The 133890-nt window shown below is 57.0% G+C and overlaps 2 protein-coding genes across 18 annotated transcripts; one reads left to right on the top strand and one right to left on the bottom strand.

Annotated features, from left to right (window-relative positions):
- Positions 1-13308: 13308 nt before the first annotated feature.
- Positions 13309-52361, top strand: PSD4 (pleckstrin and Sec7 domain containing 4). 6 transcript variants are annotated; one of them, XM_073325345.2, is made up of 16 exons: positions 13309-13866; positions 26468-27624; positions 32987-33065; positions 34471-34924; positions 41497-41676; positions 41949-42029; positions 42545-42657; positions 43411-43469; positions 45252-45341; positions 46502-46545; positions 46811-46977; positions 47520-47590; positions 48024-48169; positions 48813-48957; positions 49915-50058; positions 51662-52361. In XM_073325345.2, exons 2-16 carry the CDS (start codon positions 26626-26628, stop codon positions 51911-51913), a joined length of 3024 nt encoding a protein of 1007 aa, XP_073181446.2. In that variant the 5' UTR covers positions 13309-13866; positions 26468-26625; the 3' UTR covers positions 51914-52361. The 6 variants fall into 6 exon arrangements, with proteins under 6 accessions (XP_073181446.2, XP_073181443.2, XP_073181447.2 ...); XM_073325342.2 differs by lacking the exon at positions 13309-13866 and adding an exon at positions 17677-17952; XM_073325346.2 differs by lacking the exon at positions 13309-13866 and adding an exon at positions 18365-20809.
- Positions 52362-70469: 18108 nt separating this feature from the next.
- Positions 70470-112185, bottom strand: PAX8 (paired box 8). 12 transcript variants are annotated; one of them, XM_073324909.2, is made up of 12 exons: positions 112051-112185; positions 111558-111750; positions 86183-86390; positions 84739-84939; positions 82707-82795; positions 81830-81955; positions 80856-81031; positions 80020-80140; positions 77953-78129; positions 74487-74588; positions 71137-71226; positions 70470-70624 (listed from the first exon to the last, which is right to left on the bottom strand). In XM_073324909.2, the coding sequence occupies exons 2-12, from the start codon at positions 111580-111582 to the stop codon at positions 70554-70556; spliced, it is 1386 nt and encodes a 461-aa protein (XP_073181010.1). In that variant the 5' UTR covers positions 111583-111750; positions 112051-112185; the 3' UTR covers positions 70470-70553. The 12 variants fall into 12 exon arrangements, with proteins under 12 accessions (XP_073181010.1, XP_073181016.1, XP_073181014.1 ...); XM_073324915.2 differs by having other exon boundaries at positions 71173-71226; XM_073324913.2 differs by having other exon boundaries at positions 71137-71223.
- Between the last annotated feature and the right edge of the window lie 21705 nt (positions 112186-133890).

Below are 133890 nucleotides of genomic sequence, written 5' to 3'. Positions count from 1 at the left end.
CTGCTCTCTTACATACAGTGCAACTCCCCCACCTTTTCTGCCCTGCCTGTCCTTCCTGAACAGCTTATATCCATCCATGACAGTACTCCAGTCATGTGAGTCATCCCACCATGTCTCTGTTATTCCAATCACATCATAATTCCTTGACTTGACCTTGACCTTGACCATCACCATCATAATTCCTTGACCTTGGCTTGGCCCGTTGCTTTAATGGCCTACTGGGGTCAGCTTACCACTTCTTTGGGCCTCTGCATGGCATGGCCAGGAGACCTTCCCCACAGGCCCTGCCTGTGGCTCCAGACTTGGCATCCTTGGCACTCTGCAGAGAGCTGGGGGTCTCCAGGCAACCCTCACACCAATCTGTAGGGAGGGGATCCCTCAAGGGCAGCAAGCTCCTTCCATACCCTGGGTGCACAAGCCTGTGATAGCTGTGGGACACTCTGCTTCTGTGACCTTAGCAGCTCTGTGGGGCAGGACCAGCTCTCTCTTCTGCTTTGGACCGCACCTGGCACAACGCCTGGGCTATGGCTCGTGCTCTCATGTGCCGTGGTGACACAATGCTATATCACAGCTGTCGGGCAGGCTCCTCACCATCCCGCAAAGGGCCCCCTGGTCGCAGCCCAAGGTGGAGCTGCACAAGGCAGGCATGTGCCCAAGGTTGGAGATGCCCAGCCAGCAGGTCCCTGGAGCTGATGCTGTGTCATTTGCTCTGGTGCTCCGTGAGCGGCTTTGCTTCCCAAAGCCCAGGGCTCAGCTCTCCCTTGTGCTGCTGCTAGGCTGGGGGATCCATCTAGGCTGGATATTAGGAAACACTGTTTCACTAGGAGGGTGGTGAAGCACTGGAATGCGTTACCTAGGGAGGTGGTAGAATCTCCATCCTTAGAGGTTTTTAAGGCCTGGCTTGACAAAGCCCTGGCTGGGATGATTTAGTTGGCGTTGTGATGTTACACTCCAGGTTCTTTATGGCAATATGTTTATGAGATGGATATGACAGAACTGAGATGTACTTTATGCAAGATGGCTTCTGTGAGGTATCATTGGAAAGGTTCTGATTTATTGAATGTGATTATCCAATGTGTATGCATGTATCGTTTCTGTATCTGACCATGCCTCTGTATTTCAAATGTGCTACACTGGAAGAGGCCAAACAATGTTAATGGCTTACTGGGGAAATGCACACAAGCATAAGGATTACCTCAGGAACAGGAAACACTAGAAACCTCTCAGAGATAGCCCTGCACAATTGGAACTGTTTGACCCAGGTCAGAGCAAAAAAGCTTTCCAGCAAGTTGTGGGGAAGATATAAGAGAGGGACAATGACAACATGAGGTGGCCTCACTCTCCCTACAACAAAACACCGGAAAACACCTGAGAAACAAAGACTGAACTATGAGAAGTGCTGGTCCCAGATTAAGATCTTTAGCCTGTGTATGAAAACCTGGGAAAGCCAAGGCAGCTTGTGCCTTAAGACTCTGCCAGCCTGTTTATCACTCAGGGTGAGAATTTGCTAATTTGTATCCTGCCTATTGAGTGTGTCAGGCTCCGTTTGCATGTTTTGTTTCATTTTTTTAGTAATCTGCTTTGTTCTGTTTGCTCTCCCTTTAACCACTTAACATCTACCTTTTGCAGTTAATAAATGTATTTTGTTTATTATTAAACCCAGTTTATGTCATTTCTAACTGGGGAGGGCAAGAAGTCATGCACATCTCTCTTAGAATCATAGAATATCAGGGTTGGAAGGGACCTCAGGAGGTCACCTAGTCCAACCCCCTGCTCAAAGCAGGACCGATCCCCAATTAAATCATCCCAGCCAGGGCTTTGTCAAGCCTGACCTTAAAAACTTCTAGGGAAGGAGATTCCACCACCTCCCTAGGTAACGCATTCCAGTGTTTCACCACCCTCCTAGTGAAAAAGATTTTCCTAATATCCAACCTAAACCTCCCCCACTGCAACTTGAGACCATTACTCCTTGTTCTGTCATCTGCTACGACTGAGAACAGTCTAGAGCCATCCTCTTTGGAACCCCCTTTCAGGTAGTTGAAAGCAGCTATCAAATCCCCCCTCATTCTTCTCTTCTGAAGACTAAACATCCCCAGTTCCCCCAGCCTCTCCTCATAAGTCATGTGTTCTAGACCCCTAATCATTTTTGTTGCCCTCCGCTGGACTCTTTCCAATTTTTCCACATCCTTATTGTAGTGTGGGGCCCAAAATTGGACACAGTACTCCAGATGAGGCCTCACCAATGTCAAATAGAGGGGAATGATCACGTCCCTCGATCTGCTCGCTATGCCCCTACTTATACATCCCAAAATGCCATTGGCCTTCTTGGCAACAAGGGCACACTACTGACTCATATCCAACTTCTCGTCCACTGTAACCCCTAGGTCCTTTTCTGCAGAACTGCTGCCTAGCCATTCGGTCTCTAGTCTGTAGCGGTGCATTGGATTCTTCCGTCCTAAGTGCAGGACTCTGCACTTGTCCTTGTTGAACCTCATCAGATTTCTCTTGGCCCAGTCCTCCAGTTTGTCTAGGTCCCTCTGTAACCTGTCCCTATTGTCAAAGTTTGACTCAGATTCACAATTTATCAGACCTCTCTGTTTTATTAGCAAAGCTGCTCTGCTAATACATTTAGAAGTGAGCCCCCCGAGTGGGGCTTGTGTCTTTTAATTTGTACAGTTTTTTGGAGAACAAGTTACAGAGAAGTTACAGACAAAAGAAGAAAAAGATTTTAGTCACCACCCTTCGAGATCCCTGAGACCAGTCACGTATCTTCAATTACCTGCCACCCTTAACAATCTCCTTTAACAGCTTCCAGTTAACTTAACTAATTGCCCTTCACACCTTCCATTCTGATGCCTGCTTCTTAGACGTGCTGGCTCTATCTTAATTGCTTCTCCATTCATAAGCTAACTGTCCCTACGTGTGCTCCCTCAGATACTTTGTAACATGTTTTGGCATGCTCTCTCATATACAATGTATCCAGCATGTCCCCTTATACAATGTTATACAACTTCCACAATCCCCCCTTTTGGTCAAGGCTACGCCCATGACCAATGACTTACTGGATTCCATACATCAATCGTTCTTTTTCATTACTTTCACTGGTGACATTTAACAACACTAGATTAGCACTCTGGATTCCCCGACCCTCAGGACACAGGAGCTGAGGATTAAGCTTCTCAAAGGACACATGTTGGAAGCAGGACCCTTTCTGGTTCCGACAACCCCTTTCGAGGGAATCGCAGTCATGGTTTTACGTCCACCAGGCAGCAGACGCTAGGCTCACTACTGCTTCTTGTTTGTTGGGTCCTGCTGTCTGCTTACCCTCTGCTTCTGGCAACCCTTACGAGAGCGCAGATTGTAAGGTATTGCAGGCTGTTCCTCTTTGTCTTCTGGGGTTGAAGCTGGTTCTGCGTGGTCTTGCAGAGGTGCTGGGTCCCCTTGAGGTGGCGCTGGCTTACACTGTGGGGTGTGGATCCATGCAGCGATGCCGGATAATTTCACTGCTGTCTGGGTGGTGAGCAGTACCTGGTATGGACCCTCCCACCGGGGTTCCAAGGCGGGCTTCCGAAGGGGGTGCCGCAGGCAGACCCACTCACCAGGCTCAGGGGTGTGACAGGCAGCAGAGGTGGGTTCCCTCGGCCAAGCTGCTCCCACCTACGAATGGAAGGAGCTCACCGCTTGCATTAACCCTTTGCAGTACTGGAGGAGCGTGCTGTGAGTTAGGTTTAGGTCTGGGGCTGGGGTAATAGTAGCCATTGTTCGCATAGGGCGTCCCATGATGATTTCAAATGGACTCAATTTGTGTCTCTGGGATGGGGATGACCGAATTTCCATAAGGGCCAGTGGTAAAGCAGCTGGCCAGTTTAACCCTGTGGAACTACAGATTTTTGCCAGCTTATTTTTAAGCACACCATTTCACCTTTCCACTGCCCCTGCACTCTGTGGACGGTAAGGGCAGTGCAACAGGGGGGTGACATGTAATACCTGGTTTAGATGTTGAACAATTTTTCCAGTAAAGTGTGTTCCCCGGTCACTAGACAAAGTGGCAGGAATTCCCTTGGTAGGGATAATGTGGTTTAACCGACATTTTGCAACGGACAATAAATCAGCTTTGCGACAGGGAAAGGCTTCAATCCAACCCGAAAACAGACATATTATAACTAAAATGAATTCATATTTCTGACACTTTGGCATTTGTACAAAATCGAGTTGCCAGTGTAGGAAAGGTGCTTGAGGCAAACCCCGGAACCCTTGTGTTACTTGTACAGATTTGCCGACATTGTGGCTTTGACAAGTAACACAAGTGGCACAGTGGCGGGTTGCAAAGGGGCTGAAATGGGGAGCCCACCACCCCGCCTTACTCATAGCAGAGACCATCCCCTCCTTGCCGACATGCGAAACACCATGTAGCAGGGCGGCTAGAGATGGGTAGAGTGAGAGGGGGGCTACAAAGGTACCGGTGGGCGATCGCCAAAGGGAATCAGAATGCAAAGAGCAACCCAAAGCACTCCAGGAGTTTTCTCTGTTTCTGGGGCAGAATCCTGGAGCTGAGCGAGATGAGACAGGGATGGTGGCATTACAGAGACAGAGAGGGGACCAAGAAATGCTTCTGGTGAAGGTTTTATAGTGGCGGCATGTTTTGCATCAGCATCAGCAAGTGCATTACCTTTTGCCACCTCGGTGTCTGCCGCTGAGTGGCCAGTACACTTAACAATTGCCAAGGCAGACGGTAGTAAAACTGCATACAGGAGGGCGGCGATGTAGGGGCCATTCTTGATAGGGGTACCAGCAGAGGTAAGAAAACCTCGAGCCTGCCAGAGGGTGCCAAAGTCATGCACAACCCCAAAGGCATACCGAGAATCAGTAAAAATAGTGGCAGAGAGCCCCTCGGCTAGAAAGCAGGCACGGGTTAGAGCAATCAGTTCAGCCACCTGGGCAGAGGTCACAGAGGGTAAGGGCGCAGCTTCTATGGTCTCAGAGAGAGAGACCACAGCATACCCTGCAAGAAGGTGGCCTTGGTCATTTCTATAACAGGCCCCATCAGTGAATAATACCAGGTCAGAGTTAGGGAGAGCTACATCTGAAAGGTTGGGGCGCGGGACAGTGATAGCGGAGACAGTTGCAAGGCAGTCATGGGGTTCACCATCACTAGGTAAAGGAAGGAGGGTAGCAGGGTTTAACCGGGAGCAGCGCTTAATAGTGATATGTGAGGCTGAAAGCAGCAAAAGTTCATACCTAGTGAGGCGAGGAGAGGAGAGGTGAGCAGTAAATAGAACAGCCAAGTTTGCATAGCAAGTCCCGTTCCAGAAGGTTTGCGGGGTGGAATCAGAGAGGAGGAATGCATGCTCCTCAGAGAGGGGACCGACCTGAACAGACAAAGGTTTTGAGAGGGGAAAAGAGGTAGGGATCCCTGTAATGCCAACAGCAGACACAGATTTTCCAGATCGGGGAACCTCAGGCAAGTCAGGGGTGCGGATTGTAGAAAGAGAAGCTCCAGTATCAAGAAGGAAAGGGAGAGAGAGATCATTTACAGTCAGGACACATTCTCCAGTAGGGGACAGAGGTAATAAGGGAGCTAAAACTTTGTGAGGTTCCCCAGCATCCCGTCATTGTTGGGGTGAAAAATAGGGTTGGGGATCAGCTGGAGGAACCAGCGGGGGGTTCACTTGATTTCCCATACAATTATTAGGTCGTCTTGGACACTCTTTTTTCCAGTGTCCAGGCTGTTTACAGTAGTTACAAACCCCAGTTAATCCAGCCCCCTGCCCCCTTCCGCAACCCCGTCCCTGTCCCCGCTGTGGTCTGCTTAGTCCTGAATAATGCTGTATCTGCTGAGCCATTAACTTTTGGGAGGACTGTTCCTCCTTTCCTTTTAAAGTGCGGTGGCAATGCTCTGCTACTGCCAGCAATTTGTCCATGGTTTCAGTCTCCCATCCCACACTTATTCGTTTTAACATGCTGCCTGTGGCAGGGAGAAGACCATCAACAGATGCATGTGCCAAGGCCCACTGCCCATTTACATCGGGCTCTTGTATTCCTGAATGTTGTAGGAAAATATCAGTTAGCCGGGACCTATAGTCGCCTGGGCTTTCTCCTTGCCCTTGCTTGCAGCAACGTATTGCTGTCCAGTCTGTTTTAGGAGACCACACTTTGGGAATGGCTTGATGCAGGTGCTTCCAAAGAGCCATACTCCGGTCTCTGTATGCCGAATCTGGGCCAGTACTTTTTATGGTTGAGTGGCGTGCCTCAGCTGGCCAGTCTGCGGCAGCCAACCATTTTTCATAATAACTGGCAGGAGCTAACAATTTACACAGTTGGAGGAGATCTGTCTCAGAGGGTTCATAGGTTTCACAGATTAACAGAAACTCCTCAGCAAATTTGACAGAGTTTTCCTGTGGTTTGGGAAAACTTTTAACTATAAATAAAAGTTCCGTACAAGTCCAGGGCTTATAATCCCATATGGACTCACTTTCTCCCATCTTAAGGACTCGTAAGGGTGTCACACAACAGTTTGATCAGAGTCTCTCATTAACCTCCCATCAGGTTCTCTTTTCCAAGAAGAGATGTCAAGAGAATCTTTGCAGCCTGGTTTGGATTTCTTCTTCAAAATATTTTGCAGAGCTGAGAGGCCAATGAGGGTATCTTCTTCGCTTTCATTATCTGTAGTCACTGAAGATTTTTCCTTTTCTGATTTCTTATTTGCGCAGGAGTATGGTGGGGGTCGGGTTTGATCCGGATCATTGCACAGGACTGGGCAAAGGGGAGCGCTCGGACTAGGGGTGGGAGAGACTGCATCCAATTGAACTGTTAGTTTTTTGATAGAATTTTTAAGAGAGGTGAGTTTTGACTCAGTCCATCTACGATTTGCCTCTTCCCACCACTGCATGAAGCAGTCTACTTCTCCTCTCTCCAATTTGGTTTTTGGGAGGATGAGTTTGCTTTTTAAAGCATCCACTCGATCCTTGTCCCAAGAACCTAACAGTGGCCACTGTAATTTGGGGTTCTCTAGAGCTAATTTGGACCATTTTTCAAGAAATCTACAAGAGTCCGGACCCCTCCTAAAATACATAAAATAAGCTGGAGTTCCCTTAGGGAACTGTTCTTCCTTAGACTTCTGATTACCCATCCAGGAGGACTTCACCCAGCACTCACACAAGAAGGAAATTCAGGCTCAGCAGAGCGGTACCCGGTGTAACACACAGAAAGGAGCCCACAGGCTACGGCCTCAACTGCCCTTGCTTTCACACCAGGGATTATACCCAAGGCGTGGTGCGGCTGCAGCTGTGCAGATTCCACTTATTCAGACCGTGGGGACGGGGACGCCTTGGTCAGCCAGTCTCCGGACAGAGATGGCTCCCAGATTCACACACACACCACGGGGAAGACGGATAGACACAAAGACAAGACAGTCCTCAAACCGGTTAAAGCACAAAAATAATAATTACCTGAGACGTCTGATTCCAGAAGCTGGATCCAAAGACCCCTACCCGAACAGAGTGGGAACCAACAAGTTCAATGGCGTAGACTGCGCTGCTGCTGTGTACCTTTCTGTCTTGTGGAGGATCACTTGGACTAAGTGTCCAGGCACCGGCTGCCACGATCGTCCTGCAAGGCAGTCAGGGATCACACAGCCTCAGTGAAGCCACTTGCCATCTCGGTGGAACCTCCAAATTGTCAAAGTTTGACTCAGACTCACAATTTATCAGACCACTCTGTTTTATTAGCAAAGCTGCTCTGCTAATACATTTAGAAGTGAGCCCCCTGAGTGGGGCTTGTGTCTCTTAATTTATACAGTTTTTGGAGAACAAGTTACAGAGAAGTTACAGACAAAAGAAGAAAAAAGATTTTAGTCACCACCCTTCGAGATCCCTGAGACCAGTCACGTATCTTCAATTACCTGCCACCCTTAACAATCTCCTTAACAGCTTCCAGTTAACTTAACTAATTGCCCTTCACACCTTCCATTCTGATGCCTGCTTCTTAGAGGTGCTGGCTCTATCTTAATTGCTTCTCCATTCAAAAGCTAACTGTCCCTTCGTATGCTCCCTCAGATACTTTGTAACATGTTTTGGCATGCCCTCTCATATACAATGTATCCAGCATGTTGCCTTATACAACGTTATACTTATACAATGTTATACTTCCACACTACCCTCCAGCGTATCTACCTCTCCTCCCAGTTTAGTGTCATCTGCAAACTTTCTGAGAGTGCAATCCACACCATCCTCCAGATCATTTATGAAGATACTGAACAAAACCGGCCCCAGGACCGAACCCTGGGGCACTCCACTTGATACCGGCTGCCAACTAGACATGGAGCCATTGATCACTACCCGTTGAGCCCGACAATCTAGCCAGCTTTCTACCCACCTTATAGTGCATTCATCCAGCCCATACTTCTTTAACTTGCTGACAAGAATACTGTGGGAGACCGTGTCAAAAGCTTTGCTAAAGTCAAGAAACAATACATCCACTGCTTTCCCTTCATCCACAGAGCCAGTTATCTTGTCATAGAAGGCAATTAGATTAGTCAGGCATGACCTTCCCTTGGTGAATCCATGCTGGCTCTTCCTGATCACCTTCCTCTCATGCAAGTGCTTCAGGATTGATTCCTTGAGGACCTGCTCCATGATTTTTCCAGGGACTGAGGTGAGGCTGACTGGCCTGTAGTTCCCAGGATCCTCCTTCTTCCCTTTTTTAAAGATTGGCACTACATTAGCCTTTTTCCAGTCATCTGGGATTTCCCCGGTTCGCCACGAGTTTTCAAAGATAATGGCCAATGGCTCTGCAATCACAGCCGCCAATTCCTTCAGCACTCTTGGATGCAACTCGTCCGGCCCCATGGACTTGTGCACGTCCAGCTTTTCTAAATAGTCCTGAACCACTTCTTCCTTCACAGAGGGCTGGCCACCTCCTCCCCATGCTGTGCTGCCCAGCGCAGCAGTCTGGGAGCTGACCTTGTTTGTGAAGACAGAGGCAAAAAAAGCATTGAGTACATTAGCTTTTTCCACATCCTCTGTCACTAGGTTGCCTCCCTCATTCAGTAAGGGGTCCACACTTTCCTTGGCTTTCTTCTTGTTGCTAACATACCTGAAGAAACCCTTCTTATTACTCTTAACATCTCTTGCTAGCTGCAACTTCAGGTGTGATTTGGCCTTCCTGATTTCACTCCTGCATGCCCGAGCAATATTTTTATGCTCATCCCTGGTCATTTGTCCAATCTTCCACTTCTTGTAAGCTTCTTTTTTGTATTTAAGATCAGCAAGGATTTCACTGTTAAGCCAAGCTGGTCGCCTGCCATATTTACTATTCTTTCTACACATCGGGATGGTTTGTCCCTGTAACCTCAAAAAGGATTCTTTAAAATACAGCCAGTTCTCCTGGACTCCTTTCCCCCTCATGTTATTCTCCCATTCTTCACATTGAGGAAGAGGGTAGATTTTTATGAGCTTGCACTGTGCAGATTTTTCTACACAGTGCAAGACAGTATTATTTTGGGGTGTGCATGTGAGTGCTGGGGGAGTCCTCTCACACAGAGCTGACTTCAGTCTGTGCCTGCAGCGGGGTGTGGCCCACCTGTGTGTGTGCTGCAAGAGGCCGGAGAGCCTAATTCAGCAAAGCAGGGAGAGGGAACTGAGGCTGGTTGAGCAGGAGATGCTCAGTGAAATTCCAGTACATCAGGTGACATTCCGGATGGGGGCTCCAACCCATCACAGGGGTTGGCCCTGCTTTGAGCAGGGGGTCGGACTAGATGACCTCCTGAGGTCTCTTCAGACCCTGATATTCTATGATTCTATGATCCGTGCTGAGTTCTCTGGTCACCAACTGCCTCTCCAACACACAGCGTCAGCCTGGGGGGAGCTCTCCACTGCCTGGACCCCCACTCCCTGTTTCACCCCCAAACCCTGGCACTCCCCCAGCTCCCCACCCCCTTGCTGCACCATCCCCTGGGTTGCATGTACCTGAACACGAGCCTACTACCGACCCCCCAGCATCCTCTAACACCACCTCCCCTGCCCATGCTCTCCACTCTTAAGCGAGCGTCCGGAGTACCCAGGCATTGGGCAGGCCCTAGGGAGGGAATTTTATCCTGTAGCACTGAGGGGTGAGACACCTGGTCTTTCAGGGGTCCGGCTGGCTGGGGTGCCCAGCTGTGGGCATGGTGCAAGCCTGCAGGGACTCTAGGGTTCACACCCCCGGAGTGTTGGAATCCGGGCACTGGATGAAAATGAATCCACTAAGCAAACTGTGAGGCTCATGTGGGACCTAACTGTGAGCCTGCAATTGAGGGGGCTGGGGGCAGGGCTGGCTATTTAAACCCAAACCATAATTGGAGCCTAATTAGGCTCCCAGCCTAAGACAGCTTCCCTTATTATTAGCATCTCTCCTGTGGTGAATGATTCTGGGTCATTCCCAGCTCCTCAGCTGGGGTAACCGGGCCCAGAGCTGCAGGAGGCCCCCCAGCTGGAGGCCCAGCAACCGTCCCCACCACCCAGGTGTACAGGGGATGGAGCACCAGATCCAAGAGGTGTTTCGGTGCCTAAATCCCTTGGGGAGGATGCAGAGGGGTGACGGGCCAAATCCGTGTGAAGTGCAACCCCATGCACTGGGTCTGTCTCCAGCTGCAGAGGGCAGACAGGGCAAACCTGGGGGTGCTGAGATCTGCTTCAGGCACTGCAAAGGCTGGGAGGTATTTGCCTGACATCTCTGAGCTCACCGCCAGTCCAGCTGCCCCCTGCGCCCCCCCATCTGCTGCTGATCCGGCTGCCCCCCCCCACCTCCCCTGCCCATCCAGTTGCCCCCTGTGCTCCCCCCCCAGCTGCCCTACGGCTGATCTGGCTGCCTCCACCTCAACCTCTCCTGCCGGTCCAGCTTCCCCCTGCACCCCCAGCTGCCCCCTGTACCCCCAGATGACCCTGCGCTCCCCCTGGCTGATCCGGCTGCCCCCCTGCACCCTCCCAGACAGTCCACCTGCTCCCCATACCCACCTGGCCAGACCAGCTGCCCCCTGCACCCCCCCCAGCTGCCCCCTTGCTGATCCGGCTGCCCCCCCCCCGCACTGCCCCTGCCAGTCCAGCTGCCCCCCATACCCACCTGGCCAGACCATATGCCCCCTGCACTCCCTCTGGCTGATCCAGCTGCCCCCCCGACTCCCCACCCCAGTCAGCCCAGCTGCCTCCCTGTGCCCCCTGGCTGGACCAGCTGAAACCCCTGCGTGCCCCCACCATCCATCTGCCTCCCTCCCCCACCCCTCTCCATGGCTGGTCCAGCTGACATCCCTCTGTCCCGCTGCTCCCATGCCCCTGCCAGCATGCCATGTGCTTACTTGTGCTGCCATCTACAGGCCAGTGCCCAGCACTGCACCCTGCCACCCAGGCCCCAGGGCTGCAGCTGTCCTGACTCAGAGCTTGGGGGCAGAGCCTGGAGGGTTGCTCTTCGCTGGCCTGGGTACTGCAGCTCCTGGGGCTCAGCCCTGCCCAGGAGACGGGGCCCCACAGCCACAGGACGAACACAGACCTAGAGACCCCAGGTCACCGCAGGCAGCAGGGGCCAGAGCCAGGGGCCAGGCTGATGCAGCTGCTGTCTGCAATGGGGGCCGGGGCCAGTGGAGCACAGGGACCTGTCCCTGGCTGTGAATAAGGAGCAGAGGGCTCTGCACACACTAGCCATGAGAGCACGGCCTTGTTGGGGGGACACGCGATCCTGGGGTTAAGCAGGGGACAGCAAAGGGGACAGAGTCAGGGCGGCAGGGGCCCCTGTAGGGAGCTGCAGCTAGGAGAGAGGCTGAATGTGTGCGGCAGTGCAGGAGAATCGCCCAGCCTCAGGGCCATAGCTTCACTGACCAGAGAGGCAACAAGGGGATCGGCTAGAGCCAATCAGGGATGGGAAGAGGCAGGGGGATTGGGTAGAGCCTGTCGGGGATGGGAAGAGGCAGCAGGGATCAGGTAGAACCCATTGGGGATGGGACAAGGCAGGGGGATCAGGTAGAGCCCATCAGGGATGGGACGAAGCAGCAGGGATCGGGTGGAGCCCATGGGGGATGGGGCAGGGCAGGGGGATCGGGTGGAGCCCATGGGGGTGGGACGTGTCCTGGCTAGGGGCTCCCCTCACCGCTGCCCCCTGGCCACGGGGCCCCTGGAGCTGCCCCCGCCCCCGAGCCTTGGCCAGGGTTCCCGGCAGGACGGTACTGTCAGGTGCAGAGATGGGGCTGGCCCAGGTGTGGCTTTGCTGCCTTGGCCAGCCCAGGGAACGCCTGGCAGCTGTGGGCCCCACGGGCCCCAGGAACACGTAGTCACAGCAGGCTGAGCTGAAAGGTATTTGGGCACATGGAGGTTAAGGGGAGCTGGGTACCTAACTAGTTTTAAGGCTCTGGACCCAATGGCCTCCCACGCTTGTGCTCTGGCCTGGCTGAGCACAGGGGAAGGCAGCACCAGCTGGGGAGTCACCTATGTGCAGCCCAGCCCCGTCTGCTCTCCTGGGTCCGGCCTGGAGACCAGCCCTCCACCTGTCCCAACTGGCGAAAACAAGGCGCAGGCCCTGCTGAGCCAGGCCCAGGTGCCAGCGGAGCCTAGGGAGGGTAATGGCCTCACTCCTGATTTACACCAGTGTCACTGGCTGCAGGGTGGGGCAGGCCGCCTGCCCCTCACCCTGCACCTCGCTGCTGGTGCCTGCACCAGGGCAAAGTGGGTGCAGGGAGCTGCCCCTTCGAGGCTAACAGCTTGTAACCCTGGCAGGGCAGCTGTGTCAGCAACAACACCAGGTGCTGGGACCTGGGAGAATAGGGTCCTCAGTGGAGTGGCAGGGGAGGATCGGGCCCACAGAACCAGGGGAGGGGAGGATTGAGACCAGAAAGCCAGGGCCGAGGAGAATCGGGACCATGGAGGCAGGACAGGGGAGGATCAGGCCTGTGGGGCTGAGGCAGGGGAGGATCAGGCCCACAGTGCCAGGGTCATAGAATCATAGACTATCAGGGTTGGAAGGGACCTCAGGAGGTCATCTAGTCCAACCCCCTGCTCAAAGCAGGGCCAACCCCCAATTTTTGCCCCGGATCCCTAAATGGCCCCCTCAAGGATTGAACTCACAACCCTGGGTTTAGCAGGTCAATTCTCAAACCACTGAGCTATCCCCCCCCCCGGGAGGATCGGGCCCACCAAGCCAGGGCAGGGGAGGATCAGGCCCATGGTGCCGGGACAAGGGAGGATCGGGCCCACAGAGCCATGCAGAGGAGGATCGGGCCCACAGAGCCGGAGGGTCGGGCCCAGCGCATACCCAAGCCTAGACACGCCCATCCCCAGCCTGGCTCAGCTCCTGACAGCCGCTGGCTGAGCTGGGCCGCCAGCCCCGTTCATGGGGGTCAGCGAGAGCCAAGTTGGGGGCCCTCCGCAGCAGCTCCTTCCCCTGTGCTGTGGGGAGGGGCAGGGGTCTGGGGCTGGGACGCGGATCTCCCAGTCTCCAGCACCCCTCCTGCCCCTGCTCCTCCCCAGGCTGGAGCGCAGCTCTCCGGCCCCGGGGGCCAAAGGTCAGTCACTCTGCACACAGGGGCCGGGGCTCCAGAGTGGGCACCGAGCCGCAGCGGCCGTCTGGGCTTGCTGCTGTCAAACCTGTCCGGCAGCCCCGTGCTGGCTCCTCCTCGTCCCAGAGCCGGGCTCAGGCTCTTCCGCTCTGCCGGCCCACGTTTCTGGAGCCGGCGGCAGGTCCCGTCGCGCTCCCCACACACCTGCGCCCTGCACCCCTGGGCCTGGGGGAGAGCAGCCCTGAGGCCCCCTGCCCTTGGAGAAGGAGCCATGAGCCTGCTGGGCCAGGGGAGGCAGAACCAAGCAGCCCCGGGCCTGTGCACCTGCACCGAGCCCTGCCACGAGATGGGTAAGGAGAGAGCTGCTTTGCCCGCGGCACGGACGGGACGGGCTGGTTGGCAGGGGTGAAAGGGATTGTGGGACAACCTCCCAGCATTCGCTGAGGGCCCTGACTCCAGTCTAGCCCCCCCACCCCCCGCCAACACCTAGTTCCTTGGAGGAAGGGTTTAGGGGGCTTTCCACAGCACCAGGCCCTGCTAGCACTCATGCCCTGACATGGCAGGGGGGGTGGGGGGGGGGGGAATGCAGGTGGGCCCCCTGTGTGCTGGGAGGAGCTGTCCTGGGGGTGGTTGGGGGGTTGGAGAGGGAGGTCCTGGTTGGCCCCCCACTCTGCTCTGAGGCCCGGACCCCGGGGCTCAGAGCTGGGAAAGACCCACTTGGCGCATCCTCCCTTTGGAGCCCGGCCGGCACATGAGGCCCCCAGCCGGGGTCCCAGACAGGCTAGAGGGTGTGAGGGGCTCGCCCAGCGCCCCTCATCGGGGTATCTGGCAACCGCTGAGAATTTAAATCTAGATAGAGCATGAAATCTCTGCCCCCTCCCCACCTGCGTGAGGCTGTGTGCTGGGTGGGTGCAGAATGCGTCTGTGGGGGTGCATGTCAGTGTGACGGGGTCTCTAGGTGAGCGTGGTTGGGGCTGCCCAGGGTCTGTCATGCCCATGCCAGCCCCATGCCCATGGGGCAAGCCTGGCCCAGGCTGTGACAAGCCTGTTCCGACTGCAGCCCAGGCCCCTGGCATCCACGGGGCAAGAGCGTTAATAGTGTGATCAGAACAACAGGGTGACACCTCCGCCCCCTGGCCCCGGGGCTGAGACGCGCCGCCCACACCTGGAGGGGGGGTCCTGCAGCAAGCTGTGAGGAGCTGGCAGGGCCAGGAAGCACTTCCCCTTGAGTTTGGCCGCGCATGGACCACAGGGGCCCGGACGCTCACAGGTGCCATAGGGAAACTGCTCTCGGTGGTAGGCTTGGGGAAGCCCCGACCAAAGTCAAGCTTTGTCATGCCGGGCACTGCCCAGCCCCCGCCCGAGATCAGGGCCCTGTCGTGCCGGGCACTGTCCAGACTCTGCCCGAGTTCAGAGCCCTGACGTGCCGGGCACCGCCCAGACATACCATGTGCAGCTCCTGCCCAAGGATCTCCCAGTCTGTACAGACCAAGCATTGTTACAAACAGGCACAGAGAGGGGGCAGGACCGGCCTGTGCTCACATGGGGTCGGTAGCAGAGCCGGGAACCCTGATGTCCCAAGCACTAAGCTGGCGCCAGTCATTGGGCCATGCTCCCTTCCTGTGGCAGCGTGGGGCCCCGTGGGTCTGGTGTTGCAAGATCCCGCCCTGCCTCAGAGCAGGGAGTGAAAGTCTGGGCTGGAGACACACGGAGCCTGTCTCAGGAGAGGCTGGGGTGAGCTAGGGACAAGTGCCCGTGTTGAGTGCTGGCACCATGCCTGGCAGTAGACCGGCCGAAGCAGCCGCAGCCCCAGCTGGGGCGTTCACCATCCATGGGCCGGAGCCTGGACCAATGCAAAACTCCCACGGATGCCAGTTGGGGTCATGGCAGAGGAAGGGGTTGGGGGACCTGGCCTGGAGCCCTGGTCCCTGCCCACGGTGCTGGCATGGCAGGCCGGGCACGCAGCTGTCTTGTGGCACAGAGGGCTGGGCGAGGGTGGTTCTGTGGGTCTCTTTATTTGTGCTGGGACTTGCTAATGCCTGGTCTGTCTGGGTCTGCAGCCGCCGAGCCTGGCCACACAGCGTCCCTGGGTGTGTTACTGTTGGCATGGATCCTCGCTGCCACCCACACCAGCCTAGTAGCTGGCTGGGGAGGCAAAGGCCAGCTGGCTTCATCCAGCCAGGTGCCCCCTGGCCCTGCTCACAGTCAGGATCTAGGCACATGTGTGGGGGGGGCAGCTTAGGGGGTATCTCACCCCCTCTGGGGCACCAGCAGGACCATAGAATCATAGACTCTCAGGGTGGGAAGGGACCTCAGGAGGTCATCTAGTCCAACCCCCTGCGCAAAGCAGGGCCAATCCCCAATTTTTGCCCCAGATCCCTAAATGGCCCCCTCAGGGATTGAACTCACAACCCTGGGTTTAGCAGGCCAATGCTCAAACCACTGAGCGATCCCTCCCCCCCCCAAGTAGCCTCATGCCAGTGCAGGGCCAGAGTAGCCGGCAGAGTCTGTCTCTAGGAGTCGGTGATGCGGCATGTGGGGTTTCCTCGGTGGCAGCTGCACGGCAGGGGATCGGTCCCCAGGCCTCTCCCTGCACGCAGCCTTCGCGTGACTGGGGGTCTGTAGCTCCCTGGTGGCGTCTGCAGGGGGGTGCAGCCAGAGACGCCGAGGAACTAGGCATGCTGGGTGGCGGGAGGGGATCCAGGCAGGGAGAGATCCCCGAACCTGAACCCTTCAAACCCCAAATGGCACCAGAATAAACCAGTGCAGAGAGAGCATGTTAGCAGGTCCTGCAGCCCTTGGGCACAGGCCACCCCCAGGAGCCAGGCTGTGTGTCCCAGTGGTTAGCTGGGAGGCTGGTGGGGCAGGTGCTTGCCCTACCTGGAGTGGAGGGAAAGGGTTGGCTGGGCTCTGCCGTAGCTTCAGCTAGCGGGAACTCGGAAGCAGGGGCGGGGCTGGAGGGAAAATTGGGGTGGCTGTGACCAAGGGGCATCATCTGCGGGAGCGTGTTTCTGTGAGCTTCCCCTGCCTCCCCAGGATTACTCCTTCTCTCAGCCCCCCACCCCATGAAGACAACTCTCCTCCCCCCCCCCCAGCCCCATGGAGTAGCAACCAAGGGAGTTGTCCAAGGTCATGCAGAAGCTCAGTGGCAGACCCAGGGACTGAATGCCTAGTCCAGGACCAGCCTTCTGCCACAGGACAGCGAGCCGGCTTTCGCAGGGCGGAGAGGTGGGTGCGCGGCTGGTGGGGACCCAGGAGAGCTGCTCTGGGGCCAGAGAAGAGTCAGGGCGGTTCCCGTCTGTGTCAGGATGACGGCACAGATGTGTCGGAGCAGGGGAATAGCGCAGGTGGGTGGGATCCAGGCACAGCTCAGCGTGTGCGTGTCCGTGTCTGTGCGTGTGTGTCCATGTGTGCCCGGCTCAGCGTGTGTGTGTCCATGTCTGTGTGTGCCCGGCTCAGCGTGTGCGTGTCCATTTCTGTGTGTGTGTGTCCGTGTGTGCCCGGCTCAGCGTGTGCATGTCCATGTCTGTACGTGTGTGTCTGTGTGTGCCCGGCTCAGCGTGTGCGTGTCCATGTCTGTGCGTGTGACTGTGTGTGCCCGGCTCAGCGTGTGCGTGTCCATGTCTGTGTGTGTGTGTCTGTGTGTGCCCGGCTCAGCGTGTGCGTGTCCATGTCTGTGCGTGTGTGTCTGTGTGTGCCCGGCTCAGCGTGTGCGTGTCCATGTCTGTGCGTGTGTGTCCGTGTGTGCCCGGCTCAGCGTGTGCGTGTCCATGTCTGTGCGTGTGTGTCCGTGTGTGCCCGGCTCAGCGTGTGTGTGTCCATGTCTGTGTGTGCCCGGCTCAGCGTGTGCGTGTCCATTTCTGTGTGTGTGTGTCCGTGTGTGCCCGGCTCAGCGTGTGCGTGTCCATGTCTGTGTGTGCCCAGCTCAGCGTGTGCGTGTCCATGTCTGTACGTGTGTGCCTGTGTGTGCCCGGCTCGGCGTGTGCGTGTCCATGTCTGTACGTGTGTGTCCGTGTGTGCCCGGCTCAGCGTGTGCGTGTCCATGTCTGTGCGTGTGTCCGTGTGTGCCCGGCTCAGCGTGTGCGTGTCCATGTCTGAGCGTGTTCAGGGGGCAGCAAATCAGAGACCTGCCTCCTTAGGCAATTTCCCCTCTTCTCCACTCTGCGGCCGTCTACCAACAGCTCGGCCAGCCTCCTGTCCCTGCTGGCGCGTGGCGGTAGCCGTGGCATCGTGGCAGCGTTGGGAGCAGGGGAGCTGTTCCCCAGGGCCTTGTTGTGTGCCCAGAGATTGCAGCCCCTGGGGAACGCTGCACCTGCCTGCGCGTTTCCTGCCACTGCGGGAGGAGCCGGCTCGCGCTGTGCAGCAAACAGGAAGCCGCTGGCTGCCCCATGGCACCGGAAGCAGGTGAAGGCCGGGCGGCTGCAGGGCTGTGCTGGGTGAGTTGCTGTGACACTTCCCAAGCTCTTCTCTCGGGGGCCCGGGTGGGATTGAACCAGCACGTTCGCTTCCTCTCCCCCATGCCTGCCGCTGGCAGCGGGCTGGGGCTGGGGCTGGCGGGACCCATGGCCGAGCTCTGGCGCAGAGGCCCTGGCGGGGGTAGGCCCCGTCTGCACGCCCTGCGTGCTGTGGCCTTGGGAGGGCTAGTGCGAGCGGCCCAGCCAAGAGAATCTCTCCACCCCAGCCACGGGCCAGGGCTGGCTCAGCAGGGGTGAGCTAGCCACAGGCAGGGGAGCCCCTCTCTGTAGCGCTCTTGGGCTGAGGTTCTAGTCCCAGCCCCCTAAGGTGTGTGTGTTGTTCTGTGTCTTCTCCCCATTCAGCTCTTTGTACTGCTCCCATGCCCGGCGGCAGGGGCTCTTTGTCTCCTTCCAGTGGCTGGCGAAAGGATAAGGATCTACTGTAAGCGCTAGCTAGTGGAGCCAGTCCTTTGGCTCCAGTGGGAGAGACTCAGGCTTTTAGTGAAGGTGGTCCCAGGTTCGTTCCCCCGCTGCTGGCCCAGGTGGGGTTGGTCACGCAGCCTCCAGGGGCCCAGCACTGTGTGCTGTCAGTGGGCTGGTGGCCCAGGCTGGCTGGCCATGGAAGCGCAAGTGGGGCGGCCTGGCCTGCTCCATGGCAGGGAGAGGCGGTGACAGCCTGGTACCGACGGGGGGAAGCAAGCCGGGTGGGCTGAAAAAGCCCTGTGGGGGTGGGAATGGCGCTTGCTCTGTAAAGCATCCCAGGCGGGCTATGGCCTAGAATTTGGCCTCTCAGCCTTGGGCTGGTGACCCCAAGCGGGGTCATGGCCACAGGCCAGGGGATCACAGCCACCCCACTCCCCCGACATCACTGAACGGTGCCGGGGATGGGAGTGGACGCCCCGGGCAGGGCAGCCTGTCTGTTTTAGCACCGAGGGGAGGGAAGTTGTGGACACACTACCAAGCAGCTGGGCCTGGAGGGAAAATGTTGGGGGCTAGTGTGGGCCAGGCTGCCCCCGAGGCTTCCTCTGGCTTCCCTCTGAGTTTCTCTCCCTGGACCCAGCAGCGTCTCCATCACCATCCCTGGGGAGGCCTGGGAGCGGGAGCAGTTTGAGAGCTGCTTGTGGGCAGGGCAGGGCCCAGGAGCCCCAATGGGTGCAGGCCCGTACCCCAACGAGAGCGTGAGGGGGTGTCACAGCACGCTGGAGGGGGGCAAAGAAGCCAAGCAGGAGGGATGGGGGCAAAGCACAAGTGCTTGTGTGGTGAGACCCGGCTGCATCCCCAGGGCACAGCACAGCGGCAGGGAACTGTCATCAGTCCCTCTGTCGGGAGACACTGTGCCCTCACCCTTCCCGTGGGGGGCCTCTGCCCACAGGAGCTGTCAGCTCTGCCAGGGATCAGTCCCCCAGGAGATTTCAGCCTGGAAATCAGCACGTCCACAGTGGAGACCCTCACCCCCACACTCATCCCTCCGAAGCACTAGGGCTGGGGGAGCCCCTGGGTGCTCAGGAGGGTAGCACAGTGCCGCTGCTCCTCTCCTTCCTGTGGGGGCAGGTGGGGGATGCTCATGCTGCCCCCCCCATGGGAGGGTTTGGGGTTTGAGCCCAGGTGGCGGGTGGCTGGGCAACACCCTTGTGGATGGACACCGACAGACCCCGGGTTGGCATCGGTCACAAATGTGTCATGGGATCCCAGTGCGATGCTGTGGCCAAAGGGCTGATGCGGGGTATAAAGGGGCATCTCGAGTAGGAGCAGAGAGGTGATTTGCCCTCTGGATTTGGCACGGCTGCAGTCCTGGTGCCTGGGAGGGGTCAGAGAAGAGCCATGGGAAGGATTAAAAGGTTGGAAAATCTGCCTTGTAGTGATAGGCTCTGAGGGCCTGTCTGCACAGCAAAGGGAAACCAGCAGACTCGGGCTCATGGGGCTGTTTCATCGCTGTGTACACTTCGGGGTCGGGCTTGTGCCCAAGCTCTGGGAACCTCCCATCTTGCAGGTCCTAGAGCCTGGATGTCTACACAGACCTACAGCCCGAGCCCCATGAGCCTGAGCCGGCTGGTACAGGCCAGCCATGGGTGTCTAGGTGCTGTGTAGACAGACCCGAAGAGCTCAATCTCTTTAGCCTAGCACAGAGAGGGAGAAGCAGTGTCTACAGGTGGGGAACAGAAAGTAAGTTAAGAGGGAAGGTACTGTACATCTGGTGTCGGGCTTGGGTTACGGGGAATTGCAAACATCGGTTGCAAGGTTCACGAGGTACATACATATCACATAACCAGCACAGATCCAAATTGAGGTGTGGGAGTTTTTAAAGCGTCAGTGGATAGGTGGGCTCGGGTACGCCACCCATGGAATGTATTAAGAGTCCAAGTCAGTAGCGGTGTAGAGAATAAGTGCACGGGTGGGGTGCGTCCCTCCCTTCATCAGGGAAGGAAGTGGGTTATTTCCCTGGTCTGTGTTCTCGGTTACTCCACCGGGTACTGTCTAATAAAGGGCTGTTCAGTCTAGCAGGCCACCCTCCAAAGGCTGGAAGTCAAAGCTAGACAAATTCCGACTGGGAACGAGGCGTAAATGTTTAACAGGGAGGGGAATTACCATGGGAGCAATTTCCCAAGGGTCAGAGCGGAGTCTCCCTCACTGACCATTTCAAACCAGGCTGGGATGTTTTCTTGCGGATCTGCTGGAGTTCGAACAGGGATGAAGTCCAGGCCGTGGGAGGGGTGGTGTGAGGGGCTGATTCGGCCCTGAGAATTGATGCTGGCAGCTGGTACCGCTCTGGGCTTCACGCATCACCAGCACTGGAGGTTTGAGGCCTGGGGGCAGGGCTGGCAGCGGGCACCTTCCCCAGGTGAGCCAGGCACGGACAGGGAGCGGCACTGGTGCGAGAGCAGGGCCGAGCCCGGCAGGACACCCTGCCCTGCAGAAGGGAGGCATCGCACTCGGTGCTTGCCCAGCCCACAGTAACGCAGCCGCGGGCTGCTGCTCGGTGCCAGGGCAGCTCGTGAGCCAGCGGCTGAGTCCCGCGATCGGTCCCCGCCCGGGGTGGCACCACGGGCCACGCTTGGGGAGCCCAGCCGGGCGCACGTGCCCATCCCGTCCCGGGCGTGCAGGGGACCGGCCGGCTTCCCCCGCCTGGGAGCCGATCTCGCGGTAAAAATAGCGCCCTCGCAAGGCCCGGCGGCGGCCTGGGCGGACGTCGGGCCCGGCGCAGGGCGGGCTTTGCTGCTGCTCTTTCATTGCCGGGAGTTGTCCCCCTCCGAGCCAGGTGGGGCGCGGGATTGCAGGGCGAGCTGGGGCCGGAGCTGCGGGGAGACCCTGCCTGGGGGCGCCCGGAGAGAATGGAACCAGCTCGCCCCAGGCAGCCGCCGCGGTGCACTGGCGGTTCCGGGGGCTGGAGCCGTTTTCCCGCAGCTTCGCATGGCCAGTGGCCCCCCCCTCCCCGGGGCCCCTCTGTGAGCGGCCCAGGTGCCAAACGCCCCGCGCGTGGCGCTCAGCTGGGCAGGGACCCGCGCCCCGGGGTCTGTACAGCGCCTGACCGCGGCGGGGCCCCGGCCGCCCCGCCCCGCCCCGCCCCATTGTGCCGCGGCGGAGCCCGAAATCCCCTCGCGCGCCCGGTGCTTGGGAGAAGGGACACGCCGGCGCGCGGGGCATGAGCCCCGCCGCAAACCCTGCCTGGATTTCTTTTTCATGGTGCAATTTTTTGGAGGGGGGGGGGGGTCTGAGCCATGGGGCTTGGCCAAACAGCAGGCCCCGCTTCCACCCTGGGACACGCCCCTGGGGCGGGGGCCAGCGCCAGCCCTGGGAGAGGGACCCCCCCCCCGCCTCGGCGCCTCTCAGCGCCCCGCTGCTGCGGGGCTGCAACCAAACGCGCCGGAAACTGCCGAGAGGAGTGTGTCAGCGAGTGGGGGAGGGAAGTGAAGCAGAACTCCCCAGCCCCGTGCCCCCCCCCCGGCCCTGCCCCAGGGCTGCGGGCTTGGCTGTGGCAGAAGGGGGGGGTCATGCCCCCCCATCTGTGCAGCTGTTTGCATGCCCTTAGCTTAGCCAGCAGTGGGAGGCCAGGAGGGCCTGGGCCTGGCTGCGGGGGGGGGCACGTTTCTAAACCCTGTGGGCAGGAAGTGTGCAGGCAAGTGACAGCAGCAGAGCGAATGCGGGGGGGGCGGGAGGAGAGAGTCCCAGCCGTCCGGACCAGCAAGGATGGCCGGGTGTCCCCAGGCTCCCCCCCTCGGGCAGGGGCTGGCCCGCTCCCCCGGCGCAGAGAGGAGCCCCGGGTAGGTGCCTCTGGCGGGGGCTGCGGGGCCGGGAGCCAGTGGGAGTGGGCTGGGGAAGGCGCCGGGCCGCTTGGCTTGGAGGGGAAAGTCCTGGCAGGAGCGTGGGGGGAGCTTGGAGCGAGTTGTGGGGACCCCAGAAGGGGGTGGGATCCAGGGGGCGGCACACGCACCCCGGCGCTGCTTGCCCCCCCTCCCCGGAGCTTACGGCTGTGACACGACTCAGGAAGGACGGGAGGAGGCTGGGGGAGCCGTGTCCCTGTCTATGAATGGGGCGTCTGTTCCTCTGCTGGCCCTGCCCAGCCGGGCGTGGGGCCGGACAAGACTCACACGGGGCAAAGAGAGGGACAGACAGACAGACAGCCCGCCCCCCGACATACCCAGGCCCAGGGCTGGCTGGGGCTGTCACAGTCCGGCTGGCAGTGAGCTGCCCACCTGGGGAACCAGCCGCACACTAGCTCAGCTAACAAAGCGGGGGGTGGCTTGGGTTAGCCACTCAAGGTCCAGCCCGCCTGCCCCCCGGATCTGTGCTCGGGTGGCTAGCCCCTGCCATCACCCCTGCCGCAACGGCCATGCTGCCCAAGCCAGCGCCCCTGCAGACACACAGATCCAGCCATGCAAACCGAGATCCAGACACACAGACCCCTCTGCAGACAGACACGCAGACAGACACACACATGCCCCTTCCTCAGACAGACACACACACGCAGACAAACGCCCCCCTCTGCAGACAGACACACACACGCACAGACAGACGCCCCCCTCCGCAGACAGACACAAAGACACTTACACACATGCCCCTTCCTCAGACAGACACACACACGCAGACAGACGCCGCCCTCCGCAGACAGACAGACACACAGGCAGACAGACGCCCCCCTCTGCAGACAGACAGACACACGCGCAGACAGACGCCCCCCTCCGCAGACAGACAGACACATGCACAGACAGACGCCCCCCCGCAGACAGACAGACGCACACAGGCACCTCCACAGACAGACACACACACAGACACCCCCCTCTGCAGACAGACAGACGCACACAGGCACCTCCGCAGACAGACAGACAGACGCACACAGACACCCATGGGCACCTCCGCAGACAGACATGGACACACACAGCAAGGCTGGGCACTCATGACACCCATGGATATTAGCAAGAGCCAGCGCCCTGGAAATCGGGCTCAGGGGCACCTGGACGACAGTCCCCAGAAGCAGACAGACAGACAGATACAGAGAGGGGATGCCAGACATTTTTGGTCTGGCTGCTCAGGGGGGTTGGTTCGCTCCCACCAGTGACAGTGAACTCTTTCCACCCAGCCTCACCCCTTCACACTCAATGCGCGCATTGTGCTGGTGGGGAACCTGAGGCACAGAGAGTGACAAGGACTGCACTGAGGTGACAAAGGGAGTCAGTGATAGACCCAGGAAAGTAACCCAGGAATCCTGACTCCCCAATCAGTACTCTAGTTATTGGACCACGCTGCCTCTTATCAAACCATCGAGCCCATACTGACCACTTCTGGGAGATCGATTTACCTATCTATCTATTCATCCCCATCCACCCCCTCTAGCTATCCCCATATGCCCTCAGCCTTGCCGAATCCATGACGTTCCCCTTCCAGAGCCGGGGTGGGGGGCAGCAGCCCCAAGTGAGGTGCCAGCATCCAGAGGTGACTCTCTCCCTGTGCTGCTCTGTCTCATTAGCTGTGCAGCTAGGCCTGCCCAACCCGCGCTAGTTTCACAAACGCTGCTATTCTGATGTACTCCCGTGACTCCAGGAGCTGGGGCTTTATGGAGCAGTGAGCCTGCAGGAGAACGGGCTCTTTGCCAGCACCCAGCCTTTTCGCAGGAATGTAACGGGTTTGATTAAACTTTGGTCATGCCATTTCTCAGACCCAGGATGGAATTTCTGGTCAGGCCACAGCAGTGAGCGAGCCCCAGAAGAGCCAGCAGCCCAGTGCTCGTGGCACTCACCAGGCAGGTCAGAGACACGGGGTGGGTGCCTGAAGCCCGGGGCTGTAGAGTCTCTCTTTGGCCCAGTGAGTATTTGTTATGGAACTTCAGTGATGGACAGATTCTGGACCCTGGTGCTTAGGATGCTCAGGTGGGAGATGCGGGTTCAGCTGTCCGTTCCCCGTGAGCAGGGGTTTGAACCCAGCTTTCCCACCCCGCAGGGGAGGGCCCCCTAACCATGCTAGTTTTCTGGGAAAGGTCTCATGTTCATCCAGAATGGGAGAAATATATACAGTCTGGACATTTTTCATGGGACTGGAAAAACCATTCCCCCCGCCCCCCGGCTCTAGAGACACCCTGAAAATCACAAGCCTGGCTTGAGCAGCACTGCAACCTTGGCTAGGGGCTCCAAGCGCTCTCTCTTTGTACAGCACCCGGCACACCGGGGCCATGTGCCACGAGGGGGCTCTGGGTGCTACCCTAATACAGATGACGAGTACACAAGTGCTAATAACAGAATTTCTTCGGGGTAGTGATTTTTAATGAGCAACATATAGATTAGCAAGCCTGATCAGTCAGTTATGGGGATCTTTTCCATGTGACTGCGTCAGTCCTATATGTCTCTGGTCAGTTGCGTAAGCTGTGACTTCACATGCATCAAGCAGACACCGGAAATACTGTGGCTGAGTGTAACACTCTTCTGGCTCGGGCTTTGCAATTGTGGTCACTCTCCCAGCATCTGAGTGTGTGCGTGCGGGCCCCTCTGTGGTCTAGTCTCTAGCTAGCTCTCAGTGATACGGAGCGAGCAGAAATGGAGCCCCCGGATGCTAGGTCAGAGGCATCTGTGTGTCCGCAGGTTGTCGTGTATGGCCAGCTTCAGGGATGGGAGAACTCTGTGGACTTCAGGGACTCAGGCCTGCAGGTGCGATGCAGGGGCCAAAAGGGCAAATGTGATCCCGGGATGTGTAGAGGAATCTTAGGTAGGAGCAGAGCACTTATTTTCCTTCTGTATTTCACCCTCATGTGACTGCTGCTGGGATCCTGTGTCCAGTTCTGGTGTCCCCAATTCAGGAAGGATGTTGATAAATTGGAGAGGGGTCAGAGAAGAGCCATGAGAATGATTAAAGGATTAGAAAACCTGCCTGAGCGGGAGAGATCCAAGGAGCTCCATCCATTTAGCTTAACAAAGAAAGTTAAGGGGACTTGATCACTGTCTATCAGGAAACAAATATTTAATACTGGGCTCTTCAGTCTAGCAGAGGAAGATGTAACATGATGCAAGGGTTGGAAGTTGAAGCTAGACAAATACAGACTGGAAATAAGGTGTAAATTTTTAATGGTGAGAGTAATTAACCATGGGAACACTTTACCCAGGGTCATGGTGGATTCTCCATCACTGACAATTTTTAAATCAAGATTGGCGGGACTCAAGTCATGCTAAGTAGCATCTAGGCTTTGTGCAGTCCTGCACCAGGGTGATCTCCATCCTTGGCCCAGATGCCAGGCATTTCCCCTCCAAGTTACTGCACATTTGTATGTAGCTTCTACACTCTTAGGGGCGATCCTTTCTCCCTGTGTGGTACAGCACCAAGCACACTGTGCATGCCAGAAGCATGACAGATAACACTCCTCGTCTGAGCACTTCAATGCAGGCCGTTGTCATTATCCCCCTTTTACAGATGGGGAAACTGAGGCACAGAGCAGGGCCATGGTCACCCAGAGAGTCAGTTGCAGAGCTGGGATTAGAACTCAAGTCTTCCAAGTGTGTGCCCCACTCACTAGCCTACACTCTGAGTGCCGCCAATTCCTAGCTCTTTTCCTCATTGGATTCCAAAGAGCTCAGTATCAATGTCCAAATGGGGAAACTGAGGCGTGAGGTGGGGCTGTGACCTATCCAAGGTCACCCAGGCCAGTGGCTCAGCTAGGAATTGAACCGCTTCCTTTAAAAATGAATTTCCCACGCAGCCCTTGACATCAGCAGACACTGCTAACCAAACAGAAAAAACCCCTCTGTTCTGCCCCCGTTTGTCTGCTGTGCCCCCATGTGTCTGGGTGCCTGGTGTGATAAATAAATTGTCACCACCGTTTGTACTGTACAAACCCTGTGACCTCCAGATGGATTTCCCTACTTTCGGTATTGCTTGTAATTCCTGATCCAGGTTGCAGCGTCTCTCGCCCCCAGTGGCTTGCGTTGCCCTTTCCTGGGGTTGTCTAACGTGCCCATTTCCAGCCCATTTCGTTGAACGTTAACTTGTGGTTTTGTTTGCTTGCCCTCCTCTGCTCCAGGGTAGACCCGAGTGCCATGGGGAGCCTCTCTAGAGAGCCGGCTGCTCACTGCTTAGCAAACAAGATGGGAGAAGAGCCCACCTTGGCTTAACTGAACCTTTCAAAGCAAAGGCAGGCGTATCGGGAACCCCAGTGTGTGGTTCCTGGTGGATGGTGACATGGATGCGGCCGGCCCTTCCAGCCACACGGAGCCCGTGGACCTCCTGGCTCCTTATGCCGCAGAAGCTCCAGACTGTAGGCCTGGAGAAAGCCTCTTTAGGATTCAAGATGCAATTGTGTTCTCTGATAATTACACAGACCCGGGCAGTGCCTTATACGCCCAGTTCCCTGAGGGCCCGGAGGGCCACAGTGCTGGCAGCTCCTCCTTGGAAGTCGTTGCCGGGGCCTGCGAGACATCTCTGGAAGAATTTGCTGGCCTTGGAGGTGGAGGGACGCCGGGCGCCGTGGGGAATGCACTTGGTTCGGAGATGCCCGCTGTGGAATCTCCGCCCCCTCCAGCAGAGAACCTGAATGCCCAGGACGAGGAGAAGAATGACGCTGCCCAAGCACTGTTCTGGGCTGGGATCCTCCAAGCTCAGCTGTGTGTGCTGGACCTGCAAGGGGAGCTGGAGAAGCAAGAAGAGCCTGTCGCTGAGCTAAGCAGCTGGTCCCAGGGCCCCGAGAATGCACAGAGTTGCTCCCCAACTGCACAGGGCTTGCCCATCTCCTGGGAGCCGCTGGACGAAAGAGCCACCGCGGCCAGTGACAGCGATGATGGGCAAGAGGCTGGCCCGGGGAGGCAGGAGGAGGAGAGCTTGTCATCCGAGGAGGAGGAGGAGGAAGAACAGTGCCTCTTCTACAACAACCCACTCTTCCAGGAGAACCCGTGCCCCACAGGGCCCAGCCCCTCTGACGGCCCTGCCTTGTGGAGCACTGCCGAGGGGTATCACGCTGGTTCCAGCGATGAGACCCACAGGGCTCCGCAGGATGAGCCGGTGTCGGGCAGCCAGCGGGAGGAAGTGCTCTGGTGCCCATTGGCCGAGGCGGATGAACCAGGAGCTGAGGATGAGGTGCCGTGCGATGTCCCCGCCTACACGATACACTGCAGCACCTGGGCCCCCTTGGTGATCACGGAACGGGACATCGACGGGTCCTGCTCGATGGCCGAGGACCTGGAGGTAAGCAGCGAGCGGCCCATTCGCCTTTTGTCAACCTCCTTCTGGAGGCCAGCCTGGGGGGGACCGTCTCTGGTGGCCAGGCTGGAGGGAGCGGCTTAGCGGAAGGATGGCCCATGTCTCCCCCTTTACCCCGCCCGCTCAGGCCAAACTGAGTGATCGCAGTTTGGAGAAAGCCCCCTTGGCCTGCCCGGCCACTCCCGGCACTGCGGAGCTATGAGATGGGGGGCACGAAGGGGCACTGGCTGTGCCCGCCTGGGTCCGTACTGAGCTGCAGTATTGACCCCCACCAGCCCATCCCATCCGACCTGCTGCATAACCCTGGCCGGGGAACGTTGCCAGAGGGAATTATTCTTCCCTGCTCTGCATAAGCCTCGCAAACCAGGCTGCCGGGGTCTGGTGGGAGGTGAATTACCTCCAGCAGTGGGAAAAGCCCTCCCCTTGGCATAGGCAGCATGCTGCATCTTGGGTGTAGACAGCTTCAGTAATTTGGAGGCGTGGCCCGTGGGAACTACATGTCCCAACATGCAGTGCTCCAGGGCACCCTGGACAGGGGCCAGCGCAGTCAAAGCATGTTCTGGGGCCAGCTCCAGGGCCTGGCCCCTGGGATAGGAGCAGCCACTTTGCACATGGATTCGCTCGTGCATCTTCCACGATTGTGTTCACAGACCAGACCATGGCATTGCCCTCACACTCGTGCTCATGAGGGGTGTGAACGGCAGCATCCATGCAGACACTGCAGTGCTGCTGTGGGGTGTGGATGCCTTGGGGGTTGCATCCCCTCTCGCTTGCACTGGTGTCACTCCCTTGCTTTCTGTGGAGTGACTCCTGATTGACATTGGTGGAAGAGAGAGGACAGGCTCTGGGGAATGGGGATATACACTGGGTGTAAAACTACACTGTGGGTCCAAACTCCCTCGGGTGCACACAGGCTCACCAGCATGCAAGGGAGGCAGGCTGGAGTAATGTCCCTGCTGAGAAGGTGGAAAGTAGCGTGGCCTAGCGGACAAAGTACTACACTGGGACTTGGGAGCCCCAGCTCTGCTGCTGCATAACTTTTATGGCCCCTCGCTGTGCCTCAGTTCCCCACTTGTGAAGTGAAGCTGATGCCGCTGACCTCCTTGGAGATCAACTGCTGGGAGAAGCTAGATGAGAGCTCGGTATGAGTAACGTGGAGGGCAGACCACTTCAGCCCACACCCCCTTACCTCCCTTCCTGTCAGTGGCTTTCTTTGCCACATTACAGGGGCATTCTGGGGCCATGTACAGGTAAATGGTGAATAGAGAAGGTGCCAGCAGGGGGTGCTCTGGAGCAGGCACCTTCCTGCTGGGTTCTGCAGGACCAATCAAACGGGCTGCTGTGCTGCTGCCCCCCAGCTCCTGCCGGGGCCGGGGACCTGGGCTCTGCTCGGCCACATGCGGGGCGGGGGGTAGGGTGAAGGCTGCTGTCACCCCTCCCCACTTCTCTTCTGCAGACTAGACAAGCCCAGGTCCCTCCACCTCTCCTCGCCAGCCGTGTGCCCCAGCCCCTGATCATTTCCATTGCCCTCCGCTGGACTCTCTCCAATTTGTCCATGTCCCTTCTGTAGCAGGGGGCTCAAAGCTGGACGCCGCACTCCAGATGAGGCCTCGCCAGGGCCGAATAGAGGGGAACGATCCCGTCCCTCGATCTGCTGGCAATGCCCCCACGAATGCAGCCCAATGTGCTGGTGGCCTTCTCGGCAGCAAGGGCCCACTGCTGACTCATATCCAGCTTCTCGGTGACTGTAACCCCCAGGTTCTGGGGCCATGCAGGGACCTGCCCAGCCCCTGGGGTCGGTTAAAGAAACCTCCAGGCTGCTCCAACTCATGATCTGTTTTTCATAGCATCCAATGAGCCCTCGGGGTAGAGAACAGCCTCAGTGCAGTGTGCCCCCCTTCCCCCCCAATCTGCCCCCCTAGGGATCCTGGGGGCTCAAGAACAGATACAGTGCAGGTGCCTCGGCCATATCCCCAATCCACCCCCATGAGCCCTGGGGAGCAGAGAATAGCCACAGTGCAGGCCACACTGGCCATGCCCCCATCCACCCCCTATAGGCCCTAGGGGGCAGAGAACAGCCACAGTGCAGTGCCCCCCAGTCACACCCCTGATCCGCCCCTTATGGGCCCTGGGGGGCAGAGAACAGCTACAGCACAGGGTGCTCTGGCCATTCCCCCGACCCACCCCCTATGGGCCCTGGGGGGCAGGGAATAGCCACAGCGCAGGGTGCCCCAGCCATGACCCTGATCCACCCCCTATGGCCCTAGGCGCAGGGCTCCACACCAGCTGGGGAGGCCCCTACAGAGGTGGGAGTCTGAGGGGGCCATTTACACCCACCCTGAGGCCTGTTTAGTGTGTCAAACCAGTGCGAGGGGAAACCGGGCCAGGGAATGGGGTTTGGGCCAGCCCCTCAGCACCGGCACCGTGGGGCAGCCCCTGACGCGCGGCTTGCCTGGGCTGAATTCTGACCTCAGCTCCATGGAGGGCCCAGATCGCCGTGCCTGTCGGGCTGCGTGCTCGGCCCTCCCCAAGCCCTCTGGCCAGGCTCTAAGTTTAAAGGTGGCCGGCGTGGCTGGAGCCTGGCTCCAACAGGGCACTGCCCAGCATCCACCTTCCTGTGGATTGTTTGCAGCCGGTGGCTTGGCGTCTGGCCAGTCTCCGGGGTGGGGCTGGGGATGAGGCAGCCGGCCTCGTGCGTCAGGCTTTGCCGTGGGGGTGGAGTGTCAGCCATCCTGCCGGGTCAGGGGGGCGTCAGGGGCAGGGTGACACATTTCTGGACTATTTCCCGGGAGCAGCACCAGGAGGAGCTTGGGATAGCTCCAGTGTTGGCTTTCCTGCCATTGCAGTGACCGGGGGAGGGGGATGACCAGGTTGGGGTGCTGAGGCTGGAGTGATGGGTCGCTTGGTTCAGGGGCCTGGTTCTCAACCAAGAGGAGCAGCGGGCACTGAGCGCCTCTGGAGCTCAGGCCCCAGCATGAGGCTGAGATGATGCTGCCCAGCGTCTGTCAGTCTACAGGGATGCTGCTGGGTAAAACCCGAGGGTGTCGAAACCAGACATATCCCCCGAGCTGCTACTGACCCAGGATTGCTAGTGGGGGGAGGAGTTCCTCAGAGCTTGTTCTCACCACTCCCACCAGGACTGGTCATGTTTGTATTACCATTACCCTTCGGGGCCCCAGTCACAGACCAGCACTCCTCTGTGCTAGGCACTGTACTTTTCTATTGCTATTAGAGGTATTATGGTAGTGCTTAGGCGCCCCAGTCACAGACCAGGCCCCCGTTGTATGTTCCATTTTCCACATATGCCAGGCTCAATATCTTCATAAATGATCTGGAGGATGGTGTGGATTGCACTCTCAGCAAATTTGCGGATGATACTAAACTGGGAGGAGTGGTAGATACGCTGGAGGGCAGGGATAGGATACAGAGGGACCTAGACAAATTGGAGGATTGGGCCAAAAGAAATCTGATGAGGTTCAATAAGGATAAGTGCAGGGTCCTGCACTTAGGACGGAAGAACCCAATGCACAGCTACAGACTAGGGACCGAATGGCTCGGCAGCACTTCTGCGGAAAAGGACCTAGGGGTGACAGTGGACGAGAAGCTGGATATGAGTCAGCAGTGTGCCCTTGTTGCCAAGAAGGCCAATGGCATTTTGGGATGTATAAGTAGGGGCATAGCGAGCAGATCAAGGGATGTGATCGTCCCCCTCTATTCGAAATTGGTGAGGCCTCATCGGGAGTACTGTGTCCAGTTTTGGGCCCCACACTACAAGAAGGATGTGGATAAATTGGAAAGAGTCCAACGAAGGGCAACAAAAATGATTAGGGGTCTGGAGCACATGACTTATGAGGAGGGAACTGGGATTGTTTAGTCTGCGGAAGAGAAGAATGAGGGGGGATTTGATAGCTGCTTTCAACTACCTGAGAGGTGGTTCCAGAGAGGATGGTTCTAGACTATTCTCAGTGGTAGAAGAGGACAGGACAAGGAGTACTGGTCTCAAGTTGCAGTGGGGGAGGTTTAGGTTGGATATTAGGAAAAACTTTTTCAGTAGGACGGTGGTGAAACACTGGAATGCGTTGCCTAGGGAGGTGGTGGAATCTCCTTCCTTAGAAGTTTTGAAGGTCAGGCTTGACAAAGCCCTGGCTGGGATGATTTATTTGGGGATTGGTCCTGCTTTTGAGCAGGGGGTTGGACTAGATGACCTCCTGAGGTCCCTTCCAACCCTGATATTCTATGATTCTCCCTGGATGAACTACATCTCCCATGATTCATCATGGTTTCACCTCTGACTGAACCACATGCTGTCTCATGGGAATCATATGAGTGCAGGTGCATGCTGGGTGATGTAGTCCAGCCAGGGAGCCCCGCCCATCCAGCACAATTGAACAAGAGGTACCAGAACTATAACTCCCATGAGGCACCATGGCTCCATAGACAGATGTGGTTGAACGTTGAACCGACCCGAAATGTTTCAGCATTTCCAAATTGACATTTTTCTGACCTTTTCAGTCTGCAAAAAACGTCAGCATTTTCGCCTTCTATCCCAATTCAGGAGCAAAACCGATGTAGAAATACCAGGATACTGGGATTTCTGCTCAGCTCCCATCCAGCCTTGTGGGTCAGGTTAGCCTGTCGCCAAAGAGTACAGAGCAGAAACAGAGACAGGCAAGGGCTGGGCTGTTGCATTAGAGAGGAGAAGAAGGAGGGAGATGGCAGAGGGCTGTAAAACAGAGTGAGAGAGATGGGGAGAACAGCAGGACCTGCTGTTTTGCGTAATGCCCCTGCCAGGAGACAATCAATGAGTGTTAAAGGCAGCGAATGAAAAACACACACAGTGCCTAGTTAAGCTGTGGAATTCCCTGCCACAAGAGATCACAAACAAAAGAGGCTCAGCAGCAAATCAGGCTTGGTTACCTTCAGTCATGTTATAAACCCTCCTGCATCAGGGCCTGAGCCAGCCACTCATTAGCAGGGCCTGGCAGAAACTTCCCCTCCGGGTTGGTGATTTCAGAGTCGGTTATTGTGGAAGTTTCGCTGGTGCCAGCCATGGTCGGGGCCAGGAGCGTGGGCTGGGAGGCCCAGTGCACGTCGTTCCCGGGCAGGAGGGTTAAGCAGGCGTGGGGATGGGATGGATCCCCCCACAGTGTTTTCCAATGGAGCTTGGGCGTCTCTTTCTAAAATCTGGGTGCCCTGGGCTGGATTGTCCACCTGCGTTGTGCAGGAGGCCAGGCTGGATCAGAGAAGCCGCACCCGGCCTTACCAGCCAACTCCCTGGCCCCTGCTCTGTTCCCGGCAGTTCTTGGGCTCCTGCAGATCTTCTAATGTGTCTTTCCTTGTTCTCCAGGCCCCGCCCCGCCCCCCCGACCAGCTGGCAGATGGAGCCGTCTGCCGCCCCCCGGTTCTCCTGTGCAGTGTGGAGTCGGGTGAGTCCTGGGACCATTCGGGGACGAGCCGGCTGACTCACGGGTGAAACCCAGCTGTTCCGCGATTGCTCTTACCTGGCCTACAGGGGGTGGGGGGCTGGCTGTGAGACCGAATGTGGGGGGAGACTGTACCCCATCTGCTGCTGCTGGTTCCTGGCCTCTCTGCAGCAACTGGTGCAGCCCCTGTCCCAGACGACACTAGGCTGGGTGGGCCATGGGTCTGAGCCAGTTGGGCCAGGCCTGTATGCCGTGCTTAAAGTGGGGGGTCTGTCATATTCTACGGAAAAGAAAGGGACATCACATCTGCCTGCCTCCCTACTTCCCCTCTGTCCTGCCCCCACCTCATCTGTTCTGCCCCCCCCACTTTGGGGAAGGGTTGCAGGGCTCTTTAGCTGCCCCCTGCCCTTATATGAGAATGGTGTCAGCTCCTGGGGGGCGGGGGGGAAGAGCTTTGCCAGATTTCTATTGGCTGCTCTTGTGGAGGAGTCAGTACTGAGGGGAAAGCAGCCAATCCGAGTGTCCCCGGGCAGGGCTGGCATGGGCTCAGCTGGCTGGAGTTGCAGGGATGTAGCTGTGCGGTCTGTGGCTCCGTGAGCCCAGCCCCTGGCTGCTCCCTGCCCTGACAGCTCCATGGCTGGGGTGGGGCTAGCGGAGAGACGGGGGCTGGATCCCTGCAGCCTGATCTGACCCCTCTGGCCTAGCCACTGCTCTCCGGCTGGACCCATACCCTCCTGCATGGTGCCACACCCGCTAGGGATTTGGCCCTGTATCGCAGGCGGGAGGCTGGCTGGGGCCATGGCAGCTGGGGGTCTGGCCCCATATCTCAGGCGGGAGGATGGCTGGGGTCACGGCAGCTGGGGGTCTGGCCCCGTATTGCAGGCGAGAGGCTGGCTGGGGCCACACCCACTAGGGATCTGGCCCATATCGCAAGCAGGAAGCTGGCTGGGGCCACGCCAACTGGGGGTCTGGCTCATTTCGCAGGCGGGAGGCTGGCTGTGGCTACGCCAGTGAGGGGGGTCTGGCCCCGTATGGCGGGCGGGAGGCTGGCTGGGGCCACGGCAGGAGGGGTCTGGCCCCGTATGGCGGGCGGGAGGCTGGCTGGGGCCACGGCAGGAGGGGTCTGGCCCCATATGGTGGGCGGGAGGCTGGCTGGGGCCACGGCAGGAGGAGTCTGGCCCTGTATCACGGGTAGGAGGCTGGCTGGGGCCATGGCAGGAGGGGTCTGGCCCCGTATCGCGGGCGGGAGGCTGGCTGGGGCCATGGCAGGAGGTGTCTGGCCCCGTATCGCGGGCAGGAGGCTGGCTGGGGCCACGGCAGGAGGGGTCTGGCCCCGTATGGCGGGCGGGAGGCTGGCTGGGGTGCAGGGGCTGTGCTGGGACCATTGGTAAGTGGACTCTTCCCGCAGGTCTCAGTGGTGCTCTGGACCCACCTGAGGGCGGCTTGCTGTTTTCAGCTTCTGGCACCTCTGTGATATCGGCCCTGCTGCACGAGGAAGACTGGGACCACCCCAGCCCCTGCAAGCTCCGGCCCCCGAGTCCCCCTGCGGGCGGAGGCAGCCGGAGCCCCCAGGTCTCCCAGCAGCACACCTTGGAACCTGCTCAGTGCCAGGAGGTGGATTTGGGGCTGCCAGCCCCTGGCTGTGGCAGCCCGGCTCCCCCCTGCCTGGTGGCGAAGGCATCCCAGAGCACTTCCTGCCCGCGAGGGGAAGTCACCGAGGCTGAGTCCCCGGCTGAGACGCTTGACGCAGCGGAGGGGAAGCCGGGCGGCACGGCACAGGGGCAGGAGATGGAGGAACTATCCCCCGCGCTTGGAGATGAGCCTGTGCTGGAGGAGGAGGGCAGGCCGGAGCCCACCTTGGGGTAAGCCAGCTCGCGAGTCTGGCCACGGGGAACCAGGCGGGAGGTTGTGGGGCTCTGGCAGCCACGACATCCTCCGGCTGTGGTTAGGCACCGGGGCTGAGCTGAGCTTTGCACTGTGAAGGCTGAGATGAGAGCTGGCAGCCATTTGGCGAGCGCTCCAAGAGGGTAGAGATAGCTGAGAGCTAAAGGAACTTGCTACGCATCCGTCCATCCATCTGTCTATCCAGCCATCCCCAGACCCCGCGCCCCTCGATCTAGCTATCACATGGGGGAGGGATAGCTCAGTGGTTTGAGCATTGGCCTGCTAAACCCAGGGTTGTGAGTTCAATCCTTGAGAAGGCTATTTAGAGATCTGGGGCAAAAATTGGGGATTGGTCTTGCTTTGAGCAGGGGGTTGGACTAGATGACCTCCTGAGGTCCCTTCCAACCCTGATATTCTATGATTCTATGTTACTAGCTATCCAATGCATCTGTCTTTCTCTAATGAGGTGCCCATCCCCGGAGCCTCTGGGCTCCAGCCCTGCTGCCTCTCACTATGACCAGCTCTCTGCTTTCTCCCACCTTCTGCTGCCCTTTCTCTCTCCCTGGCTCTGTCTCACCCTCACATCTGACCAGCCTGATGCAACCTCCGAGCTGGCTGCTGGTCCCTGTTGGGCTGGGCTGTGGGCGGGTGCAGGCTGTCCTGGCCAAGCCCTTCCAGGGCAGTGAATCTGAGCTGTGGGCTCCCAGGAGACATTGACCCTGTGGGCTTTGCCAGACGATGCCTCACTGACTCCAGCCTCAAGCATTGACTTCGTAGGGTGCTGCAGGGCACCCAGCCAGCCCCCACACTCCCAGCCACAGCATCGCTGTCTGTAGTGCAAATCCCCTCAGCTGGGGGGCTGTCAGCCACCAGCCAGACTGGTACGGACAGGTCACTCACTGGGCTGGCATCATGCTCAGCACCTTGCCCCTGGCACCAGTGAGGTTATTGTTCTTATTTACTAAGTGTATTAGGGTAGCACCTAGGCACCTCAGTCAAGGGCCAGGCCCCCATAGATCAAGGACGGTATCTGATTTATTAGGTGTATGATGGTAGTGCCTAGCAGCCCCACACATGTGATTTATTAGGTGTATTACGGTAGTGCCAAGGTGTCTAAGCCCCAGGCCACGCCCCCATGGTGCTAAGCACTGTAGGTGATTTATTAGGTGTATTACGGCAGTGCCCAGGCCAGGTCCCCCGTGGCCCCTGGCACTGTACATTATTAGGTGTATTACGGCAGTGCCCAGGCCAGGTCCCCCGTGGCCCCTGGCACTGTACATTATTAGGTGTATTAGGTAGTGCCTAGCAGCCCTGGTCACAGGCCAGGCCCCCATGGCGCCGGGCGCTGAACAGACCCAGAGCAGAGACGGTCCCCGCCCTGAGAGCTGACAGGCCCTGCGCTATGGTGCACAGGACCCATCCAGAGTGCTGTGCAGAGTTCTGGGAATGCCAGGAGGGGAGCCGGTCCCATGAGCCCCCCCCGGGCTGGATGGTGTGTGGGGAGCCCGGCCCTCCAGGCCAGGCCGAGGGGCAACTAGAGTTGTGAAGCGGGGCAGCACCCAGCCCTTTCCCAGCAGTGCTGCTACCCCCTGCCTGTGGGGCCATGCTCCTCCCCAGAGCCCGGTGTATTGCCCAGTGCATTGCCCAGCCCTGCGGCCCTGGGCTGTTAACCCTTTGGAGCTGGTGCACCTTGGAAGTGGGGCATAGAGAGCATGGTGCGGAGGGTTGCCATGCTCCCACCCCAGAGCTGGGCTCCCTCTTCTCCCTCACCAGCCTGCCTCTGGCCATCACCCCACACGCAGCCCCCAGCCACGCTGCTGATCTAGCTGCTGACAAACCCGCACACTCAACCCCTCCCCTGCTCCCAGCCATTTGCCCGCCTCTTCACCCCCACGTTCCCTCAAGAGGGTCCAGCCTCCGCCCCACAGCTGGCCCCCATGCAGTGTCCTGGGGCCTTCCAGCCCAAGAACCCAGCTGCGGGCCATGTGGGTTTAGCCCAGGCTGTGGGGGATGCCCATGCATCCTGGCAAAGTGGGTAGCCCGCATCTCCTCCCTTCGATGCCAAGAGCTCCCACCGGGTCCAGCAGGGCACAGAGCGCCCCCAGCAGCCCTACGCATGCGCTGCAAGGGTTAACGTCCAAACCAGTCAGCCAGATACCTGAGTCAGTGCCGGTGACCCAAGCAGCTTTGCTTTCTCTTTCTCTCTGGGATATCCACCCCAGCCGGTGCCAGCCCTCTGTTGGCTGCTACTCTAATCCCTGGTTACGCCCCAGAGTGTAACCGCATGGTGCTGGTTCAGAAGGGCGCCGGGGGAAGGGGCTTTGCTGGAGTGTAACCGCATGGTGCTGGTTCAGAAGGGCGCCGGGGGAAGGGGCTTTGCTGCTGTTAGGATTATTCTCCCAGGCAGGACTTTGTCCCCTGCCCTCCCCAGTTTTACTTGGCTCACAAGCTGAGCTGGGTGGAGAGGGGAGATTAACACCAGGTGACATCGCTGTGAATTCCTTCTCAGGGCAGCTCAAGGCAGAACACCAGGGCTGAGCACAAAGCCAGGCTAGGGCCGTGAGGGTGGATGCAAGACAGCTCTCTCTGTTAGCCAAAGACTCAAAAAGTAAAAGCAGGTTTTTTTTAAAGTCCATCAGAAGCAGGAAGCTGCTTAACAACCAGTGGGGCCACTGGACGATCTTGATGCTAAAGGAGCACTCAAGGACGATAAGGCCATTGCAGAGAAACTAAATGAATTCTTTGCATCGGTCTTCACAGCTGAGGATGTGAGGGAGATTCCCAAACCTGAGCCATTCCTTTTAGGTGACAGATCCGAGGAACTGTCCCAGATGGAGGTATCATTAGAAGAGGTTTTGGAACAAGTTGATAAATTAAACATGAGTAAGTCACCAGGACCAGATGGTATCACCCAAGAGTTCGGAAGGAACTCAGATGTGAAATTGCAGAACTACTAACTGTGGTCTGTGACCTATCGGTTAAATCAGCTTCTGGACCAGATGCCTGGAGGCTAGCTAATGTGACGCCAAATTTTAAAAAGGGCTCTAGGGCTGCAGGGGCGGTGCCTGCAGGCACAAGGGCAGCAAGCGAAGCCTCCCTGCTGCCCATGCGCCTAGGGCTGCACTGCAGGGACCTGGCGGCCGCTTTCTGGGAGCCGCGGTAAGTGCTGCCAGGACCTGCACCCCGAACCCCCAGCCCAGCCCGGAGTCCCCTCCCACACCCAAACTGCCTCCGGAGTCCACACCCCCCAACACCCGAACCCCCAGCCCAGCCCGGAGTCCCCTCCCACACCCAAACTGCCTCCGGAGTCCACACCCCCCAACACCCGAACCCCCTGCCCAGCGGCTTATTAACGCCTAGGCTTGCAAATTTGCAGGGGCAGCAAATTTATAAGAGCAGCCAGAGGGTGCTTCCCCCGGCACCGGTTTGCGCCCCCGGCCCCACCCCAACTCCACCCCTTCCCCGCCCCCATTCCCCACCCCCTCCCTGCCCCTATTGGTCCCCTTCCCCAGATCCCGACCCCGGCCCCACCTTTGCTCCTGAGTGCGCTGCCTTCCCCCCCTTCGCAAACCTGTTTCCCGCATAAGCCCTGGCAGGGAGCGGGGAGAAGCAGGACCCGGTGGCGCGCTCAGGGGTGGAGGCGGAGCGGAGGTGAGCTGGGGTGGGGTGGGGCGGGGGGGCACCAATTATTTCAGGGTCTAGGGGCAGCAAAATCATTAATCCGCCACTGTCCCTGCCCCAGGCCTGAGTCCCCTCCTGCACCCCAAACCCCTCCTCCCAAGTCTCACCCAGAGCCCGCACCCCCAGCCAGAGCCATCACCTTTACCCTGAACCCCTCATTTCTGGCCCCACCCAAAGCCTGCACCCCCAGCCTAGAGCCCGCACCCCAACCCCCATGCCCCAGCCCGGTGAAAGTGAGTGAGGGTCAGGGAGAGCGACTGAAGGAGGGAGGAGGGATGGAGTGAGTGGGGGCAGGGCTTCGGGGCAGGGGTGTTTCACAGAATCATAGAATCACAGACCATCAGGGCTGGAAAGGACCTCAGGAGGTCATGTAGTCCAACTCCCTGCACAGAGCAGGACCAATCCCAACTAAATCATCCCAGCCAGGGCTTTCTCAAGCCTGACCTTAAAAACTTCTAAGGAGATTCCACCACCTCCCTAGGTAACGCATTCCAGTGTTTCACCACCCTCCTAGTGAAAAAGGTTTTCCTAATATCCAACCTAAATCTCCCCCACTGCAACTTGAGACCATTACTCCTTGTCCTGTCATCTGCTATCACTGGGAATAGTCTAGATCCATCCTCTTTGGATCCACCTTTCAGGTAGTTAAAAGCAGCTATCAAATCCCCCCTCATTCTTCTCTTCTGTAGACTGAACAATCCCAGTTCCCTCAGCCTCTCCTCATAAGTCATGTTTTCCAGACCCCTAATCATTTTTGTTGCCCTTCGCTGGACTCTCTCCAATTTATCCACATCCTTCTTGAAGTGTGGGGCCCAAAACTGGACACAGTACTCCAGATGAGGCCTCACCAATGTCGAATAGAGGGGAACGATCACATCCCTCGATCTGCTCGCTATGCCCCTTCTTATACATCCCAAAATGCCATTGGCCTTCTTGGCAACAAGGGCACACTGCTGACTCATATCCAGCTTCTCGTCCACTGTCACCCCTAGGTCCTTCTCTGCAGAGCTGCTGCCAAGCCATTCGGTCCCTAGTCTGTAGCGGTGCATGGGATTCTTCCGTCCTAAGTGCAGGACTCTGCACTTGTCCTTGTTGAACCTCATCAGATTTCTTTTGGCCCAATCCTCCAATTTGTCTAGGTCCCTCTGTATCCTATCCCTCCCCTCCAGCGTATCTACCACTCCTCCCAGTTTAGTGTCATCCGCAAACTTGCTGAGGGTGCAATCCACACCATCCTCCAGATCATTTATGAAGATATTGAACAAAACCGGCCCCAAGACCGACCCCTGGAGCACTCCACTTGACACCGGCTGCCAACTAGACATGGAGCCATTGATCACTACCTGTTCAGCCTGACAATCTAGCCAACTTTCTACCCACCTTGTAGTGCATTCATCCAGCCCATACTTCTTTAACTTGCTGGCAAGAATTCTGTGGGAGACCGTGTCAAAAGCTTTGCTAAAGTCAAGGAACAACACGTCCATCACTTTCCCTTCATCCACAGAGCCAGTTATCTCATCATAGAAGGCAATTAGGTTAGTCAGGCATGACTTGCCCTTGGTGAATCCATGCTGACTGTTCCTGATCACTTTCCTCTCCTCTAAGTGCTTCAGGATTGATTCCTTGAGGACCTGCTCCATGATTTTTCCACGGACGGAGATGAGGCTGACAGGCCTGTAGTTCCCAGGATCCTCCTTCTTCCCTTTTTTAAAGATGGGCACTACATTAGTCTTTTTCCAGTCTTCCGGGACTTCTCCGGATCGCCATGAGTTTTCAAAGATAATGGCCAATGGCTCTGCAATCACAGCCGCCAATTCCTTTAGCACTCTTGGATGCAACGCATCTGGCCCCATGGACTTGTGCACGTCCAGCTTTTCTAAATAGTCCCGAACCACTTCTTTCTCCACCGAGGGCTGGTCACCTCCTTCCCATGCTGTGCTGCCCAGTGCAGTAGTCTGGGAGCTGACCTTGTTCGTGAAGACAGAGGCAAAAAAAGCATTGAGTACATTAGCTTTTTCCACATCCTCTCTCACTAGGTTGCCTCCCTCATTTAGTAAGGGGCCCACACTTTCCTTGGCTTTCTTCTTATTGCTAACATACCTGAAGAAACCCTTCTTGTTACTCTTAACATCCCTCGCTAGCTGCAACTCCAGGTGTGATTTAGCCTTCCTGATTTCATTCCTACATGCCCGAGCAATATTTATATACTCATCCCTGGTCATTTGTCCAATCTTCCACTTCTTGTAAGCCTCTTTTTTGTGTTTTGTGTTTGATTTTGTGCAATTAGAAAGTTGGCAACCCTAGTGGGGCCTGAGGCCCAGATCCTCAGAGATATTTAGGCTCCTGATTGCCAAGGGGAATTAGGAGCCTAACATGGAGGATCTGGGTCTAAGTAAGGTCACATGGGGAATTGAACCCAGGTTTCAGGCTAACCACTTGACCAGCCTTCCTTTCACAGACTGCAGGTGTGCGCTCCTCCCAGCCCTACTCCCTGACGGCTCTTTGATGCACACATGAGCTGATATAGGATTTGCTCACCCCTAATGGGGAAGCAGGATGAGAACCCAGCTTCCAAACCGCGGCCTTGGCCCCATGAGCTAACAAAGAGAGCTCAGAGGCAGCAGCCGCCGTAGTAGGACTCTTAATCTCACTTATCCACAGACCCGTGTCTGAGCGCCGCGCACAGAGGGGCAGATCACAAGACCCCACGCGCCACTTACACTGCCCAGCGGGGGGGTAGAGCTGGGCCTCGCAGCCAGTGCCTCCCCTCCCAGCAGGCTGCTGCAGAAGAGGGCTGGACTCAGCCATGGGGAGGGCAGTGATGGGAGGGGCCTCCCCTTGCTGTTGACACCGCCATCCGCCCCCTCAGGTTTCCCAAGGAGGAGGACGCAGGGGAGAAGCCAGGAGACCTGGAAGTGTTGCAGCCCGACGGGGCCCTCCTTGCCAACGGGGCCTCTGGGGACCAGGGGGCAGCTCAGCGGCTGGCAGCAAGGCTTTACCACCTGGACGGCTTCAAGAGGTCGCAGGTGGCCTCCTACCTCAGGAAGAAGTAAGGACTTAAGTGACGTTTCGGGCAAGATGGATGGTGTTCTGGAGTGCCCCCTACTGGGAGGGCTGGAGTAGCCAGGAGCTCCCCCCACAGCCAGTGCCCTGCCCCACTCCCCACAGTGCCCAAGGCTGGGGCTGGAGTAGCTGGGAGCTTCCCCCACAGCCAGTGCCCTGCCCCGGCCCCCCACAGCGCCCCCTGCTGGGAGACGCTGGGGCTGGAGTAGCCCGGAGCTCAGCTCTGCACTGCTCTGATCTGCATGTGTTGGTTCCCAGCAACGAGTTCAGCCGGCAGGTGGCGAAGGAGTACCTCGCCTTCTTCCAGTTCAGCGGGCAGACTCTGGACCGGGCCCTCAGGTAAGGGCACCGCAGACCCGTTCAGAGCGTTTCCCAGGGGAGCAGCGTGGGACGAAAGCCTGCAGGGAGGGGGGCAGAGGGAGGGGACGCTCAGGGCAGCGCTATTAATTCCTCATCTCAGCATCGGACCATGCTGCTGATGACCGGACCTAAGGCCAGCCAGAGAGGGCCCCATGGTGCCAGGCCCTGGACACACAGCGTACTGGACAGTTCCCGCCCCAAAGAGCTGACAAGCTAAATAGGGCAGATGTGGGGAGGGGGGGCGGGGATTGGAGCAAACAGCTGATCAGCCCCAGGCAGAGAGAGCCCCCAGGCTACACATCTCTGGGTCCAGGGGAGGCAGAGTCCCTGTTGCACGGGCCTGGGGCCACAGGGGGCCAGGGGCTGTACAAACATACCTGGGGCTGCAGAGCAGCAGACGAGCGGCATGCGCAGGGTGGGGAGAGGAGAGGATCCAGCCAGTCTAGGTGCCAGCTGCAAGTCTCTCCGGGTGGTGTCTCCTGTGTGTTGGGCAGGTCCTTCCTCAAGGCCTTCGTGCTGACTGGGGAGACGCAGGAGCGGGAGCGGATCCTCAGACATTTCTCTAAGCGCTATCACCTCAGCAACCCCGACACCTTCCCCTCGGCAGGTGAGCTCCCCGGGCCCCCCACATCCCCGCCCCGGCTCACAGGCACCCTAGGGTCTGACGTATCCTGGACCTGACACTGTCACTCACTCCCCACGGGACCGGTGCTGCTCTGTGCCTCAGTTTCCCCACCCCACTAGGAGGCAGTGATTCCCATCCCTCCTCTACAGGGTGCTTGAGAGGCAGGACCACCATGCTTCTAAAGAGCGGCAATGCACCCGGGCCAGCGCCTGGCAGCCATGAACCCTCCCAGCTCCCAGGCCATTCAGAGTGCTCACAGCACCTGCCACCTCTGGGCTGGAACCAGGCAACTGTTTAACGGTACCACAAGGCTGCAGGCCAGTTTAAGACAGGAAGTGAAGAGTGCTGCCCACAGGAAGCTTGAGGGAGGGGTGAGGGTTAGGGTTAGGGATGGTGGGGATGAATGGAGCTGGAGTTTGGCTGGGATGCCCAGGTTTTCTTCGGAGCCCCAGGATGAAGGTGTTTTGGGATTCCCCACTGCCCCCACACAAATGCCCATGATTGCCCTGCCCTACCTCCACCCCAGCACTCAGTAGATGGCGGGGGAGGAGCTGTGCCACTGAGAGCTGGGATTGCTTGCCGGGAGGTTGCCACGGTGCCTGCCTGGGAGAGGTGCCGGGTGGGGCGATCTGTGCCCTGGAGGGGTGTGGGACCCCTGCTGTCCACACCCAGTGGGCTCTGCAGATGGACCCCCAGGCCGGCTCCATGCCAAACACGCTCCCTCTCTGCCCCTAGATGCTGTGCACACCTTGACCTGCGCCGTCATGCTGCTCAATACGGACCTGCATGGGCAGGTAAGCCCAGGGGCACGGAGGGGTGGCGGGGTTCAATGGGGATCTCACCAACCAAGCCCAGAGTGTGGCCCGACTGGCCATGCCAAGGCGGTGTCCAGAGCTGGGCTGTTTCGTGCAGTTGGGCACAGAAGGGGAATGGGGTTGGTAGCAGGACGTGCCCTCTCCCCGGTGGTTCCCATCGGTGAGTGCTTTGGTGCGAGTGTGCAATGAGATGGGGGGCTCAGCCCATCTCCAGCAGGGAGGGCTCACGAGGTCCTGGGCCATGGAGACAGAGCTCCGCCTCGAAGGGCGGGGTGAGGACTGGGGTCAGATGGCTGTGCATGTTCTGGGATTCAGCAGCGGGGGGAAGGGATGGTCCGTCCATCTGGCCCTTTTCGCCAGCGCCAGTCACTAAGGGAACCGATTGCATGAAAAAGCAAGGCTAAAAAGCTTGTTAGCAAATCGGCAGGCTCAGTCCAGGGCAGGACAGGCCTCCAGTTAGCGCGCACATGCGTGGACACAGGCTCCGTGATCTCACACATACTCGTGTGCCCAGCCGTCTGGATGCCTGCCCAGGCGTTGCTCATGGGTTTGTGCATGCTAGAGTATGCCCGTGTCACGCGGGAGGGAAATCCTTGGAGCTGGGGCTGCCCACTGGTTTTGGCTGGCATTTCACTTTACTGGGTGGGTCTCCTTGGCCCTCACCTAGCTGTCCCTGGTCACACTGTGGGTGCCCCAGGGACACCCACTCTAATCCCAGCACTGCTCAAGGGTCCCATTAGCCTTTGGCTGATCTGGGGAGTTGGGCAGTGCAGCGACTGGTCCTGCAAACTCGCCTTCTCCTGCTGCTCTGGGAGTCACCCCTGGTGCCTGACCGTGCCCAGCTGTGCCCCGGCAGCTGTTCTGTGTGGGACCCCAGGCCTCGTACCCAGGAGGAGCTGTGCCCGTGATTCACCCTGGGGCAGGGGAAGGTCACCCCTGAGAACAGCACCCCCCGCCCAGATGCATCATGGCTCCATGCTGCAGCTCCAGGGCAAAATGCTGTGTGAGTGTGGGCACAAGGTCCTGGGTATGCACGCATGTGAATCACACAGGTTGTTTGCCCAAGATCGAGCATGTGTGTGAACAGGGGAGTGCCTGTGTGCAGAAACACGGGCTTGGAGGGATGTGCCCAAGCAGGCTCCAGCACAGACCTGGCCCCCGGACTCCTGGGTTCTGCTCCTTCCTGCCACCCCCCCTCGCTTTGTATTCTTAGGGGCAAGGAGTGATTTAAGGGGAGGCTGCCCGTCACTGGGATAGCCATGTTGTCACTGGCAGGCTAGCAGTGAGAGGGGCGCAGGGCCCACCCCCCAGCTGAGTTGTCAGCCGGCAGGATGGAACCGTGGGCGCCTCCTCCGTCAGCCTGTGTTTGTGGCCCTGGCCAGCACTACAGGGGGCCAGACATGGCACAGCTGCCCTCTGCTGGCTGGATGTAGCACCATGTAACAGTGTGTCATAGCCCCGGCGCAGCTCCCCTCCAGGGCTTTGGGAGCAGCAGGCTCTGAGTGCTAGAAAGATCATTTGGCTCCATTATCCAGGCTGTGTGGGGTCAGTGCCCCTGGGCCTGGTGCTGGCCCTGGCCTGGGGTGGGGAGGACATGTGTGGGAGCCATGTGCGCTGGGCAGCACGAAGTGCCACACGGGCACAAACCCAGCCCTGTTCTCACTGTGATCCACGTTTCTCCCACCCCTGTGTGCGTCTCCCACCCCTGTGTGCGTCTCCCATCCCTGTGTGCGTCGCACCATCGCCCCCTTGTGGCTGCAGAACATCGGCCGCAGCATGACCTGCCACGAGTTTGTAACCAACCTTGATGGTATGAGGGACGGGCAGAACTTCCCCAAAGATCAGCTCAAGGTACTGAACCCCTCGGCCGGGCGAGCTGGTGCTGCTGGTGTCAAGAGCTTCTGGCCTGCATGCCAGCTGAGGGCCTGGCGGGCCCCAATACCTACCCGGCTGTGTGTCCACCCACTGCACCCTCCATCTGGTCACCTGTCTGTCTGTCCATCCTGCCACAAATATGTCCATCCACCCCCGTATCTATCTACCCTACACACTCTATCTATCTATCTATCTATCTATCTATCTATCTATCTATCTATCTATCTATCTATCTATCCCCATCGACCCCCTCTATCTAATCTATCTATCCCCATCGATCCCCTCTAGCTAGCTATGCAGCTATCTATCCTCATCGACCCCCTCTAGCTATCTATCCCCATCGACCCCCTCTATCTAATCTATCTAGCTATCCTCATCGACCCCCTCTAGCTATCTATCCCCATCGACCCCCTCTATCTAATCTATCTAGCTACCCCATCGACCCCCTCTAGCTATCTACCCTCATCGACCCCCTCTATCTAATCTATCTAGCTATCCCCATCGACCCCCTCTAGCTATCTATTCAGCTATCTATTCCCATCGACCCCCTCTATCTAATCTATCTAGCTACCCCATCGACCCCCTTTAGCTATCTACCCTCATCGACCCCCTCTATCTAATCTATCTAGCTATCCCCATCGACCCCCTCTAGCTATCTATTCAGCTATCTATTCCCATCGACCCCCTCTATCTAATCTATCTAGCTATCCCCATCGACCCCCTCTAGCTATCTCTACCTATCCCTGGCACCCTGCCCCCAGTGTCTGTGCTGCATGGGGTGGGGAGGGTGACAGGGCTCCGCGTGGCCCTGTGTGGGGGAGGAACCCGGCTAATCCCAGAGCCCAGGCCCATTCCTGCCATGCCCTTGGGGAGACAGCCCAGGGAACGGACGTGGGGTCGCGGTGATTGCAGCAAGGGTGACACCCCCTCCGATGGGGGTGCCCAGCAGTCCTGGCGAGGGCTGTCCCTGCAGAGCCTGGCTGCGGAAGGAAGAGCCCTGCCCAGGGTAGCGCCAGAGGGAGGCAGGGACCCCCGGCTCTGTGGCTGCTAGGGGGCAGCGTGCGGCCTGCCCCAGGCAGGGGGCGGGGCTCTCAGGGGGGCGTGGCCACTCTGACGCCCTGTTGCTCTCCTGGCAGGCCCTGTATTACTCCATCCGCAACGAGAAGCTGGAGTGGGCCATGTGAGTATCCGGGGCCCCGCCAGCCTCCCACTGCCCCCGCTGCCTGCAATGGTCCCTCCCGGGAGCCGTACAGCCTGGTCCAGCCCCCATTCCACCCGCTGGTCAATGGCATGGTCCATTCTGATGGGGGGAGCCACAACCTGTTCCATTCTGACCGTGGGGAGGCGAGGGGGGGGACACAAACCCCGGCCTGTTCCTTTCTGACCCCGGGGGGGCACCTTGCCAGCCCAGCCTGTAATGCCGGGCACTGTGGCTCCCCCTGCAGGGACGAGGAGGAGCTGGTCAGTGCCCTGACACCCCGGCCGCCCAGCACCCCGTCCAGCCGGAAGAAAAGTAACCCCTTCCTGACGCTGACCCAGGACGCCAAGGCCACCACGTACAAGGAGGGGCAGCTCGCCCGCAAGGTGCACGCTGAAGCCGATGGCAAGAAGAGTGAGTGTCATCCGTCTCCCCGGCAACCAGCAGGGGGCGGAGCAGTGACACCCATTGCCTGGCAACCAGGATGGGGGGGGAGTGACATCCGTTGCCTGGCAATCAGCATGGGGGCAGGAGTGACACCACCAGCGCAGTGGGGCGGGGTGATGCCTGTCGCCCCAGCAACCAGCGCGGGACAGTGACACCCATCACCTGGCAACCAGCGCAGGGGGGAGGGGTGATGCCTGTTGCCCCAGCAACCAGCGTGGGACAGTGACACCCATCACCTGGCAACCAGCGCAGGGGGGAGGGGTGATGCCTGTCGCCCCAGCAACCAGCGCGGGACAGTGACACCCATCACCTGGCAACCAGCGCAGGGGGGAGGGGTGATGCCTGTTGCCCCAGCAACCAGCATGTGCGCGTGTGTGTGTGACGCTTGTCACCCCGGGAAACCAGCATTGGAGGGTGACACCCATCACGGGCTGGGGCGGGTGGCGGTCTCACCCTCCCTGGGGCGGGAGGGGCTGGGGTCTCACCCTGCATGACCTTTGCCTTTCCAGCACCCTGGGGGAAGCGAGGCTGGAAAACCTTCTACACGGTGCTCAAGGGGATGGTGCTCTACTTCCTCAAGGTAATGCTGGGGTCCTGCTTTGGGGCTGGGGGTGTGGGGAGTGGTGGGCAGTGCCATGGGGTTGGGGGTGCAGGGAGGGGGGTGGGCAGCGCCATGGGGCTGGAGGCATGGGGAGAGCAGCCCTTAAGGGTCTAATCCCCAGCCCCATCCCGTGCCTGGGGGATACCATATCTAATGTGGCTTTGGGGGCTCTTTGTGGCTCAGATCTGTGTCTCCCTGATGGCCAGTGGGAGCCCCCGGCAGACACCAGCCAGGCCCAGCACCCCTGGCCCAACCCACGGAGCAGGAGCGCCCTGGGAGCAGGTCCCTGGCATGGGGGCACAAGGGGCAGGCAGTGGGGGCAGACGGGCTGTGCCAGCCGGGGGCTAGGGCTCTGGGCAGGGCTGTCTGCTCCCGCCTCTTGGCTCATGCTCCATGTGCCCCTTCCTCACAGGATGAGACCCGGGTTGACGTGCCAGGCATGGAGGAGCCGATCGGGGTGCACCATGCACTAGCCGAGAGAGCCTCCAAGTACAACAAGCGGCCACATGTCTTCCGCCTCCAGACGGCCGACTGGCGCATCTTCCTCTTCCAGGCGCTGTGAGTGCCCCCCAGGCATGGGACCTCCCGCCCTGGGTACACTGTCCCCATCCTGGGCTCATCCCCCCAACCAGGGGATGCTGCCCTCTTCCCTGCCTTGGGCACGATGCTCCCCGTCCTGCCCTTCTCCCCTGGGTCAGGGCACACTGCCCCCCCCACCTGGGCACGCTATCCTCCCCACCTGAGTACACTGCCCCATCTTGGGCATGCAGCCCCATCCCCCTGCCCCGTCCTGGGCACGATGCCCCCCCGCCCTGTCCTTCTTCCCTGGCCAGGGCACACTGCCCCCCACCCTGTCCTGGACATGCTGCCCCCGCTGCCCCACACCCTGAGGCACACTCTCCCTGCTCCTTTACCTCAGTCCCCCCTGTCCTGGGGCCTGCTGCCCATGCCACCCCGGGAGCACTACATGTTACATGGCTCTGCGTTCCTAGCAGGAGCTCTGCCCATGCCCCTCACTCCCGACCCACAGCCCCCACTGCATCTGCCCTGGGAGCTGACCACAGACTGGGACCCAGCCAGGGGCAGCCAGTTGGAGCCTTCACCCCTGAGAGTCTCTGCTCCCACTCAGGCCCCAGGGCGTGGCCTCCTCCCAGAACCCACACCCCAGTCTCTCCCTCTCTCCTCCCTCTCTCCTCCCCAGAAGCGCCGAGGAGATGAGCTCCTGGATCTCCCGCATCAACCTGGTGGCCGCCATGTTCTCATCTCCGCCCTTCCCGGCGGCTGTGGGCTCCCAGCGCAAGTTCATCCGGCCCATCCTGCCCACAGCACAGAGCCGCAGCTCCCTGGTGAGCTCCCCGGTGCTGACACCCGTGGTTATGGGGCAGGGCTGCCCGAGTGACTGCCAGTGACGGGACCCCCAGGGCTCCTCCGCGACTGCCAGCCACGGGACCCCCAGCCACTGCCAGCCATGGAACCCTCAGTGACGGGACCCCCAGGGCCCTCAGCGACTCCCTGCCACGGGACTCCCCAGACCCATCAGCGACTGACAGCCATGGGACCCCGAGGGCTGTCAGCGATTCCCCAGTGAAAGGACCCCCAGAGCCCTCAGCGACTGCCAGCCACGTGACCCGCCAGCCACGGGACCCCCAGGGCCCTCAGCGACTGCCAGCCATGGGACCCCCCAACCACGGGACCCCCAGGGCCCCTCTGCGACTCCCAGCCATGGGACCCCCCAGTGATGGGACCCCCAGACCCATCAGCGACTGCCAGCCATGGGACCCCCAGGGCCCTCAGCGATTCCCCAGTGAAAGGACCCCCAGAGCCCTCAGCGACTGCCAGCCACAGGATCCCCCAATGATGGGACCCCCAGGGTCCCTCACTGATTCCCCAGCACCGGGACCCCCAGGCCCCTCAACCACTCCCAGTGATGGGACCCCCAGGGCCCCCAGCAACGGGACCCCCAGGCACCTCAGCGACTCCCAGTCATGGGACCCCAGGCCCTCTGGTGGTTTTCTCCCCAGCCTGAGGGGCTCACTGACAGGGGCATCTTCCTTGGCTCAGTTTTGCCCCCTGGTGCCCCCCCCCAAGTACCCCCCATGGGCTCTGCCCCTTCGTGGATTTGTGGGCCCATCAGAGCACCATAGGTGGTGGCTTGATCAGCTTCCCGGCTCAGCCCATGGCGGCCCTGTGCCCCATCGATTGGCTGCTTGTCGTGGCATCCCCTCCACCTCAGTGGCTGTGGTTCCCATGGAGGGTTCCTGGCATGTGTGGGGGACCCCTTGACTGAGCCCGTGTCCCGGCAGGAGGAGCAGCACCAGGCCCACGAGGGGTGGATGGACAAGTTCTCTGACGAGCTGGGTGAGCACCAGCGGAACCTGCCCGACAAGCGGGGCCGGGGTCGCGACCTGGAGGAGTATCGGCTCAAGAAGGAGTATCTGCTCTATGAGGTGGGCACTGCCCTGGGGGCGGGCACGGAGGTCGCTGTGTCATAGAATCACAGAATATCAGGGTTGGAAGGGACCTCAGGAGGTCATCTAGTCCAACCCCTTGCTCAAAGCAGGATCAATCCCCAACTAAATCATCCCAGCCAGGGCTTTGTCAAGCCTGACCTTAAAAACCTCTAAGGAAGGAGATTCTACCACCTCCCTAGGGAACCCATTCCAGTGCTTCACCACCGTCCTAGTGAAAAAATTTTTCCTAATATCCAACCTAGACCTTCCCCACTGCAACTTGAGACCATTACTCCTTGTTCTGTCATCTGCTACCACTGAGAACAGTCTAGAGCCATCCTCTCTGGAACCACCTCTCAGGTAGTTGAAAGCAGCTTTCAAATCCCCCCTCACTCTTCTCTTCCGCAGACTAAACAATCCCAGTTCCCTCAGCCTCTCCTCATAAGTCATGTGCTCCAGTCCCCTAATCATTTTTGTTGCCCTCCGCTGGACTCTTTCCAATGTTTCCACATCCTTCTTGTAGTGTGGGGCCCAAAACTGGACACAGTACTCCAGATGAGGACTCACCAATGTCAAATAGAGGGGAACAATCACGTCCCTCGATCTGCTGGCAATGCCCCTACTTATACAGCCCAAAATGCCGTTAGCCTTCTTGGCAACAAGGGCCCACTGTTGACTCCTATCCAGCTTCTCCTCCCCTATAACCCCTAGGTCCTTTTCTGCAGAACTGCTGCCTAGCCATTCGGTCCCTAGGCTGTAGCGGTGCATGGGATTCTTCCGTCCTAAGCGCAGGCCTCTGCACTTGTCCTTGTTGAACCTCATCAGATTTCTTTTGGCTCAATCCTCCAATTTGTCTAGGGCCCTCTGTATCCTATCCCTACCCTCCAGCGTATCTACCACTCCTCCCAGTTTAGTGTCATCTGCAAACTTCCTGAGGGTGCAATCCACACCATCCTCCAGATCATTTATGAAGATATTGAACAAAACTGGCCCCAGGACCGACCCTTGGGGCACTTCGCCAGATACCGGCTGCCAACTAGACATGGAGCCATTGATCACTACCCGTTGAGCCCGACGATTTAGCCAGCTTTCTATCCACCTTATAGTGTCCTCAGTAGGGACAGCTCAGAGCCAGGGGGCTCGACCGGGCTGCTGTGCTGCGGGGAGCAGTGGGCGGGGGCTCAGCAGGGGAGTGCTGTGCTGCAGGGTGTGGAGTGGGGGCTCAGCAGGGGGCAGAGTGAGGGCTCAGCAGGGGGCACTGGGCTTCAGGGGGCAGAGTGGGGGCTCAGCAGGGGGCGCTATGCTGCTGGGGGAAGGGCAGGAGCTCAGCAGGGCGTGGGATGGGGCCTTAGCAGGGGGCACCGGGCTGCGGGGGGGCAGGCTCAGCAGGGGGTGCTGGGTGGAAGGGGGTGAGGTAGGGGCTCAGCAGGGGGCACTATGCTGCTGGGGAGGGGACTAGCACTAAAGGGAAGATCTCAGGGCACCCCAGGCTGGGGACCCGTGCCCCACCCCCGCCATGCTGTGTGGCTGTTCCCCTGCCTGGCGTGTTGCCCCCCAGAGCTGGCTGCAGCCAGGGCTCACGCTGCGCTCGCCCTTGCAGAAGCGCCGCTATGAGACCTACGTGAAGCTGCTGGAGGCGCGGCTGTGCGGGGGCTCCGAGGAGCTGGAGCAGTGGGAGGCACGGCTCGGGGGCTCCGACTCGGCTGACGAGGGGCTCGGCCTCATCAAGTCGCACTCCAGCCCCTCGCTCAACCTGGACCCGCCGCCTGCCGGCGTGAAGGTCAAACGCAACATCTCGGAGCGCAGGACGGTCCGGAAGATCATCCCCAAGCGCAACAAGCAGCTGCTGTGACCCCCGCCAGGGCGCCCAGGGACACCCCCCTGGCACTCGCCGCAGCACAAGGTACGAGCTGTCGCCCGGACTTGAACCCATGGCTCAAGGGACACGATGGCACCAATAGCACGGAGCCCCCAGGTGGCGCCAGCATCTCAACAATGGGGGGGTGATGAAGGCACCAAGGGTGGGTGCCCCCCCGGGGGTCCCAGCCCAGGACTCTGAGCCACCCTGCCCTTGGAAAGGGAAGGGCACCGGGCTCTGTCCATGTGTCCCCTCCAGGAGGCAGCGCTGCTCGATGGACCTGGACTGGACTGGGGGGTGCCTGGTGCAGGACGGTCCATTCCGCCGGCTGAGCTGGGCTCTGGGACCCCCCCCAGGGCACTGCACCCCCCACGCCGTCTCCTGATTCCTGTTCTCAGAGACTGGCAGCCGCCAGAGCAATAAACCAGAGCGAGCCATGGAACTGTGCCCAGGCTGCATGGGGAGGGGCGGGGACACGGGGCTGTTCCCTCCTTGGGCAGCATGCCCCACATAATGCAGGGCAGCGGGGCTGGGGAGGAGCGAGGGGACAGCCAGCGCTCTGGAGGAGCTTGGTCAGCCCATGGACCTGCCTTGGCAAACTCCCACGCTGCTCCATCGCCATGGACCCAGTCCTGCAGCGAGGGCTGGGCAGCACGTCACACTGATGGGCGATGGGCCTATGGGTGCTGCGATGCCCTGGTGATGTGTGCCGGATGGATATGGACTCCCCACCCTCGCCCCACTCTGCCCCCACTGGGCCAGAAGGCCCCTCCCCGGCTGGAGAGCCCTCCAGTGATCAGCAGGGCGGAGCCGAGCTGCCGGGGCAGGGGCAGTGTGAAGGGGGGTGGGGCCAGCTACTAATGGACTGAAGAGCCCAGCTGGGAATTCGGAGGTTCCTGGGCATCTGGGCTGAACCAGCTGCAGCCAGGAGGGGCTGGGAGCCAGGGGGAGAAGGCCCTGGCTACCCCACCATGAGCTGCCCCCCAGCTCTGCCGGTGCCCCTCACTCCTGACCCACAGGCTCTGCTACCCCAGCCCTGGGCTCCCCACCCCCCCGGCTCTGCCGGTGCTCCTCACTCTTGACCTACAGGCCCCTGCTGTCTCAGCCCTGGGCTCCCCGTCTCCCACCCCCATCCCCAGTGTGGCCTGTGCCCCTCAGTCCTGACCCGCAGCCCCTGATATCCCAGACCTGGGCTCCCCATCCCCAACCCTGGGCTCCCCCTCAGCTCTGCTGGTGCCCCTCACTCCTGACCCACAGCCCCCTGCTAGCCCAGCCCTGGGCTCCCCCATCCAGGGCAGATGTTGCTGTTTTCCTATCCAGCTACCTGCTCCCCTGGTTTTGTGGCCCTGCCGCAGGGCTGCTAATGGCCCATGACCCCTCCCCCAGCCCTGACTGCCCCCTGGGCTCTGGCAGTGCCTGGCCAGGGGTCTCAGGTTGATCCCTGGGGGCCTGGGCGCTTTGCCCATGTCAAGGAACTCTCTCGCCCACAAACAGGCACGCACTGCCCTGTCCAGAGTGAGGCGTTCTCTGGTTCCCCAGGCATTCAGGGGTGTGGGGCCAGGAGCCAGGACTCCTGGGTTCTCTCCCTGGCTCTGACATCCTGCAGCCAAGCTGTCCTAGAAGAAGGGTGGGGGCTGCTGGAACTCCTGGCCCAGGGCTGTCCTTATCCATACGCAAAGCACGCAGCTGCGTAGGGCACCAGGAAATTTGGGGCACCACATTGCCTGAAATTTCCTGGTGCCCAGCGCTGCTGCATGCTGCTCCGGCTCTTCCCCAGGCCCCCGCCCCTTCCCTACCCCAGCCCTGCCCCCACTCCCCTGAAGGCTGCAGCCAGGCCCAACCCTGCACTCACTGTGTGGGAAGTAGAGGGACCCCGCCGCAGGCTGCTCCGCACCCCTGGCTCCCAGCCGCGCTGCCGGCGAGCGCTGGGGGGCGGTTCCCCTCCCCCCAAGCCTGGGAGCCAGGGGAGCAGAGCAGCCTGGGGCCGGGTCCCTCCACTTCCCACAGGAAGTGGCCATCCCCCGTCCCCCACGCAGGCCTGGGGCCAGCCCCCTGCTCCCCTGTGGAGGCCTGGGGGGCTCCGTAGAGCACTGTCCCTGGGCACTACGGCCCCATCGCTCCTCCCGTCAAACACCACCCACCCAGCCTAATGGGTCACGCAATGGGAGTCTGCTGTGACGGTGTTCCATTGGCTGGGTGCACTGTCACTCGTTCAGCACCTGGCAGTGGGCGGAGTCTCTGCAAGAGGCCAGGGATACGTAGCTTGGTGAGGAAAAGCCACGTTTTCGGAGCCGTTCCCTAGGCTGAGGACCCCCGCTAACGAGGCCGGGGTCCGGGGAGATGGAGCTGCCGGTGTTTAACACAGCTGCTCCGGCCCAGAGAAGCGGCTGAGGGGCTGGAGAAGGCAGGCTTAAAGCCAGCTCAGGTGACAGCTCAGGAGCAGAGGCTGCAGCAGATCTGTGGTTCGGTTCCGACCTGGGACCATGGGGCGGGGCAGGTAGTGGCTTCCTGCAATAGCTCTGCGGGCACCGTCCTCCTCTTGCTGGGCCAGGGTAGATCAGGAGCTGGCGGGCGCAAGAGTGGGCCAGCCCTGGCCGCCCGGCACCGACCCAATTCCCGCAAGTCTGCCCCCCAGCCACTGTGCACATGGGTGGAGGGGGAGCAGGCCAGGGCATGGGGCTGTGAACCCAGGAGTACAGGCGTCACATCGGAGGGCCTGGGACAGGATGGCAGGAGTCCATGCAGTCCCCCAGGCTGGTTCTGGTCTCACGCGGGTGTTCCGGGCAAGTGAGAGCCTGGAACCTGGTGCAGGTCACTCAGTGGGAGTCAGGCAAATCAGGACGGGCAAGGGGGTGGAATGGGTTGAAACGCTGTGAGAGACGCTCTGCTATGGGACCACGTGCAAACCTGGGACTCAGGGCCCCGGCCAGGAGAGTTTCTGCTCCTTCAGGGTGAAATGGCTCCGGGAAGCGGAGAAGCGGCTGGCGCGGTGCAGCGAGTGCCAGTCCAGAGCCATGCCCAGCCAGCTGGCACCTTGTGCAGCAGGAACTGCGGGGATCAGCCCATCGGGCAGCACTGGGGGGGTTACATGGCAGCCTGGTGTGTGAATTTGGGGGGATCCCTGGATTCCCCACCCCAAAACCCTGTGGGCTCAAACCTACTGCCCGGGCTCCTGCTGAGCACCACGTGCCCCATGGAGCCAGGGGGGCACAGGCGGGCAGCACACTGAGGGAGCAGTGACAAAGGCTGGCCAGCGGGGAGCAGCAGTGTGCAGCTCTGATAACACAGTCTCTTGGCACGAGCTGCCCCTTGCCTTATGCTCCCTTGGGGCTGGGGCATCAGCGGATTTCCCGGGCGTGGTGGCCCAGATGGTGTCGTGGCCTGCATGCTGTGCCCAGCCCCGCCGTGCTGGGGGCTGTACAGGGATCTCCGCTCCGGCTCCCAGATTTAGGCACCAAAATAGGAACTAGGCTTCACTGCAAACTCGACCCAGGTGTGTCAGGTGGCCCCAGCCCAGAGCATGGCCCTGTGTGCATGGGGAAGCCGGTGCAGAGGGACCCATAGGGTGGGGTGAGACACACCCTAATCGGGGCAGGGAGGGCATCCAGGAAGCGCCACGCTCAGGGCCGTGCCCCCAGCTGGAGCAAAGCACCGCGGCCAATCCGTTCCACGCCTGCCCTGCGGGGAGCCGCCGCTGACGGGATTGTTGCAAGGAGCCGAGGAGTCAGGCTGGGGCTGGGATCCGGGCTGCAGCACCTCATCCTGGTGCATGGGGATGGAGCCGGGGGGCGGGAGGGCTTAGGGGGAGACCAGTGGGACCCTATTATGTCACAGTCTCACCTACTTCCCCCAATCCCCCACACCAGGCCCGGCAGAACCGAATAAACCAGGACAGCTCTATGGGCCTGCTCTGGGCCGCACCCCTTGTGCCCAGCGCCCCGTGGGGACAGGCGCTGAGCGCAGGCCCTGGCAGCCAGAGCCACCCAGCCAATATTCATGGGATTTGGTCTGTAGCCCCTCACTATGGCAGATCTGGGCTCCCTTCTGCCCCCCCCCACTCTGCTGGTGCCCCTCACTCCCGACCCGCAGCCCCTGCTATCCCAGCCCAACTCTGCCGTTACCCCTCACCCCTGACCCGCAGCCCCCTAGCTGGGCTTCCTCCCTCCTCTCCTGGAAGGGGTGAGCTGGGGTAAAACCCTCCTGGTAGCAGGTTCTATGACCTGCCCTGTCTGCAAACCAGCCCTTGAAGTTTCCGAAAGAGCCAGTCATCCCCTGCCCCTCCCCCGCCAGCCCCTCACTCCCCTCCCCCACAACGGTTTCAGCTCCACTCCTGAACCCTGCAGACCCAGGTTGCCCTGCCCCCCCCGATCTGCCAGCTGCAGCGTTGTCCCCCTGCCCAGCCCAGCACCCGCATCTCAGACGCCCCACAAATCATGAGATCTTTACAGCTCATTTGTAATGCGGGGGAGGGGTCAGGGGGTGGAACCCCCATTTCCGGGTGAGACCTGGACTCCGGCTATGGCAAGCTCCAGCCACAAACTGACTCGCTGGCCACTTAACACAGCCATCCAACCCCCCTGCCCCAAGCCCAGCGCAGGCCGTGCCCGGGATTGAGGGGGGCGGGGGGCAGGTCCAGTCTCCTGCAGGAGCAGCTCATTTTGCCGCTCAGGGCCCAGCAGCACTGGGGCTGGTGAGCAGGCGAGGTCACAGGGCTGAGTTGGGATCATTGGGGCAGCACCGAGTGGTCCTAACTGAGCTTAGGGCCCCGTCGAGCTGGGCACTGGGTGTGTGCTCACGCACAAATAGTTCCTGCCGCAAAGACTTGACAAGAGCTGGAGGGAAACTGAGGCCGAGGAGGGAAGTGATTGGCCTGTGTTCTCCTAGCAGGTCAGCGGCTGGGCCAGGAGTAGAACCCAGGTGTCTTGAGGCCCAGCCTTGTGCTCCATCCGCTAGGCTTCCCCACCTCCCAGCAAAGCCCCCTTCTGTCTGTGGCTGCCCAGCATGGTGTGGTCCTGCTGCACCAGAGGCGTCGTTGCCAGGTGGTTAGAAGGAGGAGGCCAGTCCTGCCCTGGTTTTAAAGCAGCAGGACCCATGATTGCCCTGCTGAATGGGGCTCCACCCCCACCCGGGGCGTTACTCATCCAATATCGCGCGGCACTAGGCTGTACACAGCTATAAATGTCCCAGCCACCAGAGGTCTCTGCGCCTCAATATCTGAACACGCCATTCCCAGATGTCGGTGGAGTGGGGGCTTCGTGTAAGCTCCAAAGAGCAGCCCCCTCACCCTCCGGGTCCTCCAGGCCTAGGGGAGATGGGGCCCATCTATGCGGAGCCCTTCGCGCGTGGGCAGGGGGCTGCATTCCCAGGGCCAGAGGCCACAGGTTCCAGCCTCATCTCCCCAGCCTGGCGGCCAGCCTGGTCTGAGAGAGCCCTGCCAAGCCCAGCCATGCCACCCCCACCCTGCTATGGCTGGTGGGCGCCTCCTGCTCCCCTAGCGCCACCGTTGTCTGTCCCCCGTGGCACCTCAGGCCACGTGGCCACCCTCCCCACCCCCAGCTGAACTGAAATGGGGGGGCATGATGTGCAGGGGCTGCAATGCTCCATGCAGCTGAGGCTGGGCTGGAGCAGTCTAAAGGGGGTTCTCTAGTGTGGCTGCTGGACTCCTGCAGACCTTGGGGCCCCTTGTCCCCCGTGTCACCACATGGGGCCCCTCTATCCCACCCTGGCTGAACCACAGCCAGCGCCTGGCTCGGAGGGGCACCAGCCTAGTGTCACCCGGCTGGTGCCCTGGAGCAGGGGAGGAGGCCGTGGAAAAGCCAGATGCAGCAGTTAAAAGGAGGACAGGCGCAATGATCCTGCAAATTGCCACATCTGTATAATCTGCCTTTTATTTTCTGCTTCATGAACTTTTATTTCCTATTATTTATTCACCTCCCCGCCCCCTTCGTCTCGTTAGGATTCACCATGCCACGCTCCGCAGCCCCCCCGCACCTGCAGCCGCCGATGGCTCAGGGCCCCCATGATAAACAGCCCTCTGTGGGGAGAGGGGAAAACAGAGCGTGAAAACAAACCACAAAAGGAGGGAGGTGCTGGGCCAGGGAGGGAGAGCTTGGGGCTGTTGTGGGGATGGAGTGGTTGGGGGGATTGGGAGGCACGGCGCCTTGTGGGAACATGGGGGATTGGAGGATGGAAAGATCCTGGGATCTCGGGGGATGGAGGGTTTGGAGGTGCAGGTGTTTGGGGGGATGGAGGGAATGGGAGAGTTGGGGATGGAGGTTTGGGGGAGTTGGGGGATGGAGGGTTTGGGGGTACAAGTGTTTGGGGGGATGGAGGGTTAGGGGGATGGAGGGTTTGGGGGTACAGATGTTTGGGGGTACAGAAGACTGGGGGGGCAGGAGAGTTGAAGAGGATGCGCCACTCCAGAGGGAAATGGATGCAGACAGACCCTGCTGTGGAGAGTCTCCGAGGTTCCCCACCCCCCACTCCAGCCCTGGGGACCCCTGGCAGGCAGGCAGCTGGCTGGTCCCCCTCCCCAGCCACCCATTGCGTGGAGTGTGAGAGTGATGGGGGGCGCTGTGTGTGTGTCCATGCCACCCTCTACCCTGGGGCTGGGCAGAGGCAGGGGTCAGGACCCACAGTACAGCCAATCTCTCTGCCCTTCTGGGACCCCAAACTCTGGGACCCCAGATAAAATAGGACCAGCTCTTGCCCCAGGAGGCCTCTGCCCCTGCCCCCCATCATGTCCCCCAGGCACCCCGCTCTCCAGCCCCTTGTACCACTCAGCTGCCCTGTTGTTCCCTGTTCAAGCTTCCCCCAGCCCAGGTGGGCTGTCCCCACCCCCGACCCACCGACGTGGCATCTGGGCTGCACCACTGACCCCATAAGCCTGAGCACGGGTGGGAGCCAACTGGGAACTGCCCCTGGGGGGCTTGCTGGGGTGGGACTGTCTCTGCCCCCGCCCCAGCAGAGCGGCTCCAGCTGGGGCCTGTGCTGAGCCATGTAACGGGTGGGGGACAGGGCAGGGGACAGAGCAAAGGGGCTAAGGCCCTCGGAGCTCACAGGCCCTGCCCCGGTTTGAGGCACCCGCTGGCAGAGGACAACACCCCTCTTCACTAAGACAGGGCATCCCCACCCTTGCTGTGCTACCCAGAGCCCCCTCAGGTGGCGGGACACGAGCTGACAGACACTGCCCCCCACCCCCCCAGCACAGGGACTCTGGTCTGGGCCAGCTGCGAGCGGGGAGTGATTCCCATAGGCCCCCAGGCAGGGGGCTGGTGCCCAGGTTGACTGATGAGGTGGCACCAGATGCCACAGACACAATCCCCCCCTTCCCCAGGTCACTGAAGCCTTTCACTTCCAGAGCCTGGTTCAAATCCAGTTGCAGGTTTGGGGCCGGGCTCTCCTGCCAAGCCCCCATGGCCAGGGCAGTTCAGGGGGTCCTAAAGAGGAGCACACCCTGGGTGCCTGGGAGAAGCTTAGGGGCTGCCAGCTCTTGCCATGTCATTGCAAGTCTGCCCACATGTGCTGCTTTAAATCCCCAGCTCCTGGAGTCATGTGAATATGGGAGAATCTCGCCTTCTGCTTAAAAAGAAGAGTGTCTGTCCCTCATGGTTGGGGAGAAAAGCAACTGCTGCACACTGGTTGGAAAAATGGGACCCCCAGAAAGCAAAGGCCAAAGGGACTCCCCAAATTATTATTTTGAACATCTCAGGATTTGGGGCGGGGGGTGACAGGACCAGCTGCTGAGCCTGGCTGGCCTGGGCCTGGCTAGTCTGGCTCCCCGCTGGATTGGTGCAAAGTGTGTTTCTAAACTTCGCTCCTATTGTACGCTCAGCTGACAGGCCAAAGCAGCTCTGCCTGAAGTGCAGCTCGTTCTGGGCTGGAATTTTGTTTTCAATTCAGGAAATACATTTTGAAACAAGTTATTTTCCTTAGGACTTGGAATTTGCCAGAAGTTTTCCAAGAATTTTATCTCTAGTGCAGCACAGCAAAGTCATTGCTTACGTAGCTGCATGTGTCACGGTGGTTATGGGGCAGGGGAAAGGAGCACAGATCCACGGAGAGGGGTATTTAGAATGAGTACAGATAAAAGCTCTTTCATGGCTGCAAAGGGAGTGAGCATGCGGCTGTCTCTGGGGTGAGACACAGACTGTTTATACAGGGATTCCTCGCCTGGCACTGAGATGCGACCCCCTCTGGGGTGAGACACAGACTGTTTATACAGCGATCCCTCACCTGGTGCTGAGATGCAGCTGCCTCTGGGGAGGAGCGTGTCAGCTGTTTATGTTTCTTATGGTTCAGGCTGCTGAAGATCTGGGTTTAATTCCTAGCTCTACCACCAACTCCCTGTGTGACTGCTTTAATTCAAGGCAGGCCCAGGCCTGGGTTAAATATGTCAGACTAGATGATTGTGGTGGGCCCTTCTGCCCTTAGAATCCATGACTCTTTGACTCTGGGCCAGTCACTGACCCACCCCGGACCTCAGTTTACCAAGATGTAAAATGGGGCTAATAACTTTTCCTTTCTTCTCCTGTCTGGTTAGCCTGTGCGCTCTTCATGGCAGGGTGTGTCTCTCACACTGGGTTTGTACAGCTCCCAGCACCAGCTCAGTTGGGGCCTGTAGGTCCTACCATAAATACAAGTGACAATAACATTCCTTCTTGCACACACACTGCGCCCTTTCCGTCCACTGATCTCAAAGCTCTTCACCAGGGAGGGCAGTGTCATGAATCCCACTCAACTGATGGGGAAACCGAGGCACAGGGAGGGGACGTGACTTGTCCGATGTCACCCAGCAGGCCAACAGGAGAGCTGGGACTAGAAGCCAGGTGTCCTGAGGCCCAGCTTAGCTTTTTCCCATTTTCTGGGAAAGCCTATTTCACCAATGGGTCATTCTCCTCACTCACTACAACCCACCCTCCTCCCCAAATCCTTTTCCATCATTCTCAGCAGCAGGATAAATCTCTCTCCTCTCCTGCTGCTGGGGCGCCGTCAGTTTTCACAGAGCGACAGCTAAATCTGCGCTAAAGGTAACAGGCTGGGAGAGAGAACTGTAATATTTTATAGCTGATGAGCATAAACCACTAACAGCCAGGAGGCATTCCCCCTGCCCAGCTGTTCTCAGCAGCTTAGCTCCCATCCGGCGTGCTCCAAACCCAGCGAGAGTCACAGCAAACTGCTTCCTTGGGCTGCAGCTGATAACGGGCCTTCTGCAGAGGAAGGCCAGGCTAGTGGTTAGAGATTCCAGGGCCGGAAAGGACCACTGTGGTCAGCTGAGTAGCACAGGCCAGGGACCTGCTGCACAATCATTCCTGGGAGCAAAACAGCCACGCTTGATTTAAAACTGGACAGTGACGGAGACCCACTGCTGCCCCGCGGTCAATTCCCCTCCCTGTTAAACATTTACATCTTAGGTCGCATTTCAACTCCCAGCTGTTGGAGTGTGGGACATGACTGAAGGGCCCCTTATGAAATCCCTGTGTAGGTGACAGACTAATCAAGTCCCCCCTTAACCTTCTCTTTGTTCGGCTGCCGGCTCTGCCATGGACACCCCGTGGGATCCTGGCCCAGCCAAACTTCCTCTGATTTCAATGGCTGTTAGGTGGCTAAATTCCTGAGAGGATCTGGACCTTGGTCTATCTGGGGCCTCAGTTTCCCATGTGTACAATGGGAATAATATTCTTGCCTTTGCCTTGCCTATTTCAGTCATCCGTGCTTGGAGGGAGGGGCTGTCTCTTGCCCTGTGGAGGCTCCTCAACTCTGGCAATTTTCTCCCTTGTCTCATGCCGCTTGGGATTTGCCTCAGATTCATGTGACTTCAAATCACGGCAGGATGCGGGTTTCTCACTCTGGTGGTCGCCCCAAAAAGGTGCCAGCCCCACATTTATTATGGTTTTAAAATCCTGTGAGTGTTTAAGCCAATCTCCTGGGTTGGTTTTGGGGGCGGGGGGGAGGGTTGAGTGTCTGACATGATTTTTGAATGCTGGTGTATGTTTATACCGCACCCGATGCCCCGGCACCCTGACCTCAGCCAGGGCGCACCCAGGGCAGCTGTAGCAATAAATTGACCTTTAAAGGGACAGCATCAACTTAAAAAAAAAATCACGCTCCTGGTGGCATATTTTTGGCCTCTTGTTAATAGGAACAGGGCCTGGGGGCTCTACATCAGAGAGCCTTGAAATTCGAGGGCAGCCTCCGGGTTTTACTTCGCCCTTAGCAGACCCAGTGCTTCATGGGCTGTCCCTGGGCGCATTGCCAGCATCAGCAGGCCCTGGAGCCTGGGCTGCCCGGATGGGTTCCCCGCTGCTCACGCCAGGCGGCTGCTCCTCGCCTTCCATTGTTGCATACATTTGGTGCTGGCCAGAGATGCAGCGTTGTTTGGTCCCTGGACACCGAAGCCTCTCTCTGCCAAAGAGGTGTGGGGTGAGCCCCTCCCCCCACCCACTGCCCCCAACCTTCACCCCCTGTGCCCCAGCTGTGTGCTCTTGGGATTCCTCCCGAACTGGGGATCTGCGTCCATCGTGGAGGGCTCCACCTGGGACCATGGCTTTGCCTTGTGGCCACAGGCTGTGACCTGTGGGCAGGGCCAGCATCTGCTCCATACTGCCCTGGGCTGGCCCAGACCCGGCGGACTGGAGCCCAAAGCCTGCGGGGTGGAGTTTGCGGGGGTGGGGGAGGGGTCCATTAAACCCTGGGTTTGGTCAAAGGCCAGAATCAAACCACTAACGAAATGTTACATTGGAGTCGAGCACTTGGGAAAACACTGCCCTGGCATCTCCCTGCTCCACCAACCTCCGCACAATGCGGCTGCCTCGCTCACTGCTGGGAGCTGCTGACCGTGGCCACCATGTCTCTCTCTGCCCGTGGGAGGTCAGGGGCTGGATGCAGCACGAGGTACATGGGATCTCAGTCCCAGCTCAGCAGGGGTGGCGGTTTCGGGGCTGGGCTCTGGTGAAGCAAAGGGGGGTGCAGGTGTCTCTGTCAAGGCTGCTGGGCTCAGCCAGACCCTGGAGTTCCTTTGGGCTCCCCAGGTCCCAGCTGGTGCTGCTCAGTGTCACCCTTCGGGAGCTCTCTCTGGCCTGGACCATGGGCGTCTGCAGCTGGCCATGGCAAACTTCCTGTGTTGTGGGCCCTCACCATGGTGCCCCTGGCAGCCTGCACTGTCCTCAGGCAATAAATGGTTAATATTGTCCTGCACTGGCTGTGCGTGAACACCACTGCCCTTTGCAGGATGGCCCCAGAACTTCACACCTCTGCGTCATTGGCCCTGTCCTGCTGACAGCGGAGGGGGATTCTCTGTTACCTCAGGGTCTCAATCCCTGGGTTTCTGAAGCAGGAGACAGATCTGGCTCTTTCCTGCTGCCGTCTCAGGGCACAGCATAGTGTCCCTAGGACAGCCGGGGTGACTGTGGATCCTTCTCCTGCACAGAGTACGCGCAACCATAGCTCAGTCGAAAGCCCTGGTTTCTGATCACTGGCTGGGGGTGGGGCTCCCAGCTACTCCAGTCCCAGCATCTCCCAGCAGGAGGTGCTGTGGAAAGCGGGGCAGGAGGGGCCAAGCAGGGGGAGGCAGGGCAGGACTGCCAGTTCCTTGGGGCTGGGATTTACGGCCCTGGGGTTGGTACAGCACCTGACACAATGGGGCCCAAAGCAGGTTGGCGGCTAAGTGCTGTCACACGCTGTACATAGCCAGTCATGCAGCTCTCGCTGCAGCCACAATGAGTCGGGGCTGCAGACGTGAGGGGGGGGGCACCCCCACTGCTGTAACACAGGAGCTGGAGCCCACAGTGCGAATTCGGCTGGAGCAGGGAGTTCCTCTGCTGAAGTTCAGCCAGGAGGCGTGTGAATCCCATCCTGTCCCTGCACCTGCCCTTCCTCTGGGGGCACCGTAGCATGCCTTGCCAAGTGCGCTGCCTCAGCCCCACGCCCTCCCCAGCCCCCTGCAGGGGCAGATCTCCCCCATCCCTGCAGGGGCTGGACAGGTAGGACACCACACACCATTGCCGGCTCACGCTGGCATGCCTGGCACGCCAGGACAACGGGTTTATTGAACCTTTAATAAAAAGCAGGAGCATCCAAAGGGGAGAGAGCGAAAGAGGAGAATTAGAGGGGGCTGCCCCGCGCCCCACCAGGGGAGGGGGCTGATGTACAGTCTATACACAAGCAAAGTGAGGCTGGGATGGAGACCTAGCAATGTGCGTGGTCCCTGGGGGGCTGGAATGCCCGTCTACAGCGCCATGGGGACAGCTGGCACTGCCCATGGAGCAGGGGCCAGGCTGGCAGGAGGGAGCTGGGCTTCCCCTGGGTGCATTGCCCCTCCCCAGCCGCTGGCAAACACCAGCCCAGCAGGGCAAGCCTCAACAAACAGTGTGTTCCAGGGCTTGGATACCAATGGGGCCCAGCTGGGCATCGAAGGTCCTGCCACCAGCCCAGCACGGCTGGACGGCCAGGAAGAGGGGAGCAGAAAATAAAGCCTGTGTTGGGAAAGGGGCTGGTGAGAAACACAGCAGAGCAGCTCAGCAGGGTCCCAGAGCCAGTCCTCAGGTCATGGGGCTGTGGGGGAGAGTGAGCTCCAGATAGAGACATAGCTAGATGGGGGGGTTGGAGATAGATAGATAGATAGATAGATAGATAGATAGATAGATAGATAGATAGATAGAGTGTGGGGATAGACAGACAAGGGGTGTGGACAGACAGACAGATAGAGGAGGAGTGTATGGGGACTGTGACGAAGTGGGACTGTTCATAATGTTTCCTCTGAATATTGTGGGGGTGCCTCAGTTTCCCCTAGGCAGTTCTTAAGTATCTAGGGGGTGGGATAAGGGTGTATGATCGTTGCAGAGCCCTAGAGGGCAGGTGTGTGCAGGGGTCTGGACACAGAGAATGGCCGACACCCTGTTTCCTGGCCACTGATGGCCTGGCCCTTCCCCCCTGCAAAGTGAGAGCTAAAGGGTTGGAAAACAAAGGAATCAGGTGCCCTCCTGGCCTGGGAAAGGGACAAAACCCAGAGGAGGAGGGGCTGGAGGGAGTTTCAGTTTGGGGCTGGCTGGGGACGAGGAGTGAAGTGCAGACGGGGTTGTCTGGCTCACTACCCCCCAAAATGGACCTGGTGGAGGGGTCCGGTTCTCTGCACCTACAAGCTCTGTGTTAGACCATGTTCCTGTCGTCTAATAAACCTTCTGTGTTACTGGCTGGCTGAGAGTCCCGTCTGACGGCGGAGTTGGGGGGCAGGACCCTCTGGCTTCCCCAGGACCCCGCCTGGGTGGACTCGCTATGGGAAGCACACGGAAGGGCAGAGGATGCTGAATGCTCCGAGGTCAGACCCAGGAAGGTGGAAGCTGTGTGAGCTGTGTGTCCTGAAGACAGTCTGCTCACAGAGAGGCGACTTCCCCAGAGTCCTGACTGGCTTCATGGGGAGCAGTTCCAGAGCCTCGCCCAGGGACTCCGTGATAACTGGTGGCAGCGGTGGGATGTACTGCACCCTGTGGATGGCACTTCCTGCAGTAACTGACTGGGGAGCAGTAAAACAAAGTGGGATTGACAAGGACCAGGCATGCTGAAGGCTCGGAGAGGAGCGGTTTCGGAGGGCGGTTAACCCTTGGAGTGTGTGACCAGCGAGAAGGACTGTGCAGTAATGGGGTCCCCCTGGGGACTGCGGTGAGCAGCCTCAGGGGCGGAGGAGTCTGCAGCTCGACCCTGGCAAAGAGGAGGTGACCTCGAGAAGGGCTGGCACACTAGGGGTTCTCCCTGGAAACCGTGGGGAGCTGAGAGCACACAGGCCTGTGAGTCCACAACAACTTGGGAGGAGCGGCGTGATGGCCTGTCACCGTCTCCTTAAGCAGGACATTGTAACCCTGTGCAGAAAGAGAGGGTTGAGCGTTGGAAAGTTCACCAAAGCAGAGTTAATCGTGCAGCTGGAGGAGGATGACCACTCTAAGGAGCAGATTCCTGACCCAGATGGGGCTATAGCAGGATCTGGGAGCAGCTGGAGTGGGAGCCAGGCATCCCCAAGATTCCTGTCCCCGACCAGACGGGGGTCTTCACGATCGGGTTCCCCATCGGGGGATTGGAGACGGACGGGATTGGAGCTGAGTCCGAGAGAGCAAGAGGACTGTGAGAGACAGCGAGAGCCCGAGAAAGAGCTGCAGAAGCAGCAGCAGGATGAACTGGCGGTGGGGAGCTGAGAGGCCTAGGGGACCTCCCCGGGGTGAGTGGGGATAGATCCCGGGGGGCCAGTTCCGCAGGGAACCTCGAGACTAAATTGCTGCCCCTGGTTAAGGCGGGGGGGGTGTGTGGATGCCCACCTCACTGCCTTTGAGCAGGCTGGCGATTTGAACCAGGGGGACCCTGTGGAAAAGCCCCGGTGTCTAGCTCCCTTGCTGGGTCCCAAGGCCATAGACGCCGTCAGCCAGATGGGTGGGGAGGTAGACGGGCTCCCACTCCTGACCCCAACCTATATGTCTGTGTGGAGTTTCCTGGGGCCAGGCCCCTCGGACACCCAGTGGGAGCGGAAGGGGATGGTCAATGGGGAGACATTCCCGGGGTGGTGAGATCCTGGGACAGAGAGAACTGTTGTCAGGCCCCTGGTGGTGCAGCCTCACCAGACGCTGGGGGGCTGTGTGAGCTGGGTGAGGGTCCCAGGGACGAAGCCCCTCGCCCTGCCTATGGCCCAGATCCCTGTGCAGACCCAGGAGGGGTGGGGCTGGCTGGCCGTTGGGGTGCTCCAGGACACCAGCTGCAAGACCCTGTTGTGGGGTGACTGGGTCTCTTTGGGACAGGATCCAGGCCCTGCTCCTGTAACTGCCAAGGGTTTGAATTTGACTCCAGGGAACCAATCGGCAGAGAGGGAAATGGTCAGTGAAAATGCAGATGACCTGGCTGGCAGGGGGGAGGAGCTGCTAGGCTCAGGCTACCTGCCTGCCTGTAACCAGACCCCTGGGGCTGGGTGGGAGAGAGAGATGCTCCCTGCCCCCTTGCACACCGGAGCAGGGGGGCTCAGGGGGCTCAGGCTGGCTCTGATGCAGTGAAGAAAGCAGGGAGCTCGCTGCCTGCCCCCACTGGGACAGCAAGGGCAGCGCTGAGCAAGGGGGGAGCTGAGACCCCAGCTGTGCGGGGGGAGACACAGGCAGGGCAGGGGATCTGTTGGGAGTGGCAAGGTGCTGGGTAAGGAAAGTCTGGATGAGCCTAGGCAGCCTTGTGAGCTGATGGCTGTGTCTAGTCAGCAGGGTGGGAAGGCGAGGAGAGTGGAAGATGAGTGTCCCTCGACCTTACCTGTTAGCTGGGTGGAGAAGTGTGACAGGGAAGGAAATAGAAAAGGAGTACTTGTGCCACAAGTCCTCCTTTTCTTTTTGCGAATACAGACTAACACGGCTGTTACTCTGAAACCAGTGAAGGAAATGTGTCTGTGTCTTTCAGGGGTATTGACTTGCCTATGGAGGGAGCCACCCCAGTCTCCAAGCAGTTGTCTGTGACCAGCCCTGTGTGCTGGGACAAGGGAAATGAGATCCCAAGCTGGGTGTCTGGGAAAGGAGAAAGTGTGTCCGGCTTTTCTTTGTCTGTGGAGCAGACAGAAGGGGCCTTTCAGCCTGTGATGGCTGAGGGTCGTGCAGTTGTCTCAGAGTTGGCTCTGGATTCAGCTAAAGTCCAGGAAGGGAAGGGTCCTAAGTTTGTGTCTGCTCGGGAGAATGGCCCTGTAACTAGGTTGCATCCAGTTAGTGTCTATGCAAAATCCCAGAGACCAGACAATTCTGGTGCTTGTATTTTGCCTGTTGCTAGTGTGTTGTTGGAAAGGGTGTAGCAACTCTGTCTAATCAGGGTGAGATCCTAACCAGGGCACAAGGAGAGCATGAAGGTGATGTGATTGTGTTACCTACTGAGGGTGTGGAAACCGGTAGCAAGAAGGAAAAGATTCCTGAACTTGTGTGTGGCAAAGGGAAGGAGAATGCTTCTAACCTTTTATCTAGGAAGTCTGTAAATTTGCCTGAAAGGGGATTGTGTAGGAATCCGCCTGATGGGCCAGAGGTAATTCTGGATGTAAGGGAGACCCAGAAAGAGTCTGTTGTTGCTCAGGAAAGTGTTCCTCTAGAGCAAGCCCTAGGTGAAGAGGGTAAGGGCAGAATTTCTGTGAGGGGTGAATTGTTGCATAGAAAAGCGCTCGGGAAAGGAATCCTCATGGAGTTTACTGCAACTGAAGGGGGGGTGTGAAAGTGATTTAATCAAGGGTGTGAAAGTGATTTAATCAAGAAAAAAGAAAAGGAGTACTTGTGGCACCTTAGAGACTAACCAATTTATTTGAGCATGAGCTTTCGTGAGCTACAGCTCACTTCATCAGATGTTTACCGTGGAAACTGCAGCAGACTTTATATACACACAGAAATCATGAAACAATACCTCCTCCCACCCCACTGTCCTGCTGGTAATAGCTTATCTAAAGTGATCAACAGGTGGGGCATTTCCAGCACAAATCCAGGTTTTCTCACCCTCCACCCCCCCACACAAATTCACTCTCCTGCGCGCAGGAGAGTGAATTTGTGTGGGGGGGTGGAGGGTGAGAAAACCTGGATTTGTGCTGGAAATGCCCCACCTGTTGATCACTTTAGATAAGCTATTACCAGCAGGACAGTGGGGTGGGAGGAGGTATTGTTTCATGATTTCTGTGTGTATATAAAGTCTGCTGCAGTTTCCACGGTAAACATCTGATGAAGTGAGCTGTAGCTCACGAAAGCTCATGCTCAAATAAATTGGTTAGTCTCTAAGGTGCCACAAGTACTCCTTTTCTTTTTGCGAATACAGACTAACACGGCTGTTCCTCTGAAACTTAATCAAGAAAGTTTCAGTTCCTAAAAGCCAGAAATTTTCTGTTGTGAATGGATCCACTGACTGTCCTGTTGAAAGACCCAGTGTGGATAGTTTTGAGAAGGTCTCAGATGGAGTGAAAGCTGTTAAGAAAGTTAAATAGTCCTATAACCAAGTGGCTGTGTTTGGCCAGCTTGTTGGGGAGACAAGGTTGTTGAGAAAGGGATGTCTCCATGCTGATTCTGTAAGTGAACAGTATGTGGCCCAGGTAAAGATGGGGGCTCTTAACCAAGAGAGCCCGAATTGCAGGCCTCCAGAGTGGAGCACTGGGAGAAGACCCGATCCCAGTTTGACCCCCAGGGGTTTTGGGGTGGCCAAAGGGCATGGGCCGCATAAACCTTCCCACATGCGGCCTGCGAGTGCTATCACCCAACCCCGACCTAAAGGGAGGGCATGAAACTGGAAGGGACTGGTGTAACTCCCACCAAGGAATGGGAGAGATGCTGGGGCATCCATGGGAACATTGATGGCTTCGAACTTCCCCAGGTCACCGGCTAAAGTGACCCCGCTCAGTTCGGTCTCGAAGGGGGGAGAGATGTGATGAAGCGGGACTGTTCTTAATGTTTCCTCTGAATAGTGTGGGGGTGCCTCAGTTTCCCCTATGCAGTTCTTAAGTATCTAGGTGGGGGGATAAGGGTGTATGATCTTTGCAGAGCCCTAGAAGGCAGGTGTGTGCAGGGGTCTCGACACAGAGAACAGCCAACACCCTGTTTCCTGGCAACTGATGACCTGGCCCTTCCCCCCTGCAAGGTGAGAGCTGAAGGGTTGGAGAACAAAGGAATCAGGTGCCCTCCTGGCCTGGGAAAGGGACAAAGCCCAGAGGAGGAGGGGCTGGAGGGAGTTTCAGTTTGGGGCTGGCTGGACATGGAATGAAGGGCAGACGGGATTGTCTGGCTCACTGCCCCCCAAAATGGACCCGGCTAAGGAGTCCTGTTCTCTGCACCTACAAGCTCTGTGTTAGACCATGTTCCTGTCATCTAATAAACCTTCTGTTTTACTGGCTGGCTGAGAGTCACGTCTGACTGCGGAGTTCGGGGGCAGGACGCTCTGGCTTCCCCAGGACCCCACCTGGGCGGACTCGCTGTGGGAAGCACACGGAGGGGCAGAGGAGGCTGAATGCTCCGAGGTCAGACCCAGGAAGGTGGAAGCTGTGTGAGCTGTGTGTCCTGAAGACAGGCTGCTCCCAGGGAGGAGACTTCCCCAGAGTCCTGCCTGGCTTCGTAGGGAGCAGTCCCAGAGCATGGCCCAGGGACTCCGTGACAGGGACAGACATATATGGGGACAGACAGACAGACAGGGGGTGTATGGGGATGGATAGATCCGTAGAGGGGGGGGACAGACAGACGGGGGGGAGTACGCGGGGATGGATGGACAGATGGGGTGTGTGGGGACAGACAGTTCAATCCGATCTGGGTCTCTAGAGGCCATGTGATGATCAAAAGTCTTTGTCCAGCCCCCTTTGTCTGGGAGGGGCTCTGGCCAATGCTGCCCATTGTTGGGTATCCTGGGCACCCCATTGTTCTTCCCCAAATCACTGGTGCTAAGGGGGCATCTTCATGGCGAGTGCCCCCTGCCCATCCCCCCCGGGGGAGCCACGTCACCCAGATGCCTCCACCCCACGTTCCCACAAGGCTGTTTTATGGGTGCCAAGGGCAGCTGTGTCTCCTGGTCCCTGTGGGGGTTGGGGCTGGCTCCGCTCTCTCGCCAGGTAATAATACAATGCCTTTGGCTGGCTGCACCGGGCCCGTCCCGGGGTCCTGTGCCGTGGCTCCCACGGCAGCTACAGGTGGTCGTAGGCAGCGGTGGGGGGTGCAGGGGCCCTCGAGGCAGAGCTGTAATAATACGGGGAACCTGGGCAGGACCAATAGTGCTTGTTAGAGGGGAGCGTCAGCCTGCCCCCCTGCCCCCCCGCCCCCCGCCCCACCAGAATTAACCATTCACACTGAGCATCACAGGTTAACCCACACCGGGAGCTCTGCCCCCCGCTCGGTTCCACTGCCCGAGCCCATCTCCCACCCCCTCCCAGCTCCCAGGCCTCCTGGCTACAACGAGCAGGAAGCAGCCAGTGGCCGGTGTCCCCGCAGCAAAGCCGTGCGGCCCAATGGGTGGGGCATTGGGAGAGGATCCTGAGGACCTGGGTTCTAGTCCTGCCTCTACCACTGTGGGACCTTAGGAGCTCTGGAGCAGGAGCCATCCGTTGTGTGTGTGTGGCACCTGGCATGATGGGGCTCTGATCTTGGGCAGAGTCTGGGCAGCGCCCGGCTTGACGGAACCCTCATCTCAGTCGCGAGCTGGGCAGACCCCTTCCCTCCACCCCCCATGCAGTGGAGCCCCCTCATCCCCATCCCGTGCCAGGCACTCACTCAGCAGGCTGGAATTGGGGAAGCGCCAGGCCTCACCGTAGGTGGAGTAGGGGGAATGGCTGTAGGCGTTCGCAGAGTAATCACTGCCTGCTGGGGACAGAAAGGGGAGTTAGTGCCACGTCCCCAGGGGGGCCAGCCAGAGAGCGGGCAGCGCCCACGTCCCCAGGGGGGCCAGCCAGAGAGTGGGCAGCGCCCACGTCCCCAGGGGGGCCAGCCAGAGAGCGGGCAGCGCCCACGTCCCCAGGGGGGCCAGCCAGAGAGCGGGCAGCGCCCACGTCCCCAGGGGGGCCAGCCAGAGAGCGGGCAGCGCCCACGTCCCCAGGGGGGCCAGCCAGAGAGCGGGCTGGGGGCGTGGTGTACCGAGGGCTGGTACCATGACTCAGCACAGCCCTGGGCAGCTGCTCCTGGTGTTGGGCAGCCTGCATGGCCAAGGGTTCAGGAGGACAAGAAAGTCCCTTCATAGGCCATTCCAGGGCACACCCCCCAGGACAGAGGGTGGGCATGAGCGCCGGGGCACAGGGCACGACGTTCAGGGCACCCTGGGAGACTGGGGAGGATGCAGCTAAGCCAGGAGTGCTGCTGATAGAGCAGTTACCATGGTGAGGAGCCAATGATAGAGAGATAGAGAGACGGGGGGATGGGGACGGATAGAGAGACGGGGTGGATGAGGACAGATAGATAGACGGGGTGGATAAGGACAGATAGATAGATAGATGGGGGGATGGGGATGGATAGACGGGGTGGATGAGGACAGATAGATAGACGGAGGGATGGGGATAGATAGATAGATAGATAGATAGACAGGGGGATGGGGATGGATAGATAGATAGATGGGGGGATGGGAATAGATAGATAGACGGGGTGGATGAGGACAGATAGATAGACGGGGTGGATGGGGATGGATAGATAGATAGACGGTGGGATGGGGATGGATAGACGGGGTGGATGAGGACAGATAGATAGACGGAGGGATGGGGATAGATAGATAGACGGGGTGGATAGGGATGGATAGATAGGTTGACGGGGGGATGGGGATGGATATATAGACGGGGTGGATGAGGACAGATAGATAGACAGGGTAGATGGGGATGGATAGATAGGTAGACGGGGGGATGGGGATGGATAGATAGACGGGGTGGATGAGGACAGATAGATAGATGGGGTGGATGGGGATGGATAGATAGATAGATAGACAGGGGGATGGGAATGGATAGACGGGGTGGATGAGGACAGATAGATAGACGGGGGGATGGGGATAGATAGATCGGTAGATGGGGGGATGGGGATGGATAGATAGACGGGGTGGATGAGGACAGATAGATAGACGGGGTGGATGGGGATGGATAGATAGATAGACAGGGGGATGGGAACGGATAGACGGGGTGGATGAGGACGGATAGATAGACGGAGGGATGGGGATAGATAGATAGACGGGGTGGATAGGGATGGATAGATAGGTAGACGGGGGAATGGGGGTGGATAGATAGACGGGGTGGATGAGGACAGATAGATAGATGGGGTGGATGGGGATGGATAGATAGATAGACAGGGGGATGGGAATGGATAGACGGGGTGGATGAGGACGGATAGATAGACGGGGTGGATGAGGACAGATAGATAGACGGAGGGATGGGGGTGAATAGATAGAGAGACGGGGGATGGGGTGGATAGATAGAGAGACGGGGGATGGGGTGGATAGATAGAGAGACGGGGGGATGGGGGTGGATAGATAGGTAGACGGGGGGATGGGGATGGATAGATAGACGGGGTGGATGAGGACAGATAGATAGACGGGGTGGATGGGGATGGATAGATAGATAGATAGACGGTGGGATGGGGATGGATAGACGGGGTGGATGAGGACAGATAGATAGACGGAGGGATGGGGATAGATAGATAGACGGGGTGGATAGGGATGGATAGATAGGTTGACGGGGGGATGGGGATGGATAGATAGACGGGGTGGATGAGGACAGATAGATAGACGGGGTAGATGGGGATGGATAGATAGATAGATAGACGGTGGGATGGGGATGGATAGACGGGGTGGATGAGGACAGATAGATAGACGGAGGGATGGGGATAGATAGATAGACGGGGTGGATAGGGATGGATAGATAGGTTGACGGGGGGATGGGGATGGATAGATAGACGGGGTGGATGAGGACAGATAGATAGACGGGGTAGATGGGGATGGATAGATAGGTAGACGGGGGGATGGGGATGGATAGATAGATGGGGTGGATGAGGACAGATAGATAGACGGAGGGATGGGGATAGATAGATAGATGCAGATGGACATACTGACTGGCCCTGCCAAACGCTGTGGCCAGTCGGTCTATGTGCAGTGTTTCGCTGGCCTGCAGGCCCAGTTGGCACCAGCTGGGGACGGAGGTAGCCGCGAGCGAGCGAGCGAGCGAGAAGGTCGAGTTTCTTGCCTTGTTCAGCAGGCCGGGGGCCAGGCGGGCTGCGGGTGGTTGGCGGAGCCCCCAGCACACACTGTCTAACCCAGTCCCGAGTCCCCCCGCCCTGTGCTCTCCAATCTCATTTCACGCTCGAGGAGAGGGGCCGTGGAGGCCCGGGTGCAGCGCTGGATTCTCAACGCTGCATTAAGCACATCTCCAGGGTAACGGGCAACAAGCCAGTTCAGCATGTTCCCGGCCCAGGGGAGCCGTGCAGCTACCTGGGCCATGGCCTACAGAGATTAACCCTTCGCAGGGAACAGCCGGCTGCAGCACCGGGGAGTGGGTGTGGGGTGTGGCAGGGGGATTACGGTCTGGCTGGTTCCCAGAGCCTGTCCCCCTCACCGCATTTCTTAGCATCAGGGTGGTACGGGCGGGGGGAGTCCACCTGCTCTGCTCACACAGACAGCCCCCCCAACCCCGCCACAACTCTTCCCAGGTCCCCAGAGCCAAAACTCACAGCTAGATCTGATGCAGGGGTGGATCCTGAGTTTTGGTTCAGCCGATTACAGACAAGGTCAGCTGCAAAACTGATCTGGCAAAAGAACCCAGGAGTCCAGGCTCCCAGCTCCCCTGCTCTAATCACTAGACCCCACTCCCCTCCCAGAGCTAGGGACAGAAGCCAGGAGTCCTGCCTTCTAATCACCCCACCTGTTCTAATAACCCCATACACTGTGTCCCTGAGCCCAGGCTCTCCCACCCCCAGCTCTGCTCCTCAATCCCGACCCGCAGGCCTGCCCTTCCGTTGGGAGCTGAATGGCACCTGAGGGGCTGCCTGCTAACTACCCCGGAGCTTCCCCAGTGCAGCTGCCCTGTGGCACAGCGCTTGCTGCCCCCTCCTCCTGCCCCCCAGGTCCTGCAGCACCCCCGAGCTCCTCATGGCCCTACCTGCCACCATGCCGGCAACGGCGGAGGAGGCATAGCTGCCCTGCCCACCGGTGGGGATGTGCGGGGGGTAGCCAGGCAGGGTGGAACCAACCATCTCGCGCCCTGCAAGGGAGAAGGGATAGCAGGTGTAAGGTGGGACATGGAGGTAGGAGGCAGCCCCGAAAGCAGCCCCCAGCCCAGCTGGATCCTGGCCTGGGGGCCTGATCCTGGGATTAGCCTGCCAGGGAGCCAGGCAGAATGCAGCTACCTAGCTGGAGATCTGCCTAGGGATCTGCAGGTGTGATCCTTCTACCTACTGGAGGGATCTCCCTGGGGATCTCCCTACCTATCTGGGGGGTTGCTATATCTGGGGCTCTACCCACCTACAGGATCTCCCTGAGGGATCTGCCTGGGGATCTAGCACCTTACTGACCTGGGAGATCTGCCTGAAGATCTAATACCTTTGTGATCTGGGGATTTCCCAGGTATTGGGGATCTAGTACCTTAGTGACCTGTGGGATCTGTCTGAAGATCTAGTACCGTACTGGCCTGGGGATCTCCCTGGGGGATCTAGTACCTTACTGACCTGGGGATCTCCCTGGGGAGCTCTTCCTCTCTGTCTCCTCTCCATTTCCTGCAGCCCCAGATCCCTGTTGGTGACTGTGGGCCACCGCACTCCCATCCCTCAGGGGTCTCTAGGGTCCAGGGTGTTGACGCTGTTCTCCAGCCCCAGGAGCTGCTGGTCTGATCTCCGGGCAGACCCCCCGGCCCGGCTCCCCACTCCTCTTGCCCCTCTCTTACGGATCCAGGCAGCTCTGGCTGGAGCTCATCGAGCAGGTGGAAGCCCCGCTGAACCTACCATGTTCCCCAGGCCAGACGGGTGCTAAGGGTTTAACTGGACAGTGCTACACCCCCGCCTCCCATACTGGGCAACCGTCCCTTGTCTTTCTAACCCTCTTCTACTTTGGCACTGGCAGGAGCCTAAATCCCTGTCTGAGCTTCCTGCACCCCCTGTCCCAGCCCTGCGCTCTGGCGATGACCCCACCAGCCTGAGCGTCGGTGAAGAATGCATGGGAAACATGGAGTGCACGGTGACCCGCAGCAGCAGTGAAAGGTGGCTGGGATGGGCATGGACACAAGGGGCTAATGAGCACGGCCAAAATGCTCCAGGCCGGGAGCTCGAAGGCCACATTTTTACATCATGATTTCTATTATGGTAGCACCTGGAAGCCTCAACCAAGATCAGGCCCTGTTGTGGCCAGGTGTTGCCTAGACCCCGACCAAGATCAGGGCCCCATTGCCACACTGACCTGGTGCTAGAGCCAACAGTCTAAACAAACTTCAGAGGATGATTATCCCGTTTCTACAGCTGGGGAAACTGAGGCAGGGATTTACCCAAGGTCCCCCAGGGAGTCGGTGGCAGAGCCAGGCCTTGAACCCCGGTGTCCTGTGGCCAAGCTCTGTGCCCTAAGCACCAGGCTGAGGCGAGTGCCTGGAGGGCTCTGGGCAGCCCTGCCCAGCTGTGTTGCTCAAGAGCTCTCTGCGTCTGTGCCTGCCCCACCAGCCGCCCGACCTGCCAGTGCAGGTGGCCTAAGGGTTTGGGTGCCCAACCTGCCCTGGCCTCCACCAGTTAGGGTTGCTACCCTCTGGGGGGGGGTCAGGGCAGGTGGGCGCAAGGAGGGGGCCGGCTCTGAGATGGCGACGTAGCTGCCATGGGAGGGCCAGGGGATCCAGTCCTCAGTCTGTAGCTCTGTCGCTAGCTAAGGCCTGTAACCCTCCGCCCGCCCCAATTCCTGGATCCCTGGGGTGCTCCCCTGTCCGTAGTGCCCCTCCCTCTGGTATCGGCACAGCTGGCAGGCGGCCTGCAGCCTGAGCTCCTTCCCACCACCCTCCCGAGCTGAGACCCAGCAATTTCCTCTCCTGTGGCCGAGGGGGAGGCCTCCTGGGCTGGAGTCAGCTCTGCAGGTCCCCCTGCTCTCTAGTGGCCTTCTCTGACCCTGCCCTCCACCCCGTGGACTGGATCAGAACCCCAGAACCAAGCCCCCATGGTGGGGGGAGGAGAAGGGGAGTATCACAATCCCAGTCCATAGCCTGAAAGTGCATGTGGCAAATGCAGTTAGCCTGTGGAACTCCTTGCCACTGGGGAGCACTGGGGCCAGGAGGGTTCCAAAGCAGAGGAGACACTGATGGATAAATGGGCACAGGCCCACCTCCATTAGCTGGGATCTAACCCCTTCTGCCCCAGGGCGCGAGCCAGCCATGGCCTGATGGTGTCAGGGAGAAACATCCCCTGGGAGCAGGTGATTCCTGAACTACCCACTGCCCACTTGGCGTGCAGGGGAGGGCCCTGGAACCTTCCTCTGGAGCAGCTGGGACTGGCCCCAGGCAAGACAAAACCGCCGGAGGGTGGGTCCAGTGCTGCCGCCCCTGCTCCCAGCTAATGGCCCAAACTGCCCCAAATCTTGGGAGGCCTCAGAGCCTGGTCTTCTAATCCCAGGAGGGGGCCTAACCCTGGGGCCAGGCAGCTGCCCTTCTGCTGGGCCACTCAAATCCCTGTCTCTGGAGAATCCTGATTCTCCAAGAGCAGTTCGGGGCGGGGGACACACAGCAGAGTGGCGAGCCCTGTTAGCCGGCCAGGGGCTGAGGAGGCAAGCTGTGGGAGGGCAGATGGAGCGGGGAGGCATCTGAGAGCCCGGGCAGGGCTCCCCCCGGGTCTGGCTGGGGAGGGCACGGCAGCAGTGTTTGAACTCCAGCCCATCTGGCCCCCAGCCAGAGCCCTCAGCCCAACAAAAGGACAATTGAGGAGGGCGGGGACGGGAAATGCACCTTTGGTCTCAAGCCAAGGTGGAGGGGGGAAGGACCCGCCCATGTGCAGATCCTGCGGCTAAGGGGTTCCTGGACTATGAACAGGACACCAGTGGGCTGGGCTAAAGTAGAAGCTCAATGGTTCTGTGCGGGGCACGGTCCAGAACTGCTGCCCAGCTCCAGCAGGGAGCCCAGATCCCAGTTGTCCCTGGGTCCAGACCCCAGCGCGAGCCAGACTCCAGAACCTGCCCCTGCCTGGGCTCTCGAGGGAACCCAGAACACACTGGCCTGCTGGGTTCTGGAGGGAGGCTAGAACCTGGCTTCGCATAAATTCTGCCCAGGTCTAAAACACTCCAGAACCCACACTTGAGCTGCCTTCTCCGAGGGGAGTCCACAGACCCAAACTCCCACTTGACCCACAAGTGAGTCTAGAACCCATGCCCACAGACAGCTGCCAGGAGGAGCCTGGAACCCAAATCTCTAACCAGCTGCTGGAAGGAAATGTCCTCCTATAAACTGGGGTCTGGAGAGGGGGTCCAGAACCTGATTTGCCAGCTGGGCTCTCGAGTGAGTCTTGCAGCTCAGGTCAGAGGAAGGGCTGTCAGCCTAGAACCCCAGGGATTGCCCCTGCATTGCTAGATGCCAGCCGCTGCCAACAGCCCCTGCTGCACCACAGCCATACCTGGGACGAGGCCCTGGCCAGGAAAGTGGCCGTAGATGGCGGAGCAGTGGGGGAAGGCGCTGAAGGGTGGCCCGGGCTGCAGGTCCGAAAAGGCGGTGCTAGATAAAGAGGAAGGGGTGGCGCTCGGGCTGGAGGCCCCGGGGGTTTCCTGCTTTACAAGGAAAGGGGAGTGAGGGTCTGGGGGGAGGGGGATGGTGAAAAAAAAAAGAGACAGGAGATGAAATGAAAATGGGCTGAAATGATCACAGGGCCGGTGCCGGGGATCTGGAGCCAGGGTGTGGGATCACAAAGGGGGCACTGGATCCCCTGCCCTTCCCCACACTCCCCACCCCACCCCGGCCCACTGGCGGAGCAGAGGAGGAGGGGCTGGGCAGCAGAAGGCTGGCTAAAGGGAGGGGAGGCGAAGGGGAAGTTGGGATGGCAGTGCTGTGCAGTGGGAGGGGCAGGGCCATGTACTGGCGCTGGTGAGGCTGTACCAGGGTGGGGCAGGAGGGGGCGTCAGTGCAATGTCGTGGCGGGCGGGTGCATAGTGCCATGCAGTGGGGGGCAGGGCTGTGCAGTGGGGGTCACTGTGTGTGTGCGGTGGGGCAGGGCTGTGCAGTGGGGCAGAGCTGTGGATTGGGGGGTCAGTGTGTGTGTGCGGTGCAGGCAGGACTGTGCAATGGGAGTCACTGTGTGTGTGCAGTGGGGCAGGGCTGTGCAGTGGGGGTCACTGTGTGTTTGCAGTGGGGGCAGGGCTGTGCAGTGGGGCAGGGCTGTGGATTGGGGGTCACTGTGTGTGTGTGGTGCGGGCAGGGCTGTGCAGTGGGTCACTGTGTGTTTGCGGTGGGGGCAGGGCTGTGCAGTGGGTCACTGTGTATGTGCAGTGGGGCAGGGCTGTGGATTGGGGGTCACTGTGTGTTTGCGGTGGGGGCAGGGCTGTGCAGTGGGGCAGGGCTGTGGATTGGGGGTCACTGTGTGTGTGCAGTGGGGCAGGGCTGTGCAGTGGGGGTCACTGTGTATGTGCAGTGGGGGCAGGGCTGTGCAGTGGGTCACTGTGTGTGTGCAGTGGGGCAGGGCTGTGCAGTGGGGGTCACTGTGTATGTGCAGTGGGGGCAGAGCTGTGCAGTGGGGCAGGGCTGTGGATTGGGGGTCACTGTGTGTGTGCGGTGCGGGCAGGGCTGTGCAGTGGGGGTCACTGTGTATGTGCAGTGGGGGCAGGGCTGTGCAGTGGGGCAGGGCTGTGGATTGGGGGTCACTGTGTGTGTGCAATGGGGCAGGGCTGTGCAGTGGGGGTCACTGTGTATGTGCAGTGGGGGCAGGGCTGTGCAGTGGGGCAGGGCTGTGCAGTGGGGGTCACTGTGTGTGTGCAGTGGGGGTCACTGTGTGTGTGCAGTGGGGCAGGGCTGTGCAGTGGGGCAGGGCTGTGGATTGGGGGTCACTGTGTGTGTGCAGTGGGGCAGGGCTGTGCAGTGGGGCAGGGCTGTGCAGTGGGGGTCACTGTGTGTGTGCAGTGGGGGTCACTGTGTGTGCGTGGTGGGGGCAGGGCTGTGCAGTGGGGCAGGGCTGTGCAGTGGGGGTCACTGTGTGTGTGCAGTGGGGCAGGGCTGTGCAGTGGGGGTCACTGTGTATGTGCAGTGGGGGCAGGGCTGTGCAGTGGGGCAGGGCTGTGCAGTGGGGGTCACTGTGTATGTGCAGTGGGGGCAGGGCTGTGCAGTGGGGCAGGGCTGTGCAGTGGGGGTCACTGTGTGTGTGCAGTGGGGGCAGAGCTGTGCAGTGGGGGCAGGGCTGTGCAGTGGGGGTCACTGTGTGTGCGCGGTGGGGGCAGGGCTGTGCTGTCCGGGGTAGGAGTAAGGTCCCAACAGAAATTCCATCTCCCTATTTGCCTTCCCCAGAGGTTCATTTCCCTGGGGGATGCAGGGCGGGGGCAGTTGCGAGCACCTCCCGCAGGGTCCCCCAGGCAGCAGGGTCCCGGTGGGTGCTGGTCCTGTAGCCCCTGGCCCTGACATCTCTTCACACCCACGCCAGCCCCAGCCTGCCCTTGACTCCCCCGGCTGTGGGGGGCAAGCCTCGAGGGGCAGCCCTTACCTGTCACGGTCGCGTATGGCTGGGGGGCGGCCAGGCCGCGGCCGAGTGGCGTGTTGGAGGGGGTCAGTGCGGCTTTGCCGTCATCCAGTGCACTGCTCAGCAGGGGCAGTGGGTAGAGACCCTGGGCGAGGGGGCAACAGAAAGGTCAGTGACCCCTAGTAAGTTTCAGCCCCCCGAGTCCTCCTAAGACCCTCATACTGCTCACCCCCCAGGGGAGCCCCCAGTACTGGTCATCCCCCCCCAGCTGGGACCTCCAGTACTGCTCAGCCCCCCTGAGAACCTCCAATACTTCTCACCCCCCCAGCTGGGACCCCCAGTACTGTTCAGCCCCCCCACTGGGAACCCCCCCAATGCTGCTCACCCACCACTGGGACCTCCCAGTACTACTCACCTCCTGCGAGGACCCTCCCCAATACCACTCACCCACCCTGGGGCCCCCAGTACCGCTCACCCCAGAGGGCCCCCCATACTGATCACACACCCCCGCTGGAACCCTCCAGTACTGCTCCCCCCCACTAGAACCCCCAGTACAAACCCCGTAATACTGCTCAACACCCCCTCCCCGCTGGGACCCTCCCAATACTGCTCCCCCCCCACTGGGACCCCCAATACTGCTCCCCCCCCCCGCTGGGACCCCCAATACTGCTCATCCCCCCACTGGGAAAGCCCCCAATACTGCTCCCCCCCCGCTGGGACCTCCCAATACTGCTCATCCCCCCACTGGGAAAGCCCCCAATACTGCTCCCCCCCCCGCTGGGACTCCCAATACTGCTCCCCCCCCCCGCTGGGACCTCCCAATACTGCTCATCCCCCAGAGCGATGGGCATGACCCGGACCTGCTCGCCCTTGGCATGGCTGGGGGAGGCGTAGGCCTCGGGGAAGTGCTGCCGCTCGAAGGGGCACTCCAGTGGCTCCAGGGGGGGCTGGCCGAAGGCCTCGGAGCGCAGCTGCTTGCGGGCAGCACGGGGGCCGCTCTGGGTGTCCATCCTGAGCCGGCAGCTTTCCGGGTCGCCTGCCGGGCAGAGCAGCCATGAGACCCCGCTCCAAGGGGCGGGCATGACCTGATCCCACAAGCAGCCACGGGCATGGCCTGATCCCCGACCGGCCCCCCACAACCAGCCACGGGCCCGGCCCGATCCCCGACTGGCCCCCCAGCCATGCATGGCCTGATCCCCGACCGGCCCCCCCACAACCAGCCACGGGCCCGGCCCGATCCCCGACTGGCCCCCCAGCCACGGGCACGGCCCAATCCCTGACTGGCCCCCCAGCCATGGGCATGGCCTGATCCCCGACTGCCCCCCCCCAACCAGCCATGGGCACGTCCGATCCCCGATTGGACCCCCCACAACCAGCCATGGGCACGTCCGATCCCTGACCACGCCCCCCCCCAACCAGCCACAGGCACGGCCCAATCCCCGACTGGCCCCCCAGCCACAGGCACGGCCCGATCCCCGACTGGCCCCCTGCCCCCCAGCCAGCCCATAGCTCCTCCAGGCCTGGCCCAGCTGCCCCAGGGATGCCCGGGCACCACCCAGCAGCGTGATGACACCACAGAGGGCATCGCTGCCTGCTGGGCCCTGGGCTGGGCATGGCAGACTGAGACCCGCCGCGTGGGAGCTGCCCTGGGCCCCGCCAGTCTCAGCGCCGCCTCCCCCGGGGGGGCTGGTAGGAGCAGCCCTGGCCCGGTCTCTGTCGCCCTCACGGGGTGTTCGCACCCACCCCGGGGCTAAGACGCCGGACTCCTCTGTCCCCATCTGCTGCCAGCCCAGCCCCAGAGAAGCCCCCCCAGCACCGTCCCACCCCCACTCACTGTCGTCCAGCTTCCTCTTGTTGTCGCTGCTGGCCTGGGCGATGCCCAGGAGCCCACTGATGGAGTAGGTGGAGCCCAGCGAGTCCGACTGGGGTGACTCCGGGGGGGTCACAGCCGAGCTGGGGACTGAAAACAACCCCCGCCGGGTCAGTAAGTCCTGGAGCAAGCGCCAGGAGAGGGGGTGGGCACGACGCCAGGACACCTCGCCCCATGGCGCTGGGTCGTGCCACCCGCCCCGAGGACAGGGGCAAGGCTGGGTATCCCAGGCCACCCAGGGGAATCATCCCTTGCAGATGTGCCTGGTGCACCGGGGACTCTGGGTGCTCCAAGCCTGACGCCAGCTGGCTCTGTGAGCCGTCCCTTCTCTGTGCCCATTTCCCTGTCTGGGGCAATGGCACAGGGTGGTCAAAAATGGAGGGCATTTTCCACAGAAAATTTCCATTTTTTGGTGGAAATTCAAATACTAAAAAATTTCAGGAAAAAACAGAAAATGTTTTATTTGGCAATGCTGCTGCAGTGCCTTCTGGGAATTATAGTTTGGGTGCCTTGAGTCCCTGTTCTCCTCTATAAGCCAGGATCCGGGGTGAGACTACATCTCCCATGGTGCACCACAGATGCATGGCAGCTGGGAGTCCCTGGCTATGGTGCATCATGGGAGATGCCCCCAGCCAAGAAGCCCAGCCCATAAAGGAAAACAGTGATATGGGGCAATGAACTACAACTCCCATGAGGCACCAGGGCACATTTCTGAATTGAAACATTTCAGTTTGGGAGCATTTGGGTTTTTTTATTTAAAAAAATCTAGATTTTTCTGCAGGAAACTGACGCTTTTCATGAAAAATTCCATTTTGTTGAAAACTCAAGTTTTGAGACTCACTCAGGCTGTGCCCGGGGCTCAGGGCTTTGGAGGCCACACAGTTGTCCATCGGGAGGTTGAATGGCTGCTGGACTTTGGTCCGGATGATTCTGATGGGGAAAAAGGGTATCAGAAAAATTAAATGGCAGGCCCTGGGCGTGGGCATGCCCAGTGTGAGAGCCGGGGCTGCTCCAGCACAGACTGGCTGGACCGACTCCTGTCCAGAAGGAAGCTGGAGGCAGGTCCCCTGGACTTCGGGGAGTGGTTCCTAGCACAGATTGGGGAGAGATTCATCCCTGGGCAAAGTCCTAGGTACCACTTCAGTCCCACTTTGCCTGTGGGGCATCGCAAAGTATTTTAGCCCCACGTTCCAGATGGGAAAACCGAGGCACAGAGAGGGGAAAGGGAGCAGGACTGAAATGGTGTCCAGGCTTTGTGGGATTTAAGTGGTACCAAGGCCTAATAACTCCACCGGACCCATGTTGGGCACCTCCTTGCCTTTCCGAGGGGATGGAGGTCATAAGAACATAAGAATATAAGAATGGCCAGACTGGGTCAGACCAAAGGTCCATCCAGCCCAGTATCCTGTCTACCGACAGTGGCCAATACCAGGTGCCCCAGAGGGAGTGAACCTACCAGGTAATGATGAAGTGATCTCTCTCCTGCCATCCATCTCCACCCTCTGACAAACAGAGGCTAGGGACACCATTCCTTACTCATCCTGGCTAATAGCCATTAATGGACTTAACCTCCATGAATTTATCCAGTTCTCTTTTAAACCCTGTTATAGTCCTAACCTTCACAACCTCCTCAGGCAAGGAGTTCCACAGGTTGACTGTGCGCTGAGTGAAGAAGAACTTCCTTTTATTTGTTTTAAACCTGCTGCCCATTCATTTCATTTGGTGGCCCCTAGTTCTTATATTATTGGAACAAGTAAATAACTTTTCCTTATTCACTTTCTCCACACCACTCATGATTTTATAGACCTCTATCACATCCCCCCTTAGTCTCCTCTTTTCCAAGCTGAAAAGTTCTAGCCTCTTTAATCTCTCCTCATATGGGACCCGTTCCAAACCCCTAATCATTTTAGTTGCCCTTCTTTGAATGGTTTCAGAGTAGCAGCCGTGTTAGTCTGTATTCGCAAAAAGAAAAGGAGGACTTGTGGCACCTTAGAGACTAACCAATTTATCTGAGCATAAGCTTTCATGAGCTGAACCTTTTCTAATGCCAGTATATCTGTTTTGAGATGAGGGGACCACATCTGTCGGCAGTATTCAAGATGTGGGCGTTCCATGGATTTATATAAGGGCAATAAGATATTCTCCGTCTTATTCTCTATCCCTTTTTTAACGATTCCTAACATCCCGTTTGCTTTTTTGACGGCTGCTGCACACTGCGTGGACTCTTCAGAGAACTATCCATGATGACTCCAAGATCTTTCTCCTGATTACTTGTAGCTACATTAGCCCCCATCGTATTGTATGTATGGTTGGGGTTATTTTTTCCAATGTGCATTACTTTACATTTATCCACATTAAATTGCATTTGCCATTTTGTTACCCAGTCACTTAGTTTGTGAGATCTTTTTGAAGTTCTTCACAGTCTGCTTTGGTCTTAACTATCTTGACCAGTTTAGTATCATCTGCAAACTTTGCCACCTCACTGTTTACCCCTTTCTCCAGATCATTTATAAAGAAGTTGAATAGGATTGGTCCTAGGACTGACCCTTGGGGAACACCCCTCTCCATTCTGAAAATTTACCATTTATTCCTACCCTTTGTTCCCTGTCTTTTAACCAGTTCTCAATACATGAAAGGATCTTCCCTCTTATCCCATGACAACTTAATTTACATAAGAGCCTTTGGTGAGGGACCTTGTCAAAGGCTTTCTGGAAATCTAAGTACACTATGTCCACTGGGGTCCCAACTAAATGAGAGTGGGGGGATCCCCGACGGATAGGAGGGGTTCCTGGGAGATGGAAGGGGACAGGACTGGCTACATCTAGGGGAGATGGGTGGGGATCCCCCAGGGCCGGACCCTTGCCACCTCCAACCTGTTAATGGAGCTGACACTGGGCACGGTGTCGTTGTCACAGACGCCCTCGGCCAACAGGCGGTCGCGGATCTCCCAGGCAAACATGGTGGGGTTCTGCCGCTTATAATCCCCAATCTTCTCCACCACCTTGGGGGTGGCCACCTTGGGCTTGGAGCCGCCGATCACGCCGGGCCGGATGCTGCCAGTTTCGTAGTACCTACTCCAATAGAGAAAGCAAGAGGGTTACCGGGTAAAGCGAGGGAAGTGGAGGGCGGGCGCTGCTGGAGTATGAGCGCTTGCGGGGTCTATGCTGCGATACCTCCCTCCCTATGGACTGAGCCCGGGGCTCGTCTTTCAGCACAGTACTGCAATCGCTCAGCGTGAAATGAACAGCTGGTTCCTCCCGGCTCACTGAGTGCCTTTAGCCCCAGATGGGGAAACTGAGGCACGGAGAGGTAACAGGGCATCACCCCAGTCTCCGATGGGGTCTTTGTAAATAGTCAGAGGGTATCCAGCCTCGGGGAACTATATCAAGCTGATATATGCTGATATAAGCTGATATATGCTGATCAGGCATGTCCCACTTCCTCCAGCCATCCGTTCCTACTGTGCCCACCACAGTGGTGTCTGGTGGCACTCTGGGACCCTGGGCTGGGGCTGGTTGAATTACTTATTGCAAACAAATGACCCTCCCCATACAGTCCCTCCCAAGCCACCCCCAGCTCGGCAGGACTGTCCCCAGCCTAGGGCACGCTGCATGGTAACTCACAAGCACTTCGGAGACTAACCGGTGGCAGGGGATGTACTGAATATTGGGGTGAAGAACCCATTCATGCTACTCTACCAAACTCCTGGCACCATCCACCCTGAGCCCACCACCCGTGGCAGCAACCGCTGGCTCCTGTGTGGAGGTGGGGGTTTCCCAGCCACTCTGCGCCAGCCAACTAGCCTTGCTGGGAGCCAGGTGCAGGGATGGCCAGAGACCGTAGTTTCTGGAGCTGTTTGAGCAGAGAGTCCTGTCCCTCCATGCCGAGAGCTGCCTGCCCAAGAGGACCCCAGCCAAGTGTAGGCCCCGAGATCATTATCTTCATTGACAGACGGGAAACTGAGGCATGCAGAACTACAGGGACAGGCCCAAGGTCACATGGGATCGGGGCAAAGCCAGGAATTGAACCCTGGGCTCTTGAGCACCAGACAGTGCCCTAGCCACTAGACCAACCTTTGTGTCCACTTAGCTCTGCCCAGACAGATTCTAGTTACCCTGGCTGGGCTCTTTGCAGCAGGACTGTTCCCAGACTGGATGGCGAGCTGTGCCGCCTGTAACAGCCCCTGGCCCGGCTCCTCCCATGGAGGGCAAACTGGGGGGACTCTGCTGGGAAGCCGGGTGTGACTGGCCAGGAGACTGTGAGGCCACGTCCCAGCTCCACTGCCAGCCAGCAAACATCTCCCGCTTCTGCGCTTACCTGCCCAGGATTTTGCTGACGCAGCCATGGCTGACCCGCAGCTGGCGGGAGATGTCGCAGGGCCGCACGCCCTGGTGAGCCAGGTCCACGATGCGCTGCCTGACCACTTCTGGCAGGGGGCGGCCATTCACAAAGGCCCCGCCCAGCTGGTTCAACCCGCCGTGCCCTGCCAAGAGACAAAGCCAGCCCCAGGCAGGCCAGGGGAGGCCTGGTATTACTTAGGGGCCATGTACCGCAGCCGGTTACGCGCACTGGCTCAGCCCCGAGAGATCAGGCTGAGTGCAGAACCCCCAGGGATGTTCTCTGGCCGGGGTCCTGCAGGCACCAGACGCATCGCACTGTCTCCCAGCCTTAGACTCCATGGATCAATGAGATTTTTAGCAAACTTTGGGCTGCTAACAAGTGAGATTCCTGGAGCCCAACGAGGGTCACCAACACCTGTGATTCCATCACGGGGCTCGCGATATTGGCTGTTTTCCTTCAAGCCACAGCTCCTAGAGTCACAGGATGACAAGAGAATCTCCACTGGCATTTTATTAAAAAGTAAGTAAGTTTCTGTCTCTCGTGGCTGGGGAGAAAATGTGACCCCCAACATGAGCCCAATGGTTCGAACCCCGGAAAGCAAAATCTCCTGATTTGTTTAGCCTGGCTTGGGATCTGTGCTCCCTGGGTACTGGTGGCACTGCTAACAGCCTCTGTTTGTCCCCAGGGATGGCACAGGCCCTGGCTTTCCTGGCACCAGCCTCACCCAAAGATATATTCTGGTAGCACCTCGGAGCCCTGCTCCGAGATTAGGTGCTGCACAGGCAAACCAAACAAACATAGATTAGATCTGAGATTGTTGGACAGAGCAGATCCAAGGGATAAGGGTGTGTGTTAAATGGGTGATGTGTAGGAATTCTCACTGGAGCTGTTTTAGGTTGAACAAGCAGCGACACCTATCATTAAGGTGGTCTGATACTTCCCATTACGAACCCCTGTTTTCAGTTGTGTATAACTTTGCAAACTTAAACTTTCAGGGTTGAAATTTTCCAGGCCAGGGTCTGCCACAGGCTGAACTGATTTGGAAAGTTTCAGCTAAAATGGTTCTGCTGTTTCCAAGACCGAGACTGGCAGGGAAATACATGGCTTTGCACATGTCAAAAATGTCGAGAAGCTCTAACACCTCCATGCTTTGGAGGAAGAACTTGAAATTTGGCAGGGGGAGGTTGCCCTTGGATCAGTGAGGTGCCTTTTGCCATCCCCATGCAAATTCACTTAAAGTTGGCCATTTGATGAGCCCCTAAAATCTCAGTTCACACATGCTCAGTGGAGACTTGTTAGAGTTTGGCAGCTAAATTCTCCAAAGATTCCATCTGCCCTGAGTGCGCTCTATCCCCTCACATGTGACTGGATGTTGCATGCTCCAGCCCCACAGTGCGAATGAGCATGCTCCATCCCAGGGCTGCAGGAGCGGAGCAGGACTTTCCCTGCAACTAGGGTGACCAGATGTCCTGATTTTATAGGGACAGTCCCGATTTTTGGGTCTTTTTCTTATATAGGCTCCTATTAACCCCCCCCCGCCCTTGTCCCAATTATTCACATTTGCTGTCTGGTCACCCTACCTGCAACTGATCCTCCTAGAGGCTGGGGCTGCTGTGGTGCTGGGATCAGGGAGACTGTCTGTCCCGTGCATTCAGCAATTCCCCCTCCAGGCCTCCAGGCTAATGCCAAGGGGGAGGAATGGGGGAGGGTGAACAGGAGATGTAGTGTGGTGGGGGACAGCAGCAGAAGAGGACAGGGAGAGGTTAGAACTGGATGGGGGCAGAAGAGTCCATCCCCACTAGACACACTCCCCATCAGAGCCCAGAATGGAACCCAGGAGTCCTGAGTCTCCCTGTTCCTCTGCTGTCTAGGAAATAGCCGTGAAGCCCCCTGGAAAAAAAATGATGATTGGGGTGGGGGCAGAAATCGGATTTTTTTTATTTAAATACATTTTTGGATTTTATTGAAATGACAGTAAGTTTTTCTTTTTAAAAATACACCTGTTTCAAAGGCAATCTGAATGTCATATGAAATATGTTCAGGGCTAACGCTTGTTATAATTTCTTCAAACATTTCAATACAAATAAATTGGCTGAATCCATGATCCTCCAGCAAAACCTTTGCACCAACAGCTGCTTGTCTCTAGAAAGAAAGAATCAGGAGCAAGACATCTAAGTTTGGAAGCCGAGTTTTGTAAATGTGGCACACTAGGTCCTGTGCTGTATTAAGGTGACCTGGGACTGTGCTAGGGGGTGCAAGAGCCTGGCAAAGTCATCCCAGGCGTTGAGACCTGGCCTCTGATGCCAGCAGACGCCATCAGGTATCTCACTGGGATCATCCTCTGAGCCCACCTGGGCCATCTCATACTGCTGGTTTATAGCTTCTGGTCAGACTAGCTCCGTTCTCACATTATGACAACCATGGAAACGCACTCTCCAGCTCATGGAAAAACACGGAATGCCGGTAACGGCCAGCCCTTGCTTCTGGTTGGATCTGGGCCCTTCACGTAAAGAGCCTCGCTCTGTCGCCTTGTGAGCATACACGGGCAGAGACGCAAACACACCGAAATCCATTCATTTCCGCGCCAGCCTCCCTCTCTGACTCCAGAAACTGCAGCACGACTGGCATGTGGGTCACACCAGCAGAAGTCGTGGAGTGATGTGCGTTTCTGGGGGCGGGGGTGGGAGGGGTTAGGTAGCAAGGGAGAGGGAGCAGAATGTGCAATGCTGCTGTCAAGGCAGGGTCAGTTTCAACACCTGGGAGCTGAAGGAAAAAACCTGTAAGGGCTGCAGGTTGTCAAAGAGACCCTGTTTGGGAATATTGTCAAGAAATCCCTGTAAAAAGGGAACATGCGCCAAACGTGAACTGTGCCACAAAGAGATGCGAGGCCTGCGTGTCACAATGAACCACCATGAAAAATGCTCCTCAGAAGGGAACAACTTTGTGAACATGTCTGGTCTGGATCTGATCTGGATCAGTTGGTTAGTAAACTTATTTTTGCATCATTCTCAAATACTAGTTACCATGCCTTACCGCGCTAGCAAGTGACACCGTAGATTATGGTCATTCGGTTGTGTTTTGAGGGCATTGCTTACATAGGGATTTCAAAATGTTGGTGTTCCAAATAGAACTGTCACGTTACTTTGTTGTGGGAGGATTTATTGACTACTGCTGGACTTCGGAGGGTCATTTTTTTTATTGCTTAATCTAATCAAACACCCTGGGTGACGATTTCCCGTTTAAAAGTAAAGGGTTATTTGGCATCTAGGAACGGTAGCAATTTTTTCCAAGCTGTTTGGTGTGTTGCTAGAGATAAGGGTTTAAACAGATTGAGATATTCCCTATGATTTGTTATTTTCCCTATAACACTGGATTTAGAGTAAATATCTTTTAAACAGTGGTGCAAACAGCTGCAGGAGGAGGAATCTATCATACAATCTCATTTTTTACAAAGCAGTGCAAGGCACAATACTCCGTGAGCGAGAGTGACTTTTTTACCGCTTTGTTTCAGGGTCCAGCCTAGACATAAATGGTCCATCATCTGCACTGTCTGCAACTTCAGAGTCATCTGCCGGTGCCGCCAGCAGTGCTGCAAGTAAACAGGTTTCAGAGGAGCAGCCGTGTTAGTCTGTATTCGCAAATAGAAAAGGAGGACTCGTGACACCTTAGAGACTAACCAATTTATTGGAGCATGAGCTTTCGTGAGCTACAGCCCACTTGATTGGATGCAGCTACATCCGATGAAGTGAGCTGTGGCTCACAAAAGCTTATGCTCAAATAAATTGGGTAGTCTCTAAGGTGCCATAAGTCCTCCTGTTCTTTTTAAGTAAACAAGTGTCAGGCAGTAAATTACTTGGATTAAAAAAAACAACAAACCAAACTTGCCTTCATTGTCCAGTAAAACTATGGATGAGTTTGTAACCAGGAGCAGCAAATTCCACAAAGACTCCACAGATGCAAAGATTGCTCAATTCATTTGGGCAACAAATTCTCCCTTTCGTCTTGTTCAGGAAAAACATTTGATTGCCATGGTTCAATCTCTGAGCAGGCTGCCTCCGCCCGGCAGAGCAGCCACTGCTGAACAGATGCTGGATACAGCGCATGAGAAGGGCATTGAACAGTTTGCAAAAAACATTGATGGGAAATTTGTTAATCTGAGTCTTGATGGGCGAAGCAATGTACACAATCATCTAGTAATAGGTGCTTGCGCGACAACAGAAGATGCGGTTGGCTGTCTTATAGAAACAACTGATACATCATGAAATGCCCGTTCAGCAAAGTACTTAAAAGAAGTAGCAGGAAGAGTGATAACAAACCATGAACAAAAAACCAAGTGTCAGGTGTGTAGCTTTGTCCCAGACAATGCTGCCAATGTAGCAAAGATGAGAAGAAATCTAGAAGCAAGATAATGAAGGGAACCCCGACACTTATAACCTGTGGGTGCAGGGCTCATGTGATGCATCTTTTAGCCAAAGACTTAAGTACAACTCCAGGAATCAAGGAAAATGTTGTTGAAATTGCAAAATATTTCCAGAACAACCACGCTGCTTCAGCGTCACTGAAGAGAGCAGGAGGATTCAAACCAAGTCCCCTCCTAGGTGTACAATGGGCTTTCAATGGCAGTTTGAAGCTGTTTATTAAGAACTGGCCTGTTCTGACGGCAATTTATGAGGAAAATCGTGACAAAGTAGATGGAAATCTCCCAGCCAAAGTAGCCAACCAACAACAAGAGAAGTGGAGAAAGACATTGGCTATCCCGAATCCTGCCTTGGACAAACGGCAGCAGGGTGCTGCTGAATTGCTGCTGGTGTGGAAATGTGGAAAGAACTTCAAGAGACGCTGAAGAAAGAAATAGCCCCCAACAGAGGTAAATTGCAGGCAGGAGAGAAATGGCGGGATCCAGCACTTCCTCCAAGTCATGTTCTTGTCGATATTCTCAACCCAGCAGACCCAGGGAGATGTGTAACTGCAGAAGATGCTGCTCTGATGTGGCACCTAAGAATCACACATCAATCATCCCAACCATCATAAATTCCAGGCTGAAGGTGAACCCTGCAAGCAGCACGTGTTGGCTGCTCATGTTTTAAAGGAAAGTCCCACCACTGAACGGGTGAAAGTCACTGGCGAAGCACCTGGAACCAGTTTGGTGAAGTGTTAGCCCAGTTTTTGCAGCAGTAACCTCTTCTGAAGGTGCAGAGAGAACATGTTCTTCATTTGATGGGGGAGGGATAGCTCAGTGGTTTGAGCATTGGCCTGCTAAACCCAGGGTTGTGAGTTCAATCCTTGAGGGGGCCATTTAGGGATCTGGGGCAACTATGGGAGATTGGTCCTGCTTTGAGCAGGGGGGTTGGACTAGATGACCTCCTGAGGTCCCTTCCAACCCTGATATTCTATGATTCACAGATGAGAAGTCGACTGCGAGTTGAAAAAGTCAGTGAGATCTACTAGTTTGAAGGACAGCCTAAGTCACTTAGGAGGCTGTTGTCTCATTTCAAGAGACAAGCGTCACTGAGTCCTAGGGTCTAGTCTCTGCCCAGCCTGTCCCCAGTCTTCTGGGAATGACCCCTTCACTGAACCGGGCCCCAAGGACCCGCACAGTTCCACCAGGGCAGGCCCGTGGCCTCCACAGCTCCCACACTCCCTGCAGTGAATCCAGCCAAGCTGACCGGGCCCCTCAGAGCACAATGCTCTCAGGGAATATTCCCACAGGCAGCCTTTCCCAAACAAGGTCACCATTAATTAGTCACCTGGCTACAGAATCTGGACATCCTTCGGTCAGCACAGAGGGGCAGGGGTTACGCCATAGTCCACCCTGGTCCAACCAGTGCCGTGATGAGCCAGCCAAGTAGTGAGGGACTCCACCTCTGGCTCCCTCTCTTGGATCCCCCGGTCCAGGCTCCTGCGCCCCTCCAAAAGGCCCCCTTCTTCCAGCCACCTGACCCCTTGCTCTCCAGCTCCCTTCCACTTCTGGAGTTGTTCTGTCCTTGGGGCAACTCTTTGTCTTGCTGGACCCTCTGTTGATTTGAGTGGGATTGAGCCAGTTCTTTAATGGCTTTATCCATTGCCCCAGACAGCAAAGTGACTCCCCCCACCCCCAACTCCTACACTGCTCCAGTGTTAACCCTTGTCTACCCGCTGGGTAGAAATGCAACATACAAAGGGAAACTGAGGCACGCCAAGGCTGCATAAAAATATTATCGAAAATTCCCACTTCGTCACCTTAGGCAAGTAAGAACTTATGCTCCAGTCACTTTCATTTATGTCGACTTGAAATTTTTCCCAGGCTGACCTGAAATAATCAGATTAATTCACTAACTACAGTTAATCCCTCTGTTCCTTTAACAAATCATTTAGCTGGAATGTGAAATATGGTTTGATAAGCGAAGCTGATGTATCCAAAACATCCAAGGTTGTTTTCTTTAATAAAAATAAATTGTAGATGCTGTTTTGGGTGTTTAATTAAATTCCCAGTTAGCATCCAAATGCTGCTTGACACAAACCATGAACAAAAAGTTAATTATCTAGGAAATAAGAAACAGATCAGTCACCATTTTTGAACAGACTAAAAATGTACAGTTGATAAGAATCTGAACATATTACACTATATAATTGTGTAAATAAATGTATGTAGTAAGCGGGGACCCTGCCAGGTCCCAAATCTAGTGTAAAGGCTCCATGTGACTATAAAATGTGCATGTTTTAATGGTTATAGTGCCAATGAGAACAAGCAGAAAAGTGGATTAAAATCGATGGTTTGCGGATCCCCGCTCTCCGCCCGGTGGTTTGAATCACTGCAGCCCAGACTGGCCTGGAGCGCCAGAGCTGGGAGATGTCAGGAGCTAAGCAGCAAAGACACCCCAACATTGGAGCCCCTCATGGGGAGCACAAGCAGAGGGGAAGCAGGGATGGGACAGGCTCTGTGGGGAATCACCCCTGCTCCCCTCCTCCTCTAGCTTCCACACTGCCCTATTTTCCTCCCATTCCCCACACACACACCCCGACTTTCCCTTCCCCATGCTGTTCCCTCCTGGCTGCCCACTGCCCTGCATTCCAGCACTTCCTTTTTCAGAACTCCCGCGCGGATTTGTAGTCCATAGAACTCTGCATATGCTTGATAGACACATCCAGTCTCTCTTTGAACCTTGCTAAGTTCATGGCCAGTAGCAGTCAGTTCCACTGGCTAATTCCACCAGGAGCAACGGTGGGCGTGGCCCTTCTGTGGCGACTCCAGGGCAGTCTGTAGGGTTACCCCACGTGACCAAGTGGAGGTGGGAGGACTATCAGCACCGCTAACAGTCACTAACATTTGATCCTGTCCACGTGATGGGCCAGCTGTGCTGCTGGGGTTGACAGGGAAAGTTCCAGCAACTACAGTGAAGCTGCGGCCCGGCACACCGGCTGGGGATCTGGTCAGCACCGTCTTGCCAAGTCTCTTGGTCTGCAAACTCCAGGCCAGGCTCTTCCAATCCCACAGGGGTGCCATTCCCCTGCCCTCTTATTTCCACAGGCCTTGGCCAGGAGACACTTATGCTCTCCTGGCTCTGGTGATGCTGCGTGTGGGTCAGCTAGCCCGGGTTAACACAGCCATGGAGACACAGCAACCTGCCTCGCCACTTGAGTCAGGGTTCGTCTACGCAGCAAAAGCCCCGTGGCTGCAAGTCCAGGGCCTGGACAACTGACTCAGGATGACGGGGATCGTGCTAGGCATGGGCCATGGGTATAATAGGCCAGGGGAGGCTAAGCCCCGCTGCCCGACACCTGGGCCGTGGTGGTCCTGCCTCTTCCCCTCCCTGCTCTGTCCCTTCCCCGAGGTCCCCATTGCCTGCCACTGCTCGGTGAGCCAGTCCCTCCCCTCCTCCACCCCGTCCCCTGCGAGACCCCCTCACGGAGGGGAGGGAGGGATGGAGGGACGTGGCAAGTGGCGGCAGGGGGGCAGAGTGGGCAGGGGGCAGTGCAGGGGAGGGGGCGGGGTGGAGTGTGGGTGTGGCCACGGATGGAGGAGGCAGGACAGGGAGCTTCGTCTGCCTCCCATGGCGCTAGGGGCTAAAAATAGCTGTGTAGATGCGTCCACTCGGGCTGGCACCTGGAGCCTGAGGCCTCCTGCCTCTCTGGGTCTCAGAGCCAGGCACCAGCCTGAGCCCAGATGTCTCCACTGCAGTTTTTAGCTGCATTGGGCAAGGCCCATGAGCCCAGTCAGGTGACCGGGGCTCAGTGACTCGCTGCCGGGGGGCTGGTTTTGCTGGGTAGACGTACCCTTAAAACCACCAGGGAGCCTCTTCCCACCTGTCCTGTCTCCTTCTGCAGCCAGCTTCCCACTTGGCACTGGGCAGGGGGAACCAGTTGGAAGCTGTTGATCTGAACCCCCCAGCTTGCAGAGTGGCGGCCGAAGGGGGCAACGCTGCAGGTCCAGAAGCACACGGTTGCCCAGGCTCGCTGCCAGACCTGAGCACTGTCTGCGTTTTCCTCACGTTCTCTGTACTCAGCAGTGCCCCTTCCGTTGCCTACTGACTCAGCGCTGCCTGGCAGCTTGGGCTCGCCGCAGGATGAACTGAGCTGCAGCTGGGGCTTCGGCCCAGCCTGTCCACACACAGAACCCTGTCCCTGGAGCCTGGTGGTGCTTTTAACTGCCCATCCCCGCTGCCAACACAGCCTGCTCGGTTGCCGTCACCTGAGCTAGGCTAGCTCCAGAGGAGCTGGCTCTGCCATGAGGACATAACGTCTGCGGGTCTTTGGGCCTCTCTTTGCTCCTGCCATCTGGTGCCAGCGATCGGCCAGCTGCTTGGAGCGGGAGGGAGGCGTGATGCCCTGCGCGATAGGGAAGCCATCACAGCTTGGACCAGGCCGCCCCCAGACTGGGCTGTAGCCAACCTAACATGCAGTTAAAGTGACATGGGAGAAGCATCAGTCGCTCATTTCCATGCCAAATATGTTATACGCCTGTATGGAGCTGAGCAGAACAATTCTGCAGCCCGTGCTCCTTCAGCAGCATGTGTCTGGGCAGATTCGGATCTTCTCTACGCCAGCTCACACCAGTGAAGTCACTGGGGCTACCCTGGGTTCACAGGAACATGAGATAAATCAGAATCAAGCTGTTCATTTGGAAAGAACTTTATGCTCTAATGTATTTGCCCCATGCACTAGGCGAAGGGTGTGGCTGTGGTTAATGCACGGGACTAACAGCCAGGAGCCCTGGGTATAAATCCTAGCTCTGCCGCTGACTCACTGGGCGACCTGGGGCAAGTCCCTTCCTATCTGGGACCTCAGTTTCCCCATCTGAAACCAGCAGGGTTGTTGGGGGTAAATTCCTTAAGAGCTTTTGCCCAGATACTGCTCTTGTTTGGAGAGGGGAATGTGAGTACGTAGCTAGGATGATAAGTCTGCTGACTGCCATTTTGCAAATGGGGAAACTGAGACACAGAGAGGGGACGGGACTTATGTAACTTCATGAAGCGAATCAGGGGAAGAGCTGGGAGGAGCTCAGCAGTTCCTGGTTCCCAGCTCCGTGCTCTGCCCCGGGCTGTGATTGTTTGTGTCCAGTGTGGCAGTATTCTCCCTGAGTGACCCCCAGACCGACATGCACACGCAAGGATCTACACACATGCACATGGATCTGCACACAGAGTTACACGCATGCACTGACCAACACACATCCACACAGCTCTACACGCATGCACAGATCTACATGCACCCAGATTTACATGCCCATGTGTGCCCACCCCTACATGCCAGCAGGGAGCTACACACAGGCTTAGACACACTCGTATCTCTGCACACCCCAACACAGACACCCAGCCCTACACGCTACCTGGACCCCCCCAGCCATTGCCCCTCACAGCCCCATACACTCCACTAGTTGCCAGCAGCACTCCCTGCCTGCTCCACCATGTGCCCGCTTCCTTCTCTCCAGGATTGTCAGGCTTGCCCTTGGCCAGATGAACACGTTCCCACCCACTGCTCTAAAGGCAATGGGTGGGAAGGCCCTCATTTGGCTTGGCGTCGTTACAGGCCAATGCACGGGCAGATATTGGTGCAGTGCAGGGTTGCATGGGTAGGAAAAGAAGTGCAGTAACCCTGGCCCTGGCACCAGCTGCAGTTTCAACCAAGAGGGTAAGGCTCGGTTGGGCCGGAGAGGAAGCTGCCCGCAAGGTGGCGAGGGGTACGGAGTGTACAACCCAGGTTGACCATTGGGACCCTGGCAGAGGGGTACAGTTCGGGCGCCTGGGGACGAGGCATGGCCATCTGGGGGGGAGCTGTTGGAAAGGGGTGTGGAAGCAAAGGAGACACGCACGCCAGAGAGAGGTGAGGCGAAGCCGAACTTCACAGCCAGGGAGAGGGGTGGATTCCCTCTTGGGCGATGGGTTGTGGTGCTGACAAACATTTTGTACTGCAATGAGACAAGGTGGGTGGAGAAAGAGCTTTTATTGGCCCAACTCCTGGCAGGGAGAGAGCCCAGCTTTCGAGCTACGCAGAGTAATTTACAGTTTAGTTTCCTAACCGAGCATTTGATGACACTAGATGTTATTTATTTTCTGTTCTTGTTCTGCCAGATTTCTGGGTTTTTCCTTTATACAGTTTAAAACTGGAAGATCTCTCCATCGTCCTGATTTGCCAGAAGCTGGCAATGGGTGACAGGGGACGGATCACTTGGTGATTCCCTGTTCTGGTCATTCCCTCTGGGGCACCTGGCAGTGGCCACTGTCGGCAGACAGGACACTGGGCTAGATGGACCTTTGGTCTGACCCAGTCTGGCCGCTCTTATGTTCTTATGTTCCTCTCCTCACGGTAGGCATTGCCGGACCAAGGCCTGGGTCGCTGCATAAGCACCACTGTAAGGTTTGAAGCTCATCGCAAGGAGAATCTGCTGAACATGAGCTCCCCGTGCGATGCTGGGGCCAAAAGGACTAATGTGACCCTGGGATGGGTAAACAAGGGAATCTCAAGTAGGAGCAGAGAGGTGATTTCACCTCTGTGTTTGACACTGGTGCGACCGCTGATGGGATCCCGTGCCTAGTTCTGGTGCCCACAATTTAAGCAGGTTGTTGATAATGGGGGAGGGTTTGCAGCAGAGCCAGAAGAATGGTTAAAGGCTTGGACAACCTGCCATCGACCCCAGGAGCTCCATCAAAGAGACTGTCAAGGGGGACCTGGATCCCAGTCTGTCCCTGGATCCCTGTCCCTGGATCCCAGAACCTACAGAAATTGGTACCAGAGGGGTCTTCAGTCTAAGGCCTGACACGATCCGCTGGCTGCAGGTCCAAGCCAGGGTCACTAACCATTGGAACGACCTCCCAAGGGCCTGGTGTGTTCTCCAGCACAGCCCATTGCTAAAGCGAGCGGGCTGCTTTGCTAACAGTCTGCTCCAGTTCAAAGAGGGATTAAGTTGGGGATTGGGTGGTTGGACTGGATGATTGCCTTAGCCCTGTCTGGCCTAATAATCTCTGACTCGATATACCACTCCCAGCCCCACTCCCAGGAACGTAAGGTCAGCCAGGTGGGAGCAGGGAGCTTGAGGCACCAGTAACGCTTAGAGGGGCTCAGTGTGGGACGTGAAAGGGGGTGACATACAGGAGCTGGCTGAGATGGTTACAGGGGCTGGGGAGGTCAGGGTACAGCGCTTGGGAACAGAGGCGGGGTAAGGGTGTTGGGGAGGGGCAGTGGAATTGGGAGACAGAGCCTGGCGGGTTCTGGGAGGGTGTCCAGGAATGTGGAGCAGAGGACAGGATACAGGGAATGGGGGCAGAGGGGTGGGGAAGGGGAGCTGGAGTACCAGCGACCAAGGGGGTGGGAGAGAAGAGTTGGGTTACAGAGAAGTGCCATTAACTCTCCAGAGCAGAGTTTTTTCCATCTGGCCAGCCCCTAGTGGTCAAAACCAATGAACCAGGCCCCCCAAAATGATGAGGTGGCCTTAGAAACCACAAGGGATTTTTGCAATGCCAAAGGTGGGGTCCTTTTGTCTTTGCTTTTTTGCGAGGGGGCCTGGGGCCACATGACCAGCTGCCCTCTGCAAACAGGCAGTCTGGAGCAGAAACTCCCCTGGCTCCAGGAGCTGGGGCTTTACAAAACACCACAAAGAGAGTGGGGATCAAACCCCCAGAGGCTGCTGGGCTTGTGCAGGGTGAGCCTGGCTGGGTCAGGGAGTGCTCCCCATGGTGTTAGGGGGTTCAGGCTGTAGGGCAGGCCCCTGGTGGGTGCTGGAGGATGTGGCCTGTTTCTGGGGTCTCAGTGTGGTGCGAGAGCCAACACATGGGGGGCTCTGAGTAGGGGCCTGTTCCTCTGCGAAGCCTGGCTGCTTTCCTGCTCCACCAGCCCCTGGGCAGTAAGGAGTTAATTTAAAGGGGACTCAGTTTGGGGTGGGTGGTAAGGGGGGGGGGCGCATGGCGAGAGGAAACCAGATTAATAGAGAAATGGGGGGGCCATTAGAGAGACAAAGAGGAAATCAGGCCGGAGCAATAGAGAAGCAAAATCTAATATCAACGAGGGAGAAATAAATGGAGATTAGGGCGAGCAAATTAGCTGTAATGGGCTCGGCGCTAATACAAAAATAACAGGCGAGGGGAGAATGCCTCCGAGGGGCGCCGGGCTGCGGAGCCGGAGCGCTCATGCAGGCAAGAACGATTATGCAGGGGAGGCGAGATGGAGAGCGGTGGGGGGGAAAGGGGGGCAGCTGGCTGCCAGGCAGTGGGTGTGCATGGAGGGGAGGGCACCACACATTGGCGCAGGGCTGGGACGCGCTGCCCGGCTGGCCACCTCACTGCACCATCTTTTAAACAAGCCCCCACCTTCCAATGATTCCCCACCCCACTCCTGGGCCGGCCCAGAGACCCCCAGTCCCGCTGCAGGCCATGTGGGACAGCCCCAGAGAGGGGGAACTCCACAGCACTATGGGCATAAGGCTAAAAGGCCTGTCAGAATCTGTCCCTGAAGGGGGCTCTGTTAGGGCCTGATCCTGTGAGGTGCCAGATCCCCTCACTCACTGGAAGGGGGTGCTGCATCCCACAGGGCCAGGACCAGCAACAGGGATGCTCACACTTGCTGAAATAATGGACAAGTGATCACACCAACAGGGCTATTTACACATCTGTCCAGCCATCATAATAATTGAATCATAGAAGATTAGGGTTGGAAGGGACCTCTGGAGGTCATCTAGTCCAACCCCCTGCTCAATGCAGGACCAACACCAACTAAATCATCCCAGCCAGGGCTTTGTCAAGCTGAGCCTTAAAAACTACAAAGGAAGGAGATTCCACCACCTCCTCAGGTAACCCATTCCAGTGCTTCACCACCCTCCTGGTGAAATAGTTTTTCCTAATATACAACCTAGACCTCCCCCACTGCAACTTGAGACCATTGCTCCTCATTCTGTCATCTGCTACCACTGAGAACATCCAAGCTCCATCCTCTTTGGAACCTCCCTTCAGGTAGTTGAAGGCAGCTATCAAATCCCCCCTCACTCTTCTCTTCTGGAGATTAAACAATCCCAGCTCCCTCAGCCTCTCCTCATAAGTCATGTGCTCCAGCCCCCTAATCATTTTTGTTGCCCTCCGCTGGACTCTCTCCAATTTGTCCACATAATTCCTGTAGTGTGGGGCCCAAAACTGGACACAGTACTCCAGAGGAGGCCTCACCAGTATCGAATAGAGGGGAATAATCACTTCCCTCGATCTGCTGGCAATGCTCCTACTAATGCAGCCCAATGTGCCATTAGCCTTCTTGGCAACAAGGGCACACTGCTGACTACTATCCAGCTTCGCATCCACTGTAATCCCCAGGTCCTTTTCTGCAGAACTGCTGCTTAGCCGGTCGGTCTCCAGCCTGTAGCGGTGCATGGGATTCTTCCTTCCTAAGTGCAGGACTCTGCACTTGTCCTTGTTGAACCTCATCAGATTTCTTTTGGCCCAATCCTCCAATTTGGCTAAGTCATTCTGGACCCTATCGCTACCCTCCAGCTTATCTACCTCTTCCCCCAGCTTAGTGTCATCTGTGAATTTGCTGAGGGTGCAACTAATCCCATCATCCAGATCATTAATGAAGATGTGGAACAAAACCAGCACCAGGACCGATCCCTGGGGCACTCCACTTGATATTGGCTGCCAACTAGACATCGAACCGTTGATCACTAACCGTTGAGCCCGACAATCTAGCCAGTTTTCTATCCACCTTATGGTCCATTCATCCAGCCCATACTTTAACTTGCTGGCGAGAATACTGTGGGAGACCGGATCGAAAGCTTTGCTAAAGTCAAGATATATCATGTCCACCGCTTTCCCCATATCCACTGAGCCAGTTATCTCATCATAGAAGGCAATCAGGTTGGTCAGGCATGATTTGCCCTTGGTGAATCCATGTTGACTGTTCCTGATCACCTTCCTCTCCTCCAAGTGCTTCAAAAGGGTTTCCTTGAGGACCTGCTCCATGATTTTTTCCAGGAGCTGAGGTGAGGCTGAGCAATCTGTAGTTCCCCAGATTCTCCTTCTTCCCTTTTACAGTTTGGTCTGAACATGTATCAGTCAGCCACTTATCAAGCCATTTAATCTGAGCCCCCTTGATTTTATATTGTTCTAGATTCTTAATCAAAATGTCAGCACAAGGTCACATGCCTTAGAGGAGTCTAAGCATAGAATATCAGGGTTAGAAGGAACCTCAGGAGGTCATGTAGTCCAACATCCTGCTCAAAGCAGGACCAATCCCTAATTTTTCCCCAGATCCTTAAATGGTCTCCTCAAGGATTGAACTCACAACTCTGGGCTTAGCAGGCTAATGCTCTAAACCACTGAGCTATCCCTCCTCCCAACACTGTTAATTACAACTCTACTAATAACTTTACCAATCAACCTTGTATTCTCATTTTTAAAATATACAGCGTGAATTTGCCAGGATCTGTTTTCCATAAACCCACATTGATTGGCGTTAATTACATTGCTTTCCTTTAATCTTTATTAAAGGAGTATCAGATTGGCTACCACACTATTTTGCTGATGTCAGGCTGACAGGCCTGTAACTCCCTAGGTCGTCCCCTTTTTAAATATTGGCACAACATTAGCTTTCTTCCGGCCTTCTGGAACTTCCCCAGTGCTCCATGACTTAGCAACAACAATCAGCACTAATTGGACAGGAGACACCTTTGCCAGCTCTTTTGAAACTCTTGGGTGCAAGGCCTCTGCTCCTGCTGATTTAAAGAGGTCTGACTTTAGTCGTTGCTGTTTGACATCCTCCTGAGCTGCTGTTGGAGAGGAAAGTATTTCGTCATCTTATGATACGAATACTTCATCCAGCTCTTTTCCAAATACGGAGCAGAAATATTTATGGAACAGTCTGCTGCACAGACACACAGTAAGAGAACACCCCTCCCCCTCAGCCCTCCGTCTCAGGTGCGAGACGTGACAAAAGGCTGATTTTCAGAGGACAGGGCTCGGGGATTCCCGGACATCCTTCCAGGCTGTGGGCCATCTTGGTTGTAGAGCACAGTCTGTCGGACGGGTCCAGCTATCTTGCCACATCGGCCTCTGAGCCACCAAGATCTTTGTCCCAGTTTTGCTCAACCAAATGCTCCACGGCACTTTGCTTCCATGACACTCAGTGACCCTGGTGTTCAAACGGGGAGTGAAGGTTGCTGGCGGGTGGGTTCATTCGCAGTCTATGTTGGGGGCCAGTCGGGGCCAGGGTTAGCCCTGGGGGAGGGAGGGGCAGAGGTCAAGTTCCGGGGGACAATTCAGGGGTCTTGCTCTCTGCCCTGCAGGACCTGATCCAAGCCCAGGGACTGCAAGTCCCTCCCCTGAGCGCGGGGGGCTTTGGATCAGGCACATGCTTCCACTGGTGCCTCAGCCAGCGCAGTTGTGGCTGCAAGCAGCAGCACCGCACCCAGGCCCGGAGCAGGGCAGGGTCAGAGCCAGGCAGCTGCCAGAGGGAAGGACGTGCTGCTAGCCAGGACCTCGGCATGGTGGAGTTAGGGGCAGGCCACACTCAGCAGGCTGGCATGGCCAGGGGGACGTGGCCTTAGCAGGGGGCACGCATGGACCTCCACTGAGATCAGGGTTCCCACTGTGCAGACACACAGTGAGAGGCTGCTCCAAAGAGCTGGGAGGGGAAACCGAGGCATGGGAGAGGGAATGGGGCCCAAGGTCCCCCGGCAGGGCCTATCCCTGCTAGAGAGGCCTCCATCCTACAGGGAGCAGTGGGATGCAGGGGGTCCGCTCTGGGGCAGATGGAGAGAGGCATTTGGCCCCCTCCCCGGGGGGAGGCAAGATGTCATGCGCCATTAAAATGCCTTTAACGGGAAAATCTGAACCCTTCCTCCAGCCCCATTAACTGCTTCTAGACCCCGCTGCGACACTTGGCTCCCCCGTCCGCAGCCAGCGGCCACCCCAACCCCACACTCAGCACCAGGCCCCAAATACTGACCCCAGCCCCGAGTGTCCTCTTTAACAGCATCCCCCAACCCCAGGCCAGCCCCCACCATTCCCAGCAACAACCTCCAGCCAAGCTGACCCAGCTCCAGTGCCTGACAGGGAGCTCCTTGGCTTTCCCCCAGCCATATGCCTGGACCTCAGAGTGGGGCTTCCCGGGAGGGGAGCAGAGGCCTGGGGATGCAGCCCCAGCTGAGGGAGCAGGGAGCTTTCCCCTAAGAATCTGATCTGGAAACTCCAGCTGGACTTAGCTGAATAAGGGGAGCAGGAGCAAGGCCAAAACTTGTGTCCAACTTGTGTCAGAGACCAGCTGGGTCAGGCCCTGCCCTGTGCCTCAGTTCCCCCCCGCCCCGTACAATGGAGGATGGGCAGGAGGGGGGAGTTTCCACTGGGTCCCAGCAGAGCTCTGGGCTGTTTTGAACCCTGTCGCCCCCACCCGACACGGCAGTTGCCTCACGGATACAGGCAAAGCCCTGGCAATGCCCTGGTGTAAATCAGGCGAAGCCCCATAGAAATCAGAGCTGTTACATGGCAGTCCCTAGAGGCAGAATCTGGCCTATGACCCCACAGCCCCGGAGCGACGAGCGTTGCTCTGCACAGCCCCATGCGACGCTCGGCTGGCGCGCATCGGCCCCCGCGGGCCTCTGGGGGCCATTAATGCTGATGAGCTCAGCTCTCGGGCCCAGCAGCCATGAAGGAGCCTGGCTTTTCCCTTCCCAGAGAACGTTTAACACCACCCAAAGGGACTCAGGAACAACCCCTGAGAGCCCTGTGGTACAAAGCCCAACACCCCCAGCCGCAGGCTCCCCAGGCCACCCCTAGAGCAGTGGTTTGCAACCTTTTTTCATTTGCGGCCCGCTAACAAATTCCGAAGGGAGGCGCAGACCCCTTTGGAAATCTCTTCTCTGCGGCTGTCATTAGATTCTGTTCAGTGAGTTTTCAGTCTAAGCCCCCAGGGGTCTGCGGAGCCCAGACTGAGGACCCCCGCCCTAGGCATCGACCCAGCTCACGACCCAGCCACGTGAACACGGGGCCGCTTGGCTCCGTTTCCCTGCATGGATCCGGAGTGCACCAAGGGCCACCCCGTGCCGTCCGCTAGCCTCGCCATGCAGCTATGTGAGGAGTGGAGGCTGGTCCCTGGTCAGTAGCTCTTGGTCCCGGGAGTTTTCGTGCCACGCTATTACGGCCCCGTGGTGCAGCATGACCCCGCCCCAGGACAGCATGCGCATTGCCACGCATCACACACGCTGCATGGCCACGTTTCAGCCCAGCATCACCTAGCCCCGCCCGAGTCTGAAGCCTAAAGATTATTGTATGCCTGTGCCAGACCTGCGCACACATGGTCCCCACCTTCTGACATTTGTGCATGGGAGGGACTCTGCTCCAGCCCCTGACGCCAGTAGGATCACCCCCAGCAGGATCTGGCCCTCGCTGCAATGAGTCTTGCTGATTTACACCAAAGCCTCATCTCCTTGCCCAGTCCTTACTCGAGGGAGTAAGGGCTGCAGGGTTCACTCCTCGCCTCTGCTTTTGGTTGGAGATCACCTCACAGCATCCCAGGGCCACCCCCTTCTGGCAGAGGGCCGCCCCGCCCCAGCCCAGCCGCTCCCCACCAGGCGCTGGCTCTGGAGGCTGCAGATCACCCAGGGATGGGTGTTCCGGGGTGGCCCAGGTGTCTCCATTCCCCTCTTTTCCCTTTAAAGGTGGGAGGGGTGGATTTGTGTGGCATTGTGATTAAAGGGCCAGATCTTTACTTGGGGTAAATCAGCCTCTCTCCCTGGCTCCACCCCTGATTTCAAAGAAATAGGGGGGTGATTTTCAAAAGGCACAAGGGTGCAGTGAGATGCATAGAGCCCTTTGGCTTCCCACAGGCCTGCGCTCCGCTCTGAAAATCTGCCCCATATTCAGCGCTATTGCGACAGCCGGATAGTAAGTGACAATTCGTTACGACCACCCGATTACTCCATCACTGCGTGGTGAGGTGCTGCACTGGTGACGAAAAGCCCCGTCTGTCTGGTGTGTATGATACCGGCTGCACCACAAGATGATTTACGCAGTTGTATTTCTCCCTCGATTCGTTCCGATTCCTGCCTTGGCTCAGGGAAAACATGCCACCGTGACGTTCCAGAGACCAGGGCCAGATCCTCAGCTGGTATCAGTCACTGGGCATCTGCTGGATCCCGCGTGCGCAAGTTTGCACCCGCTGGGCATCTCGCCCCCTCACATTGCTCCAGCTGGCAAAAATACACGCAGCATTTTTCAAATATATTTTCGGATCTGAAACATGTTGCTTACTCTTCTCTCTCTGCAGGGCTCTGTGGCCAGAGGGGGGATATGGACACCTATACATATGGGTGTGTTCACGTATGTTGGCTGTGTTTGTGTATGTTAGACTGTGTGTATGTTGGGCGTCGGTGCGTGTCTGTGTATTTGACTGGGCGTGTTTGTATAGACACCCTGGGGGCGGGAAGGTGTTCGTACAGAATCGTGGGGGTCTGTGGATGCTGCGGCTGTCTGTAGGTTGGCTGTGCATATAGTGGGTTGTGGATGCTGTGTCGGTTTGTCCACGTCTGTCTGGATGGTGGGCGTAGGTTGGCTGTGTGTGTCTGTTCCAGTCTTTGGCGTGGGGATCTGTGACCGTTGGTGTGTTGACAAGTGTACCCTCTATGCTGGTGCGATGATGCAGGTTCGTATCCTGCATGAGTGCATGCGTGCGTGTGGATGCACTGGCGTGTTGATGCAGTGGTGCATGCACGGTGCATGGGGTGAGCAGCTGTGCAGTGGGGAAGTGGGGGGTGCAGTGGGGGGTGAGTGGTGCATGGGGGTGGCTGGGGGGCACAGTGGTGGGGTAGGGTCACAGTGGTGCATGGGGCTGGCTGGGTGGGGGGTGCAGTGGTGGGGGTTGGGGTCACAGTCATGCATGCGGGTAGCTGGGGGGTCACAGTGGTGGGGGTAGGGGTCACAGTGGTGCATGGGGCTGGCTGGGTCGGGGGTGCAGTGGTGAGGGTGGGGACACAGTGGGGAGTGGGGGGTTCAGTGGGGGGCTGGGGGTCACAGTGGTGCATGGGGGTGACTGGGTGGGGGGTCACAGTGGTGCATGGGGCTGGCTGGGTCCGGGGTGCAGTGGGGAGGGTGGGGACACAGTGGGGAGTGGGGGGTTCAGTGGGGGGTTGGTCACAGTGGTGCATGGGGATGGCTGGGTGGGGGGTCACAGTGGTGGGGGTTGGGGTCACAGTGGTGCATGGGGATGGCTGGGTGGGGGGTCACAGTGGTGGGGGTTGGGGTCACAGTCATGCATGTGGGTAGCTGGGGGGTCACAGTGCTGGGGGGTTGGGGTCACAGTGGTGCATGGGGCTGGCTGGGTGGGGGGTGCAGTGGTGAGGGTGGGGACACAGTGGGGAGTGGGGGGTTCAGTGGGGGGGTGGGGGTCACAGTGGTGCATGGGGGTGACTGGGTGGGGGGATGCAGTGGGAAGTGGGGGGTGCAGTGGTTTATGCGTGACACATGGGTGGGGGGAACATAGTGGGGGGTGCTCTGTTGTAAAGCTTTTACCTTGCCCGGTCAGGCCTCATGGCTCCCCACTCCCCTGGGCTCAGACTGGGTTTTTAAAGCATTTTATGCCTTTTAAAAAACAACTCTCATTTCTCCCCTCCCAACCCCCTGCTCTGGGCCGTGAGTGATTAGACCCTGGGCCTGGGCTTACACTCCCTCTGCCCCTGCATCCCAGCGCCCATTAATAATTACAGCAAGGCGGGGGCGGGCTGCCGAGTCCTGCTCCCATCGCTCCAGAACCAAACCTGCACTCACCGCAGCCACCACAGGATCGGGCCCACGGATAAGGGGCCTGGTTCTTGTCCCTGCTCCTCCCTAGCTCCCTCCAACGCAGTGGAGCTCCTGGGGCTGATGTAAATTACAAGGGAGAGAAGGATCCAGCCCTGGGCATGCACTCGGGTGAACAGAGAGCAAGTGTGAGAAATCAGGACACTTTTTTGAGGTGGGGGGTCGGGTAGAGTTGTGTGTATAAGACAAAGCCCCTAATACGGGGACATCTGCTATCCTGCCCCTCCCCCCCGGAGCTGAGCAGGGCCGGGTGACTGGGGATCTCTCTGAGTACAGGCGAGTGCTACAATCCCCCCACCCCCGCCAGCCCATCAGCTCCTGGGCTGAACTGCTCCTGCTTTGGGACAGAGTAAAACGTTCTATAGAGCCTCCAACATGAAACCCACTTGGACTCCGGCCCTGAGGTCACTGGCCAGGTGCCCCCGCCTCGCGGATCCAGGCTCCTGGGGCCCGAGTCACTGCAGAAACAGCCTCTACAGGCCGAGCGACACGACCAAGTTTTGCCGGCCTGGCTCTGGGGAGGGGGGCCGGGTGCCCCCAGGGCACTGGAGCAATTTGTACGGTGGGGGCTGAGAGCCACTGAACCAAAGTAAACCCTGTGTATGATGGAAACCACTTCCAGCCAGGCTGTGCGGCAGCCCCCCTCCCCCCCGCACCCCTAGTTCCAGCACCCCTGCCTCAGAGCCCTGCCAGCAGCAGCCTCAGCTGGTTGTCCTGGTTGCGCTTGTTTGCCTTGGGGATCCCAGCCCCGGGGGGGGATTTGCTGCTATGGCCAGGCTGGTGCAGCTCTGCTGGCTAGGCTGGTCCAGCAGACAAGGCCTCTCTTGTCTTTTAACGGAGTCGCTTGGGACGGATCCCCACGACAGTCGTGCGGCGCTGTACGTGTGTGTGAGACTGATGCCGGGGATGGGGCCGGCTGGGCGGATTTATAGAGCGGGGGGCGTTCTGCAAGCTACGGTTTCTGGCTACATGATCTATCTGCAAAAAGAAAAGGAGGACTTGTGGCAACTTAGAGACTAACCAATTTATCTGAGCATGAGCTTTCGTGAGCTACAGCTCACTTCATCGGATGCATACCGTGGAAACTGCAGCAGACTTTATATACACACAGAGATCATGAAACAATACCTCCTCCCACCCCACTCTCCTGCTGGCAATAGCTTATCTAAAGTGATCACTCTATCTGGGTGTCCTTCCTTATTCCTGCTCAGATGTAGGCCTTTGTGGTAGTGTGCGGTACACACCCACTGCTAGGCCGCAGCTTGCCACACACCGGGTGACCAGACAGCAAGTGTGAAAAATCGGGATGGGGGAAATAGGCACCTCTATAAGACAACGCCCCAGATATTGGGACAATCAGGACATCCGGTCACCCTAGCTTCACAGCTCGATCGAAAGTGAACACAGACACAAACACAGGAGTACTGCGGCTGGCAATTCCCAGACACCCCACAGACACACAAGAGACTCCCAACACACTTACACCTGTCTGTATAGCACCTGTCAGCACCTGGTCTCCTCTAGACATAAAGCTACACAGCAGAGCCCTGACTAACCCCCTATCCCGGCAGGGGCTATGGCTAGATCCAGACACACGCAGGGGTAAGAAATCACAGCCCTGCGCACCCAGGCCATTCCCTGCCTGCCGCTGTCCCTGGGCCCAGACATGAAGGACCCACCCGTGTTTACCCGCTTCCCAGCAGCCACCCAAATCCCTCTGCGCTCACTGCCAGCCTCTTTGCCCCATTGTCCCGGGCCACCGTTTAAAAAATGAAGTCCGAAGGACGTGTGGCAGGGTGACCCTTTAACATGAATTAACCGCCCCCCTCCCCGCCCCCAGGAATGTAGCCGTAGATTTATGACAAGATAATAAACCCCGCGTAACCCGAGAACCCAGGATAAAGTCCCCCATGTGACTTCCGAAAAAGTGTCCAAACCCCCCCGGTCACAATTCAAGTGACGAAGCCTGAAAAGACTCTTATCTGGAAACTCATCCGGGAGGTGGCTACATTATCTCCTAATTAACTTTCCTTGAGGACTTTCTCTTGCGGGGCTGGGGTGGGGGGAGAGGACGCGAACCGTCCACAAAGGCAAAGCCCGAGCTGGGTGTCAGAACCCGCCTCGGTCTCTGGACAGCCGGGCCGGGGGGACACTGCTGCCCGCCCCAGCGCCCCCCCGCGAAATGACCTGGGTCCAGCGGCAGCGCCCTGTGGTTGATTTGAGATTTCTTTTATTTTCCCTTTTTTAACCATATTCTCGCGCCCTGGTTTTGGCAGGGCTGGGGAATGGCCCTTCCTGCCTCGCAGATGTCTTTTGGCGACCATGGCCATTCTTTAGTTGGGACTTTCACCCCCCTGTCGGTGGAGCCGGCCGGCTCGGGGAGTCGCAGGCCCCGAGCAGGTCCCATTTCCCCGGCACGGGGAGCTGAAGGGGGCAGGATCAAACCTTAACAACCAAACCAAAAATCCCGCTAGCCAGGGAGCGAAGGAGCCAGCGAGAGAGAAAACACAGCGGCCAAACCCCCGAACCAAAGACAACGGCACGTCTGTGTTTGTGCTGGACACGCCGGGAGCAGAATCGCCGGGAATCAATTTTTCTTTAAAAACGGGACCCACAAATCAGGCCGCGCCTTGTAAAATCCCGATGCTTGCGGTCGCTCCCTTCGGGACAATGCTGGGGTGAGAACGGACCCGGGGACAGCAAACACAAGGGCTGGGTCTGGAGCTGGCCGAGGCCAGCGCGGCGGTCACTGGGGGCTCACGCCTTTATTTTAAAACGTGTCTGGCTGGAGAGAGGCCAGCGGACGCTGCATTTCGCCCACCGGCTGAGAGATTGGTTTCTCCCTTCAGAAGGAAGCTCTGGAAGCAGCAAGGAAAGGAGTGTAGCAATGGAAACAGAGCCCGTCGCTGCCCGCTTTGCGTTGACCGACCGATTTCGCATCGATTGGGAGAAATAGATTTCCTCTCGGGTTTTCTTTGTTACGTGGCAAAGTCCCTGGATCGCTCGGATTTGTTTAAACCCAATTCGGCCTCGTGAGTCCGAATTCAGGCTACACACTGCAGCCCCCGGGCCTGTGTCGGTTTACACAGGGCCGGCGGGAGGCAGGAGAAGGAAAGGGGAAGCGAAGAGAAATGTTGGATTTAATGTGAAGGGGGAAGAAACACGTTCGGTGCATTTATTTTTAACGAACAGAAAATCCCCCCAGCCAGGGGCTGCCGGCCGAAAAAGCGGGACGCGAGCCGAGACCTGGGATCAGCACACAAAGCCGGGCTCGGGTCTGATGTGCCATGGGGCAGAGCGGACCCGAGCCCGTTCGCTGCGGAAACCACACAACCAAAATATGCCCCGATCCGGATCAAAGAGCCCCCGCTCCATAGAAACACAGTGCTCGGGGCAGGCAGCTCGGACACTAGTTCCCTGGAACCGCTGGGTTTACACAAGAACCGGAATGACGCTCTAAAACACTGGGGTGTGTTACACAGCAGGCTTAACAGAGAGATAAATAGATACCTCCGTACCCCGCTCCGAGCCTGTGTTATTATAAGTCAAGCTTCCTTTACGAAGCTGGACTTCCTAGTCGGCCGGAATTAATCGGAACTATCGATTGTGTCCCCCCGGGATCAATCCAAGCGAAGCGCTCTCTATAAATCCCCGTTTCCCTCCCTCCCAGCCCCGCACGCCGCCCCAGGCTGGTAGCTTCGGACAAACACAGGATCTTGTGGGGCAAATAACCACGTGGATCTTCTTGGAATCGCCCCACGCCCCCGGAAAAGGTGTCCAGCCGAACCCCCTGCCCCCGCCACCTGTCCGTCCCAGCCTGAGCCAGGCCACCGCAATACGAATGCGCAGTCGGCTGCCATCCCGTTCCCACCGCGACCTCCGTGGGCCAGCAGGACCCGAAGCGGAGCCGGCCGAAGCAAAGGGAAAAGTTCTACAAACTCGCCCCTTCCACAGCTCAGGTCCCCCTGTCCGCCCACCTGCCTTGTCCCGCGCCCGGCCACCCGAGCCCGGCGTGGCTTTTAGCAGCCCACGCGGGGGTTGCTTTTGTTTGCCAAGGGCTTTTCTCCATCCCTGCCACCCCCCGCCCAGAGCCCCCCGCTTCCCGCGAGTGGTTCGTGTTTATTCCCACACCTAGCGAGGGAGTGGTTATTTCCCGGCACACTCAGATCCCCGCTGCCCCAAGCCCCATGTATTCGCCCGCATCTGGGGTATTAAAACAAGCCCAGCGAACTGTCCAGTCAATATTCACCCCGGGCCGCCGCCTGCAGCTCTGCACAAATCAAGGGAAACTTACACATCTCAGGATGTATTCCCTGCTTTAGGGGCGACCGGCGGGGTTGATTTCCAGATTTTCGTGGGGAGATTTTAATCACATAATTACCCCGGGATTAACTGCGGGATATTTAGATCTGGGAGAGTTTTTTCTCCTTCTTTAAGACCAAAAAACAACCCCCAATTATCTCCCTTTTAAAAAGAATTAAACATGAATAAACTGTACTAGGCCCCGCCAAAGAAGCCCTCCCTTCTGCTAACGGGGTTCGCTTGGAAATGGGCGCTGGGTTTAATCCAGACCCACGTGAAGTGAATGGAAACTCAGCAGTCAGCAGGGAGCAGAGGACGGGCAAATTTGACTTTAAACTTTATTCCAATTTGACTTTAAACTTAAAATGTCCCTGTTTCAATCTGGCCGCCCGAAGGGGAGATTTTTTTCTTCTCCGGGGTCTCTCTCCCTTTTGCCGGATTTCCCAGTGCGAGGGGCACGCGATCAATCAGCAAGACAAGGGACCAAAGTAGTGTCCCCGCAAAGCAAACGTGGGGAGAAACCCCTGCGCCGCGAGCCCGCAGACACCCAGTCTCCGGCTGGCCCGGGGCTAGGAAAGCGGAAGAAATGGCCCGTCAGCAGGAGACGGGAGGGGACCCGGTGCAGGGGCTCATGTCGGGCGGGATTCCTCTCTTCTCCCCCCGCTGCCCAGTGGAGCCCGCATTTCACACCCCGCAGCCCCCGGTCTTTCCGTCGCCAAGAAGTGGGTTAGCGGCGCAGGCTCCGATCCAGCCCAGCGCGGGGAACGGCTGGAGGACGGAGGAGGCCCAGGCTGGGCAGATCTTACCTGATCGGATGGTGTTATGGGGCATGGCCGGTTAGGGGGCGGGGGAGATCGCCCCTCCAAAGGAAGGCGGGCAGGTGCTCCTGGCGGTAGATCTCTTCTTCCCAAGCAGGAGCTGGGCGCTGCAGAGGAGCAGGGGTGGGGGGTCACCTTTGGATCTCAAGCCCCCCCCCCCGCCAAGAAAAGTCTTGCAGGCCTGGAAGGGGGAGAAGGGAAAATGAGCTGCTGGAAAGGGCCAGGAACCCAGGCAGCCCCCTTCTGCAGCCAGGAGGGACCCAGGTGTCCGAGGCAGCTTCAGCTGTGGGATGCTTAGGGGTGAAAATACACCCAGTTCTGAGAGATGGGGGGGTCACACCCCAACCCCCCTCCGCTAAGGGTCGCCCCCTTCACTTGGAAGAGAGATTTTACACACACACACCCCGAAATCTGGACCCCCCCGCACCTGGGGAGCAGAGATCCAAGCACTCATCGATGTGGGGGGGGGCACTGCTGTTACCTGGTCGGCTGCAGCACCCGCCTCGAGCTGCCTGTCTCCGAGTCGGCGGGGGGAGGGGCGGGGGACGCACCACCAGAAATCTCCGTTTGACTTTTGATTGCTTGGGAAGTTTTTTCCAATCAGAGTCATTTCCAGCCGGTTTTATCCCACGGGGTCCCCCCGAGAGCGGCCCGGCAGAGCGGAGAGGCGCGGGATTGGCTGGCTGGGGTTTTGGAGGGGGAGGGGGGTCATGGCTGAGTGGCTTGAAGAGTTAAAAAGAAAGACACAGGAGCCGGGGTTTGTAGACTAGGGAGGAGAGTGGGGAGCCCCCCACACTGCCCCCCCTCGCCCGGGCCAGGGCTCCCCCTCACTGAGCCGGGCTTAGGGGCAGGGCTCTGGGCAGATCTGGAGTGGTTAGCTCCATCCTTCCCTCAAGCCCAGGGGCCTGTTCCCGGCAAAGGTCCAGAGTCACTTCCACTGGCCCCAGGGGCCAGTCCCTGCAGGTGGGGCCCAAGCAGAGCCCACAGGAGGGTGCAACCAGCTGGCAGGCCTGGCCCGGGGAGCAAAGGCCAAGACCAGCCCTGGGTGAGCAGGTGCGTGTGGGATTGGGCCCTTCCGTCATGCCAGCTGTACTCAGGTGCCAGGCAGCGATGGCGGGAAAGCGACAGCCCCCGGGTGATGCAGGCTGCTTTCCAAACTGGCAGCTTTGCCTGATCAGGGGGTGAGGAATCAGGATCAAACCGCTCCACCCTGCATCACTTGCCCTGAGACATCTGTGAGTATGTGTCTGTGTGTGCACGCACATGTATGGCGGGTGTGTGGGCTGCGTGGGTGGAGATGGTGATCTAGAAAATGGCACAGTGTCATTACTTATAACATTTCACCACTCTGTCCACATGCTCCTTGCCCTGCCTATGTCCCCTCTGTGTTATGTTCCTGGCACACACCCCAGAAAGCAGCTTTATAAAATAGAAATCTTCTCAAGGTCACACATCTTTATCGCTTACAATCAAACACACTCAAGAACCAGAAAACAGAGAGAGACAAAACAGGCTGCTCCTGAAGGCAGTGAAACGCAATGCACCCCACCTTGCTGTAGCAAGCTGGCTCTCTGCAGGTTGACTCTGATCTCACCTTGCCCTACAGATCCCCCTACCTGCAAGAAGGACCAGGAAAACACCTGAGAATTTAAAGTGAGACATCACAACATTAATACTGTTTTCAATACACCTACACTGAGTCTCAGTTGCTGGGAAGTCGGCGCTCACAGAGCAGGGAAGGGACATGCCCAAAGTCACCCAGCCAGTCAGGGCCACAGCTGGGTACAGAACTCAACAGTTCCAATTCCCACCCTGGCACTCTGCCCACTAGGACACGCTGCCTCCAGTCAGAGACATGGTTCAGTTTTCCTCCTGGCCTTTGTCTGGATGTTTCTACAAGATTAGCTGTTCTGGGCGGGATTCTCCACTGCCACTCGTGTGGGCCGGTTCGGCTCCCCTTGGCGGCTGCCATAATGTTCCCCAGGGCTCAGCAGGGCCAGGCCCGTCAGTATACATCATCGCAATGCGGGTAGCTGTGGGACCCCCAGCTCCAGACAGGGCCCCACGTTCCTAGGCGCTTTACGAACACAACACAGAGAGGGGCGGGGGTCCAGCCTTGTGCTGCCCCTCACCCTTGGACAGCAGCACAGGGGCTAGGCCCAGCTCTGCCACTGGCCTCCTGGTGACCTGAGGCAAGTCACTGCCCCGCCTTGGTTTCCCCATCTGTAGAATGGGGATAATGACAAAGCCCTCCTTTATTGTTCTGTGGAGCGTGGCCCTGCATTGGCTATAACAGGCTGTCCACTCAGGCCCAAGGTCAGAGCCACAGACAAGCCAAAGTCCCTGCCCCAAGTGCCTTGCAATCTGTTTTGGAAACTGATGAGATACAGGGGAACTAAGGCCCTGGCAGAAAAGTCTGGCACTCTGGGAAGCAGAGGGCAGGATGGACGGGGCACTCGGCATAGGGGTAAGTGTGGTACTCTCCTTGGTCTCAGGCGAGAGAGGTAGAGACTGGGTAGTGAATGGCGCAGGACCAGGCTTGTAGGGGCTTGCAGGCATCACACCTGCCCTTTGGTGTCATTGCAAGGCGCTGGTGTGACTGTCCCTTCCAAAATAGCTGGGGGGGAGGGAGAGGGCAGCTTGTGCCACAGCCCTGGTGCAGGGTGGGGGATAGCTGCATTCTGGGGGGCTCTGCTGGCACCATCCCAGGGCATGTCCTGGCCCTCAGCTGGCTGCCTGCCACGCTGGAGGCCAGCACTGGCATGAGGCAGGGCCACATGCAGGGCACAGCACGGGGCACTGCAGAGCACGTGCCCTGTGCTGCATGACCAGCCACACGCTGCCAGTGGGCTCTGTCCGTGGCCCACCACAGCTGGGGTTGGGTGTCTGAGCTGCGGGTGGTGCTGGGAACCCAGGTAAGTGTTGTGCTGCGTCCCATGGCACGTCATGTCTGGCCACGTGCTCGGGGGCCACCAGGATGCCCCTGACGCCACAAAGTGGGCACTGGCCCGGGACACAGGAGACCCGGGTTCAGTTCCAGCTCCGCCCCCAGCTCCCTGCAGGACCCTGGAGAAGTCACTTAATCTACCCAGGGCTGCATTACCACCAGTACAATGGGGAAAGCAGCACAGCCCTCTGCACAGGGTGCGTGAGGCTAATGCCCCTAATAACTGTGAGGGGCCCAGACAGCCCAGATAACTAGATGGTTAGATACAGGCGGGTGGGCGGGGACGGAGAGGTAGATAGAGGGGCTGCACACAGGGGTAGAGAGACTGGGAGTGTGGGGACGGAGAGGTAGATAGAGGGGCTGCACACAGGGGTAGAGAGACTGGGAGTGTGGGGACGGAGAGGTAGATAGAGGGGCTGCACACAGGGGTAGAGAGACAGACTGGGAGTGTGGGGACGGAGAGGTAGATAGAGGGGCTGCACACAGGGGTAGAGAGACAGACTGGGAGTGTGGGGACGGAGAGGTAGATAGAGGGGCTGCACACAGGGGTAGAGAGACAGACTGGGAGTGTGGGGACGGAGAGGTAGATAGAGGGGCTGCACACAGGGGTAGAGAGACAGACTGGGAGTGTGGGGACGGAGAGGTAGATAGACGGGCTGCACACAGGGGTAGAGAGACAGACTGGGAGTGTGGGGACGGAGAGGTAGATAGAGGGGCTGCACACAGGGTTAGAGAGACAGACTGGGAGTGTGGGGATGGAGAGGTAGATAGAGGGGCTGCACACAGGGGTAGAGAGACAGACTGGGAGTGTGGGGACGGAGAGGTAGATAGAGGGGCTGCACACAGGGGTAGAGAGACAGACTGGGAGTGTGGGGACGGAGAGGTAGATAGAGGGGCTGCACACAGGGGTAGAGAGACTGGGAGTGTGGGGACGGAGAGGTAGATAGAGGGGCTGCACACAGGGGTAGAGAGACAGACTGGGAGTGTGGGGACGGAGAGGTAGATAGAGGGGCTGCACACAGGGTTAGAGAGACAGACTGGGAGTGTGGGGACGGAGAGGTAGATAGAGGGGCTGCACACAGGGTTAGAGAGACAGACTGGGAGTGTGGGGATGGAGAGGTAGATAGAGGGGCTGCACACAGGGTTAGAGAGACTGGGAGTGTGGGGATGGATGGATAGAGGTGTGTGTATGGGGAGGGAGGGATAGACAGAGAGGTGTGTATGGGGTTGGATAGAGAGAGTGGGGTTATGGGGATGGATAGAGAGATAAAGGGGCTGTTTAGGGCTGGATAGGAGTGTTGGGATGGATGGAGGAAGGGAGGTTGTGTCTGGGGATGGATGGATGGATGGATGGATAGAAGGAGTGTCTGGGGATGGATGGACAGATGGATGACTGGATGGTGTCACAGGTCATGTCCACTCTTGGCCTGTACGGTCCCTGGGGGGAACCCCCTTCAGTGTGACAGCCCTTCTTGGGGGTCCACTCTCTCTCGGGGGTTAAGCCCATCCTCTTCCTGAAACTGCACCTCTCTGAGCCTTAGCATGCCTGTCTCTTGTCGTGGGCCCCCGCAGGGAGTCCACTCTCTATGGACTCCCAGGGTCCCCACTCCCAGAGGGAATAATGCAACCCTGTTCTCTAGACCAGAGCAACTCTCAGCCAGCATAAAACAGGAGGGTTTACTGAGTGTCTGAACAAGACATAGGAAACTCTCAGAGCCCACAGCCCTGGCCTCCCTCAGCACAGCACATCCCTCCAGGTGGGCTCTGACTGCTCTCTCTCTCCAGTCCCAAGCCCCCCTGCTTCCCAGCTGGGCATCTGAGATCACCTCCCCCAAGTCTCCCCTCTGTCCATTGTCTTCTATCCAGGTAAACAGGGTCGCCTGGGCCTCCTCTCCCCTCTTCTGTCCTCTGGCCTCCTCTGGCTGGAACCGGCTGGTCAGGTCACCGGGGTCCTCTCTTCACAACCCATTGTCCTCCCACTGGCCAGAACTGGCTGCGACGTCCGGTCACCAGGTCACCAGTCGCTGTGGTATCCATTCTCCAGGTCATTCTCCAGGTCCTCTGTAACAACAAACTCCCTCTCCCACCACCTTGTTAAACCAGTAACACCCAGGGAAACTGAGTCCCACCCCCTCAGCTTGCAAACCATTCAAGAAGCCAAGAAAATCCTCCGCTTCATCACAGATGGATAGAAGGAGTGTCTGGGGATGGATGAATGGATGGATGGAGTGTCTGGGGATGGATGGAGGGAGGGAGGTTGTGTCTGTGGATGGATGGATGGATGGATGGATGGATGGATGGATGGAAGGAAGGAGTGTCTGGGGATGGATGGATGGATGGATGGATGAATGGATGGATGGATGGATGGAAGGCATGTCTGGGGATGGATGGATAGATGGATGGAAGGCATGTCTGGGGATGGATGGATAGATGGATGGAAGGAATGTCTGGGGATGGATGGATGGATAGAAGGAGTGTCAGGATGGATGGATAGATGGATGGATGGATGGATGGATGGAAAGAAGGAGTGTCTAGAGATGGAGGGAGGGAGGGAGGGAGATTGTGTCTGGGAATGGATGGATAGAAGGAGTGTCTGTGGATGGATGGATAGATGGATGGATGGAGTGTCTGGGGATGGATGGAGGGGTGGATGGGGGGAGGGAGGGCAGTTTTGTCTGGGGATGGATGGAGGGAGGGAGCTAGTCAGTGACTAACCCTCTTGCAGTGAACTAAGAGGGTTGGTGTGACACTCTGTACCTTGGGGGAACACCCAGCACCCCCATGTTCATCCTTCTAAAATGATTGTGTGGGATCCAATGCAAAGTTGTCATGCTGGGTGTCTTCGGAAGGCTCATGATGCACTGAGCATGGTTGTTCTAGTGATGTTGTAGTAAGTGTTACAATCATGTAATATAATTTAATATATATAGTTATGAGGCTGAAAATGTATCCTCATGGCTTAAAATAAGCCCAGGCAAAAACTCTCCAAGAGCAGAGAGGCAGTTCACTCCTCATCAGGGCAGGTATGACACAAACCCAGCCGAGCCTCACAGGAACAAAGGACTCTGGCCTAGACAGCAACAAAAGGATCTGTTCAAGTGAATCACCCCCTTCCTTTGGTCAATCTGGGACTGTGATGAGGTAATGCTCACCTGACTCTGAAAGGTGGGAGGGGCAAAGCCAAGAGGGAAGAAAGAACATGGTAAAAGGGAGAGATGTTTGCCAGGCTCTCTCTTTCTCCCACCTCTATCTACAGACACCACCACCAAGCGACTGAAGCGCTGATCAAAGGGGAGAGCCTGGCTGAAGAGCAACCAGCCAGCCTGCGGTGAGACGCATCTAAGGCAGCAGTTCTCAAACTTTTGTACTGGTGACCCCTTTCACATAGCTAGCCTCTGAGTGCAACCCCCCCTTATAAATTAAAAACACTTTTTTATATATTTAACACCATTATAAATGCTGGAGGCAAAGCGGGGCTTGAGGTGAAAGCTGACAGCTTGTGACCCCCCATGTAATAAGCTCGTGACCCCCTGAGGAGTCCTGACCCCCAGTTTGAGAACCCCTAATCTAAGGCTATGGCTACACTTGCAGATGTAGAGCGCCAGGAGTTAAACTCACCCTCGGAGCCCGCAGCAGGGAAAACACCGCTGTGTGTTTACACTGTCAGCTGCAAGCACAGTGGCATGGCCACATTAGCAGCTCTTGCAATGCCACAGAGAGCAATGAATTGTGGTAGCTATCCCAGTGTGCAAGTGGCTGCAGTGTGCTTTTCAAATGGGGGGGTGGAGTGTGACAGGGAGTGTGTTGTGTGTATGTGGGGGGAGAGACAGTGTGTTTTGGGGGGCAGAGAGTGTGTCAGCATGCTGTCTTGTAAGTTCAGACAGCAGCAGATCCCCCCCGCCTCTCTCTCTCTCACACACACACGCCTCCCTCAGCAGCAGGAGCATTCCACAGTGATGGTTGCTTTGTCCCGGAGCAGAGAAGCAGCCGGCTGCGGGGATATCTGCATGCCTGCAGCCAGTTCAAAACAATGACCAGAGCGGCCACTTGACTTCAGGGGATTATGGGACATTTCCAGAGGCCAATCACAGCACAGTAATGCAACACATCGTCCACACTGAGACCTGGCGCTCCAGCCTGGGTGCAGCAAGCTCTATGCTTCTCGTGGAGGTGGATTACCAGGGGTGCTCCAGCTGCAGAGTCCAGGCACTCTATGTGCCTTGCCAGTGTGAACACCTCAGGAGTTCAGGTGCCTGGGGCTGATTTAATGTGCTCTAACTTGCAAGTGTAGCCAAGCCCTACATTTGTAAGAACAACAGGAGTCTGGTGGCTTAAAGACTAACAGATTTATTTGGGCATTAGCTTTTGTGGGTAAAAACCCCATTTCTTCAGATGCATGGAGTGAAAATTACAGATACAGGCATAGATATACTGACACATGAAGAGAGGGGAGTTACCTTACAAGTGGAGAACCAAAGTTGACAAGGCCAATTCAGTCAGGGGGGATGTGGTCCACTCCCAATAACTGATGAGGAGGTATCAATACCAAGAGAGGGAAAATTGCTTTTGTAGTGAGCCAGCCACTCCCAGTCCCTATTTAAGCCCAAGGTGTTAAGTTTGCAAAATGAATTGTAATTCTGCAGTTTCTCTTTGAAATCTGTTTTTGAAGTTTTTTTGTTGAATGATGGCTATTTTAAAATCTGTTATTGAATGTCCAGGGGGATTGAAGTGTTCTACTGGCTTTTGTATGTTACCATTCCTGATGTCTGATTTCATAGAATCATAGACTATCAGGGTTGGAAGGGACCTCAGGAGGTCATCTAGTCCAACCCCCTGCTCAAAGCAGGACCAATCCCCAACTAAATCATCCCAGCCAGGGCTTTGTCAAACCTGACCTTAGAAACCTCTAAGGAAGAGGATTCTACCACCTCCCTAGGTAACCCATTCCAGTGCTTCACCACCCTCCTAGTGAAAAAGTTTTCCCTAATATCCAACCTAAACCTCCCCATGACAACTTGAGACCAGTACTCCTTGTTCTGTCATCTGGTACCACTGAGAACAGCCTAGATCCATCCTCTTTGGAACCCCCTTTCAGGTAGTTGAAAGAAGCTATCAAATCCCCCCTCATTCTTCTCTTCAGCAGACTAAATAATCCCAGTTCCCTCAGCCTCTCCTCATAAGTCATGTGCTCCAGCCCCCTAATCATTTTTGTTGCCCTTTGCTGGACTCTTTCCAATGTTTCCACATCCTTCTTGTAGTGTGGGGCCCAAAACTGGACACAGGACTCCAGATGAGGCCTCACCAATGTCGAATAGAGGGGAATGATCATGTCCCTCAATCTGCTGTCAATGCCCCTACTTATACAGCCCAAAATGCCATTAACCTTCTTGGCAACAAGACTCCTATCCAGCTTCTCGTCCACTGTAACCCCTAGGTCCTTTTCCGCATTTGTGTCCATTTATTCTTTTACGTAGAGACTGTCTGGTTTGGCCAATGTACATGGCAGAGGGGCATTGCTGGCACATGATGGCAGATATCAGATTGGTAGATGTGCAGGTGAATGAGCCCCTGATGGTATGGCTGGTGTGGTTGGGTCCTCTGATGGTGTCGCTAGAGTCGATATGGGGACAGAGAAGGCAATGGGGTTTGTTACAGGGATTGGATCCTGGGTTAGTGTTTCTGTGGTGTGTAGTTGCTGGTGAGTATTTGCTTCAGGTTGGGGGGCTGTCTGTAAGAGAGGACTGGCCTGCCTCCCAAGGTCTGTGAGAGTGAGGGATCATTTTCCAGGATAAGTTGTAGATTGTTGATGATGTGCTGGAGAGCTTTTAGCTGGGGGCTGTACGTGATGGCCAGTGGTGTTCTGTTATTTTCCTTATTGGGCCTGTGCTGTAGTAGGTGACTTCTGGGTACCAGTCTCGCTCTGTCAATCTGTTTCCTCACTTCCCCAGGTGAGTATTGTAGTTTTAAGAATGCTTGGTAAAGATCTTGTCTTTGTCTCTGGGTTTTTTACCCATGAAGCTTATGCCCCAATAAATCTGTTAGTCTTTAAGGTGCCACCGGGCTCCTCCTTGTTTTTGTGGATACAGACTAACATGGATACCACTCTGATACTTAAGTTTGTAAGGACACTGAAAGTGTTAAGATCCATTTAGAACGCATTTTCCTATCATTTCATTTGACCAAATCTGACTTTTTATGCTTTGACTTATAATCACTTAAAATCTATCTTTATAGTTAATAAATCTGTTTGTTTATTCAACCTGAAGCAGTGCGTTTGGTTTGAAGCATGTCAGAGACTCCCCTTGGGAGAACAAGCCTGGTACATATCAATTTCTTTGTTAAATTGATGAACTCATATAAGCTTGGAGCGTCCAGCCGGCAAAATGGACACTGCAAGATGGTGGTTCCCAGGGTTGTGTCTGGGACTGGAGATATTGGCTAGTGTCATTCGGTTGCAAGTACCTGGGAGCCCCTTACATGGCAGAAGCTGTGCGTGAACAGCCCAGGAGTGGGGGTTCTCACAGCGGAGCAGGGTAAGGCTGGCTCCCAGAGTCAAGGATTGGGTGATCTAGCAGATCACTGGTCCAGACAACACCGGAGGGGAACATCACACTCCTTCTATCCATTCATCCATCCCCAGACACTCCTTGTATTCATCCATCCATAGAATCATAGAATATTAGGGTTGGAAGAGACCTCAGGAGGTCATCTAGCCCAACCGCCTGTTCAAAGCAGGACCAATCCCCAACTAAATCATCCCAGCCAAGGCTTTGTCAAGCCTGACCTTAAAAACCTCTAAGAATGGAGTTTCCACCACCTCCCTAGGTAACCCATTCCAGTGCTTCATCACCCTCCTAGTGAAATAGTGTTTCCTAATATCCAACCTAAACCTCCCCCACTGCAACATGAGACCATTGCTTCTTATTCTGTCATCTGCCACCACTGAGAACAGCCGAGTTCCATCCTCTTTGGAACCTCCCTTCAGGTAATGAAAGTCTGCTATCAAATCCCCCCTCATTCTTCTGCAGATTAAATAAGCCCAGTTCCCTCAGCCTCTCCTCGTAAATCATGTGTTCCAGTCCCCTAATCATTTTTGTTGCCCTCTGCTGGACTCTCTCCAATTTGTCCACATCCTTCCTGTAGTGGGGGGCCCAAAACTGGACACAGTACTCCAGATGAGGCCTCACCAGTACCAAATAGAGGGGAATAATCACTTCCCTCAATCTGCTGGCGATGCTCCGACTGATGCAGCCCAACGTGCCATTAGCCTTCTTGGCAACAAGGGCACACTGCTGACTCATATCGAGCTTCTCATCCACTGTAATCCCCAGGTCCTTTTCTGCAGAACTGCTGCTTAGCCAGTCGGTCTCCAGCCTGTAGCGGTGCATGGGATTCTTCCGTCCTAAGTGCAGAACTCTGCACTTGTCCTTGTTGAACCGCATCAGATTTCTTTTGGCCCAATCCTCCAATTTGGCTAAGTCATTCTGGACCCTATCCCTACCCTCCAGCTTATCTACCTCTCCCCCCAGCTTAGTGTCATCTGTGAACTTGCTGAAGGTGCAACTAATCCCATCATCCAGATCATTAATAAAGATGTTGAATAAAACCAGCCCCAGTAATTACCCCTTGGGCACTCCGCTTGATACTGGTCGCCAACTGGACATGGAGCCATTGATCACTACCCATTGAGCCCGATGATCTAGCCAGTTTCTATCCACCTTATAGTCCATTCATCCAGCCCATACTTCTTTAACTTGTTGGCAAGAATACTGTGGGAGACCGTGTCAAAAGCTTTGCTAAAGTCAAGATGTATCACATCCACCGCTTTTCCCATATCCACAGAGCCAGTTATCTCGTCATAGAAGGCGATCAGGTTGGTCAGGCATGACGTGTCCTTGGTGAATCCATGTTGACTGTTCCTGATCACCTTCCTCTCCTCCAAGTGCTTCAAAATGGATTCCTTGAGGACCTGCTCCATGATTTTGCAAGGGACTGAAGTGAGGCTGACTGGTCTGTAGTTGCCTGGGTTCTCTTTTTTCCCTTTTTTAAAGATGGCCACTAGAGTTGCCTTTTTCCAAACGTCTGGGACCTCCCCCGATCACCATGAATTTTCAAAGATAATGACCAGTGGCTCTGCAATCACATCAGCCAACTCCCTCAGCACCCTCGGATGCATTAGATCTGGACCCGTGGACTTGTGCATGTCCAGCTTTTCTAAATAGTCCTGAACCTGTTCTTTCACCACTGAGGGCTGCTCACCTCCTCCCCATGCTGTGTTGCCCAGTGCAGCAGTCTGGGAGCTGACCTCGTCTGTGAAGACCGAGGAAAAAAAACACTGAGTACTTCAGCTATTTCCACATCCTCTGTCACTGGGTTGCCTCCCCCATTCAGTAACGGTCCCACACTTTCCCTGACCTCCTTCTTGTTGCTAACATACCTGTAGAAACCCTTTTTGTTCCCCTTCACATCCCTTGCTCACTGCAACTCCAGTTGTGCATACTCTAGCAATATTTTTATACTCCTCTCTAGTCATCTGTCCAAATTTCCACTTCTGGTAAGCTTCCTTTTTGAGTTTAAGCTCACCAAAGATTTCTCTGTTAAGCCAAGCTGGTCGCCTGCCATATTTGCTATTCTTTCTGCACTTCAGGATGGTTTGTTCCTGCGCCCTTAATAAGGCTTCTTTAAAATACAGCCATCTATCCATCCATCCATCCCCAGACACAACCTCCCTCCCCGATACCTTACAAGGATGCTTTATATGTAAGATCATGATTATATGAAAATGAGGAATATGGGGGTTACAGCACACTCCCCCAAGGTACAGAGCATCACATCTCCCCCCTTAGTTTACTGCAAGAGGGTTAGTCGCTGATTAGCTCGAAGGCAGTTTGTGTTATAGTTCTCTTGGCACCCAGCCATCAAGCCATGAGACAGTGTGCCTCAGTTTCCCTATTCACACACAGCAAACCAAGTTTTAATGGTTTAACTGCTGTGATAAGCTTTAAACTTGTTTACAAGTATTAACTGAAAAGTAGCATTATCATAAGGTTTCACATCCATGTCAAAATTCTTATCCCCAAAACTTAACATTGATACCAAAATTTTTATCACAGATGGGTGTTTACAAGTATCTTTATGATACCACGCCCTCTGTTCTGATAGTGTAGTTTGAGGTCAGCTGGTTCATTACCCATGGTGTCCTTTGACTCTTTCCCATGTAATCAGTCACTGGCTTTTCCTTCCCTCCAGTGCTCTCTTCTTAAGTGGGCTCTTAATTTAATCATGTTTCTGGAATCTTGGTGCCTCAGGGTCAGGCAAGATAGGTGTTTAGGGGGATCCTGCACATTGGCTGGCCCTTTGGGGAGCAGTCTCCCAACCCCAGGACTCTACATATGCAGAAAATCTAGCTTCTCTTTTGGGGTTACCCTGTGTTTCCCCCTCCCTGCACTGAATCCTTCCCTGCCCCCGAGAGGGCTGTGATCCCTGCTCTGTGGGATAAGTGTGTTTATCTTTTGATCAGATGCACCTTTCCCCAGCACCTTTTCCATAACTGCTCCATGTGTCTCACCTGCCTGGGGGACCCCCCCCCCCACAAGAGCGTTAGATCATCTGTATTCTGACAGACGACCACTTGGCAATTTCCTGGTCCCAACTCCTCTGCTGTCACAGGCGTTGGAGCTGCATCTTGATGTAAAGAGACACAGTTACTTTCCAAACAGTTATCAGGAATAACATCCTGAAAAACTGGAACCTGTATTGGGGTGCCCTCCGCCACCCCTTTTTCTGTCCCTGGGAAGTCAGCTGTGTGACTGCTCCCCTCCAGGAGGTCAGTTACACAAATCCCTCTCAAAACCTGACCCAGCCATCCTGCTAGTGTCCTGGGCATCCTGCCCCAAGTGTCTAGGGTGGAAACATTCCTGTACCCCCACTGTTCCTTCCCCCGTTTCCTCCTCTGGGCCCCCTCCCAAGACACATTTCTCTGTGCTCCCTAGGAAGGGTTCTATCTTTTGTTCAGCTGCAGAACCCTGCCAGCTAACAACTGGGACAGTTTCCTTAATCACTGACCACCCCTCTCCTGCCCCTGCGCCTGAGGGCATGTCGCCTTCTGCTGGAAAGGAGCTTGTCTCAGCCCCTCCCATGCTTGGAAGCACCCTGCTTCCCTGTGTTACAGAGTCACAGGAATCCTCACCCACCTCAGTGGTTTCTGAGATTCCCTGCCCCTTCTCCGGGCTCTCCTCTGGGACCCATTTCTCTCTGCTCCCTAGAGCTGGGTCTGTCTCTGGTTCAGCTGAAATTTGCTGGCCGCTAACAACCTGGACAGTTCTCTCCCTGGCAGGCATCACGCCCCCATCCCTTCCCGAGGTGCTGTTGCCTCCAGCTGCAGTGCAGAGATTGGTCTCAACCACCCTCCCGCCTGGAACCATGTGGCTTCCCCCTGCTGCTGAAGAATCAAGGAGACTCCCTCCCATTCTCTCAGCAGTTCCCGAGACCTTCCCCTTTCCCTCGAGGGTCCCAGCATAACACTTGCTCCTGCTGCAGGCAAATACTTTAACCTGAGCTACACGGAAAAAATCATTCCCCAGGAGCAGGTCGACTAGGAGGTGTTCTATTACCCCCACAGTCAGAACACTTTCCAAACCTTCCCAGACCACATGGATTTTAGCTAGTGACACAAGGAATCTGCTTTCACCCTCCCCCACAATCTCTGCCATTTGGCCAAGTAACATACTGGCCTTTGGGACCACACCCTGCTTAACCGGAGAGATCTGGGCCCCTGCATCCCTCTGCCCCAAGCGTTCCCTGCCGTTAATTTGGGCAGCCGTTACATGCTCCATGTCTGGTTCTGCGGAGGCTAACCTCACAAAACCAACATGTTTCAGAGTAGCAGCCGTGTTAGTCTGTATTCACAAAAAGAACAGGAGGATTTGTGGCACCTTAGAGACTAACCAATTTATTTGAGCATGAGCTTTCGTGAGCTACAGCTCACTTCATCGGACGCATTCAGTGGAAAATACAGTGGGGAGATTTATATACATAGAGAACATGAAACAATGGGTGTTACCATACACACTGTAACCAGAGTGCTCACTTAAGATGAGCTATTACCAGCAGGAGAGTGGAGGGGGTCGGGGGGGGGGGACGACCTTTTGTAGTGGTAATTAAAGTGGGCCATTTCCAGCAGTTGACAAGAATGTCTGAGGAACAGTTGGGGGGGGGGGGTAAACATGGGGAAATAGTTTTACTTTGTCTAATGACCCATCCACTTCCAGTCTCTATTCAAGCCTAAGTTAATTGTATCCAGTTTGCAAATTAATTCCAATTCAGCAGTCTCTTGCTGGAGTCTGTTTTTGAAGTTTTTTTGTTGAAGAATTGCCACTTTTAGGTCTGTAATCGAGTGACCAGAGAGATTGAAGTGTTCTCCAGCTGGTTTTTGAATGTTATAATTCTTGTTGTCTGATTTGTGTCCATTTATTCTTTTACGTAGAGACTGTCCAGTTTGACCAATGTACATGGCAGAGGGGCATTGCTGGCACATGATGGCATATATCACACATAGGTTCCTGGGTTAGTGGTTCTGTTGTGTGGTGTGTGGTTGCTGGTGAGCATTTGCTTCAGGTTGGGGGGCTGTCTGTAAGCGAGGACTGGCCTGTCTCCCAAGATCTGTGAGAGTGATGGGTCGTCCTTCAGGATAGGTTGTAGATCCTTGATGATGTGTTGGAGAGGTTTTAGTTGGGGGCTGAAGGTAATGGCTAGCGGCGTTCTGTTATTTCTGTCCTGTAGTAGGTGACTTCTGGGTACTCTTCTGGCTCTGTCAATCTGTTTCTTCACTTCAGCAGGTGGGTACTGTAGTTATAAGAATGCTTGATAGAGATCTTGTAGGTGTTTGTCTCTGCCTGAGGGGTTGGAGGAAATGCGGTTGTATGGCAGAGCTTGGCTGTAGACGATGGATCATGTGGTGTGGTCTGGGTGAAAGCTGGAGGCATGTAGGTAGGAATAGCGGTCAGTAGGTTTCCGGTATAGGGTGGTGTTTATGTGACCATCGCTTATTAGCACCGTAGTCTCCAGGAAGTGGATCTCTTGTGTGGACTGGTCCAGGCTGAGGTTGATGGTGGGACGGAAATTGTTGAAATCATGGTGGAATTCCTCAAGGGCTTCTTTTTCATGGGTCCAGATGATGAAGATGTCATCCATGGAGCACAAGTAGAGGAGGGGCATTAGGGGACGAGAGCTGAGGAAGCGTTGTTCTAAGTCAGCCATAAAAATGTTGGCATACTGTGGGGCCATGCGGGTACCCATAGCAGTGCCGCTGATTTGAAGGTATACATTGTCCCCAAATGTAAAATAGTTATGGGTAAGGACAAAGTCACAAAGTTCAGCCACCAGGTTTGCCGTGACATTATCGGGGATAGTGTTCCTGACGGCTTGTAGTCCATCTTTGTGTGGAATGTTGGAGTAGAGGGCTTCTGCATCCATAGTGGCCAGGATGGTGTTATCAGGAAGATCACCGATGGATTGTAGTTTCCTCAGGAAGTCAGTGGTGTCTCGAAGGTAGCTGGGAGTGCTGGTAGCGTAGGGCCTGAGGAGGGAGTCTACATAGCCAGACAATCCTGCTGTCAGGGTGCCAATGCCTGAGATGATGGGGCGCCCAGGATTTCCAGGTTTATGGATCTTGGGTAGCAGATAGAATACCCCAGGTCGGGGTTCCAGGGGTTTGTCTGTGCGGATTTGTTCTTGTGCTTTTTCAGGGAGTTTCTTGAGCAAATGCTGTAAGTTCTTTTGGTAACCCTCAGTGGGATCAGAGCGTAATGGCTTGTAGAAAGTGGTGTTGGAGAGCTGCCGAGCAGCCTCTTGTTCATATTCCGACCTATTCATGATAACGACAGCACCTCTTGATCAGTTTCAGTTGCCTGGCGGGTTCTGTGGTGAGGGCAGCAGAACTAACAGGAGCTATTGGTTGCCTGCTTCCTCCCAGCACAGGGCATTTATTCCTCAGGTGATCAGTGGAATTACACGGATAGCACCTTCTGGGCTCGTCTGCTTTTACAGGAGGTTTGGGATAGGAGTTACCCGTCGAGGAATGTTTTAAGGTAAGGGAATGTTTAGGCTCCCAACCCCCTTCTCTCTTTCCAGGGGCAAAATGGGATCCTCCCTTCCCACCAGTTTTAAACCCTCTTTCTGTGCCCTGCCCTCAATAGACGCCTGATTCTGTTTGAAGGCATCAGCAAAAAAAGCCAGCTCCTCCCCAGACTTTCCATCTTTGTCCCACAGACACTGGGTCACATCCACCTCACACACACCTAGGAAATGCTCTTGAGCAACAAGATCCAACATTCCCTCAAACCTGCCACCTCTTTACCCTTCACCCCTTTTCCCAACAAATCTTTCATATTGTTTACATATTCCCCATCACTCATCCCAATAGCCCCCTTAAGATTCCTAAATTTAACTCTATGTTTCAGGGGTAATCTTAAAGATACTGTTTTGCGAAATTTTCAATGTACAATAGTCCAAAGCATCTTCAATAGGCATTCTGCTGAATACATTTCGAGCTTTACCAGTTAATTTCACAATCAGGGTAGGAACACTCTTATCAGGGATTTCATGTATTACACACAGCCTTCGAAGGTAGTCAGATATTCCATAATATCATCTTCCTCACTGTGTGCAGGACATAACTGTTCCCACCTGTGGATTTTTGGAGTGATGGGAGTCGTTGAGATTGGGGGGGTCTGGTTCTGCTTCTCTAGCAGGTCCAGTTGGTGTTTTCACTCTCTCTCTCTCTTTCTCTTTCTTCCCGCTCTTTTTCTTCCATGGTCTTTCTGTCTGCAGCCTCCTCCCTGGCTGCCTCTGCCTCCATAGGTTCCCTGGCCGCAGCCAGTTCTTTGAGCTTCATTTCTGCCTGCCACATGTGAAACTCGTGGTCCTTTGCCTTCTCTGCAGCTTCCAGTCTGGCCAGCTCTAGTTTTGTAACTGCCTCACTGGTAGTCATTTTCCTGCTTTCTTGTGCTTATTTCCCTCACCCGAAATAAACAAACAGAAAATAAGAAAACTGTGACCTCCTCCTGACTGTTCTTAGCCACTGCACTTCAGACTCACTTAAAATCACAAATATCAGTGCTTAAAGTGTGAACTCCACTTGGAGTAACAAGCTGCACATACACCCTGCTCACTGCCCCACTGTGATGTTCCCCTCTGCTGTTATCCGGACCGGTGATCTGCTAGGTCCCCCAATCCTTGACTCTGGGAGCCAGCCTTACCCTGCTCTGCTGGGAGAACCCTCACTCCTGGGCTGTTCACGCACAGCCTCTGCCATGTAAGGGGCTCCCAGCTACTTGCAACCAAATGAAACTAGCCAGTACCCCCAGTCTCAGACACAACCCTGAGACACAACCGCCGTCTTGCAGTGTCCATTTTGCCGGCTGGACGCTCCAAGCTTATATGAGTTCATCAATTTAACAAAGAAATTGATATGTACCAGGCTTGTTCTCCCAAGGGGAGTCTCTGACATGCTTCAAACCAAACGCACTGCTTCAGGTCGAATAAACAAACAGATTTATTAACTATAAAGATAGATTTTAAGTGATTATAAGTCAAAGCATAAAAAGTCAGATTTGGTCAAATGAAATGATAGGAAAATGCGTTCTAAATGGATCTTAACACTTTCAGTGTCCTTACAAACTTAGATGCTTCTCACCACAGGCTGGCTGGTTGCTCTTCAGCCAGGCTCTCCCCTTTGATCAGCGCTTCAGTCGCTTGGTGGTGGTATCTGTAGATGGAGGTGAGAGAGAGAGGAAGCATGGCAAACATCTCTCCCTTTTATCATGTTCTTTCTTCCCTCTTGGCTTTGCCCCTCCCACCTTTCAGAGTCAGGTGAGCATTACCTCATTGTAGTCCCAGACTGACCAAAGGAAGGGGGTGACTCACTTGAACAGATCCTTTTATTGCTGCCTAGGCCAGAGTCCTTTGTTCCTGTGAGGCAGGGCTGGGTTTGTGTCAAACATGCCCTGATGAGGTGTGAACTGCCTCTCTGCTCTTGGAGAGTTTTTGCCTGGGCTTATTTTAAGCCATGAGGATACATTTTCAGCCTCATAACTATATACATGAAATTATAACCTATAACCTTACTATAACATTGCTGCAACAACAATCACTGTCACATGACTAGAACAACCATGCTCAGTGCATCATGAGCCTTCCGAAGACACCCGACATGACAAACTTTGCATTGGATCCCACACAATCATTTTACAAGGATGAACATGGGGGTGCTGGATGTTTCCCCAAGGTACAGAGCATCACAGACTGTCTGGGGATGGAGGGAGGGAAGGAGTTGTGTCTGGGGATGGATGGATGGGTAGAAGTCATGTCTGGGGATGGCTGGCTGGCTGGCTGGCTGGCTGGCTGGCTGGCTGGATGGATGGATGGATGGATGGATGGATGGATGGATGGATGGAGTGTCTGGGAATGGCTGGAGCAACAGTAATGGTACCTGCTGCCTCCTGCACACTCTGAAAGCCAGTCTGCACATCTTGCCAGGTATTTCCCAGCAGGCTGGAGGAGTTGGTTTCCAGAGGATCCCAGCTCTCTCGGCCAGTTGGGATCCTGATCTCTGGTGTCCCATGGGCCCCCAGCCAGTGAGGGATCAGGAAGCTCCAGGCTCTCTGATGCTGGCCTTGTCTCTGGAGCCTGCTTTCCCATCAGCCACGGGCTGGTTTGGATCAGGGCTGGGGCAGGTTGCCAGGAAATACCTCAGAGATGATCTGCCAGGGAGGGTCCAAAGCAGAGCTGCTCTAACAACCCAGCAGTGACTCTGCCAACTGAAGGGACATGCTCACTCCCTCGTGCTCCAGGCGATTGTGCTCTTTGTTGCACACATGGATTAGCACGGCTGCTGGGGATTCATGCCCATGCTCACCAACCTGTGTTTTACCAACGCTCGCACGAGTCCGCAAAGTGCACTTTAAATGTTTTCCCCATCACCTAATAAAGGAGCTGAGAAGCCATGACTTCAATGACTGGCCATGCATCATGAACCACGGAAGGCAACTAGCCCATGGGATTGGTTTGCAAAAAAGACTCCATTGGCCGAAGTACCTTTCGCCAGTGTATGGGCGGGGCTTGGAGCAGGAAGACCAATGATTGGGGTTTGTGTTTGCAGAACATGTTCCTTGTAATGAAACTTCCTGCTGCTCTGCTGTGACGCCCCGCGGGCAGGAGCAGAGCCCCAGAGAAGGGGCAGGGGAAGTGTCTGAGCTGCCATAGGATTGCGCTCCCATCCGCCCGCTCTTCAAGACAGAGTCCAGCCTCAGCCCACGTGCCAGGTCCCCAGGTCACAACGGCTCCAAGGCCACAGCTGAGAAAGCCAAAGGGCCATCGTGTGGCTATCAGGGCGCTGTCTCCCTCAGAGCCCTGAGCCCATAGGGTCCAACAGTGCCCTTCGCCTAGCAGTCGCAATGCCGGGGGCATGTTAGCCAGGGGGAATCTGAGGCACAGAGCGGGGAAGCATCCCATGTGTCATTAACCCCCATGCTGGAGTGGTCTTGCTTTGTGGCTCTGGGCTCCGGAAGCACAGCTGCTGCCCAGTGCAGAATTGGGGGCGGGGGGAGCTCCAGGCCATGTGGCAGGGAGGGGAGAGTGGGGAAACCAGGCTGAGCCATTCCCCCAGCTCGCTGTGTCAGCACAGCAGGCCCTCGTTACCCATTGCCAGCCCAGCTGTGCACTGGGCCTGAAACAGGGCAGAGGTGACGCGCTCCCACTGGAGGTACAAAGGTTTCCCTCCAGCCATGTCTCTGAGGAGTTGTCCCAGGAGAGCAAAACAGAGCTGACAGCCCTAGAGACTGCTGGCCTCTATCCATGGGTCATGAGCAGCAGCAGGCCAAGGGTAACATGCTGACTGGGTGTGTCACAACCCCCTCTGCTAGCTGAGCCACGCATAGGATAACAACCTACTCTTGCCAGCAGCTCCGGGAGTTGCTACTTTAGCTCAAGTGGCTGCTTACAGCTGAGCTAAGACCTAACAAAGTTGGATGTCATAGATTTGTAGATTCCAAAGCCAGACGAGACCAGTGTGATTATCTTGTCTGATCCTCTGGATAGCACCAGCCAGAGACCTGCCCTAAAATAATGTCTAGCTCTGATCTGTTAGAAAAAAGGCCAGTCTTGATTTAAGAATGGCCAGTGATGGAGAATCCACCATGGCCCTGGGCAAATTGTTCCCATGGTTAATTACTGTCACTGGTACAAATGTCCACCTCATTTCCAGTAGGGATTTGTCTAGCTTTGACTTCCCACCCTTGGATCATGTGAGACCTTCCTCTTCTAGACTGAAGACCCCAGTACTAATTATTCGTTCCCCATGTAGGTAATGACAGACTGGAATCAAGTCACCCCTTCACCTTCTCCTTGTTGAGCTAAATAGATGGAGCTCCTGGAGCCTCTCACTCTGCGGCAGGTTTTCCAAGCCTTTCATCATTCTCGTGGCTCTTCTTTGCCCCCCTCTCCAATTTATCACCATCCTTCTTGAATTGTGGGCACCAGACGTGGATGCCGGATCCCAGCAGTGGTCACACCAATGCTCAATGCAGGGGTAAATTCACCTCCCTGCTCCAACCTGACATTCCCCTGTTCATGCACCCCAGGGTCTCATTACCCCTTTTGGCCCCCTCATCACACAGGGAGCTCGTGTTCAGCTGTTTCTCCACCATGCCCCCAAATCTGTTTCAGAGTCTCTGCTTCCCAGGGTCTAGTCCCCAGCTTGTCAGTGGGGCCAGCGTGCCTTGTGCCCAGATGTGCACATTACCTGTCCCCTTTGTTATCTCCCACTCCCCCAGACTTTGGGTCACCCACAAGCTTCATCAGTTTCATCAGCTCATTAGTGATGATTTTATTTCCTCTGCCCAGTGATTAATAAAGATGTTAACTAGCCCAGGGCCAAGAACTGATCCCAGCAGGACCCCACTGGAAACGTGCCTGCTTGATGACCATGCCCTGTTCACAGCTACATTTTGAGACCGCTCATTTAATCAGTTTTAATCAATTTCACGTTCATTTTATACAGGACTCCCCTATTGCTATGGCAGCTGAGGTCAGGGCTCACAGCCTGAACAGACACAGGAGAAATGGAGGCACTGACAGGGGAGTGATTTGTCTGGGCCAATAGAGGAGCCAGGACTAGAATCCAGCTCTCCTAACTCCTGATCAAGCTCGTCCCCTCCCTGGTGAGATGCTTGCTGATGTTTGGTCTCCACAGCAGAGCTGCCAGCCTCTGAACGCTGGCTCTTCCCCCTCCCCAGTTTGTATCTAGGCTGGGGTCTGCCTAGGTAACTATAGTAACGCTACCATCTCGGGATCCACACTCAGGGTCATCGCCCCCATTTCACAGATGGGGAAACTGAGGCATGGAACGACAACAGACCCGGCCCAGCAGCCTCACATGCAGAGTCAATAGGGGGCTGTGTGACTCATCGGCCAGGTCAGCGAACCTCTTTTGAAGGCTGCTGTGTGGGCCCCCACCAGGACTCGCCGGGCTTTAATCACGAAGGGTTGGAGCCTGCAACAAGCAGGAGGGGCGAGTCTGCACCCGCCGGTGCACAGGTGCTCACTCCCTGCAGTTAGCTGGCGAGCAGTTCACTCCAGGCAAAGGCCCCCACCAGGGCCTAGGAGGGTTGTGGGTAGAACTCTGGGGGGTTAGGGCACTTATACAACCTCACTAGGCACCTCTTCAGGTGCCTTTGCACCTCCTGGCCCAGATCTCCTGCCAACCCTTTCTTTGGCTTACCCACAAGAGTGTGGTCCCAGAGGACCCCACATTGTCCTTCATCCCCCCCGTTTTTGTCCCAGTGACCCTTCGGCACCTCGGAAACAGTGTGCCACTATGGGGCTGATTCAGAGGTAGGTGCAAGAAATGTCCCTTGGACTAGCCCGCCCATGGGGCACTGTCCTTCCTGATCCTGTTTGCCGGCCACTTTCTCAGAGCAGTGCCCAGATGCATGCCCACTCCAGCACATTCCCCATCAGTCCCTGGCACATGCGTCTCCTTCGCTGCCATCCCCGACTGCTGGTGCATTGTACAGATTCCTCACCACTGGGGCTGGCTTCCACGTGCCTTTTTTAATGATAATTAATTAACGTCCCTCATTTGCATGGGCCACATTTCCTTGGTGCTGTATAATTACAAGGCAGCTGCAGTGGGTTAGCGAAATGTCCTGTGCAGAGACACTAATGCCCCTTTCCAGAGCTCCTCGTCAAGCCCACACTGGGGATAACCAGCAAGGAGCTGGGCCCTGGGCGTCTAGCCGCCCGCAATGGAGATGGGAGGAGATCATCTACAAAACGGGGGAAGGGGGGCAGAGCAACCCTTATCACAGAGCACCT

The sequence above is a fragment of the Lepidochelys kempii genome, chromosome 26 (assembly GCF_965140285.1).
Source record: "Lepidochelys kempii isolate rLepKem1 chromosome 26, rLepKem1.hap1, whole genome shotgun sequence".
Classification (NCBI taxonomy): Eukaryota; Metazoa; Chordata; order Testudines; family Cheloniidae; genus Lepidochelys; species Lepidochelys kempii.
Note: the sequence above shows the minus strand (reverse complement) of the source record. Positions and strands in the feature narration are given on the sequence as shown.

Bases quoted from the DNA above. Each gene is read 5' to 3' on its own strand.
- PAX8 (XM_073324909.2), bottom strand. From the start codon at position 111,582: ATGCCCCATAACACCATCCGATCAG. The intron at 81,956-82,706 runs GTGAGTCTCAAA...GGTTGTTTTCAG, and splicing joins GAGCCCCGGGCACAGCCTGA to TCCCCAGCTCGGCTGTGACC. The intron at 80,141-80,855 runs GTCCGGGTCATG...CCCCTCGCCCAG, and splicing joins GCCATGCCAAGGGCGAGCAG to GGTCTCTACCCACTGCCCCT.
- PSD4 (XM_073325345.2), top strand. From the start codon at position 26,626: ATGGATGCGGCCGGCCCTTCCAGCCACACGGAGCCCGTGGACCTCCTG. The intron at 33,066-34,470 runs GTGAGTCCTGGG...CTCTTCCCGCAG, and splicing joins CCTGTGCAGTGTGGAGTCGG to GTCTCAGTGGTGCTCTGGAC. The intron at 48,170-48,812 runs GTGAGTGCCCCC...TCTCCTCCCCAG, and splicing joins ATCTTCCTCTTCCAGGCGCT to AAGCGCCGAGGAGATGAGCT.